Source organism: Artibeus jamaicensis, unplaced genomic scaffold (genome assembly GCF_021234435.1).
Source record: "Artibeus jamaicensis isolate MK-2021 breed Jamaican fruit bat unplaced genomic scaffold, CSHL_Jam_final contig_1998, whole genome shotgun sequence".
Taxonomy (NCBI): Eukaryota; Metazoa; Chordata; class Mammalia; order Chiroptera; family Phyllostomidae; genus Artibeus; species Artibeus jamaicensis.
In genome coordinates this window covers 1,610,507-1,751,779 of record NW_026521407.1, presented here as the reverse complement: position 1 = coordinate 1,751,779, position 141,273 = coordinate 1,610,507, and the positions used below count along the sequence as shown (strand labels likewise).

Genomic DNA, 141,273 nt, shown 5'->3' with positions numbered 1-141,273 from the left:
CCCACCCCATCCCGTGCTCTCTCTCAGGTTTGGGGACCACTTCGAGTGGAACAAGGTGACATCCTGCATCCACAACATCCTGAGTGGCCAGCGTTGGATCGAGCACTACGGGGAGGTCCTCATCCGCAACACGAAGGACAGCTCCTGCCACTGCAAGATCACCTTCTGCAAGGTGGGCACCGCCTCCGCCTCCAGCCCTGCCTGGCCTGGCCCGCAGCTCCCGCTGGGGGAGGGGGAGAGGCCAGCTCCCTGAGCCACTGGTCCCTGCCCCCACCCCAGGCCAAGTACTGGAGCTCCAGCATTCATGAGGTGCAGGGCGCTGTGTTCAGCCGGAGTGGCCGTGTCCTCCACCGACTCTTTGGGAAGTGGAATGAGGGGCTGTTCCGGGGGCCCCTGCCTGGTGGTCAGTGCATCTGGAAACCCAGTAAGTGGGGTGATTGGGGAGGGCTGGGCAGGGCCAGGGCAGTGATGGCCCAGTCCGTCTGCCCCAGCCCCTGCCTTTCCCCCAGACTCAATGCCCCCAGACCACGAGCGAAACTTCGGCTTCACTCAGTTTGCCTTGGAGCTGAACGAGCTGACGGCGGAGCTGAAACGGTCCCTGCCTTCCACGGACACACGGCTCCGGCCGGACCAGAGGTCAGTGCCGGCCAGGCACCGCCCTGGAACCGCAGGCTCCTCCCGCCCCCAAGTGGGTTCCAAGTAGGGTCGGGGCTTTGTCCTTCCTTCCCTCACTTGCCTCAGGGAGATGGGGCCTGTCTGGGGGCTGAGCTGGGCAGGAGACAGGCCTGGGCTTGGGGACCACTGAGAGGAGCATTCCGCTGATGGCAGTCTGGATGCTCAGGTACCTGGAGGAGGGCAACATCCAGGCCGCGGAGGCCCAGAAGAGAAGGATCGAGCAGCTCCAGCGAGACAGGCGCAGAGTGATGGAGGAGAACAACATCGTCCACCAGGCTCGCTTCTTCAGGTCCTCTCTGCCCCCCTGCTGGGTCTCTGCCAAGGACGCGCCCCTCCCCTTCCCTCCGGCCTCTTCCTGCTTTGAGTGGGTCTGGCATTGGGAGGCAAGGTCTCCAACTGGCCCCAGTTCTGATGTTCACTGTCCTCATCCCGTGGCTCTCTTCCCGCAGGCGGCAGACAGATGGCAGTGGGAAGGAGTGGTGGGTGACTAACAACACGTACTGGCAGCTGCGGGCCGAGCCCGGCTACGGGAACCTGGATGGAGCCGTGCTGTGGTAGCCCCGGCCCCAGGGGCAGGAGGCTCTGGCTCCTCCCTCCTGCCTCCACCCGCACCACGGACACTTGGGCAAAGCCAGGCTCCCCGCTCACTGTGCTGGAGACCAGAGGGCCAGCCCTGCTCTAGCCCTGTCCCCTCTGCTGGCCAGAGGGGCTGCATCTCAGCCCATCGCCCACCCCATATTCCGGGTGAGAAGCGGGATTCGTGCTCCCCCAGTCTTGTTGCCCCCATAACCGGCATGTAAGACCCTTCTTGCTCCGTCACACCTTTTCTTCCCTGTTGGGGTACCTGGGGGAGACTCCAGGCTCTCGAGGATCTGCTCCCCATTTCAGTGCCTTCCTAGGACACTGGCTGCTCCCCAGGCTTCCTGTGTGGTGCGGTTGGGGTGAGTGAAGGAGCGTAGGCAGCCTTTGCTCCCGCCCCGTCCCTCCTGGGCCCCTGTCCGGCATCTCCCCGAGCCCTGGCCCAGCGGGGCTCCCCTCTCAGTCTCTGGCGACCTCTCCCATCCTTCTGAATGCCTTTCTCCCAAACTGTGCGACCCCTGCGGCTTCCAGCTCCTTCAGCCCAGGCCCCAGTGGTTTCCTCCAGGGCCCCTCAGAGCAAATGAGGCCTCTCTGAGAGGCAAGGCGGGGCACCTGGCCTCTGACCGCCCCCCCCCCCCCGGGAGTGAGTGAGCGCCCTGCAAGTGCCAGTCTGTGAGGAGGAGTGAGTGTGTGCGTGTGCCTGTGCCCTGCTTGCAGGCGAGCAGGGCCCCTCCTGTAGCCCGGACCTGGGTGTCCGCCACTGCTGCTGCTCACGTTCACAGTCTGCCTCCGACAAGGTGAACTGCTGATGCCCCAGGCTCCAATAAAGACTGTCCGGACCCTTGGCCTGTGGCCGTTCGTTGAACACAGTGCGTTCAAGCTCAGCCAAGGCCTACTGCTCTCCACTCGCCGTGTCTCTCCCTCAAACCTCACATCCTGCCCACATCCCTCAAGTGTCCTTCAGCTCTGGCCCTTCCGGGCCTCGGCTGGGCCCCATGAACCCTTACCTAGGTTATTGCTGTAGCCTCGGAGCCCCCAGTTACGTCCAGGGCAATGCTGGCTTTCAGGGTGAGATTTTAAGAGAAAAACGGTACCTTGTACCTGCTTTGGACACACCCATTGCTTGTAAGTACCTAGAGAAAAATGCAAACTCTTCCACCCGTCAGAACACTGCGTGGTCCCTCTCACTCTTCGGCATAGAGTGCTGACCGCACACCCAGTGTCCGCAGTCAGGTCTGGGCCCCCACCTGCCACGTCCCCCGCCCCCCCCCCGCCCCAGATTAGTGAGCGGTCAAGGAAGGGTGGGAGGGAGGAGGAAACTTGAAGGGGCCCGAGAAGAGGGCCAGCTGCACGCAGTTTCTCCCCCTCCCCCACCACCAAGGCTGAGCCCGGCTGTGGAGTCAAAACTGCCTTCAGACCCTTCCTTCCCTGCCTGGCTGCTCACGCAGCTTAGAGGGGCTGTATGCAGCCGCCCAGGCTCCTCAGTTCACGCCGGCTCCTAGCGCCTGACCCCGCCCCAGCACAAGAGCAGGTCCAGGCCCCGCTCCGCTTTGACGGATGTCTCAAGACCAAGTCGCGCCTTCGCTGGGCTCTGGCAAGAACAGGGGAGACCCTGAGCTGCCGTCGCCCTTCGGTCCCGGTCCTTGTCTCCTACCGCCTCCCCAGGCCTGGGGGAGGGGTGGTGGGCCACATTGCCACGGTTTCTGGAGAGTGTTAGAGTTAAAATGAACAATTGCTTTGACACCACATACCAGAAATAACCTCAACCCACTCCAAAAAAGCCAGAGCCTACACACATTCAGGATACTTATTTTTTAAGGATTTTATTTATTTTTAGAGAGGGGCAGGGAAGGAGAAAGGGACAGAAACATCAATGTGTGGTTGCCTCTCACATGCCCCCCACCAGGGACCTGGCCCGCACCCCAGTCATGTGCCCTGACTGGGAATCAAACCAGCAACCCTTTGGTTCACAGGCAGGCACTCTATCCACTGAGCCACACCAGCCAGGGCTCACTCAGGATATTTAAAAAGCAACAAGACGCACGGGCCTCCTCCCCCATGCTTTCACTCAGAGCAACACAGAGCCTGACGGACTGGCCTGTCTGTGTTCAGCTTCCATACATTTGAAGAACTGGAGTTTCAAATACTCCCAATTTCAAAGTTATTGTTCAAATGGAGACAGACCAGCAACGCCTCTGCTCACAGGAACCTAGCGCTCTGCGGCTGGTGCCATCGAGACCAGCCTCTCCCAACCCAGGCACCGACTCAACGGCGGGAAATGGTCAGGGTGGTTTCGCTCTTGCTGGGGCCCCGCGGGTGAGAGGCTTTCCGGCTGGAGGGCTGCCGTCTTCTGACAAGCCCTCCCCACCAGGTCAGGGTGAGTCATCGCTGACGGGGCGCTCCAGCCACGCCAAGCTCTGTGGACACGGTGTGAAGGGCCCAACGCAGCTGTGGGTGGGTGGTGACCACGTCCCAGCCACTGGGAGACTGGCTGTGGCTGGTGGCGGGTGGGGGTGGGGAGGGGTGTGTGCTCAAGTCTAGTCTGAGACGGGAATGGTGGGCCCCACTCCCGAGCCTGTCTCGGTCTAGTCCAATGGCACACGGGAGGACTGCTCACCAGTGGGGTGGGGGCAGCCCAGCGCAGACCTGGGCCCCCCAGCTTTGGTTGCAGGACATGGCAGGCTGGGGCCACGGGGAGGAATGTGGGCTTAAAGGCCCCACATCTTGGGAAAAGCAGGAGATGGAACACACTAGTTTGTAAAGCCAGGGACCGGCTTCCCTGGATGAGCAAAGATCGCAGTTTGAAGAGCCAGGGAACCCCCTGGGCCTGACATGGTGGCAGTGGGGGCAGGAGGCAGGCAGGAGGGGGCAGTTCTCACCTCACCCACTTTGGGCCTTCCAACCCCAAACTGCTCCACCCAGACAGAGAGAGAAATTGTGTGTGTGTGTGTGTGTGTGTGTGTGTGTGTGTGTGTTTTAAAATTCAGCTGTTGAATAGCTGATGAGGATGCCTAGTTGCAAAGGGTAAAAGGGCCAGAAATACTTATAACCCCAACTCCCGAGTCTTCTGAATGGCGAATGGTTTTGGTGTGTGTACTTGTAACGAACCTGAGAGCGGAAAGAGCTTGGGCGGAACCAGTCCAGGAGCCTGATGTCAGAGATAAACGCAATTGGACACTAAAAGTGGTGAGAGCAGATTTCACTCAGTGACTACTGACAGTGAGGGAAAGCTGGTGTTTAAAGGCAAATTGAGGGAGGGAGAGAAGAAAGGGTGGGGTCTCCAGCAGACTCAGAGAGGTGGGAAATGGTCAGTGCAAATGCAAGTCGGCTGGGCAGGCAGGGAGGTTTGGGGGGCGTCCTGCTGGCTGGCATCGTGGAAGTCAGGACTCCGCCCTCCCGAGGAGACTGTGAGACAGGTCCTGGCCTTCCTGGTAGTTACATCCACAGGAAAGGCTTCGGGTCCTGGAGAAAGACGCTCCACTCCCAAGCTGTAGAGGTCACATGTGTGCTTCAAAGCGACAGAGGAAGAAGTCACAAGTGCAGGCCCTTTTTAGTGAATGTCTTAGAAAGGGAGTCAGGGGCCGCCTGTCAGGTGTTGGCTGAGACAGAGGGTAAATTCTCCTGGCCACACCGGCCTTTCTTGGGCAGGCCTGTGAGGGGGGCCTGGGGTCACCCTAGGGACTCAGCTGCACGCGGCCAGAGGCCATGCTGGTGCAGGGGGTTGATGGAGTCGTTATGTGCAGAGTCTGCAGTGCTCACAGGGCACTTCTCATGAGCATATGTCGTCACGAAATGCCCAGGGTACTGGCAGATGTTTCCAGACCCTGATGTGTACAGAGGGGTGGTTCATACGGAAAAGTCCAAATGGTTGGTGCTATGCTCCTTAATGCCGGGGCCCTGGGAATGCTGGACATGGTTCCTAATATGAGAAGTCTCTCAAAATGACGGGTGGGCTGGGCTGTAGGACATTGGAAGGATTGTGGCTGGAGCAGGAAGGAGAGAGAGTGGGGATGAGAGTCAGCTTCAGAGTTTGTGTATCCGGAGCCAACCTGGTAAGATTCTTCAAGCATCCTCGAGAGGGCGCCAGGACCTCTTGAAAGGTCCAAATCAGGCTTTTCCTGAGCCCACCTGGCAGGAGGATGCAGCCACTGTGGGCTCAGAGCATTAGGCCCCCAAGAATCCAGCAGCGGCTGGGTCCCAGCTCGGCGGTGACAAATGACAGTGGCAGACACTACTTATCAGCCCACACACCTGCAGACTGCCTGTGCACTCAGCCTCCGCCCACCTTTGCTCTTCCGAGAGCACCCGCTGGGTTGGGAGATCCCTTCTCTGGGAGACCCAGGTGTCCCCCACCACTCCCAAAGCTGCCCAGGTGGTTAGGGGAAGGTGACCAGGCCCCACTGGTGGTGTCTCCTCGCAGCCAGGGAACACATCCCCCAAGACAGCAGGTCCAGGATCCGCACCCCCTGCCTCTGCACAGAGCGCTCCCTAGAGACCTTTCCCCTAAGTTTTCGCTACGCCCCCACTTCTGTACCCCCACCCAGAGCCAAGGACTGGGGAAGGAACCCTGAATGTGATTCTGTGCCCTAGCTCTGAACTTCCAAAGAGAAAGGCAGGGGGAGTGGAGAATAGGAAGAGGATCCCCCTTGGATCCAGACAAGAGATGGCCTGGCCAGGGCCCTCTGCTTCAAAGGGCCCGGCTCTCGTGTTCCTCTGGCAGTGCCCCTCCCCACGGGGCCGGAAGTCAGTGGGGTTGAGGGAATGTGGGGCCCGGCCCTGTCCAAGATGTCCAAGACGTCGAAGACGATACTGTGAGAAACGGGGACCCTGGGATTATGGACCAGTTGGCTTCCGGGCGGCAGTGCGGGGATCTCCCAGGCAGCCTGGCTGGGGCTGATGGTGCCTGCCGGTGCGCGCCCCGCCCCACCCCCCACCCCCACCCCGGGCGCCTGGCAGGCAGGGCTCAGCCACTGGCCCAGGGCCAAGTCTCCCTGCACCGCTGAAGGCCTCAGAGGGTTTTGAGAATTCTAAACTTGAACCCGGCCTTTGAGGTCATAATGAAGTTACATTTTGTTACGATTGGGAGGTCGAACATACTTAATCTGTTAGTCTGGTTTACAGTCTAAGTATTTAACATAGGATATGTGGGCCTGTAATTGTACTCATCCTGGGCCCCCCACGTGGCAGGGGTGGGCCTGAGAAGATTTCTTGTATTGTGCTTCTAAAACACATGTGTGTGTGCATGTGTGTGTGTTTGTGGGGACACCCATTGTGCTGTCTTGGAAAGAATGAGAATGGTGGGTGGGGAAACCGTGTCACCATTTCCAGGGGTCTAGGACTCCTGGAAAGAGAGACAGAGGAGGTGGGAGGAGTGGAGGGCAGGTTACCCCGCTTGCCCTCCCCTACCACTCAGCCAGATACTCCAGGCCCAGGGCGGCCTCTTCTCTCCCAGCTAATCCATCAGAGCCCAGCACAGCCCCTCAACACCTGTGAGACAGGGGACAGGGACCAGCACTGGCCTGACAGCCGGGAGATTTGTGTTCCCTTTCAGGTGGGCATGAGGATAATGGCACAACTACCTTGGTCTCCTTCCTTGTCAGAGGAGATGGTGGACTTGTGACTGGCCAAACAGTGGACCACCAGACAAGCATGGCTCCAGATGACTTGGGCTGGAGTCACCATGGCTCTGCTGGCCGGGAGCTGGGGCCTCCCTGCGTAGCCCAAACCCTCCCTGGGCAGGAAGTGGGGGAGGGGCGGGTGTACAGGAACAGCCCGTGTCCTGAGTTCCCCAATGCTTTTGCCAAGAAAAGAAGGATATAACAAAACATGGGGGGCTCAGGCACTGGTCAAGGGGGAGGGGCAGCACCCCTCATCTTTCTGGTGCCCCTCACCATCAGTCTCCCAGACAGGACAAAGCATCCCCATGCAGGTTAGCTGACGGATCTTCCTCCCCAATAAGGAGTGTGGGGCTGTGGGAAGTTCCCACCTGACCCACTTCAGACACACAGAGAAACCTGCTAAAGGGACCAAAAGTTCTGGAAGGGCAGGAATCCAGGCTGGCAAAGGGAAAGGCAGAGGGAGCAGAAAGAGGCACCGGCCCCAGGCGTCATCCTCGGTGCGCCCTGGCACCAACACCGGGTGGCCCCGGGCAGAGCCTTGCTGCCCGGCTTGGGTGCAGGGGACCAGGTGGCCACGAGGCGGAGCCCGAGGGCCAGTCAGTGGAGCGCGGGCCTCCGGCCAGTAGGGCGGTAGGGACTCGGCTCCCTCGCTGTTTCTGATCGCCTCTGCCCAGAGTGGCGCGGACCGCGTCATCTGCTGATGGGGAAACAAGGTTGGGAGGGAGGGCTGGGGGACCCAGGTGCCGGGGCGGCGGTCCAGGGGGGCTGCCGGAGTCCTTGCGCCCTCCCTCCGCGCACAGGAACGCGGGTCCCTCCTCCAACACAGGCACCCAGGCACTCCCCAACCCGGGATGTGCCCCCAAACCCGGGCAGTCGTGCCCCTGCAGAGCGGAAGGCCCAGGGCGCCCCAACCCTGGACGGCCTCTCGAAGAGCTTCGACCCCGCCCCCTCCATCAGTGGGCGGGGCTGTGCCCTGGGATGCGCTTCTGGAAAAGGATGTCTGAACCCAAGGGAGGATGGGAAAGGGGCAGCGGGGCCCCCAGTGCCGAGAGGTGAGGAGGCAGGGGTGTCTGAAAGGCGGAATAATTTAGAACCCCACATCAGGGAGAGGAAGTGGTGACCGAGTTCCCTTTCCAGGCTGTCAGTCTCTCCTTGTAGTTCTTTAAAACGACAACATAGCACTAGTTGCTTTTTTTTAACACCCTTTTTCACCCCTGTTAAAAACAGTGCATTGTTCATTGTTGGAAAATGAGAAAATAATGGACAAACGTGATTTTACAAGTATGCATAATATCCCACTGGACCCTGGGAGGTTGACAACTATAACCTTTGAAATACACCATAACAGCAAGAAAAACCTTTGAAGCGGTGTCTACATCTGTCGGGGGTTTTTTTTAGCTGAATGACTAAACACGAAATTATTAGCTCTAATGCAGCGGGTTTCAAGCCTGGCTGCACAGGCCGTCGTCGCCCTGAGCAGTTTTACAAAGGACGTGGCCCTGCGGCACCGTCATTGCCGACGGCCTTTCACCTCCTGACCTCCCACCCAGACGCTCACTGGGACAGCTGCCTTCGGGCGTCCTGGACGCCCATTCTTGTTTCTTTGATAGTAACCAAACAGTAATTGTTTTCCTCCTCCAGTGGGTTTTTGTCTTTTATATTCTGAGAAAATTGCCCCTTTAATCCACCTTTCCAAGTGTACCAGTACGGAGTGTCATTCACTCACTCTTCCCGTTAATCCTGTACCTAATGTCCCCCTCGTAGTGTTCAAAATTTCTTTCTTTCTGAACGCTGACGTTAAAAAGGCTGATGACATGAAGTGCTGGAAAGGATCCAGGACAATAATAGGTCTCTCGCACATCGCTGGTGGCAGCGTAAATTGTTACGGCCTCTTGGGAAACTGTCAATACCTGCGAACGCTAAAATTCATGTGCCCTGGGACCAACAGTCCCACTCTCGGCCGCACTCCCAACAGAAATGCACGTGGTCCCCAAACACATAAACAGGAGTATTTGCAACATTCATTATTCATTATTGCCAAGGAGTACTGGATACATCCCAAATGTCCGTCACAAGGGGAATGGGTAGGTAAATTGTGGTATGTTTTACAACAAAAACCAGGACAATAGAGCAATGAACAAAGAAAACACTGCTACTTGGACAACGGGAATGAAATTGCAGACATAAGATCGAGCAAAAGAAGATTGACTTCCAGCCAAGATGGAGGCATAGGTAGACACACAGCACCTCTTCCCACAACCAAAAGGACAACGACAATTTAAAAACAAAAAACAACCAGAACTGACCGAAAATTGAACTGTATGGGAGTCCGACAACCAAGGAGTTAAAGAAGGAACACTCACCCAGACCGGTAGGAGGGACAGAGATGGGCAACCGGGCAGAGAGGACTCACAGCAAGGGGTCTCCTGGTGGACCCAGCAAGGTGGCAGTTGGTGGAGCAGGCAGTTCCACATTCGTGTGCAGATAAACTGGGAGGAACAACTAGGGAGCAAGACAGACCGCACAACCCAGGGTCCCAGCGAGGGAGAAATAAAGCCTTTAAACACTGGTTGAAAACACCTGTGGGAGCTGAGGAGCAGGGAGAGACTCCCGGCCTCACAGGAGAGTTCCTTGGAGAGACCCACAGGGTCCTAGAATGTACACAAGCCCAGCCACCCGGGAATCAGCACCAGAAGGGCCCAGTTTGCTTGTGGGAAGCAGGGGAAGTGACTGAAATCTGGCAGAGAGGGGAGCAAGAGCCATTGTTCCCTCTCAGACCCCTCCTCCACATACCTCGTCAAAACACAGCCACGCCCCGGCTGGCGTAGCTCAGTGGATTGAGCGCGGGCCTGCGAATCAGAGTATCGCGGTTCGATTCCCAGTCAGGGCACATGCCTGGGTTGCAGGCCAGTTCCCAGCAGGGGACTCACGAGAGGCAACCACACATTGATGTTTCTCTCCCACTCTTTCTCCTTCCCTTCCCCTCTCTCTAAAAATAAATAAATAAAATATTTAAAAAAAAAACACAGCCACATGGGTTGCCCCGCCCTGGTGAACACCTGAGGCTCCACCCCTCACTACATAACAGGTGCATCAAGACAAAAAGAATGGCCCAAATGAAAGAACAGATCAAAGCTCCAGAAAAAATACAACTAAGCAACAAAGAGATTAGCCAACCTATCAGATGCACAGTTCAAAACACTGGTAATCAGGATGCTCACAGAATTGGTTGAATTTGGTCACAAATTAGATGGAAAAATGAAGGCTATGCTAAGTGAAATAAAGGAAAATGCACAGGGAACCAATAGTGATGGAAGGAAATTGGGACTCCAATCAATGGTGTGGACCAGAAGGAAAAAAAAAAAAACAGAATAAAGAAACAAGAATGCAAAAAATTAAAGAGAGGCTTAGGAACCTCCAGGACATCTTTAAATGTTCCAACATCTGAATTATAGGGGTACCAGAAGGAGAAGAGGAAGATCAACAAGTGGAAAAGTTATTTGAACAAATAATAAAGGAGAACTTCCCCAATATGGCACAGGAAATAGACTTCCAGGAAATCCAGGAAGCTCAGAGAGTCCCAAAGAAGTTGAACCCAAGGAGGAACACACCAAGGTACATCATAATTATATTAGCCAAGACTAAAATGAAAGAGAGAGTTTTAAAAGCAGTGAGAGAAAAGGACACAGTTACCTACAGAGGAGTTCCCATCAGACTGTCGGCGGATTTCTCAAAAGAGACCTTACAGGCGAGAGGGGGCTGGAAAGAAGTATTCCAGGTCATGAAAGGCAAGGATGTACATCCAAGATTGATCTATCCAGCAAATTTTCATTTAGAATGGAGGGGCAGATAAAGTGCTTCTCAGAAAAGGTCAAGTTAAAGGAGTTCATCATCACCAAGCCCTTATTATATGAAATGTTAAAGGGATTTATCTAAGAAAAAGAAGATAAAAATATGAACAGTAAAATGACAACAAACTCACAGATAGCTATTAACAACTGAATCTTAAAACAAAACACAAAAGCAAACTAAGCAAACAACTAGAACAGGAACAAAATCACAGAAATGGATATCACATTAGGGTTATTGACAGGGGAGTGGGAGGAGGAGGTAGGGAGAAAATGTACAGAGAATAAGAAGCATAAATGGTAGGTAGTAAATAGACAGGGGGAGGGCAAGAATAGTACGGGGAATGTAGAAGCCATATGTAGGGCCCATGGACATGAACTAGAGTGGGGGAATGTGGGTGGGAGGGGGTGTGCAGGATGGAAGGGAGTGAAGGGGGGAATGGGACAGTTGCAATAGCATAATCAATAAAATATATTAAAAAAAACCCCACTGAGCCAAAGAGGCTATGTCACGTAATGAATGACATCAATTATAGAAAGTCCTGTGTTGCTAGAAAACCAATCCGTGGTGACCTTCCCAGACAGGGCTATCGGCTGAGAAAGGTTCCAATCACACCTTTTGGTGCTGGCAATGTTCTCGACTCACCGATGTTCTAAATTCAGAGACTAGATATGTGCACTACAAAGTAGAAAAGAAAAAAACTGTTGTAGTATTTTCCCCAAATGTGCATTTCCTCTCTTGTGAGCGCTTCATTTCTTTCTTCTTGTTCCCTATTTTATTAATAGTGACCATTTGGTTACTTTTAAAAGTGTGTTATTTCTAGGGTGAACACAATTAAATAACACGGTTGCCGTGGCTGGCTTTTCCTAGGGTTTCCTTAATTATTACTTGGTGATTGTTCTGATCCTTCTCCACAATTAAAATTTTAAACATGAGTAGTAATGTGTAATTGTGGTAAAATACATATAACATAAAACTTACCACCTTGAACTTTAACTGTACCACCGCCCATCTCCAGAAGTTCTTTCATCTTCCCAAACTAAAATTCTGTAACCATTAAATAATAAGTCCCTATTCCCTGGCAAGTACCATTCTGCTTTCTGGTCTCTGTAATCTGTGGACTCTAAGTCCCTCATGTAAATGGAACCATATATACTTGACAGGATTTTGAAGTCAGTTATTTCCTAAAATATTCTGTGAATGTTACATGGAGGAGAAAGTATGTTTTTAGAGGCTAGAAATCATATTGTCAACGCTGAAAGGAAATAAAAATATTTTCTTATATATTTCTACAAAGCAGCAGAACTCCTGAGGAGATTCTGATCTGTCCAGGGTGCTGATGACTCACAGACCGTCCTGCCCATCAGGGTTGCAAAGATTCGATGCTAACTGTGAAATGAGCCCCAGGGGCTCCACGGTTTCCAGGCTCAAGAAGAATTGTGGGTGCAGACTCTCCCCTCCACCGGAGAAAGTTAAATCAGAGACATCCTGTCTTGAACCCAATAGGCTAGAATCCCAAGGAGCTTTGAAAAGAGCCACAAAGCTCAAATAGAAGCACCACTACATTGTACTTCAGAGAAGAGTATGTGAACATTGGAATGAAAATGTTTAGACAAGGAATTACAGTGCTAAACTCACAACTCAGGATATTGGTAAACTCTGGGGGAGACCGAGGGAGCTGGACAAGGAAAGAGGACACGATAGATGCAAAATTGTTTGCATTGTTTTGGGCCTTAATTTGTGTTTGATTCATACATTTTTAACATGACACTCTAAATCCTATTTTTGCCTCCTATATTTTTATATGCACCGAATATGCAATATAAAAGATGGTGAAGGCCCTGGCTGTTGCGGCTCAGCTGGTTGGGCATTGTCCCCACAAAGTGAGAGGTCACTGGTTTGGTTCCAGGTCAGGGCACATGCCCAGGTTGCAGGTTGGGTCCCTGGTTGGGGCCAAAGGCAGCCAGTCGATGTTTCTCTCTCACACATTGATGTTTCTCTCCCTCTCATTCTACCTTCCTTCCTCTCTCTCTCTCTCTCTCTCAAAAAGAAAAAAATAGTTAACAAAGATTAATAATATTCCTTAAAGGAATCTTGAAGAGAATTAAGGCTAAGATGCCTTTGCACGGTGCTGGAAGGGCTGGGCCACCCAAAGAAGTGAAGGCTTTTGGTCTACCATCCCCCACACTTTTGTTACTATTGAAGACATGTACATCATTCATCTTACCGCACCTTTACATTGGAAATTACACTACATAAAAATATGGTATATTACAGACTGGTTCAGAAATCCTGCTTGTCGCTCTCCCATTATGTGAAACTGATCCCGATCGCCCCTTTGATGACTTAGTCTCGTTTTCATTGGTGGGGCTAATCACTTCCGTCTGAGCTGCTGGGGAAGGAGTGATTTTGGTGTCGTGCACCATCCTGTCCTTGGGAAGTTCCTCCCAAGATGCTCACTTGCTATTCATGATCTTCATAAAGTAAGTACCTAATGTAGTAAAATTTTCATTTTTATTATGAAAATATAAAAGACACTGTAGAGAGGACATACAGTGAAGTCCTATAAGCCCATCTTGGAGAATGAGCGATTACCAAACTTTCTGTGAGTGCACGTTCTCACTGGTCTGGGTAAACTTCCAGGGCACAACCACCAATGCCATTGGCTGCCTCATCCAGACGGTTCTGCATGTGCGAACTACATACGAATCCTAAACATGTGTCTTAGAACAGCAAGCACTCTATACACATCTTCCTGTGACCTTTGGCTCTTCTATTTCTCCTTGAACCTAGTCGTATATCTTGGATATCTTCACATATATGTAAAGATATCCAAATATATACAGGGTCCAACACGAAAAATACCCCTTTCTTATTGCAGAATCATAAGCGTGCAATTCTGTTAACATAACGATGTCACACTCAAGCACGCCATGCGACATTTTAGGTGACATGCTCAGAATGCTGCCCGCCTTGTTCGAGACACTCACGTACCCCACACGCCACACTCAAGCAAGCCTTTCTTCTTCTGGACCCTGTTTATTTACACATACGTACATATTTACGACACATGTGTGTCATTCATCTTAACAGATTCACAGTCTGTTCCATTGCACAGATTTAGAGGAACGGTGGCCTGCCCTGCACAGAAGCCCCAGCAACTGCCACTGTCATCCTCTCCCCGGAGCGTGACCGTGGCCTGCCTGACACTGGGACAGCCTGGGGTGTGTTCTCCAGCCGGTCACTTTTTTTTCTCGTTCCTTATCAACAATTACCTAGACCTAACTGTAAGGATACTGATTGCTTTGCCCTCTATTTTTATTTACCCCACGTCTCTCTCCTTTTCCAGTTCGTAATCTTTTCTTCCTGAGCCCATCTTCAAACTGTTCTTTCAGGGAGAGTCTAAGGGTGTCGCATTCTTTTGGGGTTTATACACCCAGAAACCTCTTTGCTTCTCCTCCACACTGGAACGTTGGTTTGGATGCATTTAGGATTTTAAGTTTAAAATCCGGGGCGGGGCTCTGCCGCTGGCCACACCTCGGCTCAGGGGGCCGCCGGCCCTGGCCCCACCACCGTGTACCCGGACACAACACAGTAGCATTATGATATCATTGTGTCTGCTGGCCTTTCCCAATTAAGGACACTCAGGTTGTGGGGAGTCCCACCTCAGACACACAGAGAAACCTAAATGGAGCCAGAAAGTTCTGGAAGGACAGGAAGTCCACAGCTGCCAAAGATTGAGGGGGCATAAGTGGGCACTGGCCCCAGGTGTCACCTTCAGCATGCACCCTGGCACCAACACGGGGTGACCCAGGATGAGAGATGGCCGGTGCTTGTGAGGAAAGCCAGCTTCGCAGGACCCTAGAGGGCAGAGCTTTGCAGCCCCGCCTGGTGGCTCCGGTGCAGCTGGCCCTGTGGCTGCGGGGCGGAGCCCGAAGACCAGAGATTTCGGAGCACGGGCCTCGGTAGGGCAGGAGGGACCAGGTGCGCAGTGTCCTCAGTTGCTTTGGCCTGGAGTGGCAGAGAGGCTCCCCGCTTCCCCTCCCCGGGGCTGCCAGGCTTGAGGCGCACAGGAAGGTGCGGGGTCTGCTGCCATCCTGGGACTCTGTCACCCGCTGGCTGGGTGAGGAAACCCAGATGGCGTGCAGGGGGGAGGGCTTGGGGTTCTGGAGTTGGGGAGAGCCGGAGACCCCCAGACTCCATTCCTCCGTTCTGGGGAGGGGCTCCGCTGTCTTACAGACTTTGTTCCTAATCCTTACGGCAGCCTACAGCAGAAAGCTACTGCCTCGTTTTACAGAAGAGAGAAGTAGGAACCAAGACACCAGACTCCCAGGCTAGTGCTCATCCTGCGCCCAGAACTACATTTCTCTGTATTGTTATGGACCCTGCCTTCTCACCAGAATACAAGTCCTGGGTGACAGGGCCCTGCCACCCCGAAGGCCACAGACAATGCTGTCCGAGCTGTGATTCTAGGTGACAGAACCCTGATCCTGAGCCAGGCCTGGGCACGGGCACTTGCAACATGGTGGGTAAATGACTCGATGGAGGCTTCCGGAAGGGTTTCTGGCCTGCAGGGCAGGTGAGGGCACAGCCATCGCTGGGTCTGGAGGGCCTCGAAGGGCACTGCCCGGGGCACTGGCACGGAGGGTGGGGCCCCAGGAGGCGGTGAGGCGCAGGCCCCTGCTGCACGTCAGACACCCAGACTTGCCTGCCGGAAGGGCGCCACCTGCCCTGACACCGGGAGCTCCGAGGAGCATCCCCAGGCTGACCCGCTGGACATCCATTTTGTCCTCGGTCCCTCAACGCCATGCTTGAGGACAGTTCTGAGTCTGATGGCCTGGGAGTCCTCTACTGGTGGCCCAGCGGTGCAGCCGTCCCCAGGAACCTGGGACATGGTCTCATGCACACCTACCGAGTCATCTTAAGTTCCCTGTGACCCTTCTTTGCCCACAATGCCAAGGCCTGTGTTTTCTCTCAGCTTGCTGGTTGGCAGCTGGAATTCCCTCCGCTCTGGAGGTCGGCATGGAAGTGTCTCTGTGGCCCAGGAGGTTGGAGGAGGCCTCTGGGCTCTCCGGCGGCTATGGGAGGGCGTGAGAAGTGCAGTGTCTGCCCGGCTTCACGGAGGAGAGTGGTTCAGTCCAATAGAGACTCTGGGGTCAGGGGTAGCCATGTCCGGGCAGGAAAGACCCTTCTGTTTGCTCGGTGTGGATGGCTGGACCTCCGGGCAGGCCAAGGACCTGCAAGACTTTGCTCCAGGTCCCACCAAAGAGGCCAGCCTGTCCCCAGAACTCTGGGGCCCCTGCGCTCCCCGAGTCACAGGCTGTAATGGCGTGGTCTGGATGAGAGCTTTCACCCAGTCTGCCGCAGCCCAGCCTGGGGTCTCCCCTCCAGCACTGTAGCTCCAGGGGTCTGAGGGCCTCTCCTTTGGGTGCTCACAGGGAGTGGGCCAGGCTTTTGCCACTGTGACCATGGAGACCGTGGGAGGCGGGAACAGGCACTCGGCCCTGTGGGCCCTGACTCTATATTTCTTTCCTAACTTCATTTGATCAGTTGTTGCTGTTGTTTTTACAGCGAATGTGTACATTCGTTGTTTGTCTTACAACAATTTATTTGATTTCAAAAAAAGGAAGGAAGGACTGTCAGTGTGATCTGCTGTCCTTCTGTCACACACACACACACACACATGCACACTTCAGGGTGTGCGGGTCTGTCAGTGCAAATGAGGAGCCATGAACCTTCCTTACACAAATGTGAGCGGTGTCGCCTCCGGGAGTTGGGCAAGAGTGGGGGCGGGGCTTCAGTGTTCGCTTTCCTGGCTCCGGAGTCGCGTATGGATGTTTACAAGGAGCCGGGACATCTTTCAGAATTAAAATGCACTTGAAGCAATCATTTGTGTCTTTCACTCCATGATTCCACTCTTAGTTTTTATCCTAAAAGAACGAGCATCCATTGGCACAGCCTCATGTGTGGGGCCGTGGGCGGAAGTGTGACTTAGAGACGGAGAGACTCACGGCGCACCCTCCGTCAGTGAAGAACTGGCTGGAGAAGTTGTTATCCGCGCTCCCAGTGACATGTAACACAGACTGCGCAGGTCGGGCTTTCCTAAACTATTTGATAATATGGGAAAATGGTCTTGCTAACGTTAATTTTAAAAACAGGATACAAATTTAAATATTGTAGTGAATATATACAATCTATATCTGGGGGATAGACTACATGTCTCTGAGTGAAAGATTAGGAGCAATTTACAATTTTCTTAATTTTGTTGTGAACTTTTTATCTGCAAGAAGAAACGAAGAATGATTTAGTGGCATAAACACAGAGACCACTTGCGCCTGGAAAGGGCGTACAGACCACAAAACGCTGCTGCAGTGGCCTGTGCCTCCAGCCCCCAGCTCGGCACCTTCTATTGCCAACGTCCCCTCCCCCAATCCAACCACCTCTTGGCCCTCAGTCCCTTAGTGTGTGGGACCTGAGGTGCCTTTTCTGTCATCAACCTATAGCCTCCCCACAGCCCTTAGAAGCTGTTAGTGGCAGAAGGCCCCCAAACTGGGGCGCCCGGGGCCTGCTTTCTCTGCAGGTTAAGGAGGGCTGCAGGCTGGGGGCCTGGTCCGGGTTGGGCAGCGCCCGCCCGGGTGCCTGTGTCCAGGCAGGGACCCGCACGCGTGTGAGCTGAGGGAGGGTGCGGGGACAGCAGCGCCCTTGGCCTGCCCTGAAGCCCACTCCCCACTCTCAGGGCTCTCCCGCCGAGGGCCCGGCGCTGCTCCGGGAAGAGCCCACTCGGGTTGGCCCCACACTCGGGCGTCTCTGGCCCTCAGGCTCCGCCCTGCGGCCGCCACCAGGCCAGTTGCACCTGACTCTGCCCCTGAGTTTCCTGCGAAGCGGGCTGTCCCCACAGGCCGGGCCACCTCCTACCCGGGGCCGCCCGTGCAGGTGCCGGAGCGCGCACGGAGGATGGCGCCTGGGGTCGCGGCCCATCGCTGGACCCTCTGCCTTCTTCCTGTTAGCCAGCCTGGGGGTTCTGCCTCCCCAGAACTTTCCGAGGTGCGTGGCTCAGGGAGGCGCCTTAACTGGGGAGGAGGATCAGTGAGCAGAAAGGAAGCTGCGTCCAGTCCCAGGGGCCGAGGCTTGTGGGCAGGACACCGGTGGCCGCGCTGCGCGCTGCACCTGCCCCAGCTGAACCGCGAGGCGACCCCAGGAACCATTCTTTACTCCCACCCGCAGCTGGCAGGACCCCCGGCCTTCCGCTTGCCACGCTCCGGTTCCGCCTCCTGCAGGGGCTGGTCTGCCACTCCCTGCCCCGGCTGGGCAGCACTGCTCTCCCCGCTTACAGAGGAGGGGACTGGGACACAGGCGGGTGACAATAGTAGGTGACAGTGCCAGGCATAGAACCAGGTCTCCTACAAAGTCCAGGGCTCTTTACTCGATCCCTGACTTCTCTGTGTGGGGTGTGGTGAAGTGGGAGGGGCTCAGAGGTACGTTCTGCCCTATCTGGGCCCCCACAGAGCCCGCTGCGGGAACGGTGGCCCTGGGCCACACTCCCTTCCCCAAATATCCATGCAGCCCTCAGGGTAGCAGGTTCGAGGTCAGTGCTGCAGGTTGGGGGGATATCTGGGTCTCTGAGGATGAAGAGGCGGTGTATATTGGGGTGCACACAGCCTGAGTTGAAGATGCTGGGCAGCACCTTCAGCCACCATCACACAGTTTATGGCCTGGGTCTGACTAATCTGCATCGGTGCAGACACCCAAGTGGAAGTAAATAGAGGCATTAAGTCCCATAGGCTCTCCGTTATGGAGTGGGCTCTTTGGGGGAAATTGGGTGCCCTCTTGTGGACACTTGAGGAATTTTACTATATATTTTTTATCCTCCAAGAAGTTCCAAGACCAAGAAATGCCACCACCACCCCGCCCCACCCCACCCCACCCCCTACTCCACTAACATCATTTTAAGGGTCTTTTTATTAGGGACAAAAAGGTTAATGGGATCCCAAGATTGGGTTTCAACACATGAAATTCTAATAAAGTCTAAACATAGGACTTGTGTGCCTTACAAATATCAACTTACTTTTCCCTCACAGCCACCCTGTGAGGTAAGTACTATAAGCATCCCTGTTGTAGAGGTGATAAAAATCATGGCACAGAGAGGGTAAGTGACTTGCCTAAGGCCACACAGCCACTCTGGATTCCAGATCCTCTCACTGGTGTGGGAAGCTTTGTACAGCAACTGAGGCACAGCCAGAGGATGTGTGTGTGCAACAGAGACGGTGCCTCCCTCAGAGCCCCCCCCTGCACCTCTGGGGATGAGCTGTCCTGCCACAGGAACAGAGGATCAGCAGATTTCCAAGCACCTCCCTTCTTCGACCTTATTGGTTCTGTCACTTCTCCGAGGTGGGAAGTGAGGGAGGAAGCGGGGCTACTCAAAGCTGTGTGCGTGTCAGGGACAGAGTTCTCCAAGGCAATGTGGCCCCATCACCGACTGAATCAGACCCCAGTGCGGACAGTGGGCGAACAGGTGGCCTCCACCTGCCTTCTCACTCTCCACCCTCTTGGTGCAGAGGGGCCTGGTGCGCAATGATAAGACTTGCCTGTCTTCTGAAACCTGAAACCTGGGTGTGTGTGGGGTCAGAAGAGTCCAATTCCACCGTTTTACAAATGAGGAAATGAGCTTCTTTGTAAGCCCCCCCACTCACTCATCACATGTTGGTCGACCGTCTGCTCTGGGTGTTGGGAAACGGCGATACAGAGGTGGGTAGAGAGCAGCTGTCTGCCCTTAAGGAACTCTGTCTAGTGGGGGGAGGAGAGATGAGTAAATGATCACTGCCACTCAGTGTGCTGGGTGTACGTGGAAGCGACTGCTGCACAAAGGGGGGCTGGGCTCTGCTTCCGTGCGGCACAAAGGCTCTGGAGGGGGCGCCACTTGCTATTGGTCTTGGATGATAGGTTGGGATTCGTGGGGAGGGGCAGGGAGGGGAGGAAGAGCATTCCAGGTTGAACCCACGCAGAGAGGCAGCAGTGGGAAACACCAGGGCACGTGCAGGGAGCTGTGAGCATGTTTCTGGCTGACACAGGCTGCCTGGGAAGAGAACAGGAGACTGGAGCGTTGGGGTCAGAGTGTAAAGATCTCATTTGCTAGGGTAGCCGAGTTCGAACTTGACACCATAGTGCAGACAAGGGGATGGTGCCAGCCTCTCCAAAGAGCATAGATGAGCAGGCATCTTGCCATCCATGCTCAGAGGGAGTGAAGGTTGGGGAGAGAGGCACTGGAGATGGTTTGCTTAGTTTATTAATGTTTTCATTAAACTGTCATGGAGTTCTCCATTAGTGGGGACTCAAGGCCACCAGAACTCCATCTCTGCCCGTGGATTATCTCCACTTGTCCGCCTGGCTCTGTTCTGCAAAGGCACTGTCTTCGCATGGAGGGAAGCTGGCCACCCACAGCCCCATGTCTGTAGTATCCCAGCTGGCAATCCTAGGGTGAAGAGGACCTACTTCCCAGGAGCATAATTAATCCCAAGGAAGCCTCTGATTGGTTCTGCTTGTTTAGTGACACCTGTTGGTCTGATCACTGTTCCTGGGGGATGGGAAACTGATTAACCTGGGTCACATGTCCACCTCTATAGAGGAGGCATAAGTGGAGGGAGCACCCTGATTGACAGCGCCTCAGGACCACATGGAGTGAAGGAGGGAGTTTTCCAAAGTTATTGGGAGATGTACGGGAAACGAGCCAAACGACAACAAAAATGGAAGCTGTCCCTTCTGTGGGGCAGATGAACCACTAGATGCTGGGAGTCAGAGATAAGATCCCATCTCTACCATCAAACAGCTCCCAGTCCACATGAGGGTTTAGATGATCAGAAGCTGTCACAGTGATGATGGGGTATGGGGACTCTCCAAATACCTTGGGAACCCAAGAGAAGGGCACCCGACCCCGACCAAGGCAGAAAGAGACCAGGAATCACATTCCCCCAAAATGCTGCCCCTCAACTGAGTTACGGAAGATGAAAGAGCATTAGCCAAGGGAAAAAAGGCAGAAGGAAGTTCACGCAGAGGGAGTGATGTAAAGAGGCATAAGAGATTCGGGGGTGGCAGGTTTCTGGACTGGGCAAAAGGACGAGGCATTGGGCAGTTCTTCCAGAGAAGGGACCCAGAAGAGTTCCTGCGAGGCGACAGGGACTGGAGGGTTGAGACTGACACATGAGGAATCCGGGAGCCTGTGGGAAAACCAGATGGACGCACCAGTAGGTGACCACATCGGTTTGGGTCTAAAGGGTAAAAAAAAGGTCGTAAGCTGGGGAGAGAAACTTGAGATCGTCCTAATGTAGCCGCGCATTGAGAAAATGATTTGCACTCTCAGGTGCCAGGACCTCTGCATATGTAATTCTCTCATTAAAAACCTTCCATGGGAAAGAACAGACTGTGTACAAAGGAATGAAAATCAGACTGTCATCGGATATGTCATCGGCAACCGCTGATGCAAGCAGCAGGTGAAGTGAAGCCTGCAGAGGGTGGCGGGACTGGCGAGGCTGCTGGTCGTCCCACCTGTGCCCCTATTCTTCCTCAGGAGGAGAATCTTGGGATTTTAGCCAAGCGCACCGCCAGCCTGAATCAAGATTGCATCTCCAGCCTCCCCTGAAGCTGAGTGTGGCCGCATGACTAAGTTCTGCCTTTGTACCTTCTGTCACCCCAGCCTGCTGCCTGGAGAGGGGCTGTGAAGCCATCTCCTCCCACCATGAGCACGAGGACCACGCCTTATGTGGGGCAGAGCAGGAAACTGGCAGGAGCCTAGCCCCCTGAAGTCTCGTCTGTGACAGCGACATAAAGTTCAACTTATTTGAGCCACTGCTATTTTGGGTCTTTTATTTACAGCTAAACATAATCCTAACTAATATTGAGGGGAAATTATACCCAGCTAAAATATCAATCAAGTGCAAGAATTAAATAGTCATCCTTATACAAGCAACAATTCAAAGAGAAGTCAGGACATAGATGTTTAAATCTACTGTGTAAAGCCCTAAAAGTGAATAATAGAAGTGGTACCTAAGTCTGTGACTGGCAGGGACCAGGAAACAGGGAAGCAGTGGAAGCCAGCTCGTCATCTTTCCTTGCGGGAGCTGGGAGATACTGTTTAAACCTGAGGAATTAGCTGCAATGATATTAGCGTATTTTCTGGCCTGGGGAAGTGGTATGGGAAAGGCTAAAGAGAATGGTTTGAAATGATTGCTTCTGGGGAACGGGCCTCCCAGTTGATGGAGGGAATTGTGATTTCCAGTTTCGCTCTCTCACACAGTTTAATGTACAGTTTTACTTGCACGCATGTAGGGGGACTTCTGAAGGGGGAGCACCTAACTCAGTGGTGCGACCCTCCTTGTGGTGGGAGTGGGCCCGGTGAGGGGGGTCTGAGCACGGACTAAGGTTTCACTTTATAACTTTTTATATTGTTTGCTGTCATAAAAATGAGCATATTTTTGTTAAAAAAACTTTTGCCCTGGCTGGTGTGGCTCAGTGGATCAAGTGCCCGCCTGTGAACCAAAAGGTCATTGGTTCGATTCCCAGTCAGGGCACATGCCTGGGTTGTGAACCAGGTCCCCAGTAGGGGGCGCGTGAGAGGCAACCACACACTGATGTTTCTCTTTTTCTTTCTTCTTTCCCCTCTCTCTAAAAATAAATAAAATCTTTTAAAAAAACTTTAAATGTGTTTAAGTTTTTTTTAAATCCACACCCCCAAAACAACTTTTTCATTGCTCTTTTAGAGAGAGAGAGAAACACCTATGGGAGGGAGAAGCATGCATTTGGAACCGGGTGGTCGTAGCCTCAACCTAGGCACGTGCCCTGACTGGGAGTCGAACCCACAAGATTTCGGTTATGGGATGATGCAGCAACCAACTGAGCCATACCAGTCATGGCAAAATGCATTTTTTAGAAGAAAGTCGGAAAGGAAGAAGAACAGACCGTGGTCCCAGACTGGACAATACCGCGGACAGAGGACGGGGCCTGTGAGGGCGCGCTCAGCCACCAGGTGTCTCAGCACGACTGCCCCTGGTTTTGGCCGCTGCCCGGGTTTATCTCGTCCCTTGTCCTCCGCAGCTGGACTTGGGAGGAGTTAAAGGAGAATTCCCCTCCCGGGAGGTGTCCTGCACAACTGTCCCACTTCCTGCTGGCACAGTTAAAGTTGGAAGTATCTCAGGGCCCAGCGATCGGAGGCCCCTGTTTGCCAGGCTTGGAGTGGCTCTGGTGACGCGACGCCCCAAACTCCCAGCTGGTGGCCATTTCAGTTCCTAGGGATGCCACAGTGTAAGCCACCGCCGCTGGAAAGCTCGCCCAGTCATGAAACTTGATTCTGAGCCTGGCTCTTGTGGTTTGTCTCTTAGCAACAGGCTTGGGGGCTCTGACTGCCCTTCTAGGCCTCAGGTTAAGATTCTTCCTTAGCGTGTGGACCTCTGCTGTTCACCGCCCAGCATCCTTTCTGCAACTGGAACCTTGAAGTGCCTGTGGGAAGCCATCTTTCCTCTCCCATTCTCAGCTAAGAGACTTCATCTGGGACTGTTTTCTTCCCCCAAATCTACGGGTATGCAAATCAGTATGTTCCTGTCTCCCTAACCAAAACCGAAGATGGGCTCATCATCTGTGGCAGCCCACTCAAACTGGATCACAGAACTTTTATGGAAATGCTAAGACATAGATTTGCTCTATCTTGATGATACTGAACAAAGAAGCTTGTAGCTCCAGAATCGAAAGGACCAGCACAAGGGCAGCTTAGCAATAAATGAAACTTTTGGACAACGGTCCCTCCACTGCCGCCACACGCTATAGAACATCTGTGGCCTAATGCCCACACATGCCAGCGAGACCGAGTGAGGCGTCCAGATCCATCCTCCTCAGTCCCTAATGCCGCCGCGGACCTGCCCTCCCCCACCCACTGGACTGGCGGCAAGGAAAGGCCACATACGGGGTCAGGACTTTCCTCCCCCCAGAGAGTAGCGTCCGTCACCTGCCCTCCGGGTCAGTGGCCATCATGTGGAAAACCGGGACTTCCACTCCGACCTGTCACTAAGAGTGCCAGCCTTGCCTGAGCAGTGTCAGAGAGAGCCAGCTGAAACAGCTTAAATCTGTACCAACCATACAGATTCCGGTAGAAAGTCACTTGTTGTATCAAAGACCAAGAAGTTCTCAAGCGGAATGAAACAGAAAATTAATAGATGTGACTATAGATGACAGGCATGTTAACACTATCTGACAAAGATTTTAAATAATTGTGATAGAGTGGTTTCAACAGCCTGGCCAGATGGCTCAATTGGTTAGAGTCTTGTCCCGATACGCCAAGGTTGTGGGTACGATCCCCGGTCAGGGCACTTGGAAGTATCTACCAATGAATGCACAAATAAGTGGAACAACAAATCCATGTTTCTCTCTCTCTCTTTCTCTCTCCCCATTTTTCTTTCTCTAAAATCAATTTAAAAAAAGAAAAGAAAAGAAATGCTGCCCTGACTAGTGTAGCTCAGTTAGTTGGGCGTCGTACCACTAAACCAAAGGTCACCGGTTTGATTCCCAGTCAGGGCATGTAACTGGGTTTCCGGTTTGGAGACAATGATCTCTTTCACACCGATGTTTCTCTCCCTCTCTTTCTCCCTTCCTTCTCCTCTCTCCAAAAGTAAATTAATAAAATATTTTTAAATAAATAAATAAACTATTTTTTTAAAAGTATATCTTTAATATACTTGAAACAAATTTTAAAAAATAGGAAGCCTCATCAAAGAAATAGAAAATTTCAGCAAAGAGATAGAAGATATAAAGAATCAAATGGAAATTTTAGACCTGGAAAATAAAATAACAGAAAATTAAAAAACTCAGTGTCTGAGTCCTCGCTGGTGTAGCTCAGTGGGTTGAGCGCAGGCCTGTAAACCAATGGATCGCAGTTCAGTTCCCAGTCAGGGCACATGCCTGGGTTGCAGGCCAGTTCCCAGCAGGGGATGCACGAGAGGCAGCCATACATTTATATTTCTCTCCCTCTCTCTTTCCCTACCCCCTCCAAAGATAAATAAATAAAATCTTTTAAAAAATAATAATAAAAAAAACCCTCGGTGTCTGCAGTAGCAAAATGGAAGGGATAGAGGAAAATTCAGTGAACCGGAAGGTGAAAAAATAGGAATTATCCAGCTGAACAACAGAGGAAAAAATCGACTGAAAACAGAAATGAACAGAGTCTCAGGAACTTGTTGGACTGCAATGAAAGACACACTTCTGTCACTGGGGTCCCGGATGGAGAGAAGAAATAGGAGGTGGTCGGAAAAGTACTTGAAGAAATAATGGTTGAAACTGTCGCAAGTTTGGCAAAAGATATTAGGTTTCTACATATTCAAGAAGCTGAGTGAACTCCAAATGGGAAATCCACACCAAGACACATCACAGTCAAACTTCTGAAAGACAGACAAAGAATAAAGTCTTGAAAGCGTTTCTCTTGAGAGGGAAATGACACCTTTCCTACAGGGAAAATGCAAATGGGAATGGATTTCCCATCAGGCACCATGCAAACCAGAAGGAAGTGCCATATTTTCCAAGTGCTTAAAGAAAGTAACCGTCAGCCCAGAATTCTACATTCAGCAAGAAAATATCCTTTGGGAATGAGGGGGAAAATCAAGACATTCTTAGATAAAGAAAAACCAGGAATTTGATACTAATTAGTAATGCATTACTAATAGGGCTACCCTTTAAAAAAATGACCCAAGGAAGTTTCTAAACACAAAGGACATCACAAAAGAAGGAATCTTAGAGTATCGGGAAGGAAGGGAGAACATGCTAAACAAATGTATGAAGAAATTCAATAAGCTTTGCTTCTCCCCTTGAGTTTTTCTAAATTATATATGATGGTTGAAGGAAAAATTATAGCATTTCCTGAAGCAGATCTAAATGTATATAGAGAAAATATTTAAGACAGTTGTACTAAAAATGGGAAGCGGAAGGGACATAAAGGGAGGTGAGATTTCTATATTTTATTTCAATGGGCAAAATGACAACTAGTAGACTATGACAAGATATCCATACTATATAATATAATAGTTAAAGTGACTACTAAAACAAGCTATTCAAAGGTATATTAAAAATACTATAAATAAATCTAAATAAAATTCTAAAATATGTTCACGTAAGACAGATCAAAGAAATTAAAAACAAACAGAACCCTAAAATAAAAAATGAAATGGCAGGCTTAATTCCTAACATGTGAATAATTACATTAAAAGTAAATGGTATAAATCCACTGATTAAAACACAAAGATTGGCAGCATGTATGAAAAAATCTGACCCAACTATATGCGGTCTATACGAGACTCATTCCAGATATAACACCACAGACAGATCAAAAGCAAAAGGATGGAAAAGACACGTCACTCAAACATCAAAAGAAAGCAGAAGTGGCTATGTTAATATCCTGTAAAGTAGACTTCAAAGCAAATCACCAAAACAGAGATGATGAAAAGGTTTATCTACCAAGTTGACATAAAAATCCTAAATGCATATGCACCAAAGGACAGAGCTACAAAATATATGAATTAAAAATTGATAAAACTGAAAGAAGAAAGAGACGAATCCACAATTAAATTGGAGACTTCAACAATCCTCTCTCAACAACTGATAGAGCAACTGGAAAGAAAATCAGCAAGTATACAGAAGAACTTAATACTGCCATTAATCATCATGATCTAATTGACATTTATAACTCTTCACCGACATCCGCAAATTACATATTCTTTTCAAATGCCCACAAAACATATAGCAAGATAGACCATATCCTGGGCCCTAAAACACACCCAACAATTTTAAGAAAATTAAAATCATACAGATTGTGTTCTCCAACCATAATGGAATCAAACTAAAAATTAATAACAGAAAGACAACAGGAAAATCTCCAAACCCTTGGAAACTAAACAACATATGTCTAAATAATCCAAGTGCCAAAGAGGAAATTGTAAAAACACATTGAACTAAATGAAAATAAAAAAACAACAGCTCCGGCCAGTGTGGCTCAGCTGGTTGGGCGTTGTCCTGCAAACCAAAAGGTTGTCACTTTGATTTCCGGTCAGAGCACGTGCCTGAGTTGCAGGTTTGGGCACATAGAGAAGGCAGCCAATTGAGGTTTCTCCCCCTCCCTTCCACTCTCTCTCAAATTAAAAAAAAAAGACAACATATCAAAGTTTCTGAGATGAAGCAGTTCTGAGAGAAAAATTTAGAGAAAAAAAGAAATGGTCTAAAGGGTCTACAAAGGAGGAAAAATTGGGACAACTGTAGTAGCATAAATAATAAAATAGAATTAAATTACGGGAAATAAATAAATACTCTAAAGACACCAATTAAAAAAACACATTAGTGGGGGGTGAAAAACTATTATCCATCTATATGCTATCTACAAGAGACCCATTTTATTTTTTTAAAGATTTCATTTATTTATTTTTTAGAGAGGGGAAGGGAGAAAGAGGAGAGAAACATCAATGTATGGTTGCCTCGCATGCACCCCCCGGGGGCCTGGCCTGCAACCCAGGCATGTGCCCTAGACTAGGAATCAAACCAGCAACCCTTTGGTTCGCAGGCCGGCACTCAGTCCACTGAGCCACACCGGCCAAGGCATGTCTGCTATTTCTTAAAATTAGCCAGCCTAAAATAATTCTTATGCCAAATAGATGTATTTTAGGGTGACAAATTCTGTTCCCCTACAACTCCTCAGCTACAAACCTGTAGAGCACATTACTTTACTGAATACTGTAGACAATGGTAACACAATGGTAAGTGCTTATAACTACGACATTGTGATGGCTACGGTGTTATGATTATGACATTACGACGAGACACCACTAGATGATAGGAACTTTTCAGCTTCATTATAATCTCATGGGACCACCATCATATAAGTGGTCTGCTGTTGACTGAAACATCATTATGCAACACAAAACTACAAAAGGAAGAAAATATCTAGAAAGATACCAATGTGCACCTTGGAATCTGATATATGGTAATGGTGCTGTTGCAGATAAGTGGGGAACTAACGGGCTAGTCAAATGGCATTATGATAATAACTATCCATTTGATCTCTTACACACGCATTTCCCTTGATGACTTATGGGGAGGGGGTACCTAGATTAGAACAGGTTAAGCTGCTGTATGAAAAAGACCTCTGGATTTAGGGTGAGAAGGTGGTCTACGAGCAGAGGCTATACAGTATACAGGTGCTCTATCTTTGAAGATACGACACCAGTTTTGCCTAAATTTCATTTTTAAAAGTATTTTATTTATTTATTTTTAGAGAGAGGGGAAAGAGAGGGAGAGAAACATCAGTGTATAGTCGCCTCTTGCACACCCCTACTAGGGACCTGGCCTGCAATCCAGGCATGTGCCCTAGACTGGGAATTGAACCAGCAACCCTTTGGTTGGCAGGCCAGCAGTCAATCCACTGAGCCACACCAGCCAGAGCTGAATTTCATTTGTAATCTCGGTCACTATAAATTTGTGAAAAAGTTCTAGCTGCTACAATCAGACTCTGTGTTCTCGAGATTCCATACATATACATAAAAGGCAGGGGTATATGTCCATATTAAAAGATGTTTCAGACAAATAACAACCAAATGTAAGGAGTGGACTTTTGGGGCCTTGAAAACCAAATCAATCATGAAAGATATTTGGGGTACAGTTTGGTTGATATGAGTAAGAACTTGGGGCTTCCAGTCAAGACAGTGACATAGGCAGACGTGGCTCACCTCTTCACACAATCACATCAAAATTACAACTAAAATATAGAGCAACCATCACTCAAGAACGTTAGAAATTGAGCTGAATGGAGTCAGACAACTATGGAGTTGAAGAAACTACATCCATCCAGATAGGTAAGAGGGGTGTAGATGCTGAAAGGGGCCCCCAAACCATGTAGATAAAAATTCTAGAGGCTTATCTTGGGAGCAAGAAGTCCCAAACCCACACCAGTCCCCCCAGACCAGGGTCCCAGTGCCAATAAGATGAGTCCCCACAACTCCTGGCTGTGAAAACCAGCAGGGACTGTCGGTGGAGGCTGCTGGAGCCCTAAGCAGTTTCTCTCAAGGAATCCACACACGGACTCACCTTCTGAGACGCACTCCCTCTGAGCTCCAGCACCAGGGTGGCAAATCGAAGTGCGCCAGTGGTACGCAGGGAGACTGAAGTGTCTGGCAATGGGGTGAGCAGAGGCCATTGTCCCTTTGCTGAGCCCTCCCCTCACAGAGCCAGTAGGCTGGTGTCATATCTGAGACTCCATCAACCTGACTAACATGTTGGAGATCCATAGAGGCTCTACGCCACCCAATTTACGGGTCCACCCAAGCTGGTCTTGGCTCCTAAATCCTATCCAACAAGCAACAGCTGGCTTCAGTGGGCACTAGCAGCAACCAGAGTAGAGTCACATTGCCTTCACCTGGGACTCTCCAAGCCCAGCACAAGCAGCAGCATCGCAGATTGCTTCACAGCTCAGGCAGGGTGCACCGGGCAAAACGCAGGTGGGGGCTGCACTACCCGAGGAAACCCCAGGGCCAGTGCACCCAGTGGACCGCTACAGACCACATCGGAGCACCACTATCCTGTCCCTGCACAACTGATCCTCCATGGAGGTTGGAGGTTGGTGGTCAGTGGTCACAGCCGGTGCTTGCAGCTGACTGGCCTGGATAAATGTCTCCCATCAGTCTGCCAGCAGAAACTAAGGCTCAATTACAAGGGGAGGGTGTACTCAGCCCACACAAAGGACACACCTCAAGTATCCATCTTAGATGATAGGGGAGGCTGTGCCACTGGACCCTACAGGACACCCACGACATTAGGCCACACTACCAAGAAAAAGAGTCAAAGCAACTCTACCTGATACATAGACACAAACACAGGGAGGCTGCCAAAATGAGGAGACAAACATGGCCCAAATGAAAGAACAGATAAAAACTCCAGAAAAAGAGCTAAACGAAATGGAGATAAGCAATCTATCAGATGCAGAGTTCAAAACAGTGTTTATAAGGATGCTCAAGGAACTTAGTGAGGACCTCAGCAGCATAAAAAAGACCCAGTCAGAAATGAAGGACACACTAATTGAAATAGAGAACAATTTACAGGGAAACAATAGTAGAAGGGCTGAAGTTGAGAATCATGTCAGTGATATGGAACATAACGAAGCTAAAAACAACCATGCCAAACACTAAGAAAAAAAATTTTTTGCCCTGGCTGGTGTAGCTCAGTGGATTGAGCGCGGGCCTGCAAACCAGACAATCACGGTTCGATTCCCAGTCAGAGCACATACCGGGGTTGCAGGCCGGTTCCCTGCAGGCCAGTTCCCAGCAGGGGATGCATGAAAGGCAACCGTACATTGATGTTTCTCTCCCTCTCTCCTTCCCTTCCCCTCTAAAGATAAATAAATACAATCTTTAAAAAAAATTTTTTTTAAAGAGGATAGTATAGACAGCCTCCGAGACAATTTTAAAAGGTCCAACGTTTGCCTCATAGGAGTGCCAGGAGAAGAAAAAGAGCAAGAAATTGGAAATTTATCTGAAAAAAAAAATAGTGAAAGAAAATTTCTCTAATTTGGTGAAGAAAATAAACATGCAAGTCCAGGAAGCTCAGAGCATCCCAATTATGATGGATGCAAAGAGGCCCACTCCAAGACACATCGTTATTAAAAGGCCAAATTTTAAAGATAAAGAGGGACTCTTAAAAGCAAGAGGAAAGAAGTTAGTTACTGGAAAGTTGCCAGGTGGGAGGAGGGAGGGGGAGAGTGGTGAAGAGGTGAGGGGGTTAAGAAGTACGAATATGTAGTTACCAACTAGCCATGCAGATGTAAAGTACAGTATATGAAATGGAGTAGCCAAAGAACTTAAATGCATGACCCATGAACACGAACAATGGTGGGGGGATTGCCTGAGGGAGTGGGGGGTGCTGGGTAGAGGAGGCAAAGGGGGAAAAATCAGGAAAATTGTAATAGCATGATCAATAAAATATAATTTAAAAATAAAAGTTCCTTCAAATTAAAAAATAAGAACTTACTATGGGAAGATATTAGAATTACTGTTGATTTTGTTAGGTGTGATAATGACACTGTGGTTATATAAGAAAAGTGTCCTTATTTTAAGAAATAGAGACTGAAATATTTGGAGGTAAATGTCATAATGTTCATATTTTACTTTAAAGATTTTATTTATTTTATTTTTAGACGGGGGGAAGGGAGGGAGAAAGAGAAGGAGAGAAACATCCATGTATGGTTGCCTCTCACGTGCCCCCCACTGGGGACCCGGCCCATAACCCAGGCATGTACTCTAGATTGGGAATCAAACTGGCAACCCTTTGGTTCACAGGCCAGTGCTCAGTTCACTGAGCCACACCAGCCAGGGCTTTTTTCTTTTTTTTCCGACATATTTTAAAGTAAATTATGAGCCTGGGACCTAGGTCATGGGCCTGGTCCCCAGTTGTGGGTGCACAAGAGGCAACCACACACTGATGTTTCTCCCCCTCTCTTTCTCCCTCCCTTCCTCTCTTTAAAAATAAATAAACAAAAATCTTTAAAAGATTTCCAAAAAATGAAGAAATATGATATAATGTTCATAACTATTAAATGTGAGGTATTTTTCTATGAAAATTTTTACAATATAATATTTGAAAAGAATAAAGTTGTTACTGAGTATAGCATCCAGGAAAGCTCTCTAGCCTTGGTGATGTTCAAGGGCCACCTTGGAGAGTGTCTTCTGGTTCCCGTCCACCTGCTATCAGCCCACAGGCTTGACTCCTGTCTAGGTAAATCTCACTCAGTCTTCTCCCTTTTAAAAGGCAACTTGCTGTTCCTCCAAGGTCACAGCATCCATCCAAATTTATGTCCATTTCTTTTTACCAGGCCTGCAGCCGTAGGGTTTCTCTGGCTAGCGTTGAACGTGAAGAACAAGCAGACCCTCTGAATATGACTCTCTACTTCAAACTCTGGTTGTAGTCCTGACCACCCAACTGGAAGCTTTGATGGCTCTCTCTCTCTCTCTCTCTCACCTTTAACTCCATAGTTAAGAACTGACTAAGCTTTTCGAGCTTTTCTTACTCATACAGAACCAGCGCTTAATACTTCAGCAAGACATAGGAATATCAAGGTCAACCTTCTGATGGGTCAGAAAATAATTTCCACAGCGGTAAAAGGAAGACGTGGTCTCTGTCCCCCTGACCCTAACCCACCCCCACACCTTTTCACTTTGTTCCTAGTCATCTGATAGATGACAGGTCATCTGGGATGAGCTGGGTACAAGCCCTCCCACTACAAGAACAAAATGCACAATGTCGTCTTCATCCTCTTACTCACACTGATGTGATCTGTTTATTACGACTAGGAAGAATGTCTTAATCAAGACTGTCTTAGTCCCGGACTTCCACTCCAGACTGAAGGGAAAAAGTTATCACGAGGTGAGGCTCAGAGGACCACGAGAGGAAGTTCAGCGGGACCTTAAGAGGAACTGGAACCAGGAAGTTCTTTCTCACTGTCACTCCTGCTCTTACTGTCACTCACTGCCTCGCTTTCATTTTATCACACTGATTCTTCGCACATCTTCGGTTCCTCCCTCCACAAACTGCATTCTCTCCATTTTCATATACATCAGGGCAGTCAAGTACTGGAACTTGATGTCTCACAGTTTATACAACTCAAACTCAAGCGATGCCCCCAACTAACTAATGCCTCCCAACCTCAGTCCCCTCGTGTATCAACCCTCTTCCAACCAGCAATGATGAGGTATGAGTGGGACGGGGTTCCATCCTATAAACATGGTCTCCAGGGGCTTAATCCCTGGAAAGAAGAGGGTGTGAATAGAGTTTTTAATAAAGGGGAATTATGGTCCAAAGACAAAATATCTACTGTTTTGCCCCCAAAAGTGCTGTAGTTCAACTATTCATTTAACTGACTTATAGCTAATAATCCCCTAGAGGAAGCTGCCTCACTTGACCATCTTGCCATGTCAAGATCCAAAAGAAAATTCCAGGGAACTATTCAGCACCCTCAAAGAAATAAAGAAATCTCGTAGGAGAGAACTGAGATACAAAAATAGTAGGACAGAAAACCATGAGAAAAAAATAGTAGGACAGGATGAAAGAGAGATGGATGAGATAAGACAAAATTGAAAAGGAAACTAAAATTCAATGACAGAATTTTTAACTCCCAGTGAAAGCTCTGAAGAGCACAATTGAATTGAGGGAAAACCAAATCAGGGTAGTGAAAACCCATTATGATTTGGTGTGTTTGGAGATGATTCAGCCATGTATCTACGCCACAGTATCTCTTTCATCACATAAAGATACTTGTCACCTAAGGACAGGAGCATAGCAGTTGTGTTGCCTCAGATATTTCCCGAAGCAATTCCTCTGCCCTTTTTTTCTACTTGGAGGGACCTCCAGTAATCCAGACATAAGTAACTCAGACAGACTGGGTTCTGCCAAGCCTGAGAAGAGCTTAAACTGGGGTGTTATGTAGTTTCACATCTTGACCCCGACAGTTACTTTTATGCCTGGCTATTTATAACTCTTGCCATTATGAACTCTTTTAAAATAACATATTAAGACATAACTGTAACCACAGACAGTCACAAAGGCATCCATGTAAATCAGAAGTGCAGGTAATTTAACACTCTGGATCACTGTCTCCTTAGAAATGAGCCTCCATCCATCATCCCCCAATTAATATCCCATTTCTAAGATAAAATTGAAAATCCCTCCAGTACAGAATATGTTTGAAAAGGTTCAAATAAAGTAATGGGAAGGAAAACTGAGGGTAGCAGTCAAGTCAAAGTTACAGATGTCCCTGAAAAATAAACACAAACTGGATGAGAGGTAATCAAAGATGAAATGAAATGAAACTTTCCTAAAATGGGGAAAAGGCCAGCTTATGAAAGTTAAAAAGATGTTTAAGGTTTCATTCCAAATTGATGAAGAGTATTTAGTTTAAAATTTGTATATTAATTACCAAAATAAAAATATAGGAATTTTCCCAATGTATGGAGCCATAGAAGCAAAGAGAACAGTAGAGGGGGGAAAAGTAACAAGCAATAAATTTCAATAAATTTTTGGAATATAGAGAGCAGAGGGAGAAGCCTCTGATTAAGCAAGATGGAACGACAACCATATCTACAGCCTGAAATAACCACAAATGGGATTAACAAGAAGTAAACTGACTTACCACCAAATATCTGCATATTATTCCAAATACATTAATAAAAAAATCTCTTATAATAGGGTGAGGAGGTGCGGTGTAGGGGGGGGGTTTAATTTGCTGGTGGGGGGTTTTTTGTTTCTTCTTAGTATCAAGGTTATTTATTTGTAGGGGTGCGGCTCTGGCACTGCATTTTCCATTCTGACCCGCCTTTCTTCTCACCCTGAAGAGAAGTTGACTAACCTATCCCCGCCCCTGTATACAGCTCGGATCTCTCATATAGCTTTTTAGTGCCTTCTCCTCCTCCTTTTTCTTGTTCATAGTGCGCCTTGTTCTTATATATGAACAACTTTTCCATACATTCATTTGTTCTTAAATATGAATCAACTTCCAAGAGTCACCAAATATTGGACCAAAGCCTCTGATATGAAAGACTGAAAAATAAACAGTCAGCCCTAGCCAGGTGGCTTGGTTGGCTGGAGCGTTGTCCTGATATGCCAAGGTTGTGTGTTCAATCCCCGGTCAGGGCACATGCAAGAATCAACCAATGAATGCATGGATTCATGGAGCAACAAATCTCTCTCTCTCTCTCTCTCTCCCCCTCTTCCCTCTCTCTTTCTAAAATCAATTTTAAAAAGTCAAAAAAGCAGGAAAAAGTGACTTTGAAAAAACAGAGGTACTACAAGAAGAAAAAAGAACTTCCCTTTCCAATTAATATATTTAGAAATATAAGAAGGTAATTTATCCATGGGACAAATATAGGGTGCTATAAGAACATTTGGAGAATAAGAAAGAGTTCTTAGAATTAAAAACAAGATAGGAGAAATTTAGCCCTGGCTGGTGTGGCTCAGTGGATTGAGCACAGGCCTGCGAACCAAAGGATCGCAATTTGATTCCCAGACAGGGCACATGCCTGAAACTTTCTGTTTTATCTTCTCTTTTTCTCTCAACTTCTTTAAATCATACAATAGATATCTTAAGTAGATACAGTAATTTTATTTCCTTACTTTAATCATTTTTCTTTTTATTATGATTTTAAAGTTTCTAGTCTTATTTCTGATTGTTATTGACTTTTAAATTTCTCCTATCTTTTTAAAAAAGATTTTATTTATTTATCTTTAGAGGGGAAGGGAAGGAGAGAGGGAGAGAAATATCAATGTATGGTTGCCTCTTGTGCGTCCTGCTGGGAACTGGCCTGCAACCCAGGCATGTGCCCTGACTGGGAATCGAACTGAAATCCTTTGGTTTGCAGGCCCATGCTCAATCCACTGATCTACGCCAGCCAGGGAAAAATAGAAAGTTTCTAAGAGTGAAGGACAGAGTCTCCAAATTGATACATCTCACTGAGTGCCCCAGAATAATAAGTGAAAAACAACAACAACAACAAACCCAGCCCCAAAGGCTTCAGACCAAGGTATATAATCTAAAATGTTCAAAACATTGGGGATAAAGAGAGTATCCAAAAGATCATGAATCAAAATGGTATCAGAGTTCTTAAGGGCAACACTGAAAACTAAGAGACAATGGAGAGATGCTTTAAAAATTCCAAGAGAAAATTACTTCCAACCTAGACTTTTATACCCAGTCAAGCCATCACTCAGATGTACGTGTAAAACCAAGACATTTCAGACATATTAAGAACCCAGAAGTTTTACCACCTGTATACTAGAAAACAGCTTTTGGAAAAAATGGGGGAAAGATCCTACAACAAAACAAGAGAATAAACAAAGAAAGAAAAAGACATGTGATCCAGGAAACAGGAGACCCAACACAAGAGAGACACGAAGACAGTGCCCAGGCTGATGGCGAAGGAAAGATCCCAGCACAATGGCTAGGCAGCACATGCCATTCCTCCCATCTAGAGAGGAAATTACTTCCCTTACTCCTGTATATGAGCTGATCTTAACCAATACATTGCAGTGGGAGTGATGCTGTTCCAGTTCTGGGCCTAGCCCTTAGAAGCATGGAAGCTTCTGTCTCACTTGTTTGGAGTCCTGAGCCAAGAAGGTCAAGTACACTGCTGGAGAGAAAAATCTAGCTACAACTTGGTGTTCCGTATCTGTTGAATAAGAGGCAACATCTATGGTAGAAAGTTTCCCCAAGTTAGTCTTATAGGACTTTAATGGGTTAAAACATGATCTTACAAATAAAGGCCACCAAGTGTACAAGAAGGCAAACCCACTACGAGTGTGAATCAGAAGAAACAATATATTTAGTAGACATGCCTATTACCACCCTTCACAAAGACAGCAATTGATAGAATTGTCTAATACAAAACACAGAATGGCCCTGTATAGAATGTTTTGCAGGACAAAAAATACAACTGTAAAGAATAACATACAGCCATGGCTTATGGCTCAGTGGACTGATTGCTGGCCTGCAAACCAAAGGGTTGCTGGTTCGATTCTCAGTCAGGGCACATGCCTGGATTGCACACCAGGTCCCCAGTAGGGGGCACATTAGACACAACCACACATTGATGTTTCTCTCCCTCTCTTCCACCTTTCCCTTCTGTCTACACATTAATAAATAAAATCTTTTAAAAATATAACAGAATACAATTAGGATAGTATAAATTAGAAAAAAATGAACTTATAGAAATGCAAAGCATAACTTTAAAATAAAACTTAATCAGGATAAGTAAAATAGTTACAAAAGTGTTTTATAAACTGAAAAAAATCTCAATGGCTGGGTTAATCAGCATATTAGATACAATTAAAAATGAAATTAAACTAAAATATATATCCCAAGAATTTATCCAGAGCACAATATAGAGAAACCAGGGAAAAGAAATACAATAGAACGTTTTGAGACATGAAAAATAATAGAAGGAGAATGTCTGACATCCATTGATTGGCGTCCCAAAGGGTAAAATTGGAGAAAATGGAAAAAAAATATTTAAAGAGATAATGAGTAAAATAATTGCAGAACTAATGAAAACCATGAATACACAAATCCAGTAATCACAATATATCCCAAATATGATCAAAAAATAAATTCATACATTGTCATCATAGTGAATCTGTGGTGCATCAAATATAAATAGAAAATCTGGAAAGCAGAAAGACAGATGACCTACAAAAAAACTCTAATTAGAGTTACAGCAGATTTCACTGGCAATAATGAAAGCCAGAAGACAGTGGAACAACTTCCATAAAATGTTACTGTGCACTTAAAATTGTGTACTCAGCAAAACTAACATTCAGTAATAAGGGGAGCATAATTATTTTTAAAAGAAACAAGCAGGTGAGGGACTTACAAAGAGACTTTCTCTAAAAGAACTCATAAAAGATTTAGTTCAAGAAGTAGCGAAATGATCCCAGAAAAAGAGGTAGCAATACAAAAATGAAAAGTGAACAAAAGAGGGACTTCTGGCCAAAATGGAGGCATAGATAGACACACTGTGCCTCTTTGCACAACCAAAAGAAGGACAACAAAATGTAAAAACAATAAGCAACCAGACTAACAGAAAACTGAACTGTATGGAAATCCAACAACCAAGGAGTTAAAGAAGAAATATTTATCCAGACTGGTAGGAGGGGCATAAATGGGCAGCCAGGGCAGACAGGACTTACTGTGGTAAGGCAGCAGCTGGAGGACTGGGACAGGCAAGACAGCAGCTGGTGGACCAGGCGGTCCCACATTGGTGTGCAGATAAACTGAGAGAAACAACTGGGGAGCAAGATAGACCACACAACCTAGGGCTCCAGCACGGGGAAAATAAAGCCTCAAACCTCTGACTGAAAACACCTGTGGGGGTTGTGGTGCCAGAAGAAACTCCCAGTCTCACAGGAGAGTTCCTTGGAGAGACCCACAGGGTTCTAGAATGTACACAAACCCACCCACCTGGGAATCAGCACCAGAGGGGCCCAATTTGATTGTGGGTAGTGGGGGAAGTGACTGAAAGCCAGCAGAGAGTTGAGAAAGCACCACTGTTCCCTCTTGGACTCCTTCCCCACATACTGTGTCACAACACAGCCACACGGGTTGCCCTGCCCTGGTGAACACCTAAGGCTCCGCCCCTCACTACATAACAGGTGCATCAAGACAAAAAGAATGGCCCAAATGAAAGAACAGATCAAAGCTCCAGAAAAAATACAACTGAGCAACAAAGAGATTAGCCAACCTATCAGATGCACAGTTCAAAACACTGGTGATCAGGATGCTCACAGAATTGGTTGATTTTAGTCACAAATTACATGAAAAAACTGAAGGCTATGCTAAGTGAAATAAAAGAAAATGTACAGGAAACCAATAGTGATGGAAAGGTAACTGGGACTCAAATCAATGGAGTGGACCAGAAGGGAGAGAGATCCAACCAGAACAGAATGAAGAAACAAGAATTCAAAAAAATGAGGAGAGGCTTAGGAACCTCCATGGAGGACAACTTTAAACATTCCCACATCCCAGTCATAGGGGTACAAAAGGAGAAGAGGAACAGCAAAAAATTGAAACTTATTTGAACAAATAATGAAGGAGAACTTCTTCATTCTGGCACAGGAAATAGACTTCCAGGAAGTCCAGGAAGCTCAGAGAGTCCCAAAAAAGATGGACCCAAGGAGGAACACACCAAGGCACATCATAATTACTTTAGCCAAGATTAAAATAAAGGAGAGAATCTTAGAAGCAGCAAGAGAAAAGGAGACAGTTACCTACAAAGGAGTTCCCATCAGACTGTCAGCTGATTTCTCAAAAGAGACCTTGCAGGTAAGAAGGGGCTGGAAAGAAGTATTCCAAGTCATGAAATCCAAAGACCTACATCCAAGATTGCTCTATCCAGCAAACTTTCATTTAGAATGGAAGGGCAGATAAAGTGCTTCTCAGACAAGGTCAAGTTAAAGGAGTACATCATCACCAAGCCCTTATTATATGAAATGTTAAAGTGATTTATCTAAGAAAAAGAAGATAAAAAATATGTACAGTAAAATGACAGCAAACTCACAATTATTAACAACCACACCTAAAACAAAAACAAAAGCAAACTAAACAACTAGAACAGGAATAGAACCACAGAAATGGAGATCACATGGAGGGTTATCAACAGGGGTGTGGGAGGGGGAGAGAGGAGGAAAAATACAGAGAATAAACAGCATAGATGGTAGGTAGAAAATAGATAGGGGGAGGGCAAGAATAACATGGGAAATGTAGAAGCTAAGGAACTTATATGTATGACACATGGACATGAACTAAAGGAGGGGAATGTGGGTGAGGGTGTGTGTGCAGGGGGTGTGAAGAGGAGGAATGTGACAACTGTAATAGCATAATCAATAAAGTATATTTTAAAAAACTGAACAAAAGAATAATAACATAAAAACAAGCCCCAACAAATACTGTCTCAGTAAAGTAATACAGGAGTGTAATCTGTGGGGATTAACATAAAAGAACTGAAATGTTCAAAATTGTAAATTGAGCCCTGGCTGGTGTGGCTCAATGGATTGAGAATCAAGAAGTCGCTGGTTCAATTCCCAGTCAGAGCACATGCCTGGGTTGTGGGCCGGGTCCCCAGTGGTGGGGGCACATGAAGAGGCAACCACACATTGATGTTTCTCTCCCTCTGTTCCCCTCTCTAAAAATAAAATAGATAAATAAAATTAAAAATAAAAAAATGGTAAATTGAGAGGAAAAACAACAGTATGTCAGGAGGGGGAAGATCAGGAATAAAGTGATCTACAATTGTTCTACTGGCCAGAAGGAAACATAAAATATCACTCAAGTTTGTTACATTAAATGTGCATATTAATATATGGAGTAACCACTTAAATAATAAAAACAAATTACAGAAATGCCAAACCAATAGAAGGGAAAATGTAGAATAAATTGAGGGTAGGAATCATCCCCCAAAAGGCAAGAGACTTGTCCTTGAAGTCCTGCCCAGCAGAATAAGAGGAGAAAAAATAGAAGCATGATGGGTAGAAAGGAGGAAATACAACTGCCATTATTTGAAATAACCTGACTAGCCATAGAGAAAACATGAATTTATAGCAAAGCATTGAAACATAATAAGACAGTTTATTTAGCAAGGTGGCTGGAGATTAAGCTCAACATGAAAAAACCAACTGCAATTCTATACACCAGTAATGAAGAATTAAGAAACATATTTTTAAAAGATACCTTTTACAGCCCTGGCTGGTGTAGCTCAGTGGATTGAGGGTGGGCCTGGGAACCAGAGGATTGTGGTTCAATTCCCAGTCAGGGCACATGCCTGGGTTGCAGGCCAGTTCCCAGCAGGGGACGCACGAGAGGCAACCATACATTTCTCTCTCCCTTTCTCCTTCCCTTCCCCTCAAAAGATAAATAAATAAAAATTAAAAAGATACCTTTTACAGAGGAAAAATACCTAGTAATAAACCTAATAAAAGATGTACAAGACCTATAAACTATAAAACATTACTGAAGGATCATAAGGGTGACAAATAAATGAAGATATATTCCCTGTTCAGACACAGAGGGATAATATATACAGACACACACACTTCTTATAAAATTTAAAACAACTAAAAGTAAATAATGTGGTAACGAGATATATGAAGTGTTAACACAATTTGAAAAGTAGGAAAAAGATGAACACAAAGTTCAAGATACTTGTCATCTACAAAGAAAAGGTGGGAGGTGAGATGGAATCATATATAACTAGCTCTGATTATTATTAGTGTTTAAGTTTTATTATTAGTGTTGAGTTGTGTGGTGGGTTAATGTAATCATTATATTTGTCAATAAATAGAAAACATTTTAAGTAAAGAGTCATACAATGTGTTTTTAAGTCCATTAGTTTGCCGCCTGACAGGCATAACTACAACGAAAATGAAAGTAGGATGTTATCAATTAAATAGGAGAAAACTTATCATATGAACTCAAATAAAAATAAAGTACAGAGGAGGACTTCCGCCAAAATGGAGGCGTAGGTGGAAACACTTTGCTTCCTCGCACAACCAAATCTAAAAACAACAAAGTTTTAACAACAATAAACATAATCAAATCACAGAAAATCAAACAATACAGAGTCCGAAAACGACAAACTACTCAGCTAAACCAGTGAGAGGGGCGAAGCCAGCAGTGGAGCGGGTCAGGCAAAAATGATCCCTCCCGACCCTTGCGGCGGTGCGCAAGCAGCCGAGGGCGTGAATCCCAGGTGCGGGTAACTATGGGAAGGCGCAGCTGTGGGTCTGAGGTCATGCATTTGCTCGCAGATAAACCAGTGAAGAGACGTGCATTGAGACCGACTGCGCAGGTCCCAGCGGAGGCGAGCGGTGACGCGGACCTGGAGAGCGGAGAGGACCACCATTGTTCCCTCTCTGACCCCGCCCCAACATATAGCATCACAAACCAGCGGCCTGGGTGGCCCCGCCCTGGTAAACATCTAAGGCTCTGCTCCTCATATGTAACAGGCACAAACAGATCAAAACACGGCTCAAGAACAACTCAGAGCCCCAGAGCCAATAAATCTAAGCGATGAAGAAATAGCCAAACATTCAGATGCACAGTTCAAAATACTGGTGATCAGGATGCTCACAGAACTGGTTGATTTTAGTCATAAATTAGAGGAACATACGAAGGCTAAACTAACTGAAATGAAGGGAAATGCACAGAAAACCAATAGTAATGGAAAGGAAACTGGGACTCAAATCAAGGGAGCAGACCAGAAGGAAGGAAAAAATTACCAAACAGAAAAATATGAAGAAACAAGAATTCAAAAAAATGAGGAGAGGCTTAGGAACCTCCAGGACATCTTTAAACTCTCCAACATCCAAATTATAGGGGTACCAGAAGGGGAAGAGGAACAGCCACGAGTGGAAACCTTATTTGAACAAATAATAAAAGAGAACTTCCCCATTCTGGCAAAGGAAATAGGTTTCCAGGAAATCCAGGAAGCTCAGAGAGTCCCAAAGAAGTTGGACCCAAGAAGGAACACACCAAGGCACATCATCATTACATTAGCCAAGATTAAAATGAAGGAGAGAATCCTAGAAGCAGCAAGAGATAAGGAGACAGTCACCTACAAAGGAGTTCCCATCAGACTGTCAGATGATTTCTCAAAAGAGACCTTACAGGCAAGAAGGGGCTGGAAAGAAGGATTCCAAGTCATGAAAACCAAAGACCTACAACCAAGATTGCTCTATCCAGCAAAGTTTTAATTTAGAATGGAAGGACAGATAAAGTGCTTCTCAGATAAGACCAAATTCAAGGAGTTCATCATCACCAAGCCCTTATTATATGAAATGTTAAAGGGACTTACCTAAGAAAAAGAAGATAAAAAAGATGAACAGTGAAAGGACAGCAAACTCACAGTTATTAACAACCACACCTAAAACAAAAGCAAATTAAGAGGACAGCTAGATCAGGAGTGAACCATAGAAATGAAGATCATGTGGAGGTTTAGCAACAGGGGAGTGGGAGAAAGAGAAGGGGGGAGAAGGTACAGAAAATAAGTAGCATAGACAGTAGATAGAAAGTAGATAGGGGGGAGGGTAAGAATAGTAAGGGAAATACAGAATCTAAAGAACTTGAGACACATGGACATAAACTAAAGGGGGGAATGGTGGGGGAGGGGGTGTGCAGGATGTAGGGGAATGAAGGGGGGAAATAGAACAAATGTAATGGCATAATCAATAAAATAAAAATTAAAAAATAAAATATATTAAAAAAAACAAAGTACAAATGGGAGCATTAATGCCAGACTATATAATATTTAAGGTAAAATGCATTTCAGTAACTAAGGACCCTGTGTGTGTGTGTGTGTATATTATAGTCATTTATAATATATTCATATATTCAGTAATACACGTACCAGTAAAAGTACATTTAATAGAGAAATAAGAATAGTAATGAACCTTCACGACACAGCAGCAAAACACAGACAGCCAGGCTTCTGGGAAAAAACGTTGGAACGCGACTCCATGGCAACTCCCTGCACCTCATTACACACGGAGGTGGCCCAGGCCCACCTGAGATCAGCGGGGGGAGAGCCTCGTGATTACCAACCACGGTCCGAGAAAGGAACTAGGCCCAAGTCGTCCCGTTGTCTCCAGAGAGCGACAGCCCAGGGGTGGGACGGGGGACACGCAGTCTGCACCCACGGGGCGCAGTGTGGCGGAGCTCCCGGTGTCGTTTACAAACCCAAGGGAGGGGACCCAAACTCGTCCCCTTGTCTTTTCCTTCTGCGGACCAGGTGGCGATGAACACGGCCTCGGGGTGGAGACCGGTAAAGGGAGAGACGTGCACTGCGGCAGGAGCCCAGCTTCCCAGGCTGCAGACAGAACTGGGGTAACGCGGCCAAGTCCCCCGCTAGGAGGGGGCACCCGGAACTGCACGGAGGCGAAAGGACCGACTCCCCGTGTCTCCCACGGCTCCTTTCTCAGCCTGAGAGCACTCTTTCAGGCAGAATTTCTTATCGTGAAGAAAAAATTAATCCTGAGTTCAGCCATTCTCCTCACTCCCTCAGGGAGTTTTGTGGGGGACAGGGGGGTTCAGATGGTTTATTAGGCAGGTTTGGGGGGTTGTTATCAATTCTGTCAAATAAAATTCAGTCGTGTTGAGTTGGTTAAGAAAAAGCATTTTCAGTATGTTTCCAATTTTGTAAAAGTCTTTGTCTTTCCATCTACCCCTAATGTTAATCATTATTGCTGGGTGGTTAGATTTGGGAGACTTTATTGCTGCTTTTATACTTTTCTGCATTGCTTAAATTCCTTAAAAAGAACCATGTATCAGACTCGTCTCAGCAGCATATATACATATATATATAGAGAGAGAGACAGACAGACAGAGCTGGAGAATGATAGTAGTGACAATGACCCCAGTTTACACACTTGTCAGGCGGTGCTCTAAACCTTTTACAGCTGTTAGGTTGAACCATATGAAATCGCCAGTTTTTGGCTTACAAAATTTGGCTGTTCTCGACTTACAAAAACAGCAGTGTCCTGTGGTCCAATTGACATTTACTCCTTTAACCCCTGAACAACCCTAATACGAAGATGGGGAACCAAAGTTGCTACAAATGCAAAGAGAGACCAAGGCCATCCTTCCCCTCAGAGCCCCAGCGCCCACCCCCCACCCCGTCCTCTGGCCTTGCCCTCGCACAGGCCAGGACGCACACACAGCCAGTGGAAGGCTTCTCTGTCCCAAGAAGCCTTAGGAGGCGGCTCACACCATTGCCCTGAACACCAAAGGGAGGAAGGACACACATTCTTGCTCTAACGCAGTGCAACCCCTGAAGGAAGTCACTCCGGTCTTCCAGGGGGTACAGGTTCTTCAGAAGTTCTGTTCCGGAGCCTGAAGAACAACTTTGCTGCCCCTGTAGTTCCCAGCGGAGTCCCTCAGTCCCCCGCCCGGGCACCAGAGCAGCATACACTTTGCCAGTTTCATGTTTATTTTCAGAAAGTGATGAAGACAAAGAAATATATCCAGACACCATTCTCTGTACAATAAATAGCCACCCCATTCCAAAAATAAAAAAGGAAACGAGCGCGCGCACGTCACCCACCCTCCCCAGGACCTTGCTTCTGAGACATGCACCGTGCCCCCACCCCAGCCCCTCCCTCGGACCTGGCTGTCTCTGAGCGGCTGGGGCCAGGCCAGCTGCCCAAAGTCACCTGGGTCCTCCCCCTAACCTCTGCTAGCTCACTCTTACAAAATCCGTGTATCTTTATTTTCACATCAGGGATTCACACACATGCAAACAGAAACGCTGCAAGTTCCTCTGCAGAGGAAGAGAACCGGGCCTCCACTTCCCCACCGAACCCCGCACCCACCCCTCGCAACAGAGGGGGCGCCTTTGTGTCCGAGACCTTCTAGTTCTGTTTTCTCTTCTCCAGCTGGGAACCCGCAGCCAGAAGCAGCACCAGGTACATGACTGTAGTTAGGGCACAGGCAAGGGAGGGAACATGCCTTTCAGGTTTCACCATGGGCCAGGAAGCAGCCAGTGAAGCCCGGAATCCTTTTGGGCCCCCTCTTTCTCCGTCAGCTACAAAAAGAGAAGGGCCAGAGGGAGCTGGGTACTGCTCGGTCCTGAGTCTGTCTGTTGTCTGTGTTAGGTGATGTCCTCTAGCCTAACAATGCTGTTTCTGTTCCTTTCCCAGGGTCACCTGCTCAGTTGGGAAAATAGTTATAAAACTGGCTTTCAGTGTCCTTATCGAAGGGAGAAGGGGCCCCAGCAGGGGAGGAGCTGTCGCCACTGGAAGGATAGGGGGACACGCGCCTCCTCTTAGAGTCTCCTTCGCCCAGTCCCGAGTCCCCAGACTCTGGCCGGATGGGGGTGATCTCAGTCCACAGCGAGGCGGAGCCCTGGTCCTCTAGCCCCCGCGCCTCTGAAGCACCAGGACCAGGTTCCATGGGCAGAGTCCGCATGGGGCGGAACCAGCTGGCTGGACCCATCTTGGGAGGGTACTGGGGGGCCACAGGCCAGCCAGCTCCAGGCGCCAGGACCTCCTGGCCTCTGTAGTAGGACATGGTGGGCCCAGGGGCCGAGGGCAGGAATGCAGGCTTCATGCTGACTGCTCGAAGCTCGGCCTCGTAGCTGTGGTCCCGGGGGGCCCCTAGCCAGTAAGGCTGGGGAACCACATCCTTGGCTTGGCCAGGAAGGTCGGGGTAGAAACGGTTGGGAACGGGATACTGGTTGGGTAGGAGTGGAGAGTAGTGGTCTCCCCCAAGCAATTGACAGTTGGGTCCAGGCGGAGAGGGGACACTGGTGTCGACAGATGCATACATGCTAAAAAAATGGGAGGCAAGAAGACAGGGTTCGAGAGCGGTACCGGCCGCCGATGAGCCTGCCTGTTGCACGTTCCGCCTTAGACCCTTCTTCCCTGGCCCACCCGCTCTCTAGCACCCACCCCAGCCTCTCCCAGCCTCAGGGCAGAGAGGGAGATGTGCTGAGCGCACCTGGGGTCCCACCCAGTCTCAGGAGGCGCCAAGAGGAGGCCTCTGCAAAGGTGGGTTGAAACCAATAGCACTTACGATTCAAAGTTCTCCCGGAATCCTTTGGCGAAAGGGTTATTATCTATTTTCAGCTGAGTAATCTAGAGAGGGGGGAAAACAGTGTCCTGAGTCCTGAGTGTGGGGCTAGGAAACCTCCAAAATCTCTCCCAAGGGAGAAGGCTGGGACCCCACTCTCCCCGTCCTTCCCCTCCCAGGCTCAGGCCACGCCCGGCTGCCAGGGCAGCCCTCACCTCGGCATTCTGGTAGGCCGTCACGGCAATGAACTGGGTTTCTTGGAAAGTAAAGATGTGCGTGTTGGGAGCGTTGCAGGCCACCTCTGGCTCTCCATCGGTCACCTCTACGATGTGCAGCCGGGGCTGGTACTTATGGAGGGACTGGAGTACAATCATCTGAGAGAGAGTGGGAAGGTGGTGAGGGTGGGGAGGAGGAGCCCCCCAATCTGAGGTCGCTGTGTCCAATCCCTTGCTCTGCCACCATGTAACTTCTCCCAGGACTTCCAACCCCAGTCCCCAGCTCCCCGGAGGCACCAATTCTACCCTCTCACCCCATTTCCTGTCCCCAGGTGTCCACTGTGACTGAGGTATCAGCACAAACAGGGCTGTTCAGGGCAACCACTGAACAAACAGGGCTGTTCAGGGCAGTCACAGGTGCCCACTCTACGCCCAGCATGGCACCCAAGTGAGAGCAGCTGGGGGTTTGGTGGAGGAAGCCCCCGACTGGCTTGGCCTGTGTCGGCCTGAATGTGGCGCCGTCTGCCTAAGATTCAGCTTCTTCCAATCTCATCTTCCCCTCAAGGTGGATGGGGAGAAAATAGAGTTGGAGAGGAAGAAACGTGACTCCCAGGAAACAGTATCAGCCTGCAGGACACCCCTGCGGCCTCCGGACCAGGCCTGGGTGCGGGGTTAGCCCTTGTGGGGGCGTCCCACCTGAGTCGCATTGTTGGAGGCCCCTTTGTTGTTTGTGAGCTTTAGTTTCCCGAACGACACTTCCTGGCGCATCCAGTGGGCTCCAGTGTTGGGGGAATCTGGGTGGACGTACATGCGGTTTCCTGTGGACAGTTAACCTGTTTGGCACGCGGCCCCCGGGCCAGACCCACAAGTGATGTGGGCCTCCTTTGCCTGTTCTGAAAGGGATGTCAAAAAGGACGCAGGGGAACGACCGGACGAGGCGGGGCAAAGGGAGGTGTGGGCAGAGGACAGAGGAGAAGGCAGGCCAGAGCAAATAAGAAAAGAGATGACAAATAGAACGGAAGCGAGAAGTGGGAGGAGCTGAGGTGGGTGGGATAGGATGGCATCCAGAGTGATGGGGACTTAAATCCTAGGTGGCGTGTGCAGGGGTATGGGGGTTCCCTCTGGATCCACCAGGGGGCGCCCAGTCTTGGAGAAAGAGTGTCCACTCTCCCGAAGGGGCGCATACCTGGCATGCTGCCCTCCGCCTTTCCGCACTGCACCCACTTGCCGCTCTGATACCGCCAGTGGTGCTGGTCCACCAAGACCACATCCACGAACATCCGGTAATGGCTGGTGGGCTCCAGCCCCGCCACGGTAAATGACAGGAATGGAAACATCCGTCTGGGGAGAACAAAGAGACCAAGCAATATCCATCAGCCGCAGTCCCTCGGACAGCCGCGTGCAAAGGCCGTCAGCGGTGTACTGGAGTCGACCTGCGTTCCTCCTGAGAGTCGACTGAAAATGTTCAGAAAGTTTGCCAGCCATTTGTTAAACAGCCATAATTAAAAATTAAGTTATATAGCCCTGGCTGGTGTGGTTTCGTGGACTGAGCACCGGGTTGCAAACTCAACGGTTGCAGGTTCGATTCCCAGTCAGGGCACATGCCTGGGTTGCGGGCCAGGTCCCCATCGAGGGGCGTGCAAGAGGCAACTGATCAATGTATTTCTTGCACATCAATGTTTCTCTCCCTCTTCCTCCCTCCCCTCTCTCTCTAAAAAGAAATAAGTATAATTTTTAAATAAAAAATTAAATTATATAAACTCACAAAGAAATACATAAACCAAGACAATAAGAACTCAAAACCATCACTTCCCAGATCTTTTACCACATTCTCCTATTATCTCCGCTGTTGAGGTTGTTTGCACCCATTCTCCGTGTGTGTGAACATACTAGATGTGTGCAATACTCCACGGCTGTTCCCAGCTCCGAGTTGGGTAATACCACGTGGGTAGCTTAAACTCAGGCACCGTAGGAGTACTTATATCATGGAAATCAGCAAACACTATGAATCTGAGCTTCGGAAAATGTTTTCCTTCCATCCCTGGCTGGTTTGGCTCCGTGGACTGAGCACCGGCCTGAGAACTGAAAGGTCGCTGTTTCGGTTCCCAGTCAGGGCACAGGCCTGGGTTGGGGGCCAGGTCCCCAGTGGGGGGGGGCTTGCAAGAGGCAACTGGTCGATAGATGTTTCTCTCCCTCTCTTTCTCCCTCCTTTCTGCTCTCTCTAAAAATAAATAAATAAAATCTTTAAAAAATATTTTTAAAAAGAAAATGTTTTTCTTTCAGAGAGTCAGTTGCTAGACATTAGTTGCACACCATGATCTGTAAAGTTAGTTTGCTTCCTAGGGGGGACCAAAGCCCCACGCCAGTTTCTCACAGGCGATTCCTACCAGGTTCCCACGCCACAGCCCCCCCCCCCCCCGAGCCCTGATCTGGCCTCAGTCTGACACCCGTTCTGTCCACAGTGACTCTCGCAGCGCTAACACACTCCTGGCCTCGTGGCACTCAGCCACAGGCTCTCCCTGCCCCATCCTGCTGCGCCCGGTGTCTGTAGGATGGCCGGGGCCTCCAGAGACGTAGCTGAAGTCCTGGTGGACCTTTCCATCCACCTGGAAGAGGACTCTGCAGAGCACAGTGCTCACGCTTGGAGGTTCCCAGGGGAGGCAGAGGACGCTGGTGCTGGGATGCTGCACCACCGCGTGCACCAGAGTAATAAGTTCAGAGAAAGAAGCAGTGCCACACCACAACCATGTCCACCACCGCCACTGTCACCCCCATCCTTACAGCCATCGCATCATCACGATCGTTGCCATTCTCATCATTACCACCCAATCACCACCATCACTGCAGCACCAGCTTCACCAAAACCACAACCATCACTTCCATATCACCATCACAACAGTCTCTGGTCCACCACCACCACCATCACCATTGCCAACTCCATCACTATCGTCACTACAACCGGCACCTCAACCACCACCACTGCCATCAACTCCACTACCAACGTCACTACTGTTGTCCCCTCCACCATCACCGCCTTTACTACAACCACCACCTCCGCCAGCACCAGGGCCGTCATCACCTCCAACGGCTCACCCTTTCTCTTCTAGCACAGGCAGGAAGAACCGAGTTTTCAGAATTCAGAGTTACCCGCATCAGAATTATTTTCCATTCCCACACACTTCTCTCCTCCTACCAGAAGTTCCTGAGGACGGGAAGAGAGGCACTGGTCCGAGAATCAGGAAACCTGGGGAAAAGAGAGCCCAGGGCCCCAGGAACACTGCTGGGTGCTGCCTAGTCCTCAGAGGGTCCCACAGAAACACCCTCGATAACCCTGGGAGATCGATCTCCTGGGAGGCCATTATCACATTCCTGTCTTCCTCAGACTCTCCTGAGCTGAGATGAAGAGACTTATCCGTCTTATGACCTTGGCCAAGTTCATTGTCAGACCAAACCTCAGTTTCTTCTTCATCTGTTCTCTGACGGTTGTTAAGATGTTCAAAAGACGTGAAACTCAGCTCACCCTCTCTCCCATCCCACCCGGACCCCTCCTTCTTCCAGGCTGAGCTATCAAAGTCCTCTGGCCAGGCTGAAGGACCCTGAGCAGGAGTCCAGAGTTCCAGTTCCAGGCCCTAGGTCCCAGGGACTTGGCAGGCCAGTCAACTTGAGAAATCAAAGGTTAGGAATGAGCAATCAAGGGTGGGAGAGTATTTTTAACCCCTTCCTCCGGACTCATTCCACAACAGCGGTCGGGCCACCCGCATGTTTCCTACATGGTCACTGGTTCCTATCCAAGCTTGTGGGACTGAAGGGGGAGAAGAAAACATATTCACTGCATCTCTACTTATGCAGCAGCCAGTTCGCTGAGATATAAAATGCTGTTTCTGCCCTGGCTGGCGTAGCTCAGTGGATTGAGCGCGGGCCTGCGAACCAGAGTATCGCAGTTCGATTCCCAGTCAGGGCACATGCCTGGGTTGCAGGCCAGTTCCCGGCAGGGGACGCATGAGAGGCAACCACACATTGATGTTTCTCTCCCACTCTTTCTCCTTCCCTTCCCCTCTCTCGAAAAATAAATAAAGAAAATATTTAAAAAAAAATAAAATAAAATAAAACGCTGTTTCTGTCCTGGCTGGTGTGGCTCCAGGGGACTGAGTGCCAGGCTGCAAACCAAGGGGTCACTGGCTTGATTCCCACTCAGGGCATGTGTCTGGGTTGTAGGCCGGGTCCCCAGTGGGGAGCGTATGAGAGGCAACCACACATTGATGTTTCTCTCCCTCTCTTTCTCCCTCCCTTCCCCTCTCTAAAAAGAAATAAATAAAACCTTTAAAAACAAAAACCCTCAAAAAATGTTATTCCCAATTTTATACTTGAAGGAAAGGAGACTTGAAGAGGCCCAGTGGCAGCTCCCTGGTGGGAGAGCACAGCACAGGCCGCGGTCCCCACACCGTGGTCTCACTCCCCACTTGCAGTGGGAAATGCACACAGGAAGAGGACGGGCAAAGGGGAGAGGAGAAGGGAGGTCTCGATTTCACCCAAAAAGTCTAGAATCGCCACCAGCTGGAATCCCAAAATAGCCTCAGATTTACATGACACTTCGCTGGGAAGGGACAGGGAGCCAAGATGGGTCTGTGGTGCCAAACTGAGACCCCCGGAAAGACCAGTGACCATTGTGCCTTCAGAGGACAGGCTCCAAGACCCCGAACTCCTCTGATGCCCCTAAAGACCACCCTGCCTTGAAATACTTGCAGGGTCATCGGAACCCTTCCCCATCCCGGACACGTTCAACATACTCCAATTCACCACCATGAAGTGCGAATTTAAAAGGGGATGGTTTTTGTCAGGCATGTTGGCAAAGTGTTTCAAAATTGGTAATATCTCTGATGGGCCTGTGGGGAAACGCGTCCTCTCGTACACTGCTGGCAGGCGTGTGAATTGGTGGCACGTTTTGGGAGGGTTCTCAGCCATGCCTGTACCCATCAAAATGCAAAAAGTGTACTGTGTGATCAAGGGGTCTGCCCCCCGCCAACTCAGACCCACTTCACAGAAAGCAGACAGCCATTAGCAAATGGCCGAACAGAGAGCATAGCTGTTTTCGCCTGCCCTGAGAGAAATGAAGCCAGTCGGCCCAGATGGAAGCAGCCTTAAAGGTACAAATACTTCTGAAAGGTTTTTAACGTTCTTGGAATAGGGAACGTAGAGAAGGGAAAACCACAATGGCTGTGAGGCCAGCAATGGAGGGCTGTGTTGGACTGAGATTGTTGTATCAACCCCTAACTTCCCACAGACGTACACAGATGCAAATTGAGCTACTTAACAACAGACCTACCCAAAGTGATCTTAATTATAATAATCAACCAATCACACCCAAAAATGTGGGGATTGCCAGCAATTAATGTACACCCACACACACACACACACAGACACCAGCGTCTCTCTTCCTCTACGGAGAATGTCTAGCGTCAACTCTTACATGCTCGGCAACACATTCATAGCACAAACAGAGGGCCGCACAGAAACACAAAACAAGTCTGGGTGAGCACCACCAGGCACCCCAAGTCTCCACAAACACATGAACTTGACCATCAAAGTCTCCAGTTTGCCAGTCCCTCAGTTCATCCTCAATTCCCTGCTCCCAGCCCTGCCTGAGCTGCCTGGGCCTGACTCTGAACCTGGAAGCATCGCCTGCCCCCCACCCTATTCCTGCCCCTGGAGGAGGGCAAGCCTTGTGTCACTGGCCCGCACTCGGGGGTGGGAGGGAGAGGAAGGATCTGGGAGCAAGTGAGTCAGCTCAACGCAAAAGGCGGTGGGCCTGTGGGTGAGCCTGGGCTGGAAGGATTTTTCGAAAAGGAAGAAGGCCGTGGGTGATGTGGCGGTGACTGGCAGGTCACTGGAACCCACGGAGGGACAGACCGTCCTGCCAAAGCAGGGGACGGAAAGGTTGCTACTCTCTGAGCCCAATTCTCGCCCTTCAGAAGCCAGCAGCAGAAGAAAATGGCCTCCCACTTCCTAGAGAAGGGGTGATGCTGGGCTGGTGGCGCTGGATTGGGGTGGTGGGTCCCCTGTCCCTTCCACCCCACCATGGGCACCTGAGGCCTCATCCACCGGGAGGCGTTAAAGAAAGTGGGGAGGGGCCGCTGTCCTCTTCCAACAGGGAGCCCGCGGCGTCCGAGGCAGTCCTTGTAGATGGACCAAAGCCGGAGGATTATAGAAAACACACACACACACGCACACGCTTATGGAAAATTAGGGAAAGTGAACGCTCTTCAGGCACTCCTTTTTCAGGATTGTTAATGGCACTATGGTTATTTTTTAAAAAGTCGTTTTTAGAGGTGCATAAAGAAATATTTCAGGATGCCATGGCACGGCGTCTAAGGTTTACCCACTGACTCTCGACATCAGCACTGACACCATTACTGACCGGAGGGGCAGGAGCGGAGTGCGTGAGGGGGAGGAAGAGACGAGACTGGACGGGCTGACAACTGCCAAAGCTGGGTCTGCGGGGGGGGGGGGGGGGCATTGCGTTTCCCTCCTCACTGTTATACACTCCATTGGCCCCGTCAGGGACACCCACCCCTGTGCAGTTGAAAATCTACCTACGGCCTTTGACTCCCCCAAAACTTAAGGACAAATAGCCTACTGCTTGCTGACCAGTAATTGAAGCTGAACAGATAACACCAATTATCTATGAACACATACATACTGTATCCTTATAATAGAGTAAACTGGGAAAAGAAAATGTTACCAGCCCTGGATGGTATGGATCAATGGATTGAGCACAGGCTGCAAACCAAAAGGTCGCCGGTTCGATTCCCAGTCAGGGCACATGCCTGGGTTGTGGGCCAGGTCCCCAGTGGGGGCCATGTGAGAGGCAACCACACACTGATGTTTCTCTCCCTTTCTTTCCCTCCCTCTAAAAATAAATAAATAAAACCTTTTGAAAAATAAATGTATCATAGTTTGAAAAAAAGAAAATGTTACTAAGATAATCATAAGGATGAGTTAATGCATTTATGGTATTTATTTAAAAAATAGGCTCACAAGTGGACACGCTCAATTCAAACCTGTATTGTTCGAGGGTCCATTGTACTGGAATTTTTTATAATAAAAAAAAGTGTGGCCGGAGGGAGGTGGGGTGGGGACTGGGTGGAAGTGGGCAAAGGGGAAAATGTGGGCACTACTGTAATAGGGTATAAAATAAAAAATGAAAAGTGTATGGATCTAAATAGGAGACAACAAAATTTGTCGAGAGAGAATTATTCAGCAGGAACCTGAAGGAAAGAAGGAGGCCGCAGGGGCAGAGGTGGGGGCCCACACTCAGACAGACAGCCCCCCTGAGACACCTCCCTGAACAGCCCGGGCAGACTGGCCTGGCGCCCGTCGGGCCCCTGCAGTTGTGGCTGGTGCTCCGTCCACCCCGCCTCTGGAGACTGGAGGGGCCAGGGCCTGGCAGCGGCTGTGGGAAGACCTAGGCCAGGCCCCAGGGTGCAAAGGCTTCCCGACCACACAACAGGGCGGAGGCCCAAGTTCGGGTCTCTGTGTGACCGAATGTAAGCCACCTACTACCCCTGCGCCTCAGTGCCCTCAGCTGTATAACGGGGGACCGCTTGACCTACCTAGCGCACAGAGAAATAATGGAAGTGAAAGCATTCTGAACGCATCAAGGCCTTGGGACGCTGTGGGTACTGTTTTTACTCCGGCCACGGGAGAAACCCGGGCAGAAACCATCTGGGCTCCGGTGCCAGTTCTGCCAGTGCCAGGTGTGCTGTGTCAACTTAGAAGAGTCTCTTACCATCTCTGGGCCTGTTTCCTTGTCTGCGCGGGGAGGGGACTGGACGAGATCTTTTGGGTCCCCTCCAATTCAGACACAACGGGACTAGAGGCCTGGGCTTTGCCAGGGTGTGCCCAGAATGGTCGGGAGAGAAGAGAGGAATTACCAGAAGGCTTAGGAGACGAAGGTTGTGCCGTCGAAGAACATGCCAACTTTCCTGGGCCCGTCCCGGGGAAAGAGGGACAGCTCGGTGACTTGAGCCAATTGTGGCTGGCGGACAGGTCCCTCAGCCCCAGGCCACCCACAGAAATCATCAGGAGGGAGAAATGTTCCAGCAACACTCAGACTGAACGGCACTCCCAGGCCCAGGGTAGCCTCTCCACCCTTATGCCCCAAGCCCCATACTTGGTTTACACTCTTGAACACTTCCCAGGCCCGCTGGTGACACAGCCCCTCCACAGACAGGCCCTTGCTGGTCCTCTGCCCACACAGGCCTCCTGAGCAAGGTGGGTGCTCACTCTCACAGCCAGACACAGGCAGGGGCCGTCGGCATCTTGCTTACTAAACAAATACCACACAAGTCGTGAGTTTCTCTTTCTTTCCCCACTCAGGAGGCTTGCTCTCTCCGGAAGCAGCACCCTCAACCCAAAACCCTACCACTCGTGCACTGAGCCCAGGGGGACCTAAGCCATGGGTTCTGCAGGCTGGACCAGTGAGTATGTGGACAGGCTCTCAGGGGACAGACCTCAAAGGGTACAGACCATGGGATGGCCTGCCAGCTGGGACCACAGGTTAGCCTCACCCGCTTGGGCCCAGGGGCACTTGGGCCCAGGGGCATTTGGGCGGTCCTGCTGAAGCCTGTTCCTGGAAGGGATCTATGCCCCCTGCATACTCTACCAACCCCCAAACCACACACACACACACACACACACACACACACACACACACACCAGACATATGATCTCAAAGTACTACCGGAAAGGAAACTTGGCGACTGTGTCTCCATGTCACCAAATCCTGGCCTTACCACCCCTCCCAAAGCTGACATGCGAACAGCAGCAGTAAAGCAGCTGGGAGAGGTGGGCACCAGGGGCCCTGGCAGTTGAGGGCTGGGGTAGTGCCGGCTCCCCTGCAAGTCTCCACGCTCTCCCTCCATCTCCCCACACGCCAGGGCGTCGACCCACAGCACTAGCTCCCCCTCTGCTCACTTGGACCTCGACTCAGGCCGAGAGCAGGGCGCACACCGATTCTTGGTGAACCCTAAACACCATTTCCCTGAACCGAGGTCACATCGCACCCACTCTCATCCGCCTCCCTTTAGTTCTGCTGGCTGGTGTGACCTCCTGGGACTAAACAACCCTCAGAACTTTTCATTACCAGCCGCTCTCCATGCCTCAGGAGCCTAAACTAAAACAGCGGGGGGCATGGAGGAACTAGCAACGTCTAGACAGAAAAAGAGAGAGATAAGGAAAAAAAAAACAAAAACCACGCATCCGAGTTCCGGGAGGGCGGGCGGGACGGCGGCGAGCCGGTAGGCGCCGTGGCGCGCGCTTCACTTACCGTCCCTGCTTGGTGATGATCATCTCCGTCTGGTGCTGGTTGAACTTGGACCACAACAGGTGGTTGTTGAGCGCGACTCTCAGCTTCCCCGACACCTCCAGCCCGGCCGGCAGCGCATAGTCCTCGCGCTGCCCCGGGTAGAGCCCTGCGCGCGGGTCCGGGGCCGCATAGCCATCCCCGGGCTGGTGGTAGCCCTCGGCACCCGGCGTCGGCGGGAAGGGCTCTCCCGGCCCGGGGAAGCCGGCGGCCTGGGGCCGGGGCGGGTAGGTGTACGCTCCGAGGAAGCGACCCGGCGGGGCGGGCACCAGGGCGCCCCCGGCGTAGGGCGCCCCCAGGCTGGCGCCCGCGCGGCGCTCGGCCGCGTCCTGCGCGCCTGGCTCTGGGTAGAAGTAGCGGTTCTGCGGGTCGGCGCCCGGCGCCTGGCCCTCGTCGCTCGCCGGCATCGGCTCGGTGCCCGTCAGCATGTCTCCGCAGCCCGGCTCCACGATGCCCATACGGGGCGGGCGGGCACCTTCCCGCGGCCGTCGAGGGCCAGCCCCCTCCGCGCGGGGGCGGCCCAGAGGGGCTAGGGCTCGGGGGCGGGGGCCCCGGGGGCGGGGGCCCCACCGGAACCCGGGCTCGGACGCCTGGGTCCTGCGCCCGCGTTTGGCGGGCGCGCAGCAGCTCCTGGTCTCCCTCTCTAGCGGGCCACTGTCACTAGCGTCGCGGCGCCTTTGCTGTGGCTTTATGAAGCTCTCTGGATCACCCGTACACCCGCCACCTCGGCCCCGCCCCGCCTCACCCCGCCCCCTCGTGGTAAAACCTAGGCGGGCGGCGAGGACTGGAAGGCCCCCACCGTGCAGACGAGCGAGTCCCCGGCACTCCTCGTTCGCGCTTGAAGATTTTGCCTTCTGGGAGAGTCAGCCCCCTACCTGAAACGCCAGTCTGTCCCTTCTCTGGACACTCACGGAAAGTCCAACCGCTTTTGAAGCCTCAACTCAAAGGCTCCCTCCTACGGGAAGCCTTCGGTGATGGCTCTGATGGGAGTCAACTGGCCTTCTCGCAGCGCTCAGAGCCACTTCGACCGTGAACTTCATGGGTGCCCAGTGTGTCCAGGCTCTGCGCTCAGCAGGTTGGCGGGCAGTGCTGGCGCTCCTTCTCCCAACCAGAGGCCCAGCGGACTGTGTCAGATGCAGGCCTGGAAACTTGTGCCTTGTGGGCTACATCTGACCACAGCCTCAGGCTTGCAGGGCCCTGGGCCGGGCTGGACTCACAAAAGCTCCCTCGCCTGGGCTATGGCTTGAAGGGCACCCTAAGTAGCGCTGGGCCGCCAGAGCCCAGTCTCAGCATTGGCTGTGCCTGTCACTCAGGTGTGTGTGACCTGGGCAAAACACCTTCCTTGCCTGAAAGTCAGCCTCCAGTGCTTCCTTCCTAGGCTGGGGGGAGCTGAGCTGCTTTTCAGGGGGGTTGTGGGCCTTCCATGAGATGGGGTACCTGTGCAACAACCTCCAAGGTATGGTTACACGGAGGGGGGGGACACTGCTTGGGACAGATTCAGAGGCAGGGCGACCGGAAGGAAACCTGCCGCAGTGGTGGAGGGCTGCTCGGGCGACAGGACCAGGGCTTTTCTGTCTATTTCTCCTTGTCTGTTGACTAACGTAGTTCTATTCCTGTTACGATGAAAACTACCCTCCCCCCAACAACTGAAAACAGCATCATTGGGAGTTTTCCTGTCCTTACAGAGGTAACACACACTTACATAGAAAACTTAGGCAGTAACAGTCAAGTCAGGACTGTGTAATCTCCCCAGATTTAGGATTAGCGTTTGGGGAGGAACTAACCCTTGGAGACGGTACTCTGTACACGCAGCCTCTCCGCCTCTGTCTCGTGTGTTTGCACTCACCTGCACGCACACACGTGCACACGCAAATACGCACTTTTATATAAACACAGTGTGCTGCTTTGACATGTGTTTTTCTTTTTCACTCAACTAGGTGTCATGGAATTTCTTGCATGTCAATATATAGATAAAGATTTAGTTTTTTTAAATAGTGTTTTTGCAAAATTCTTTCATCTGATAAAGCCGAACCTTTCCTCTCCCCGCCTCCCCAGCCCCCATCAGTCCTCCCCTGGGGGCTAGCTGGAGCTCTGTCTCTGTCTCAAACCAACAGGGCTTCACCCTCAGGCGTCCGTGGGGACTCTCTGCTCCCAACTAGAGCTGAACTGAGAGGCAGGTTAGCGAGAGAAGGCAAAGCTGGGGACCCCAGGGGGCGGGCATGACCCAGGGAACATGGGGGGAGGAAGAACCAGTACACCCCCTGAGGATGGAGGCCAGACAGCATACGACAGCAGCAGAATCAGGGACAGGCCTCCTCCCACCCCTTTACCCATCATTTCCCCGCACCTTCAGGAAGGTGGGAGTTTCTGCTGCTGTTCCAAGGGGGGTAGCATCGCCGGAAAGAGAGGGTGACCTCGGGATCCTTGGCTACCTTTCAGATTGCAGCAAGACCTCCCTGAAAGACGGTCCCCAGGAGACAGGAATGCTGACACCTCTTCAGGGGGGATCTTCTGCTAAGTGCTTGGCTGTGGAAACCAGGTGGAGTCCTGTCCCTGGCTTGCTCCTCTCTCCCATACTAATCCTAAGGTCCCGTGACCCGTCGCCCTGCCTCCAAACAGGATGACCCTGAGCTCCCAGCCAGCTTTCTAGGGTGGGGCGGATCAGGAGTCTCAGAATCAGGTGGACTTGGGGACACATCCCCCCAGAGGAAGATGGTGGCTGGGGGTGGTCTCTCTATAACCTGATGGACTCTCACAGGGTCTTCCAACCTGGCTCACCAACCCGATTCCTCACCCCCCTCCCTCTGATTTCTTCCACCCAAAAAAGAAAGTGCTCGTGAAAAGCGGGGGCTGAGAAGCCCTGGTGTCACCACTGCCAGTCCCGCCCTCTGCCAGCTTGGGTGAGAAGAAGAACCCTGGCGGTGACACCTCCTCCTCCTCCTGCCACCTCACCTCTTCCCTGGCCCCAGGGCTGGAGTGGCGGGAATGAGGAGCAGGAGATGAGCCCCCCTGGGATCCCCTTACTTCCCTGTCGCTGCTCCTCCCAGCCCCTCTCTCATCCCCTCAACCCACTGAGCATCCAGAGGGCGGGCCCAGGTGGGGGGGGGGCAAAGATGTACAGGACGGGAAGTCCCAGTGCCCAACCAACAGCAAACGTTATGGGACAGGTGGACAGTCAATAAAAGGCACTGAGCGATTTACCAAACTCACACACCGCATTGTGGCAGAACCAGGCAGGAGCCCCGTCTCCTGACCCACAGGTCTGCCCACCAGGATGGGCGCCTTCCCATCTTGAGAAAGAATGATAACACTGAATGGAAAGCCGCGGGATCACATGAGGAAAGGCTTGGAACCCAGCAGCCTGGACACTGGTTTTCCATCCTGCTGTCCTCGCTGTGCAGCCGAGGCTCCTTTCCAAGACGGTTTCCAGCATGAGGCAGGCTCCCCCAATGCCGCGAGGCGCCGTCACACCTGTGGGCTGCAGACAAGGCCGGGAAGCCACTATGGTGTGGATTTCTGAGACCCCCCCTCCTGAGACTGTGATTCTCAGGCCCGTTGCCAGGTCCCCAGAACCTGTGCCTTTTGGAAGGACTCCAGGTGTCGCTGGACCCCAGGGAGTCCACCGGTCCCACTCTCAGGCCCCCTCCCACTTTGCTCTTCCACCTCCAAGTCACATCCCTTTGTAAGAAAGTCACTGTGCCCCAGCCGTGCTGGCTCTGCACCCCTCAGTGTGGGAAGGTTTGCTGCCCCAGGAAGGCTGCTACCAGCATCAAGAAGACCTTTTTATGGACGCTCCGGGACCAGACGTTAGATTCCTCACCCCAGAATCTAAGAAGAGAGCCACCTGGGTTCTCTCCTTAAAATGTTTGGAGTGATGAGCTCCCGCAGGGACCCAGAAGGCTCTCGGGGCTGATACTGCAAGGTGTGGGGATGGCGGAGCAGCGAGCACATGGGGAGGTGGGGGTGGGGGGGTGGCGACTGTCGGGGCAGACTCAGTACAGGGGCACCAGCACCCAGGGTTTCTGCCCTCCCTGCATGCCGGGTACAGCCTGGGAGGCCATAAGCACGTGGATGAATGAGAGAGGCGGGGGGGGGGGGGGGGGGGCAGCGTGTTGGGGATGAGGCAGGAAAAGAGAGAGAAAGCACAGTGAGAGGCCTGGGCTGCGTTTCTGAAAGAGAAATTCAGAGGTGGAGAGGGACAGGGACCACAAAATCAGAAACCCAGAACGTGACTCAGCGAGAAAGTCTCAAGCCCAGCAAGAGGGGAGAGGAGAAGAGAAGGAGCCGAGCCTGTGAGAGGGAGGGCTACAGGTGAGAGGCGCTCGTGGGTCCTGCGGGTCCCAGAGGCTGGGGCCGAGGGAAATGGGGGGATGGACGTGGAACCCCAATTCCAACCCTCCCTGGCTGTGTGGCCTGTTCAAGTACCTCAACCGCAGTGGCCTCCTTGTCAGTAAATGGAGCTCACACACCTCTGCCAGGCGGACTGGGCCTGCCGTGAGGTGAGAGGCCGAGAAGGCCCAGGGGCTCTGCCACCGGCGGAGGAGCTGTGCCGGCCAAGCTGCCTCCTCTTTCCCATCCTCTCAGCTGCCTGCACCGTCCCATTGCTCCCTGGGGCACCCACTGGTCCCCACAAAGTGTCCTTCGTGCCCTGACCTGTGTGGCTCAGCTGGTTGGGCATCACGTTGAAAAGTGAAAGGTCACCAGTTTGCTTCAGGGCACATGCCTGGTCCCCAGTTGGGGTGTGTGCAAGAGGCAACCCATCAGCGTTTCTCTCTCTCTTTCTCCTTCCCTTCCACTCTCCCTAAAAATAAATCAATTTTAAAAATACTGTCTTTCAAATCCATCTTCCAGCCACCACTAAGGGCCTTGGGCCAAAAAGGAACCTCTTTGTAAGACCTCCCCTCCAGAGGCCCACACACCTCGCTCACAGACTCAGGTACTGAGGGCTGGGATGAGCCAGACCCTGGGGCCTCTGGGACCACAGAGACAAGTTGGGCTTAGCCCGTGCCCCCCACGAGCTCCTGGCAAGGAGACCACCAAAGCCGGAGCTCTGAAGCCCCATAGTGCCCATGCTCCTTGGCCAATTCCCCCCTCAGGTGTGGATCTGCAGCTCGGGCTGTGCATGGGCCCCACCCCAGTGTGTGTGCACACCCAGCGTGGAGTTATGCCGGACGAATCCCTGTGATCCACACCTTCTCCTCTTGCCCCACATCCAGCCTCCCCAAGATCCTCGGGCATCTGCCCGGCTCACCCCCGCCCGCCCTGAACTCCCTCCCGCTCTGGGTCCAGACTGCGAGTCCTTCAGAGAGCCTGGCCGGAACCATCGGATTAACAGCCAGGGAGGGCAGAAGGGGGGGTGACAGGCACCTGTAGAATCCCCTCCCCCCATAACAGCTGCAGGAGTTCCGAGTCCCCAACACCCAGCACCAGGTGGCCAGTGTGAGCTCCTCTCAAGGTCAAGGGCTCTGGGTTCTCCCCCCAGGCTGGCTCGCCCTTCCCCACCCCACACACACCTCAAGGCTGGGCAGGCCTTACCCTTTGGCACCAGCCCCTGCCAGGGTCCTTGTTTGCTGCTTTCAACCTTTAGCCCTCAGTGGGCACCCCATCTCCCCGTGTCCGGTCATCTCTCCCCCCTCGTCTCTAACGGCTCTCACCCAGGCCCCAGCTCTTCACACGGGACCCACACCCCCCACACACCCACACCCACGCAGCATCCCCCCCCCCTGCTCCCAGGCTGGGGCTCCTGCACCCTCCTGAAGACTAAGATGTCCAGCCCTTGGGCACCTCTGCAATCTGGGACAAGCCAGGTAACAGACAGGCAAGCAGGAGCTTCAGGGAGGCCCTGGGGAGAGGCTGTGTCCCCCCACCCCCCTTCCTGGGGAATCTCAGTAGACAGGCCCTTAATCTCAGGCAGGAAGCAGGGTCCGGTTACCAGGAGTGGGGGTAGGGGGAATACCCAGGGCTTTGGGCACCGGGAGACGTAGGGGGAGCTGAGTGGGACACCGGCCCAGGGGTTAACCCCCTCACGGCCAGGCTCCTCTCTGCTCCCCGCCTTCTATTCTGGGAGGCAGAACTCCACCCCGGCACCGTCAGGCTCTGCCAGGCCAGGCATTCCACACAAGGCCACTCCACGTGGCAATGGCCGCAGGACAGCGAAATGACCCCTGCTCGGCACCCTCCCTCTCCGAGGCCTTCTTCTGGCTTCCTGCGAGCCACGTACAGCCCTGTGTGCCCCATGACTCTCGGGAGACTCCTGGGACTTCCGAGTCTTGTCTCTGCGCTGTGTCTGTCTGTCTGACTCTGCCTCTCAGGCTCCCGGGGCATCTGCCCGCGTCACGGTGTGTCTTCCCCGAGTCCGCCTCTGTCTTTGGGATCTGCAAAACTTCTGCCTGCTTGTCCTCGGCGCAGGTTCTCTACTGTCCTTCCACGTCTGTCCGTCCACTTTCCCTGGGGCTCTGAGTCTGCTTATGTCCCTACACCTCCACGGCTGTGTCAGTGTCTTCAGGTCCACCCAGATCTCAGAGTGCCTGCAGCATGTCTGTCTGTCTGTCTGTCTGACGCTGGGCCTCCATCTGTGAGTCTGCCCTGGGCCTGTCTGCCTCTGGTTGGAGGCCCTTTGGCTTGTCCATCTGGTTAAGTGTGTAGGCAAGATGGGCTCAGACTTGTGGACCGGACCAGGGATGGATGAAAGGAGGGGGAGGGGACACTGGTGGCAGGTAGGGGGTGGACGAGGCAAGGAAGAGACAAACCCCATTCCTAAATGGTGACTGAAGCAGGCCGGACAGCCCTGAGATGCCAAGATGAAGCTCTGTCCGGCCGGTGGGCAGGGGAGAGGGGGACAGGGCAAAGAGCACACGGGTCAGGCGTAGGGCAGGTTGCAGAGAAACAGGTGTCAAATGGGGAGGGCCCAGCAGCAAATGGAAAGACAGATCGGGAGCTCTGGGCTCTGGGCCCGACTGCACCACCGGCCCCTGACCATCTCAGGCCCGGTGCGTTCCCTCTCTGTGCCTTAGTCTTCTGCTCTGTCAAATGGGACAGTCGGCAGATACCATCCTCTGTAATTCTGTGAGAGAGCAGGTGGGGAGGTGGGGCAGAAGACGTCCCAAAACCCGGGGCAGAGAACAGCTGCCCCGTTCTGTCCCTCCAGGAGTATCCCAAAGTTCCTTCCAGCCCCAACTTCTGAGTCTGCGTCCTGGATGGGGGCAGGACAGAGGAAGAATGGGAGTCAGGTAGCAGGAAGGACTTCCTGCCACACAGCAGGAGGGTGAGGAGGCCCCAGATTCTCCTCCCAGCGGTCCTGGGGCCCTCTCTGTTGGGGCTGCGAGTGGAGGGGCAGGGTGGGGGTGAGGGCTCAGCAGCTGGTAATTAGCCGCAGCTCCCAGGCCCCGGGGGAGGGGCTGGCTGGACTGAGAAACCAACGCAAAGTGACAGGGGCAGTTTTGACACGTGGTGGAGCTGACGGGCCCAGGGGGCTGGGGCTTTGGTGTGAGGGGTGGGGGGCGGGGGTGAAAATCTCATCAGAAGAATAAAAAATAGGTCAGAGGGAAGAAGCCGCAGCAGCCGGCACTGGTCCGGGTGAGAATGCCGAGTGGCTCCCCCAGGGCTGCCGGCCGGAGTGCGGTGGGGGAGCCAAGGAGAATTCGCAGGGGACGCGTGAGCCAGGAGTGGGGACCAGGAGGCTGCGGGCCCGGCAGCCGGCCCTCTGTCCCCCACAGCCCTGTCTCACGGGGACACTTCGGAATTCCACCTGCGGTCCACCTTCGGGCCTTCCTGCGGCACCGTCTTCCTGCTCAAAGGCAGGCAAATGCGGCTCTTCCTCTGCCCGCCCCATCCCAGCAGCCACAATATATACCCAAACTCTCTTCCGAAACGGTGGGGCTATTGTCCCCTCTGGAAGCCCTTCATGCTTTCTAGCCTCAAGTCCCCCTGCTGCGAAGGTGGCTTGCTGCCTCATCCTACATTTCGTGCCTGTCCGAACAAATCCGCCTGCCGCCGATTCCCTTCCGACATCTCACCGACTCTGCACCCTGTTGGGGTCCACTTCGGCCCCCCAGCTAGTGCTCAGAGCTCCCGTTTCCCTCGTCCCCTCTTTGCTTCCTTCTCAACTCCTGCCATGAAACACAACAGTGGCCTGGGACAGGCACGGCAGACAGAGAGCAAGAGGTAGGAGAGCCAGAAGCCTGGGGCGGTCGATGGCCTCCGACATCAGATGGAGGCCAGGCGACTGGCCTGCACGGACATGGTGGTGCTCTCTCTGGTCAAGCCGTTTGGAGCCACCGCTCACCTCATCCACGGAAGGCTGGGGAGTTCTCCCAGCGTCCTCCTGTGGCCTCTCATCCTGCAGCTCAATCTCTCTTTTTTTCTTTTTCTGAGACCCCATAGTGAGATTAGCACCTGTACTGTGGGAGCAGAAGGGAGGCCTGGGATCTGCACATCGTGCCCTGGTCCCTCAAAAATCCCAGGCACAGGCTGAAAGCAGGCCGGCAACCCGGTGTCCGGGGCAGAGGGACAAGCCGGACGTCAGCAGCACCATCTCCAGCTAAGCGTGGCCCTGGGTTCCAGCCACTGAAATGGAAGGCACCCAAGGCTCTGTTGGCATGAACATGGATTGGCTCGGTCTGACCTTGAGTTTAACCCCACTTACCACCCCAGACACAGATGTGCTCTGACACGCAACTCTGAGATTTCCCCGGGAGCCTGTTGTCCGCTGCCCACCCCCCCGCCCCGTGTTACCCAGGAAGTGTCACAGGCGCCCTGCCCACCGCCTTCCACCAGGGCCACGGGCAGCTGGCACTCGGTGGAGGCCCCTGAGGCCGCCCCTGGACCCGCTCTCCAGCCACAGGGACACTGGTGCGGCTGCCCATCACTGCCCCCCTCCGCGTGCCCACCCCGTTTCTCTCCAGTCACTGGCAGCAGAACCTGACATGTTGCCTGGGTGGCTATGGTCAGGCGAGTCCTTAGCATGCGGGCCAGTGGCTGGGAATCGAGATACCAGACACATGCACATCCACTGTCCTGGGGTCACCGGCCAAGCCTCGGGGCCCAGGCACGGGCTCTATACCAGGGTCCCCGGGCAAGGCCGGCTCGTGCTTTGTCTCATCCTTGACTCCCAGAGAGTTTGGAAATGGAAAAATCTGAGTTCTTCCTGATGATCAGCCCCCGCCCCAGGCAATTCATACCTTTGGCTTCCTTAGACTTCGCAATGCTTTAAAGTCAGTGGGGCAGGGGTCATGTCCCTGTTTTACAGACAAAGAAACTGAGGCACAGGGAAGGTAAGTACCTGGTCACTGTCACACAGCCGGTGACCCAGTGCGCAGCCCCATGCTTGCCTGTCCCTTCCTAGGACCCCACTGGCAAAGAGTAGACTCTTGTTTTTCCCATTTGACAGATGAGAAAATGATGCTCAGGTATTTTTATCCCCTGTCCTCTCTGCACAAGGTGTCCTACCCAACCCTGTTCCAGCTCGGTGTCCTGCTGCTTCCTCTGGAGAAAGTGAGACCCGGAGGCCTCCCCGGGTCACCTGGTGAGCGTTCCCTGAAACTTTGGGAAATAGGCCCTTTCCTGCCTGATGACCCTGCAGAACTGAACCTCATTACCCAGCAAATGCCACCCACTTATGGGGCATGAGGGGTGGGCAGCGGGTCTGAAGGGCTGAAAAGGGCAGGGACTGACTCAGCACACGCGTGGAGGCAGGAAAGGAAGACGGTCCAGACGAGAAACGCAGGAGTCGGGCAGCGGTCTTCCTCGCCTCTCTGAGCTCCCTGCCCCTGGCACCGGGGACCACTGCCGCACACCCAGGCTGTTAGGTGTTTCTGAGTGGGGAGGGGACAGGAGTAAAGGAGGGTCCTGGGCAGCTCTTAAGAGTTGGAAGGAGGACACCAGGCACACGGCCCCTGCCACGCTCCCTCTGCCCACTCGGGGACTCCTCACACCTTCAGCTCCTGTACTCCCCTCTCCTGCTTCTCACCTTGGGACCTGTGAGCCACTGGCCAAGAAGGGGGGCAGCAGAGCCAGCTAGAGCTGAGAGGGCAGCTGCCCCACCCCTCTCTATGCAACCTCTACGCCAGCGCTGGGGACCCCTGAGCACCCCTGTCACGGCTGCAGCAGAAGCTCTGGGGACTGCATGTGGGGCTTAAGAACCCCTGATCTGGGCCGGGAGTGAGGAGGGTCTTTGTCTGACAGCTTACATGGGGGAAATTGAGGTTCCCATCCTCTGGCCCCAGACCCCTCTCAAGATCTAAAATGCCTAGACCCAACCGTCTTGAACAAACCCCGGGGGAAGATTTCCAAAAAGATCATCTAAGGCAGGCTCCTTTCCCTGCCCCGGCTGTCTAACCTTCGTCCTTTGTGGAGGGGTGGAAGGGGGCAGAGATGAATCGCAGTTTCTTATAAACCTGGTGGCTTCTTGTTCCCCGACGACAATACAGCGCAGGAACTCTGAGGTTCTGGCTCTGAGTCAGGCCCCGGAGCCTGGGCGTCCCCGGGTGCCACCCCCCTCCGCCCCGCCCCGGACTGGAAAATCAGGCTCACGCCCCTGCCCGAGTCAGTGCTTCCCCTGCTCCCCTCAAGGTCTCTCGCTTTCCCCTAAAGGGAGGTATTTCCTCGAAGCTGGGAAAAGTAAAGGGGGCAGAGACCTCGCCAGCTACCGGGACGGACGAGAGGAGGAGGAGGGGTGTGGGCACGTGCACGAAGTGGGGGTGGGGCTACCTTCCCTTCCTGTCCCACCCCCTGCCCGCTTTCAGCCCAGCTCCCCAGTCCTCTTCTAGCTTCTCAGATGTGTGCGCTAGAGCGGGAGCATGGTGTGTGTGTGTGTGAGACATTGGTATTGGGTGGGCCCCCCAACTCCCCCAACCCCCCTTAGCCCCTAAGGGTGAGCATGGGGTGGAGGAGAGGAAGTGCCATGCCTCTGGTGTGCCTGTGAGTGACATATATTTTGTCCAGCACATGCTCTCCCTGTGTCCCTTGTCTGCACGCTCTTTGTATCCCTCCCAGAATCGCAAGTCCGGCTGGTACCCTGCTCCCCACCTTGCATCCTGGGACATTAAAACAGACCCCTCTTCTCCTTAACTGAGAAGTGGCATCCCTTTGGGTGTCCCAAAAGATCAAAGGACCCAGGAATTAATGAAGAGGCAGACAATTCCCATCTCAGAAAACTGACTCCTCAGACTCTCAAACTAGGCTCAAAGAGATAGGAACCCCAGCCATCAGAACCTGACTTCCAGACCCTGGGTGAGGGCGGGTGGGTTTGGGAAGGGTCTGGCCTGAGAGGAAATTGAATGTTCATGCCCCGGAGGGGGTGGTGAGAAGGACCCAAGTCAGCAATCTGAAGACCTCACATGTGCCCATCCCCATCCCGGGGGGCAAGATGGGGGGAGCAGGGAGCTGAAACAGAAAGAGAGATGGAGAGACAGAGAATGAAAGCAGGAGAGAGAGAAACTGAGACCATGGACAGTCAGAAAGAGAGTGGAGGGCAGAAGTGGGGGCGGCTGGGCACTGGGAGAGAGAGCCACGCTGAGCGGCGGGCGCGTGCAGCACGGTCCCAGGGCGGCCGCCTCCTCCCTTTCTCCACCAGGGTTGCAGACACAGGAAAGGTCAGCACAGAAATAATCCAAGTCTTTTATCTGCAGAAAGGAAAACCGAGGTTTAGAGCTGGAGTCAGCAAAAGGGAAAACCAAGCTGGGGCAGAGCCCCGATTGGGGGGGGGCTCATTTTCTAGGCCCTGAGGGAAAGGGAGGGCCAGGCAGCTGGGATGCTCAGGCACTTCCAAATTCTTTATGGTGTGAGTGGGGTTGGGGGGTGGCAGGGAGAAGGGGACTGGGGACAAGGCTGGATGTGTATTTGCAAGCTGCACATCTTCTGAGATGTTAAAAATCAGTGGGAATGGCAAAATTTTCTAAAGGATGCTCTTACCCCACTTTACATGACACCGAGGTGAGGGGCTGAGACCCTCTGCCCTACCAGTGCTGCACAGGAGGGAGGGGGCAGGAGAAGGGGCCCAGAGCAGTCTAAGGTCAAGAAGAAAGAAGACAGCCTGTCTGACGAACTCCACCTCCGCCCCAAACTCAAGACCGGCGGAGTTCTCTCTTCCGAACTCTGGGAAGGACGGACAGGCAGGCCCTGTCCAACTCCAGAAGTGTCAAACTCTGAAGGACACTGGCCTGGGGTTGCGGGGCATTTGCACTCACACCCTGGCTTCTCCCATCTGCACCACCCCTGCCAGAAGGACTACCATCTGAACTTGCCCCGAGAGGGGAGGGGCCTGTCTCCAGGACACAGGGCGCTCTGGGAGGAAGAGGGGGAATTCCAGTGGAGGACTCCACTCTCAGGGCCAGGTACCTGCTGGGCTGATTGATCCCCAGGCTCTGCACATGTGACCCACTGTGCCCTGCCCCACCCTCAGCAGCGGCTCAGCTCTAGGCTCCCTCAACTCTAGCCTTCCTCATCCTCAGCCCCTCTCCACTCCAAGCTACTGGTGAGGAAGCCCCAAACTAATGTTACCCCTACCCCCCAACCCCCTGGGCCTACAGATGTCCCAGAATGCAATGCCTGCAGCTCTGTCATTTGGGAGGTCAGCCAGCAGCAAAAGCTTCCAAAAGAAGCCACTTTTCCATCTCTGCCTCTGAGTCCTCTGAAAATTTGGGGGGCTAATAGGAGGGCCTTCCAACTCCCTTAGTCATCCTAGGAAGCCAAGCTGAGTAGCAGTGACTGATATTCACCCAACCACAAGCCAATTTTGTGGTTTCAGTTGTTTTCAGAAGGAGCAGCAAAGCAGGGCAGGAGGCCCTGAGCAGAGGAGTGGGACCCCAGCCTCTGCCAGGGTCACTCTGTTCTGCCCGGGCATGGCTCAGCGAAAGCTCCGGAGCACCCAGAACCACCCCACCCCGCAGATCACACTGGAAGGGTGTGTAACAACTGGGAACACTTCTCTCCCCATCCCCTCCATTTCCTTCCTTCCTCCCCCTCCTTTTCTTCCTGTCTTCCTTCTTCCCTACCCCCTACTGCCTTTTCCTCTTACATGCGTGTGGCAGGAATAACTCAGGAGCCACAGCAGGGAGAACAGAGACTGCCGGAAGGTCCCTGAGTATACACGGCCTGCCGGGCCGCAAGCCCAAACCTACAGGTGCCCAGGCCCACCCTCCAAGCCCACTGCCCCCGACCCCCAAACCACATTCGTTTTCCTCCCCCATGATCTGGGAAAAGATCAGCATTAGCAATAAGGGCCACTTCTCACAGGATAGATTTGAGAAGAATCTCAGAAATATAGAGAGCCAAAATGTCAGAGCCGAGAAGAAAATTAAAACTGCCTAGCCCAGTCCTTCACTGCTTTTCACGCTGAGGAGCGGAAGCTCTGAGAGTGATGCAATGTCCGTAGAGCTCTGTCAGAAGGAGGGCGTCTGGCGCTTGGGACAGGCTCTCACCACCTGCCCTCGCTGCCCCCGCCACTCCCCAAGGAGCCAATTCTCTCTCTCCTTCTTGGTTTTCAATGTTGACCAGGGTCTTTGTCCAGATGACCAGAAAAGAAGAAGGAAGTACCCAGGGCCAGGCCAGGCACAAGAAGGCAGATGCATTAGCACCTGGGCACAGAGAGGTTCAGCATCTTTCTGGGAACCAGAGGCATCTTCCTGACCTCTTCCTCCTGGAAGCCTGCCTGAATTAGCTACGGTCCTGTGCCCCCTCCATACCTGGTGGCTGTAGCCACAGGCAGGGAGAGAAAGGAGGGAGCAAGGGTGAGAGACTACCTGAGTACCAGCCACAGTTCACAGCTCTGAGTGACAGGGAAGGAGGGAGAGAAGTGAAAGGGGCAGGAAGTGGGGTCAAGACACAACTGGCAAGTTCAAGAGGCCAGGGAAGAGGAGAGCACCCCCATGGGGAAAGAAGCTGCCCAAATGAGTCATTGCTGCCCAGGTGCAGCCCTCCTGGGGGCTGAACCATCTGCATTTAAGGGTTATCATGTGATATCTACAAAGATAACTGGGCAGTGGGCTGGAGCTGACTGTGAGCGTCTTCCGATGGTCAGTGCTCTCTGGCAGTGGCAACTTACCGTATTTACCGTGCATAATGCACACCCACGGTTTTGGCCCAAGCTTTCATGGAAAACAATGTCATTTTAATTTTTTAAACTCAACTTTTTAACTTATCTGTAAAACCAATGATGGTATTTCATGGTATTATTTTGCACAAAAAATTGTTATTGGATTTTAGTTATATTTTTTTTAAAGATTTTATTTATTTATCTTTAGAGGTGAAGGGAAGGAGAGAGGGAGAGAAACATCAATGTATGGTTGCCTTTCATGCATCCCCTGCTAGGAACTGGCCTGTAGGGAACCAGCCTGCAACCCAGGCATGTGCCCTGACTGGGAATCGAACCGCAATTGCCTGGTTTGCAGGCCCGCGTTCAATCCACTGAGCTACACCAGCCAGGGTTAGAGTTATACTTTTAATTCATCAGTGTAAATAAAAGAATTAAAATGTTTATATAGATATGGAAATTAGTACTACCCATGTATAATACGCATTTGTATTTTTCCCTCTAACATTTGGAAAAAAAAAAGTGCCCATTATACACAGCAAAATACGGTGAGCAGGAGAGCCCTTTGTTAAGCACTTGCCAGCACCCCACTGGGGGGGGTGGGATCAGCTTCAAAGCCAGGAGCATCCACCTGCGTGTGCATGTGGGACCCCACGCATGTGCTGGTGTGCACCGTTCCAGGGTCTGTGTAGGGTCGTGTACGAGTGCACAGCACTGTGTGCTGATGTCCCCGTGGCACCTGGGTCATACCTGTGTGGCACTGCCCTCCTGGTTGTAAGAGTTTGTGTGTGCATGTATGCCATGCGTGCGTGTATGCCATGCATGCTGGGAAGACTGTGTTACTGCAGGTGGGTGTCACTGGGAGCCTGGTACGTGAGGAAGGGTGTGTGTGTGGCTGGGACTGTCCTCACGCCTCATGCACCTGGAGCTAAGTGTGGTCAGGTAAGTCTGGAGGACAGTGGGCGGAGACCCTCATGTGCTCATGGGCTGTGCCTGAGACCAGAGACACCCAAATCCCTGAGCTCTGAGTTCTCAATGAGGTGGCGGCTGAGACCCCCTGTACCAAGTCCCACTCAGTCCCTCCTCTGTCCTCGGGCTCAACCACCTGCCAGTCTAGCAGGGAGTGGGCTGCTAAAGCAGGCAGGAGCCCTCTGACTCCCCAGGTAAGGCCCTTGTGTGTGCTGGGCACACCAGAGAGGAAGGCCAGCACCAGGGGGCACTGTCCTCTTCCCTGCCCCTCACCCATGCTGCTGGGGGAACTATCTCCTTCACATCATCTGCTGACCCTGCCCTCCCTTCCCATCCATAGTTTGCTTTTGCTGACTTCACAGGTGAGGCAGGAGAGTTCAGCTCCTGCAACAGCCACAGGGCCAAGGGTCTCAGGAAGGGGGAGGGACATGATCACCATTCAATCAGCTCACCTACTCACCTGTGGGCTGGAAGCCTGGGCTGGGGGTCCCTCTGCAGCAGAGGGCTCTGGCCGAAGAATATGGGCTCCCTGCACCCCCTGCCCCTCTCTGGCTGCCCAACCCTGCCGCTTCCTGCCAAGAAGTCCTGTAGGCCTCTTGCGCCAGGTGCATGGGGAGATAGCTGCGGGCTCCCCGGCCTACAGGCCCAGAAGAGGAAAAGCTCGAAGACAGGACTCGGGAGAGGGACTGAGGTGAGAGACAGGCTTTCTCCCCTGTGGTCTTCTAACTCCAATCCCTCACCCACGGTCTGGCCTGAACCCTCCCTCATTCCTCCTCCCTGGAGCTTTCAGATGCCCCCCCTACCCCCCCGCAGTGGGCCACTGCTCATTGCTCACTGCTGTTGGCCTGCACTGCCCCAGCACCAGCCTGAAGTCCTCAGCCTTAGAGGGAGGGAGGGGGGATCTATAGTGGGAAACATCCAGGAAACCAGATGGCTTGGTTGGGCTCAGAAATGTGCCCCGCTGTCTTCACTGGGAGTTCTTCCTAAAGTCTAACCTAATGTTCCCCCTGCTGTGGCCACGCCCAGCACCTCACTGGATGGAAGTTGGACCTTCTTCCCATCTCAGCCAACCTCGTCCTTCAGCTGAAGCTGGACTCCAGCAGCCAAAGAGCCACGTTCCAAAAATGAAAACAAAAGTCTCCACTCATCCTCAGTGTTCTTTATCTGTACGCCTGCCCTACCCTGCCCCCAGCCACCACAAAAACCCACAGGGCATTGGAGCCTTCGTCCCCAAATGAGTCAGGGCCCCTCAGAGGGGTTCAGCTGGGGCACAGGAATTTCCCTTCATGCCAACCAAGGGCCCTACTTCATATTGACCTCTGTCCAACCTCCTCGGCCCAAAGGGGCAAGAGCGGTTTCCCCACTGGGAGGGGTGGAGCCTCCTGTGAGCCCGCCCACCCAGGCCTGGAAGCCCCTTCTGCCCTGGCCTCTTGTATCACCAAATACCTTCCAAAGGTTGATGCTAAAGTACAGAGTTAGGGGCCAGAAATGCTCAGGCCCGCTGAGGGGTGCCCCACAGTGTGCCCCACATTTTTTATTACAAGAAGTCATGGAAAGGGAAGCTTCTCTCTGGGTCCCAGGCCCCTGAGGCCCCTGAGCAGCGGGGTGCCCAGAGGCCAGCTGCAAATCTTCTCACTCCTTCTTCCTCCTCTTGGGCCCAAGAGAACAAGATTTTCCTGATGCGGAGGAAGCCTCGTGGCAGGGAAGATGGCTGGCCAGGCCGAGCCGAGGTGGCAGGTGCTCCCGCACCGCGCCCTGCGCTGCATACATTCTCTCTCCAAAATAGCATCTCCGGGGTGGGGGCAGTTCTCAGCCCACCTCTCGCTCCTTCCCGCTGTGTGTTCACAGCCCTCTGGCTGTCTCCTGTGACCTGGTTTCCCTGCCAGGTCCTTCTGCTCTGCCTCCACCCTCAACACCTTGCTCTCCCAGGGACCGGGACCCCCTCTGGCGGAGAGCGAGCTGCCTTCTCTCTGGCCCTTCATCTGCCATCTCCCGCCTGCAAGCCGTGACTGTGGCATCATTCCCGACCCTCTTTGGGACAGGAGTCAATGCAATGCACATAAATTGAACACCAAATGTGAAGGTTTTTATTTTGGGGGTGGGAGGGGGGCGTCTGTGTGGCAGTCACTGGGGCGGGGGATACAAATGTCAAAATGGAACAATCCCAGTCCTTTTCTCCAAGGACCTCACAAGGGAGAGGCCTGGCGCCTTGGAACTCCTTGGAGAGAGGTTGCACCAGGAGACTCTAACAGAGCTGGGAGTCCCCTGTCCCTTCCACCCCATGGCCCTAGGGCCAAGGTCCCACACCAGACCCTGGTCCACTTCATGCCACTTCTAGAATCTACTCACAAGCCCCCTGCTATGGTTTAGACTGTTTCTTACGCAGAATGTTCCTCTGAGTGATGCCTAGGTTGGCAGGGGGCAGTTAGGGCCCTTCCTTGGAAATGCCCGATTTGACATTGGAAACAGGACACAGAGGTGGGCCATCTGCACTGGCAGGGGGCCCCCAAGATGTGTTCTCAGGGGAGGAAGGGGTGTGTGGAGCAGGCTCTGAAGGAGAGGGCTAAGGGCTGGGGCATCTGGGGCTGACGGGTGTGGAGGCTGGGACGGGGTGTCTGCCCAACCTGAGGAGGGAGGAGCAAGAGTGGGTGTGTTTCCCCCACCAGGGGCCAGCTGTGGGGCTGCAAAAGGCATGACCTTCTGCCCCCAGCACCATGGGAGTGTTGGAGGCAAGGAAAGACAGCCTCAAAGGCCTTCCCACGGGGAACCACCTCCCCCCCTTGTTATTTCTGGCTCCATTTACTTGGTCAAGAAGGGTGTCAGTGGTAATGCAAATCAGGAGGTGTTGGAGGTGCTGGCCGACACCCATCCTGTCCCCCTCCCGGCCCCTCCCCTATGCCCACACTCACACAGTCGACTGGAACATCTTCGAGGTACGCCTGGTGCCCTTGCTCTTGGCTGAACTGGCATGGGGGGTGTGGGGTGAAGCCTCCGGTTCTCAGGGTTTCTGCTCCTGCCCCAAGGACAGGGGCTGCCCCCAAGAGGATGAAGAGGCCTCCAGCTGATGCCTAGGTCCTCCCCTACCCCGGTCCCCTCCTGTCCTCTGCCCTGCCAGGCCTCCCTGGGTCATTAATATCTAGACAGTCAGTCAATGTGCCCAAACGGGGCCTTCCCTCCCAGCCTGCCCCTGGGGGTCCACAGGCTGGCGCCTTCTCAACAGCTCCCTCATGGCCTCTGCAGGTATCCGTTAGCTCTCGGGAGGCACATGGGCAACCAGGGGGCAGAGCTCTGAGTGCCAGGAATTTCTCTGGAGTCAATCCAGAGAAATCAGGGCAGGGCAGCGAAAGGAGCAGGGTGCTAGTGGGCCTGGCCCCTCTCCCTCAGTATCTGACCTCGGCCCTCAGGCACCTTGTCCTACCCCTTCCCAGTTAGGACCCCCTGCCCTTGACCTTTCATTCTGGAGCCAGGCCCCAATTCTCCCTGAGGTAGCCAAAGCTGCTCTGTTCTTGCCCTCGCTGAGGGAGAAATGGGACCAGGGGAGCTGGCTGCTCCGCTCCCCCCCCCTGCAAAGATGCCACTGAGTGAAACCCCCACCCCTCTGTTCCTCATTAGTCCTGATCAGAGGGGTGAGGTGTTTCTCATTAGCACGCTGACTCACCCACACGGCCCTCCCTTTTGTTGGCGACCAGCTTCTACACACACACACACACACACACACACACACACACACACACCACATACACCACACACAACACCAGCCTCTGGAAGGAGCTGTTGCTCCCATCAGCTGATGGCCTGACACAGCATGGGGACCAGGAAGGGGGCGGGGTTCTCGGTGGGAGCTCTGGAGGAGGAAACCCTGGGTGGAGAGGGGGAGGGCTGCAGGGTCCCTGAAGATGAGGCAGGGAGGCCTGAGGGGCAGCTGGAGGTTGGAGGAGAGGATGGTGGTTGAGGGTGGACAGGCTGAAGCTGAAGAGAGCGCTGGGTGTTGGCCTTTCACTGGGCACTTGGAGACAAAAGGACGGCTTGGTCTGGGTGAAGTCCCCCTCACCCTGCCCCACTGCACCCTCCATGGCGGGCTCTGGGTCTGTGCTGGTGGGAGTGAGTGGGTTCCCCCCACACACACCAGGTGTACTTCCTGCCTCAACAGCGGGTCTTCCCTCCACTTTGCTCCTGTGAAAGTTGTCCCACCCTCCTTACCTTTCTAGGAGCCTAGAAGTCTAGATCCCTTTGCCCGCACACTCTCAGACCCTGGTGCCCCATTAGTCCTACAGACAAATGAGGAGCCTGTGTCCTTCTGTCTGATCACAGTCCCGCTTGGGGAGAGAGGGGTGTGTTGGCAGGACTCCCAGCCCCTCTTCTGGCACCCCCCACCCCATATCCTCTCCTTTGGTGGAGGAAGAACATTCATTGAATGGCTATGGTTCTGGAGGATCTGGGCTGGGGGCATACTTCTCTCTCCTTCCCTGCCAGCCCCCAGCTGCTTCCTCCCCTGCACACGAGCCCTATCCCAGGTCCCCAGAAACCAAAGAGACAAGCTGCCAGAATCTGCACCGTATGTCCCCAGGCTCCCTCCCCCGATGACGCGGGAGAGTCCAGGTTGCAGGAACCTTGGGTTCCTTCCCACCAGCCTGTTCCCTCAGACATGCTCAAGGACCAGAAGTGGTTCGCTGGGCCACGCCCTGCTTCCAGCACATTCCTGTCATCCTTTGCCCCTTCCTCAATGGCTAGGATTTCTCTTTGCTTGCTGTCCCCCTGCCACCTCCCATTCAGTGACGCTCTTCTAACAAACGCTCCAGAGACCCACACAGGATGCAGACCCAGAGCCTGGGTGCTGCCTTTCCTGTACAGGAGTTGACTGAGGTGGGGGAGTACCAAGGGGCAGCTGTAGGATCATCTTTCCCATGGCTTGTGACGCCATCTTTCAGAGGGACGGCTGTTCCCACCTTTCCCGGCACTCAGCACCTGGCTGCAGATGGAGTCAAGGCCGGATGACCTTTTAGCGGAGCAAGGGACACTGGGAATTCTCTCCATGAGGATCTGGACCTTGACCCTGAATGAGGAAGAATGTTCGCCTTGGGTCTGGAGCTGAGCCTCAGGGTTTCAATTAGCAACTGCCCCCACCTTGTGATTTTAATGGCAAACGGGTCGTGTGGAAGTTAGACAGCCAGAGCTGGTGCATAAGTACCTCAGGCCTTTTCTGCAGCCACAGGGCAGCCCTGGCTGGGGCAGGAGTCAAGGGTTCATGACCTGGCTCTGACCTCCCAGGCTGTGAGACTTCTGAGGCAGCTGCTGAGCTGGAGCCCAGCCCTTCCCCTGCTCTCAGAGTCATGAGGACATGGAACACGGATGTTCTTCCTCTTTGAGGCCCCAGCCTGGTCCCTGGAATGCAGAAATCATCTGATGAAGTAGCCGCTACTGATAAATGGACTCCCAGGAAGGGCTTCAGAACCTCCACCTGCCAGACTGGCGGGGAGGGAAAATTCAAGAGTCCCTGACACCTGCTCAGGGCTGGGGTGGTGGCAGCTCTGTGTCTGTCCTAATAAACTCATCAGAGGTCATCTATGGCTACTTGCACACTGGCACTTCCAGAATCGCCTGGGAATGTGGGTGCCCTACGCGCCCCGCTTGCCCACTGACCACGACGGTGTATCCTTGAAAGAGTGTGCAAGACCTCTGGCTACCATGGGGTCTTGCCCCACCCCTACCATGGAGGGCACAGACTGAGCACAGATGGAACAGGTAAGTTTTATTTGGACTTTCAACTTGTTCAGGGGGCTCAGGGGCCCCCATCTCCCCTCCGCCTTCCCCCTTCCCCACCTCCCCTCCTTGGGGGAACATTCGAAGTGTGCCCCGTGTCTTTGGAGTCTTGGCCCCTTCCCCACCTGATACTCCCCTTCACTCCTCTGCACCGAGGAGGCGGCGTGTGAGGAGGTGGGGGGCCCGGAAGAGTTGGATCGGAATGGTACATGCACTGACGATAGCGCCCACTGCCGCCAGCCCGGCTGAGGCCCAGGAGAGCTGGCAGTGGGGGGAGGAGTGGATTCATCGTGGGTGGCAGGCTCTTGCTGTAGGAAGCTCCCCACCTCAGCCCCGGGACCCCCTGGCCTCCTGCTTACCCATCCTTCTGAGGGTACGACTCTGAGGTAGATTTCACAGGGAATGTGGGTCGCTGGGGTGCGGGAAAGGGGGTAGCTCTTTTGAATTTGATCTCCACAGCACCCTAGGCCCATCCTCATGTGCTGGCCTGGGATGCAGGGCTGATGACACCCGCCCAGCTAGCAGAGGCTGAGTCACCCGCGGCCGCAGTGCACCTGTTGGTGTCAGGAGCTCTGGGGGCCAGAGGGGAGGGGAGCAACTGCCATGACAATCTGTGCCTCAGTGCCGGGGGCGTCAGGCGGGGGGCAGGGGCATGGGCTGAGAAGGTTGGCACAGACAGTCCCCTGGCCTGAGGGTCATGGTGCAGGGACCCCTGGCCCACAGGGCAGCCTCTTTGGGCTGTACCCTCCCAGCCCTCCAGGGCGCTCCCTCTCCTCTCCCACCCTCCCTGTTCCCCAGGGTGGGCAGAGTGGGAGAGCAGGGCTGGCCTGCAGAGTGGCAAGAATCGAGGTGCCTCCTTCCCCCAGTGGCAGCCATGCTGCAAGCCTCGAGCCGGCCGTGGGATGGAGGCCCTGGCATCAGTGTGCAGGGCAGGCTCTGGAACCCCACAGGGAGATGCTCCTGGGGCAGAGCCCAGCCTGAGAAAGACGGATGTCAGGGGAGGGGCTGGGGGAGCTCCTGGAGTCCTCTGATACCCTCCCTCTACCCCAGGCCAAAGCACTAGATACCTCCTTGGAGCCAACTGTGTTTGAGAACAGAAAGGCAGAGGGAGAGGCTGGGTGAGGCACACCCTCCCTGTCCCAGCCCCGAGCCCCACCTCCCATTGGAAGCCAGGGAGCTGGGGAGAGCCTCAACTGGCCTCCTGGGAAGAGCCAGGGCTGCGCGGCGCCTGGACCAGGGAAGACAGCACACACGTTGACTTGTTGACTCAGTAGCTAGTGGAGGTATCTGGGGGTCGCAAGGGGCAGGGGCCCCCCACGAGATTCATGCAGCATTCAAAGTGAGTGAGTGCTTGGGGGTGATGGGAGAGGGCAGAGAAACAGCCAGTGGGTGGGAGAGACACCCTAGATCTTGCTGTTCTCCAGGTGGGAGTCAATGTGTTTGATGAGGGCGTCATCCGGGTACCCCACAGGGAAACCGAGCTGGCAGAGGGGGCAGCTGCGGATGTCAGAGCCCACTGTCTCCATCAGCAGCTGTGGGGAGAGACAGAAGTCACTGATGGTCCCCACCCCTCCCCTGTGGTCCCCACGTCCCAGCCTGCTTTTCCCTGGGACCCAGGGCAGGGAGGGCTGCAGCATGCAGAAAGGTTCTGGGCGCCCTTTATCGAGCACCACGCCCCTCCTCCCTGTCCCTGCCCACATCCCACCAGTTCCGCATCCACTCCCCGACCCAGGGCAGAGGGTCCACAGGCGGGGAGTATAGAGAAGGCTGAGTGCTCAGCCTGCACGCTCAGCCTGCCAGGACATCTGCGGTACTGAGGAAGGCCAAGACCCAGACGTGCCCCCGGAGTGACCAAGCGCTGCCAGATTACTCAAAGCAATGGCTAACCCCAAACAAGGTACCGCCCCCAAATAATTTTCTTTCTGGCTTTGGAACATATTTTGGTCCTTCCAGGTGACGAGGGTTGGATCTGACATTCAGGAAACTCATTATGTTGGTGAAATGATGGAACCCTGAGACACGGTTGCCTTCCAAGACAGACGGAAAGAACAGGGGCCCCGAGGCCCGACGGTGGGGGAAGTGGACGAGCAGGCCTGCGCCTGTGTCGCCCACAACCCCCAGGATCAGCCATCACCAACGTAACAGCAGACGCTCACTACCCAGTGTCCCACTCAGGTTCTGTGCAGAGGGCTGCAGGCTTACGGCCTCCCCCTCAAAAACCCTCTAGTGGAAGCACAGAATGTCATCATCGCCCTCATTATGCAGATGAGGAAACTCAGGATCTGGGAGGAAAAGTGACTTGTCCAAACCCTGGTGGCTACTAAGCCGTGGAGTCTGGAAATCAAAGCCAGAACCTTGGCTCGGAAGACCAGGCTGTAACTGGAGCCCTGAACAAGGTTTGGTGGGCACAGGGACCTCTGCTACCTAACCCTAGGGAGGCGAGGAGGCGGGGTCCAAGGGAGGGAGCTCCTCCCATCGGGTGTGAGGCAAGGGTGGGGCTGTCAGGTCCCTGTCACCCATGCCGGTGCCCCACTCACGTTGATGGAAGGCCAGGACTGTGCGTGCTCGGCGTGGGCATAGGCCGTGGCTGAGGGCGACTCGGGGATGGGGAAGCCGGCACAGAACGAGGCGCAGCGGATGGTGCCCGCCTCGGGACTGGACGGGCTGGGGGGCACGGACCACTCCTCCTCCTCTGACGGCTGCTTCTCGAAGCGCAGACGGATGCCCTCGAAGGCGCGCCTCGGACTGAGCGGCCTACCAGGGCCGTAGAGCTCCGCGGCGCCATAGGCCCGTGGCTTGGGCAGCGTGGCCGCCTCGGCCTGAAGCCAGGATGGAGAGGCGCTGGCGTAGCCCGCGCCCTCAGCCAGCTCTGAGTAGCTGCGCCGGCCCTGGAAGCCGGCCTTCGCGTGGTGGCTGGGAGGCTTGGCGTAGGCACGCTCCGCCAGCGACCTCTCCCCCGGCGGTGGGAGGGGCGGCGGAGGCCGGGGCTGCGGGGCCGGGCAGGCTGGGGGCCCCGGGGAGCGGCGCTGAGGGCTGGGGCACTGGCACGGAGGCAGCGGCACTGGCGATCGGCGCTGCGGGACAGGCGACGGGCAGGAGGGCGAGGCGGGCGAGCGGCGCTGCTGGGGTGAGGGGCACGGGGGCGCAGGGGAACGGCGCTGGGGGACCGGGGACTGGCACGGGGGGCAGGGGGGCGCTGCTCGGGCAGGCGGGGATGGTGAGGGACACTGGGGGGCCGGAGAGTGGCGCTGTGACAAAGGCGAGTGCCTGTGGCCTGGAAGAGAAGCAGGACCAGGTCATGGGACAGTGGCGAGGAGAGATGTCTGAACTGAGAGCGTGGGGCTTGTCTGCAACCAAAGCTCACCCACTCTCCTCCCAACAGGAGTGAAAAAGGATCAGGCACGGGGAAAGGAAACAGGGGTGCCCCAGGACACGGGACGGTAACCATAGCTGCCCAACTTCGGGTCCAGCCCTGGCGTCCCCTGCCCGGCCCCATCTCACCGCCACTCCTGGCCTGCTCTTGCAGCAGAGTCCTCAGGATTCTCCCCTGCAGGGAACTCAGCTCCCTGAGCCGGCCCAGTTCCTCTGTCAGCTCCGTGTAAGCCAGCGCCAAATTCACCCTGCAGGACAACCCAGTCCCCCCAGGTTAGGGTTTGATCCTGCCCATCCCCCCAGCCTGCCCGGATCCTGGGGTCAGAGGGCAGGGAGTAGGGAAGAGACGGGAAGTGGGTTTACCGGCACAGCTATGGAGCAAGAGCTGCCTCTGCCCCAGCCCCCAGCCCCCTCCTGTCCTCCGGGGCCCTTCTACCCCAACTGAGGAAATCCTCTTGGGCTCTAAGGTCTACCTTCAACGCCATTTCTCCAGGGGGAACTCCCTCTCCTCCCGGTGAATGGTACCGAGGGCTAGGGCAGTGGTTCTCAGACTACAGGCTGATAAACTTGAAGCCAAGTCTGCTCAGTCCCAGGTCCAATGCCCTCGCTTCCATCTCAAAGCTGCCTCTGAGCTCCTTCAGCCTTGTACTTCTCAGGAGCTACGGGGCCCTTCACACAGAGATCCCCACACACCCCAGGGGGCACCACTCACAGTGAACACTCATCCAAAGTTGCCTCATTCTGGAACTTCACTGGGACTCCCTCGAAGGTGGAGACCGTATCCCCACCATCCTAGCATTTTGTCCAGAGCTGTTACCCGCTGGGTGTTCAGTGAGTGAATAGTGAATTCAGCCTCCCCATCCATTTTTCTTTCTTTTTCTCTTTCTTCCCCTACTTCCTGCTCAGATCTCCTGTGCCCCCACCCTCACAAAGCTGGAACAGACTCTGAACTTGGCAAAGATTTTTGCGTACTTCCTTTTCTCCTTTCTCTTTATGTCTCTCTGACCCAGAACCTCTTGAAGGTTCTCTCTCTCAGGGAAGCCCCTCCCCTATCCCCCACCCTGTCCTGTTTACGCCCAGAGAGACCTTCCTGACCTCACCTGAGGCTCTGCCTTGGCCTGGGGTCACTGCCAAGTGCGAGGGGCTCTGGCACTTTGTGAAAATTGGAGCTGGGGGGGGGAGCAGTGGGCAGAGGCTCAGCCTCTCCAGGCAGGTGTCCTTACGGGGGGGGGGGGGGGGGGGGCTTCCACCCCAGGAGCTGCAGGGGTATAAGCAGGAACGAACTGGGGAGTTCTCCAGACCCTGAGGGCCCTGTACCTGTCCTATGGTAATGGACTTGTGAGAAAGGATGTATATGGATGGGAGGGAGTGAAAGTAGGCATGAGGCCACCAGTATGAGGAGGCTTGGTGTGAGAGTGAGTGAGTGTGTGTGTTGTGTGTGTGTGTGTGTGTGTGTGTGTGTGTGTGTGTGTGTGTCTGACCCCAGAGGAGCAGAGGGGAAGTCCTGAGGTTAGGGCTTCAGAGGGCAGGAAAAGCCTAGGTGCAGAGGGCAGATGGCTGGGCGCCCTCGCTCCCCCTCGCCACTCACTGGCTGGCTCTTACTAATCCTGGGGCAGAGCCGGGTGGTAGGGGAGACAATGGCCCCTCCCACAACAAAACTATTTTTAACCCACTGGGGCCAAAGTAAAATTACTGCAAACAGGCTGGGCTTCTGGGAGACAAGCCTAGTTCTCAGGGAAGGAGAGTGCCCACTACCCGGCTGATGACGGGCACAGGAGGGCAGGAGCGGAGAGGGGAAGGTCTCTTCAGGAAGCCTTGCAGAGGGGCTGCAGCCCTGAGTGCCGTTGCATCTCAGGCCTGTGTCTGCGAAATGTGTCCTGTGTCCACCCACATTCATCTGATGGGCCTGAGGGGGAAAACGCCACCTCCCCCCTCAGACTGGAGGGCCAGTCTCTCTGTCCCATGTTAAACCGGGGACTCCCCAGTGGACGGCCACCCCCTTCAGCTCTGGGCCAATTTAATGGCAGGATCTGTGTCTCTCCCATCAGACTGGGGGCTTTCGAAGAACCAGGCCAGCCCCTCAGTGGTGGGGACGGAGGGTTCTGGGCGGGCCGATGATAGGGAGTGCCCTCCTCTGACCAGGCAGCCACACTCTCGTCCGCAGCCCCTGCTGTGTCTCAGGCGACAGACGACAGACGCAGGTTTCTGCCTTCACACCCCACCTCGCCTGCCACACTTAGTTCCCAAGCCCGTATCCCTCCCCTACTTGCCCCCTCCCCTCTCAGGAGCCCAGTCCCCACAGCCCTGCTCCTGGCTTCCTCCTCACAACAAAGCAGGCAGAGCAGCAGGAAACGGAAGGGAGGCGTCCCTGGCCCGAATGCCCAGCTCCTCTCACTGCTCTGACCTGTGCCTGGGCCAGGTGGGGACTGTCCTGCTGGAGCCCCAGGCAGCTCACAGAGACCTCTGCGACCTGGCCAGGTGGTGGGACCCAACCTGCCGATGCCCCATGATCCTTTGGGATCTCCCCCTTAATTGGGTGTCTCTCCTTATCTCACTCAAGGTACACAGGCCCAGGCTGCGAAATACGCGAAGGACCTGAATGACTCACGTTAGAACACACTGCCAATTCAGTGGAAAAAAAATCTCAACTTCACAGCACAACCCAGAGCCTTACCCATGCACCTGAATGCACATTCCATTTCCTGGCTTCCTGGCCCACACCTGGGTGCTATTTTCCACTATCGAGACTGCTCAGGAAGGATGGGTCAGGTGAATGGCAGCAGCTGGCTGCATTTGAGTGCTTCTTTATTGCTTAAACTATGGGGGAAAGTTCTGAGTCTCTCAGAACCTGGGAGGGACCCAGGGAGAAAAGAATCACAAATCATCAGTATAAGCACTCATCACGGGCCAGGCATTGTGCTAAGAACTTCACTTAATATTCACAACAACCTTACAATGTTGCCACTATTATCTCCGTTTTACAGGTGAGAAAACAGAGGTTTCCAGAGTGTAAGTCCTCGGCCAAAGTCATAAAGTGTAGTTGTAAGGAGTTCCTGGAACGGGAGCTCCAGAGTTCAGGCGGCCTACCCTCTGAAAGGGCCCACAAAGTGGGGAAGGAGGGATGAGCAGGCAGCAGAAGGGAAACACGAGGAGGAGGAGGAAGAGACTGGGAGCCACCAGAGTGGCCCGGGGGCTCTGATCGCCACCAGCCCTGCCCTGGGAAGGCACTAGACACGTGTGGAAGTGGAAGGTCAGCGTCGGGAAGAGGCTGGCCAAGGGCACAAAGCAGCAGTGACACAGAGCAAGGATGCGAACATGCTCTTGGCACCTCGGCCCTCTGAGCTGGCACCCTCGGAGGAGCCGGAGTGCAAATAGCAGAGCTGGCAGAAGGAGGGCACCCTCTGCTGCGGCTCTTCCCACTTCACTGACTTATCCTTTCATTCATTCTGTCCACAAGTAATTCAGGGATCTCAAAACTTATCTGGAAATAAAAACCTTCACTGTTCTTGATAAAGCTACTGAGGTGGGAAAGTTACAGACCTAAGAAGTGTCTTCCTCTCTAACAGGCCTCTTTCTGCCCCAAACCTGCTGGGAGACACATAGGCTCCTGAGTGCAGAGTCCTCCCCAGGGAAGTTCTCTGTGCCCCCGTGCTGTGCGCTGGAGCAGCAGTGAGCCTGTGGCAGCTGGAATTCAGGCCAGCGTTGGGTCATGGATTAGAACTAGGTATGGGCTGAGGTCAGGGTTAAGGCTGGGGTTAGGGTCAGTTAGGGCTGGGTTGATAGCTCATTTTCAGTCAGGATTGTGGACAGAGGGTGTCCGGATGAGGGATGGAGTTAGAGTCAGGAATGGGTTCTGTATTAGGGTTAGGTTCGGGGTTAGGACAGAGCTGGCCATGTGGTCAAGATCAGCAACTGACTCAGAATCAGGAGGAAAACAGGAACCCGGCATTCCCAGGCCCTCCATCCTTGCCCCTGGCGGCCCTCAGCTGCCCCCACCCCCTGCCACCTCGCCCCTGTGGGCGAATTTAGGGAGCAAACTTTCCACCACCCACAGGCACACCCTACATTAGTCTTCCCACCCGACCCTCAGGGAGGGGACCGCAGGCACCAGGCCGTGGAGCGGACTTGAGGTTGCGGGCCAGGGGTAGGAGGAAGTTGCTTTGCAACAACCCAGCGCTCCACCACTTCCTTTCAGGCGCCTTGAGCCCCTTCACGCTCCTCGACCAGCTATGACTTGCGGTCCGCAGAGACGGGCTCTTCATGGCAGCCCTGCCGCGCTTCCAGCCAGATGTTCCCTGGGTCTAGACCGCCTGCCCGGTGCAACCGCGCCGGGCAGCGCACAGCTCGCGGAGAGGCTGGGCACCAGAGTCCCAGGGGAAGTGAGGGGGCCGCACACCCCAATTTGCCCAGGACTGCCCAGGTCCACACTAGGTGCCCCAGCATAATTATTAATAGTGCTCCTTTTCACTTTCAAAGTGATCGGGTCTGATCAACAAATCATCTGGTCGCCGCTGTATTAGGGCCTCCAACCTGAAGAAAAATCTGAACCAGACAAAAACGCCCCATGTGCTCAGGACCTGCTTGGTATTTGCATTTAACTTCTCTGGTTACTTCACTTCTGTGTGCCTTGTGCTCAGCTGTAAAAGAGGGCCCTGCCTTCGTCGCATTTTCTTTTTGTTTTTGTTTTGTGAGAACTGAATGGGATTTTGTACGTGAACTGCCTCGAATACTTTCTGGGAGGAAGAAGGACGGGTGGGGGGGTGGGGGGGGGGGGGTGGGGAAAGCCTCCAGGAGACAGGCAGGGGAGTGGAAACCATCCTGATCCTTTTTTTGGAGACCAGCTCAGTGACTTTGCTTGAAAACTGAGGGGAGGATGTGGAGTTTCCCATGGAGGCAGAGATGTGGTAAGAGGTGCTCTCTGCCTTCCTGGCAGGGAAATGGCCAGAGACCGGTTCAAAGCCAACCAATCCCTCAGACCACAATGAGGTGGGAGTGGTGGGCCTCAACTTCAGCGCCCCTCCCCACCCACGGGGAGCTCCCAAGGCTGCAAGTGTTCAGGGGTTAATTCCTGTGAGTGCTGCTGGGTGCCCTGGCTGAAGGAGACTTGAAAGAAAGGAAGTAGGGAGGGTGAGAAGCGTGAAGGGGGAGGCCTTGGGCCGGCTGCTTCTGGGGCATGAGGCTCAGCTCGGGGTACATGGGGGTCTCCGACTTCCGTCCTGACCCACCCCACACTGCCCCTGACCTCTGTGCAGAGTTTCCATCCTCTCTCTCGGAGTTCACACTTCTCCCCCACCACTAACCGCAGCCCACGCAGAGGCTTGTGGGCGGAGAGAGGGGTGTGGGGGGTGGGCGGAAAAGGGCCCAGGCTGCAACACTGAGCCCCCCACGTAGGGAAAAAAGAAAGACCTATAGTTGTCCCCCTCATTACTTATACTGAGCCCCATGTCTTCTCACAGTGGACCCCCACAGGTGAGCTTCCCCGTTCACTGAGTCCTCATTTCCCGCACTGAGTCCTGCCCATTCAAGAGCCCTCAGACCCCTGACGGAGCCCCCTCTCCACAATTCCCCCTCCACCCTCAGCACTGGCCGCACCCTCTGAAAGGCGTCTGCAATGTGGGTTCTGCACCTCCCACCTCTGCTGGGACCCTCCTGGGGTCCTTACCTCCCATTCATCTTCTGGAACAGAGTGGTCTTCACTCCCACCTCCTCCCTCATCACTGCCTTCGGCCCCTGAGTGACCCTCTGCAGCTCTTCCTCTGGGGCAATATGTTCCCCTGGCCATGGACCACCGCAGGGCTAACCAAAGGGCAGGGAAATCTTGCCCGGAGGCCAGACCTGGAGAGTGGCAGTCTGCTCTGGTCTGGTCTGGGTGCCCATTTTCAGAGGAACACTGATGACCAGAGCTTGTAGGCCTTGGGCTGGGATGGCAAGAACCAGGAAACCTTGGCATTGGGGCTGCCTCCCAGGTCTCAGCACGGGTAGAACCCGTGCTGGAGAATTAACTGAGTTGGAACCAAGGGGGGGAGAGGCTGTTTTAACACCCTGGACTCCCGAAATACAGCTGACCACCCTGGCAATGCCCCGGCTGAGAACAAGTGGGAACCTTTCGTGGGACACAGGAGATTCCCACACGGGAGTAGGCTAAACACAGAAATTTCTGTGGCCCTCTCTTTAGCTTTGGCACACCCACCTGGATAGGCCAGCCCCTGCATTCCTCTTCTGGGTAAACCCACAGGCAAAATTCCCACTAGCTGGAGAGTCAGGCAGGAGTAGAAAGAAGGGGCGGGGCCGGTGGGGGAAAGCGAACTGACGGCAGGTGACTGAGGCCTCCTCAGGTTGGAGGCCAGGGGAGCGAGCGTGGGGACGTGGACTGTTACCAAAAGGAGCTGAGTTTATAAGAAAATAAAACTACCGGGGGAGTGAGGATTTCCTCTGAGAATTAACTCTTGCCAAGCTGGGGCTGTCCGGAGATACTCAACCCGAGAGGGTGAGACTGGGCAGGCAGGGCCTGGCTGGCTCTAGGGGCAGAGGTCCAGGAGGCCATAGGCAGTGTCTGAACTGCGGGAAGAAGCCGGGAGAAAGGGAGTAAGACCATCTCATCCCTACGGCCGAGGGGACTGGGGGAGGCAGATGCCTTGGGAGGGGAAGGGAAAGCAGCTATTCTGGCCAGAGCAGCAGAATGGAGGGTCTTCTTCTGGGAGGGATTCTCTTTCACCCACTCACAGCCTCCGCCCCGTGGGATCCCCCACCTCTCCTCTGCCCTCACCCCCTCGGCACCTTCTTCTCACATCTCTCAGCAATGACTGACCCCTGAGCCCATGAGGAAAACCTGGGGCTGCAGAAGTGGAGTCAGTAGAGCAACGTCACTCCGGACCCCAGGTTCCCTGCACGCAAAGTCTGCCTGCTCAGATTCCAGCCCAGCCACAACCCCTGCCTCACTCAGAAGGCAGCCACCTGGGGGAGTCTCGCTGCCGGTCTTTGAGGAGGGGTTGGACTTAGTGACATGGAAAGTGTGACTTTTGGGGCAAGATTCTAGAGTGTGCGTCCGTGAGCGCATGTGCGTTCCGGGTCTGGGCACACAGATGAGGATGGGCCCTGAGCCCTAGCCGCAAGCGAGGGTGGACCCTCTCCACCAAGGCCCCCAGTGCCCAGAAGCAGCCTAGCTAAGGGGTCCCGCCCACCAGTCCCACAAACTGTGTTCTCACCCCCCAGCTATCAGAGCTCCACCCGGGCCCTCCACCCTGGGTGCGGAGGGAGGGGAGGAGTATCCTCAACTGGCCAGAAGCTGAGAGGAAGGAGAGGAGGGTGGTGAGCCCCTGCTCCTCCCTGGGCCTCGGTCCTCCCCTCCAGTGGAAGTAGGGAGTCTGTGCCACACACCCCATCTCCGGGGAGAGAGCTGAGGCGGAAGGGGGTTTGTGCTCTACTTCTCAGAAAGTGGGAGAGGATGAGCTGTTGCGGAGGTGAAAGGCACCAGGCTCACTGCCGCCAGGCCGACGCTCACCCTCTCCCTTGCTGCCCGGTACTGCCCCGAAAGCTCCCATCACCAGGCTCCTCACTGACAGAGCTCCCTCCCTACTTCCTGCTTCCCCTCCTTCCTGGCAGGACTCCCAAGGGACACCCCAGCAGAGTACGTTCTAATTCCCCTCAAGGAAGTCTCTCCAACCCTAAGCCTCCGTTTTCTTTCTCCTGAGATAGATGAGGCACCACAAATCCTGAAAGAGGCCACCTCCTCCCTCCCTGTTAGGGAGGGGAGGGTGAACCCAACTCCTGGGCCTTGTTACTGGGACCGAAAATGCGGCCCCAGAGAGGCCCCAGAACTCGCCAGGGGACATAGAACACAGCAGCAAAGTCTCTGAGGAAGTCTCTCTCAACCCCTGACACCTGAGAAGACACAGGCTTGGGTACCAGAGGAAAGCAAAGGGAACCCCCAGAACCTGTGCACCCCCAGAACCTTGCCTCCCTCCTGTGGAGGATGCGGAGGCGCACAAGCAACCCCAACCCCACAGCTCTGATGGCCTGGAAAAGAGGTGCCCCAAACAACAGCAAGGGGAAGAGTCAACCAGTGGGGGACCTGGGGAACACCACCCCTGGGATATAAAGGTTAAGAGGGGGAGGATTAGCCCTGGCTGGTGTAGCTCAGTGGATTGAGCACCAGCTGCAAGCCAAAGGGTTGCAGTTCAATTCCCAGTCAGGGCACATGCCTGGATTGCAGGCCAGGTCCCCAGCAGGGGGTGCGTGACAGGCAACCACACATTTGATGTTTCTCCTTCCCTTCCCCTCTCTCTAAAAATAAATAAATAAATAAATTCTTTTTTTAAAAAAAGAGGGAGAGGATTACAGATGTGACTTACTGGTCATCTCCAACTCTTTTGACCCATGCCATCTCCCGCTCCGACTGGTTGGCGGCCAGGTCCTGAGGGAGAAGGTGAAGAGGTCAGATTTCAACCTCACTTGGCTTGGACTCCCATTCTCGACCATTCCCAAGGCCCGGCTGCACCCAGTGAAGCAGTCTTAGACCTCTAGATGCTATTTCCAGCTGCCCCCAGACCCCCACAGAGTTGTGGGGGTGCCAGAGCAAGGGCCAGGGTCCATACTCTGCTGTCATTTACCTGGGCCCGGGTCTCCTGCAACTGCTTCAGTTCCCCCTGTAGCCGCTCACACTCGGCTTGGAGTTGCTCTTCTCGAAGCTGAGCCCCCCGGGCTTCTCCCTGGGCAGCCTCCAGAGCCTCTTCCAGACGCCTCCGCTCCAGCTCACTCACACTCAGCGGCGTGGGGCCTGGCCAGCCTGCTGGCCAGGGAGAGGGCAATGTCAGGCTGAGTGCAACTGCTGGGCACTTCCACTGACTCCAGGATCAGCACAAAATGAAAGAGGTGAGGACTGCAGCATGGGGGACTCAAGCAAGATGGCTGGAGGACAGATACCCCAGGATGAGAGATACCTCGACTGAGGGCAGCGAGGAAGGAGGAGGTCAGCTGCTTTTTCTAATCTTCCTGGAGGCCAGGGAATTGTAAGATGGCCTCTTGAAGGGCTTCCCTGGCCAGACTCAAGTCTCTGAGCATCCTCAGGAGCCTCCCCTAATCACGACCTAAGACAGGCAGGGGACCCTGTAGTTGGGGTGCCCTCTTCTGGCACCTATGAGAATTGCATGGGGGGTAGCCAGGGTTGCAGGAGTTGAGTGGCTGTCAGCAGCAGAAATTGGGGTACTAGTGGATGAAGCGAGTGAACAGGTGGTAGCGAAACTCAAAGCATTATAATGGGGTGTTGACTATCTGTGTCCAAAGGTATGGAAATGGGAGTTCGCCTTGGGAAGTCTGGGGTGGGGAAATCAGGGCTCGCTGAGGTCTCACCGTGACTTGAGCCAGATCCTCCTCTCAGAGCCAAGTAGTGCAGGTCCAGATCAGCACAGGGTGGGGCCGAGGCGGGCGGGGGGCTCAGGCTGGAGAAGGCGGTGTCCTGGAGGCCTTGTTGCTGCCGCAGCTGCTGCTCCAAACCACAGATCTGCCGCAGGTGGGTCTCCACCAGGGCCCGCTGTGCAGGGCAACAAAGGAGTGAGGGTCTGCACAGGCCCAGGGTGCCCCTGTAACCCACCAAATCTAGGGCTTTGCTTCATCTGAATAGCCATCACCCCCAAACTGAGCAAACAATAGTCCCAGGTCACGCATCCTAACTGCACCCTCCAAGTGGCCATGAGTTCGAGGTCTCCCCTCCCAGCAACTGCAATGCAGATGTTTCTGGCTACTGCCCCGGCAAGGGCAGAGTTAATACCTCTTCCATGTCACTAACACACGAGGACACTTACAAGAACCCTTAGCGCCCTGTCTACACACTGCCTCAGGAGCATCTCCACACGTGACAACCACTCTGCCTTCACCTACCTCATCTCTACATAGGGATAACCAACCGTACCAACCGCTTTGGGCTGTTAGGAGGATGAAAATGAGTAACTGTATCTAAAGAGATAAGAATGGTGCCTGGCACACAGTGAGCACCATGTAAGTGTTTTTGATGATTAAAGCAGAGCATTTTCACACGAATGCCCACAACAGCTCAGCGAAGTTATTTGCCCCAGTTTTCAGAAGAGGAATGGAGGCTAAGTGACTCGACCCAGGCGACAGCGAGGAGTCAGCAGAGATCATGTCTCTTGATTCTGACACCCACTTGCTCCCGTGCATGGCCACACCCTGACCCAGAATCACAGTGCCAAGACCTATCCCAGCAGCCACAGACACTGCTGGTCACCTTTGCCCTCACCCACAAAGCCTGCCGGGAGCAGTGCTGTAGGCTTAGGGTGGACCCAGCAGGAGACCCAAACATACACAGAGACACATGTTCTACAGGGTTGCTCACAAAGTCACCTCCAGAAACTGCATATTCAGGATGTACAGTCACTCACAACCTATTTGACACACAGCCCCACTCACAAGACACACACGAGCACAGCAGGGTGTACTCCACAGCACACACACAGGGCCACACACAACCCGGGTCACACTCTCCAGCACCCAGCTCCCTGGGCCTCACCATCTCCCCCAGCTCTGTCTCCAGGTCGCTCTTCTCCACGCAGAGTTTCTCGTAAGCCTGGATCATCTCCCCGAGCTGTTCTTCCTGTTCTTTATTCTTCTGCAACTGGATGGGGCCCGGAGGGGTGGGATGCATGCCAGTCAAGCCCATCAAAGACTTAGGGGCTGAGCAGCTCCCTGTGCCTTGCACCCCCACTCCCAACGCCTGGTAAAGGGGTGAGAGGAGCTGCAGCCAACTCCAGGGAGGACCGTGGCCATCTCTGATCCAGGGGATAGAAGGCCAGAGGCTGGTGGGTAGGGGAGGTGTCTGAAATTGACTGGAGAAAGCTTGGGGAAGGCTGAGAGGCCTCTGAGGGGCTCACCTCATGCTGGAACTGGTTGAGCCGTTGCTGTAGGCTGACCTTCTCCACCTCCAACAGGGAGCCATCCTTGATTTCATACAAAGAGAAACCATGCTCCTCTCCAAAGTCATTGATCAGTGGGTACTGTGGATGATGGGGCAGGCCCTCAGGAGAGCTGGTGCCTGGCTCCCGGCCCAGACTCCAGTCTCACTGTGCCCCTACTCTACAACCTGTCTCGGAGTCCCCCTTCTAGTGGGACCCTTATGTTCAAATTCCCATGGGCCTGCAGGCATCTCCCATTAACCTGATCTTTTTCAGATCCCAGGTCCCGGAACTCCAAGCGGATCCCTCCTGATCTCCTCCTAGTTGGTGCTGAGCTCTCCAGAGTTTCCATCCAGAACAACCATATCCCTCACAGGGGGCCTTCAGGTTTCAAGAGTCTGTACCCTGACCCCTCTTGTGGTCCCTGGAATCTCGGCTGAATTCCCAGTTCCTGCCACTCAGCAGCCTCCCTGCCCCCACCCCCACAGCCAGACCCCATCATTTCCAGGTTCTGACCTTGATCTCATAGACTTTCAGGCGATGGCGGAGGGTGGCATTCTCCCTCTCCAGGCCCCCCAGCCGCTCCTTGATGTCTCCATAGGCTGTGATGAGGGCAAAGTGCGAGGCGGAGCACATGTCTCCCCCCAGTGAGGGGTCTCCAGGAGCGTCCAGCCACACCTCACTGGGGCCCAAAGCTTCCTGGGTCAGGATGCTGATATCATCCTCAAACATGGACTCCATGGCAAGGGCCTGGGCTGCGGCACACCCTGGACCTCCTGGGAGAGCACATGATGGCCTGAAGCTTGTCCCCTGATACCCCTAGTCCTGGCCTGGGGAGCCCTGCGACCACCTGAAATACAGCCTGGTCCTGTTCCACAGTCGCCCACAGCCCCTCCCAGACTACCGAGCTCCATCTTCTCCTCTCTGCATCCTTTAGGGGAAGGGGCTAGGCCCAGGTAAAGACTCGTAGGTGGAAGAGTGACAGGTTGGGACAAGTAAGCCAGGCTAGCTAGCAGCAGGGAAGGGCTCCTTTGGGAATCCAGCGGACAGGAGAGCTGCCTTCCCAGCACATGGCCCAGTTGGGGGCCTGCCCTGACTCACTCCTCCACCTCAGGCCTTACTTCCCCAAATACCTTTCATCCAAGCGCCTCATCCTAGGTCTCTGGCACCCCTGGCTCCCCACTAAGGAAGGCTCAGTGCTTCTGGGAGGGTCAGCCCTGCCACTGTCAGCACATCCTCTGCTGGGCCTCCGCCCAGTTCCCCAGCTTCCTCCTGCCGGATCCCAGGGTTCAGGAAAAGGAAATGCCTCCCCCACGGACACCGGGGCTGTGGCAACCCTCCAGGCCCTCCTCACCCCTGACCTCAGACATGCAGGAAAAGTCCACTCAGAGTGTCAGAGGGTGCACAGAGGGGAAGGGGTCTCCGGGAGAGGGCCAGGGCCCAGGTGAAGAGGGCTGCCAAAGAATTCCCAAGGTCCCCCTGTGGGCCTGCACATAGAGATATGGGGAGCTCTGGGAGGGGGCAGGAATGACTCAGGGCTCCTGAAAGAGTAGGCTAGGCGTGGGGGTGCGTGTGTACTTCTCCCGGCCCTGTTTATGAATGTGTCTGGTTGGCATGTGTGGGGGAATGTGTGTGTCTGTGAATGAGTGTAGGTGTGTCACAGTCAATGAGTGCCTTGGCGGGGCTGAGGGTGGGGGTCGGAATGGAGTTGGGAAGTGGCCGTGTGTGTTTTGTGTGTGCGTGGGTGCACGCGTGCGTGAGCGTGTGTGAAGGGTGGGCACGTTCAGGCCGCGGGTCACGTGAGGCACTATGGGAATGTCCGAGGTGTGTGCGCGCGCGCCGGCCCGTGTGTGCGTAGGACAGGGGGCTCCTGAGGTGTGAGTTGAGAGAGTGGGGTCCTCGACCTCCCAAAGCCCAGCAGCAGAGCCTGGGTTGGAACCAGCGCAGGCCCAGCTCCGCTCCTGGCCCCTCCACCCATTAAGTGACAGGGAAACGCGTGTGACCGGGTGGGTCTGAGTAAGGAGTGTGTGCGCTTGTTTGTCGGGCTGGCCCCACCTTTAACCCCTTCCCCCAGGCCCATCCCTTGCCCCCAGCTCCGCGGGCCAGCGGTCACCACATTTCTTCCACCCTCAGGCCCCCTGCCCACCACTTCGGGCCCAACCCCACCAGCAGGGGCTCAGTCCCCTGGGCCGCCTGGACAACTGTTCCTTTTCTCTGCATTCTCCCCTCTGCTCAGCGGCTCCGAGTGAGAGCCACGGAAGGCGGATGGGGAGGGGGTGCCTTCTCCGGCCCGGACCCCTTCTGTGGCCCCTTTAAGAGCCGCCCTTTAAACCCCTTCAGCTCCACCGACAGAATTGTCGCCCCTCCCCTCTCAGAGGCTGCGACCACACAGCCCCCTCCCCCGCTGCTGGCCTGGCCCCGGTCCCCCATCCCCGAGAGGGGGAAGGGGCTCCGGAGGCAGTGCGGCCTGAGGAGCAGCGGATCAGGGCGAAAGGGGAGGATGCGGGTAGCGGACGCCGGACCCTTCCACTCCCCGCCACCCTGGGCCAACTGCCGGCCAACCTCCCGCCGCCTTCTCCCGGCCCCGCTAACCACGACCCCTTGGGGGGGCTGGCCTCGGGCGCTGCTCCCCTCCCCCCCGCCCAGCCCCGCTGGGGACTCACAGCTGCCGCCGGTTCCTGCTCGTAATCGCAGCTTATCCCCTCCGCCTGCTCCCTCCCCAGACGGGCACCGGTGCCCCCACCCCCCTGGCACCGAGCTCTGCACTCGCCCTGTCGCCGCCGCCGGGTCTCTCCCCACCCCCCACCCCTCCCCCCAGCCCCCCTCCCTCCCTCCCGCCCCGCTCCTCCTCCTCCGCCGCCACCGCCTCCTCCTCCTCTCCGGCTGCTCCGGGTTTCTCCAGCTGGGAAGGCGCCCGGGACCCCGCCGCTACCACCACCACGTGGAGAGGGGCGGCCAGCCCCCGCGGTGCGGCTGGGCCTGGCAGTGCGCCCAGCGCCCACTGGCTCCTTGCCGCGCCGGACCCATGCTGGGCGCCCCCTCCCTGACGCCTCCCTAACGCAGTGTGGCGTGGCTTGGAGTGGAGTGTGTTGGGGGCCTCTGCGGACTGTGCCAGGGGTCAGGTGCTGGTTTGATCTTTGCTTTGGGGCTGTACATTTTGGGGAAGAGTGAGGTTATTTATTTGGGGTTGGGTTCCCCCCCCTCCCGTCTTTGCTCTTTTGTGAAGGCAAATATTAGATGTACTCTTTGTTGCTCTTGGGCATTTGCTCTGATAATAGATACACACCATAGAGACCAGTCGGAAAGATGAGAATTAAACCAGCAGCTACTCTGGAAGAGAAAGTGAACTAAGGAGGTCAAAGGTTCAGTTAAGAAGGGGACAGCTTTCATCCCGCACACACAATCCCCTTCCCCCAACACACAAAAACATCCACGGGCCAGCAAAATGAAGAAACAGATTTCACCCTTTCCACATGGATTATTTGTGCACCTGCCAAACTGCTGAGCAGCAGATGCAAGTTTGGGGGGTGGGCGTTGTTTGCCACTTGCTCACTGTGTGACCTTAGGCAAGTTACTTAACTTCTCTGAATAAAGTCGGGGATAATCCCCAACCCATGCAACAACTGGGGAAGAATGGGGATCAGGGCTAAAACTGCTGACCCTCAAGGTGTTGATGGGCCGTTTTCATCAGCCTGGCTGCAGGCAAGGAATGGTGGGGGAAACTGGAGGACGCTGGCTAAGTCCCAACAAGCCAACCCTGGAAGCAGGGTACAGGCTGAGGAGGCTCAGCATATAGCTGTGAAGCTTCCTACCTGGAAGAATTCAGGCTGCTGGGGACCTGAGTCTATCTTTCTGGCTCCTGGCAGGTGAAAGGATGAATCTGGAAGGGGGAAAGGAAGAAAGAAAAGGTTTTCTTGCTGTGAGCTTTGAGAAGCAGCAGCTGCTGCTGCCATCTTGCCCCGCCGTAGGGAGAAGATTGGACCGAGGGGTGAGATTCTCTCCCAGGAGAGCCAGCAGGGGCCTTGGACTCTTTCTCTTCAAAGAAAGGGATTCCCACTGTCTTCCTTCCTCCTCCTCCTCTGGGTTCCTTTTCCAGTCCAGAACAGGAAGGCAGGTCATTCACCTGCCCTCTGAGGCACTGGCTTTCTCTGAGTCATGTGGGACAACCCATCTGCCCTCTGGATATGAAGTTGAAGGCTACCTAGCTAGGACACGTCACCCCACCAATCCTGAAGACTAGGCAGATATCACCTGCCTTAATGATGCACGGGTTCTTTCCAGAAGCAGAAGACAAGGCCAAAGATTGGAAGTAGACTAGGTGTGGTGCTCCCTCTGGGGCCTTGATGACTGTGGACTTGGCTACCAACTAGACCTGTGAAACTGACTGGCAAACCTCCCTCACTGGAAAGGGTAATGGGTCCAGGTGTCATCTGAGCACACACTCTAGAAGATGAGCTGTCAGCCCCTGCTGCAGCTGGGCTGCTCAGGGCACAGGTCTGAGTCACAGCCAAATGGTTTATCCTGGGTTCTAGGTGGTTGGTAACAAAAGCTCGACAGAGATTAGGCCTGTCTTAGGCAGGTGCCCCTGAAATACCCCTTCACCACCCCCAGTCTGGACCTGGTCTCATCCCATTCCCTGTTTTCTGGTTCCATTGCTCACACACAGCAGTTCTGAAAGCAGGGACTGTATCCCATCCACTTTTCCTGTGCCCGGGTGCCTTGATGCCACTTGCTCACATGCATTAATTCAGCAAAGATTTCTTGAATATCTATTAATGTGCTAGATCTGAGAATGCTGTGATGAGCCTGTCTCTGAAGAACAAACATGTCTCTCTTGCCCTGATGAAGCTAATATTCTATAGAGGAGTCAGGCCAAAAACAAACAAAAAGATTAAAAAATGAAACAATTACAAATTGTGATAAAGAGTAAAAAGAAACGGGAACAAAATAGAGAATGGGGGTGGGATATGCTTTAATCAGAGCAGATTTCTCTAATGAGGTGACATTTTAGCTAAATCTTTTAAAAGGTATGGTTATTGATTTGAGAGAGGGGAGAAGAAAGAAACATCAGTGTGAGAGAGAAACATCAACTGGTTGCCTCCCATATGTGCCCTGACCAGGGATTTAACCCCCAACCTAGGCATGTGCCCTGACCAGGAATGGAACCCCCAACCTTTTGGTGTACAGGTCAACATTCCAACTGAGCCACACCAGCCAGGGCTAAGCTAAATCTTAAAGGGTAGGGAGTGTTCTTGGTTGAGTTAATAAATGAATGAAGTAGCATGATTTTGGATTAGTTATTTCCCCTCTCTTGACCTGTGTCCTCATATGAGCGAGCTGGAGACTGGTCTGAACCCATGATGCTACCATGATGCATCTAAGAACCCATGATGCTATCAGGGCTCATCATGGTACAGGCAGAAAATGGGAAAAACCAGGGGTATGGTCGAAGTGAAGTGAAGTGGGAGCTAAGGTGGGAGGAGAAAAGGGAAGGTGGCAGACAGCTGGTCAGGCAAGAGTTGCAAACATATCTCGATAGCACTGACAGGCACGGTGAGAGAGGGCCCGCTCCCAGTAGGTATTAGTAGCAGAGACAATGCAAAAGCTGGGCTGAGTGGCTCCTGAGTGATTCCCCCTTGGGGACCATCAGGAGAGACTGTCTCCTACTCCAGGACTTTTGCTCTGGAGAAAGACTTTGTCTTTCCAGTCCTGTTCTTGCCTGAAAAGCGTAGGAGGGGATGGTGTTTGTTAGCAGCGGACAAAAAAATTGAATCAACATAAAACTCAGATGACTCAAACAGAACCAGGCAGGCAGGAAAATTGATTAGAATGTGTGATAACACAGGGTCCAGGGGCCACCTTATTCCCCCAGTTCCAGACCTTAGAAAATGGGGGTTCACTGCAGAACCATTCTGGGACTCCAACTGCAGCCGCTGGTCTTCCCTCAAAGTAGAGGTTTGGGCAGTGGTAGAACACCTTTATTTCTTTACCAAATCCCCAAATACTTTTGGAAGTAGCGCATCCTCTAATCAAACTAGCCAGGTTTGGGTGGAAACTGTTTTAATAACTCTATGCTTCATGTTCTTCACAACTGTGTTCATTTCTGCTACCACCAAACAGAACTTTGAAAAAATTACATTACAATTATTATAGTACTACAATTTTGAATAGTTACAAGGCATTGTCCGTTACAATGTGACCTCCATAGGATGCAGATTTTATTTGCTTTATTCTCTAGTGCTTTAAACAGTGTCGGGTACGTACTCAGTATTTCTTGATCAATTCATTTAATTATGCATGTGCAAGGCCCTGTGCTAAAAACTTCATATGCATTTTCTTTCACTGAGATTCCTACTTTGCAGATGAAAAAATTGAAGATCAGAAAAGGTGAATTTGCCCAAGGTCATACTCAAAAGACTATACAATATTTTGAAGGGCAGAGCTCAGAAAACAGCAAGCATTGCTTATTGCTATGGAGAGCTTATAGAGCTATTTCTTTTAAAAAAAAAAACCTCACCCAGGGATATATTTATTGATCTTATTAAGAGAGGGAGAAACATCGATGGGTTGCCTCCATACCAGGGATCAAACCCACAACGTAGGTATGTACCCTGACTGGGAATGGAACCCACCACCTTTTGGTGTACAGAAGGATGCTCCAACTGAGCCACTCAGGCAGGGCCAGAGCCATTTCTTAATTCTCTCTCCATCAGGATGGTGACAGGCTGCCCCTCTGCATCAAGAGCTCAGGCAGGTGCCAGAGCGGAGATGTACTTCCCTCTCAGAAAATAAGGTACATTTCACATTGAAGAAAGCTCAGCTCAAGAATTTAGGGCCTAGGAGCACCTGGGAGAGGGAGCAGCTTAGGCTTCGAAGGCCTCATGCCCAGGATCAGCTGAGAGCACTGGGGTAATGCAGATGGGGAGCTTACTGAGCAGCCCAGTGGCCCCCAGTCCTGGTTCCCAAAAGCTTCTAGCTCAGAGAGAAAACGGAGCAGAAGTGCAGGGAGATGACTGTGACTGGTGTAGCTCAGGGGGTTGCCTGTCACGCTGAAAGGTCACCGGTTTGATTCCAGGTCAGGGCACATGCCTGGGTTGTGGGTCAGGTCCCCAGTTGGGGTTGTGGAAGAGGCAACTGATCGATGCTTCTCTCCCTCTCTTTCTCCCTCCCTTCCCTTCTCTAAAAATGAATAAAACCTTTAAACAAAAAGTTCAGGAAGATGGTTCAAACCCTAATTGAGAGGAAAACTGACTTCATCCCTGCATGAAGAGTTTGACAGTTGCCAAAAGGTTAACAATGGACTTTCATGATGAATTAAGACAAAATCGCTTGACTATTTAATTTCAGAAACACTTCATCCAGGGCTCTGTTTCACCACAAACTAAACTTGTTGGGAGCAGAGACCCATCTGCTCCTCCTACCACACAGCTACCTGACAGTCCAGTGGGACAAGCATGGTTTGCGGAGTCAGCACTGCTTGCCTGGCCCACATGACTTTGGGCAAGATGCTGATCCTCTGTGCTTGTCTCTATCTCTATAAAATAAGACTAAAATGATGCCTTTCTTACAGTGTTCATGAGGATCATTTTTATTACTCTACCTAAAATGCTTACTACAAGCCTGGCATCTGCATAAAATGGACACAACATAATGACTGACTACTAATCCTGCTCTCATCCCTCCAGTTAACCCAAGGTTAGGAGGCTGGCCTGGCCCTGGCCGGGCACCTCAGTTAGTTACAGCATTGTCCAAATACACCCCCGGTCAGGGCACATACAAGAATCAACCAACAAATGCGTGAACACAGGAACAACCACATCCATGCTTCTACCTTCCTCTGTCTCAAAACAAAACAAAAACCACCAAGGCTGGCCTGAAGACATCCAGCAAGTGAGAAGCAGAAGAGCTTGTCTTCTGAGGCCCTGCTATCCCCAGGTTTCTGGACACTCTGCCCTTCAAAGGCTAAGTAATGCCATTCCAGAAACTCCTTGAACTGTACTGACATGTCACTAGTTCAACAAATATTTATTGAAGGTCTCCTACACATCAGGTGCTGATTCAGTCTGGGGATACAGTGGTAAGGCAGTCCAAGGTCACCACGCTGAAGAGCTTACATTATAGTTGAGAAAACTGGCAAAAAATAAGCAAATGACAAATTTTAAATATATGTTTAGATTGTCCTGTGGAGGAGATAGATGTGTACTATGAATCTGTACAACATGGACCTTGAGTTTATATTGCTAAGAAGCTGACAGCATCTGTCTGGGGCAAACGTGAGAAAAGCTTGGATTTTGCTCTCTGTTGGACGTGACGTTGAACTTGAGCTCCATGTGACCTTGATCTGATGAGTCAATCTTTCTGCACCTCCTTCCTCAACAAAGTAAGATCGTTGTCCAGAGTAAGAGGTAACAGAACATACAAAATCCTCCCGTTTGCTCTTTCCCACGCCAGGCTGGAAGCTTTGCTTCGGCCAGGTGGGACTGTAACCTTGTTCTGCATTCTTTATGGGCATTTGCTGGAGGTATATGGGAATGGGGAGTTACCTGGAGAACTGTTGAAAAGGAAAAACTGGGGGAGGGGGGGAAGCAATCCTCCCGACAGTTGAGAATGAACCGATGCCACCTGTTTCTCTAAGCACACCCTTGCTAGAGAAACGTCCTTGGTCGGTTACTACTACTCAGGATTGAATGCAGTCTGCTAAGAATCGGGTTACCCTCTATAACCTAGTAATCCAAAATCGGGCATAGACATAAAATATTAGAACTTGTTTATATTTACTTTTCATATAATTGCTTTTTAATTCTATTTTTATGTCTCATGATTACACAATATACGGGTATAGTAGTACAGGTACATAATTCATAAACACTTGGGGGTAGGTATGATCATTATCTCCTAATGACGGGGGTGTGCGTCCTGAAAAGGTAAAAGGCCACGTGGAGGCGAAGGTAGGAGAATGAAGGTTAGCCCTCATTGTATCTGCCCAACATAAACTAAGAAAGAATGTTTTTCCACAAAGTAGCCTGCAGGCGCCATTATGCTAACAAGCAGGAGGATGAAAGGAAGGACCCAGTTCCTTAAATCCCAAGTTAGTGGTGTTCTTTTTCCCACAAGTTTCTGGGAGCAAAAGTGGAAGTAGAAATTAAATACATGCCGCAAACTAAGTGAAAAGCCAACCTTTGGACGAGCCTTTAAATAACCCACATTAACCTGAAAAATTCGCGTAAGACAGAGTACAACCTTTAGCAGCTTTGCAATCACTCCGAACAGGAAACCTCCTTCAGGCAGTGCTTGTGCACGGAAGGGAATGCCCACTCCCCACTACATTATGGACAGTCCATGCCTGTCCTTCTCCCCAACTCACACACACATCACCACCACACGCTCTAGCTCCTTTCAAACCATTCATTTCACCTCCAAGAAGGTGACACCATCTGGAACCAAAAATGAAGCAGCAAAATGTTCAAAATAAAAATAAAGCGGACTTTATTTAGAAGATAAAGGTGGTGGTATCAGTTTTGGTTAATAAAGTTGGGCTCAAGTGTTTTAACAGGTCTTCAATGCCATCACAGACTGGCATGCCAAGGGCATTCTAAATGCCAATTACAGATTGAGTTGTTTCGAAAACCAAGATGCTATCAAAAGCTGATGGAGTTTGGATTTCTCTTAAAGTCAGACTAACACACTTCTTAAATGAGTGACTAGATTGCTTGGTTTTGAAAGTGAAAACACTACACTGAGCAATTCCCCTCCCTTCCTCCACAAGTCCCTAAAGCAATGTAACAGTTGCCTTTAGACAGCCAACTTGTCAACAGGGGAGCTGAGGGGAACTCGGAAAAATGAAAAGCAAAATTAACAAATGTAATTCTAATTGATATAGGCAGCTGCCACTTGGGGCAAACCAAAGCCTAGTCCGATGCCCATTTTCTTCACGTTTGCATCGATATCTTCCCAAGCAGACGGTAACTACATTCTTGAAGGAATGTGCCAAGACTAGGGTGGGGAAGGCCCAGACAGAATGGACAGAATGCACTTTGTATCCAGTTGCCTTAGGTGGTACAATTGGTTAAGGATAAATACCCAGACTATGGAAAACCCACTAGCCAAAGGTAACTTAGTAAAGATTAAATGCATAACCAGTGCAGAGTAACTGCGAGGCACCAAGACCACAATCCAACCAGCCAATTTTCCTCCTCTCCATCACTGAATGGATCTGGGAGAAAGCATTAACAACAGCACTTATCAACTGCTTCCCTGGAACGAAACAGGACAAAACACACGGAAGGTTTTGTTTCCATTATGGTTCTTGGTGTACTTTATTCTCCTGCTGTCTAGCTAAGCAGCCCACACAGGACAAATGGGTAGCACTGAGGAATGATCATTTTTTCTCCCCAATATTCCTGCCCCGTCCCTAAGCCCTGACCAAACCCTATCTATCAGGAATGGTTAGTGTGTCGTCATCCTTTCCCTCGAGGAACAACTAAAATTTAAACAAGGCATTAGCGGGCCAGGTCTCTTCTAAGTAGGGCTTAAGAGCTGGTGCACTCTATTCACAAGAGTGCCTCTTCTTCAAACACCTGGTTTTTTTTTTTTTTTTGTACACTGGTTCATAGATCGGCACTTGACTTTGAACCTGGCACCGAAAGGCACAATATCTGATACCCTGTACAAGAGCTATTAGAGATGCTGCCATATGGATGGGCAAAACTGAGCCAAGCCCATGTGTGAATGCAAGGCTTGGATAGGGAGGAAAAAAATGGCAGAGAATATACACAAGCCCCTATTTTTTTTGCTAGAATGAAAATGAAAGTGGGAATTTAAGGTCTTGTTTTTTAATACTCCAAATACTAGGAAGTGTTTAAAAAAATCATCCTTGGTGTTCTTGAAAGCAGCATATTCAAAATGCCAGCAAAAATTCCTAATAACTGCAAAACCAAAGAGGATCAAAGCTCACCAACATCCCTTATTGCTGAGAGTCTAAAACCCAAATTCAGGGTGCCCTGTTCCCCGTGTAAAAGGGAAAATAATTAAGTCTGATTTATGGTTATCACAGCACATCACACTTTTAAAAAAATATTAAAGCGTGTGACCAGGGGAATGTTTGACACCATTTTATTAATTTTCAACTTTAATGGAAAAATATAACCTTTTTCAAGTGCCACTTTCATCACAAGAGTTCTAGTCTCTCTATATATATTCTTTTTTTGTTGTTGGTTAGTTGGTTTTGAAGTGCAGCAAGAGACCAATACCGCATTGCAGTCAATCAAATAAGAGAACAGAAGGCCAAGCAGTTTCCAAATGGTTATTTTATCAGATTGTTCGAACATTAAATTTATCCTTGTTTGCAATCCAAAAGTTACCTGCAGTTTGCTGTATGTGTGCGTTTACTTTAGTGTGGACTTATTTTCTAAACTCTTTGGCACAGTTTTCTGGGGGCGTTCAGGCTGCCTTGATACATGTCAGAGAGAGCTTTCCTTTTGTGCTGCCAATCTGAGCATTTAACTTTTGGTTTGTTTGGGTTGTGGCTTTCTTTTGTTTTTTCAAGTCTGCATTCTTTACTTGTAACAATTGTTTTTATTTTTTCTATATCTTCTAACTCCAGAGTTTTCTTTTTCTCCCCCCTCCCCCCCAATTCTACATTCACAGTTGAACCATATTATTAGGAAAGGCGCCTTGATGAAAAGATCAGGATGGGAGCTCTGAACATTCGTCAGTGTTTTCCCTAGAATTAAAAAAAAAAAAAAAAAGCACAAACCTAAAGAGCGTCTTTCCCTTTTTTTTTTCTTTTCTTTTTTTTTACATCTCTTGTGCTGCATCAGTAGACAGAACTTCGGTTAGTTTTATGAAATGCAATGTCTAACCCCTTTTTTTTGGGAAAAAGAAACTGCAATGACTTGAAGTTGAGAATGTGGATACCGCCTCACTCACACACACTCATTCTCAGACTGTAAAGAATCCCTCACCCTCCTTTTAGCTGGCACGTATACAGTACCGTGTGGCAAGGTACACCAAAGGTGGGCTCAAGACCCAGGCTCCATCTTTCTTATCAGTAGCAAAGGCCAAGCTGCCTTTTACAACAAAGCACCACAGCTGAACCCAGTCCCTCTTCCTCTCCCGAACTCGTCATTCCACTCAACACTGGCCAAGACAGAAAAGCTAGTTCTAGCCTCTGCTGGGAAGAGATAACTTTCTTTCTTTTAAGCAAGTAAATCCATCGTTTTTTTCTCTTCCAAGATGGCCGACGTTATGGTTCTCTACGAAGTCAGTGCTTACTTAGCTCACTAACAGCGTTGCTGTTGGCGGCTGCGGCTGCGGCTGCTGCTGTGGCAGGATTTTCAATGTGGTGTGTTTTCAAGCCTCACTCACTCATCCTCTCATTCCCAAACATTCAGCATCCGTGCACACTCCTCACTTCCGGGTTTTTCAAAAGATTGGAGATTTCCAGTGGGGGTCTCAGGTTATCATCCCAATGGTAACAGATCTAGAAACAGATGGAAAAAAGGTCAATCTCTGAGATCACATACACCCAGTACAGCCAAACACCTCTCTGACTCCTACAATTAAGTACTCAGAGGCCTGAATGGAATGTGTGAACTTTTCAAAAACTGATTATTTTTCTCTTCCTATGTGCCTTCTACCTGTTCTCATTAGCACCTACATCAGAGGGTGGGAGGGAAAGCAGAAACTCAAAATAGCCATTTTTACTGAGATTTGTGAAATAAAGGAGTATGTGAGAGGGAAATAAATTAAAACTACATTGCAGGCAGGGGTCAGACAACTCTGACTTGGGCTATCTTCTGTAGGAGCAAGCAATGTCTAAAGGCACTGTAGTCAAGAAAAGAAAAGTTGGTTGAGCATTGCCCTGAAAAGCAAAAAAGGTTGATTCCTGGTCAGGGTACACGTCTGGGTTGTGGGCCGGCCCCATTCAGGGCGTGTGTGAGAGGCAACCGAATGGCGTTTCTCTCCCTTTCTTTCTCTGTCCCTCCCCTCTAAGAATAAATACAATGAAAGAGAAGAAGAGAGGGAGGAAGAAAGAAAAGGCCATGGGGAGAGGAATAGAGTAGAAAAGAGAATGATGGGAAAATGCCATTACCAATTTTACTGGGGCCCCCAAAATGTGGGGACTTCAGTGAATTCTAATTATGTAAGTTCTGTTCTTCATCACCACAAGGAATCAAGTAGTTGGCTCAAGGAAAGACTGAGGTTGTTTGACCCTCCCACTAACAAAGCTTAGGAACAAAGGCCTGGCTCACAGGCACTTAAATGGGCAAGAGCACGAAACAAAATACCAAATGAAAGGCAGTCTTGGCAGAACAATCTAAGTAAAACGCTCCTCCTCCCCAAGAATGCAGCAAAGAAGGTAGTAAAGACAAGCTCTTACCAAGCTTGATTCTTCAGTTTCCTCAGTTCTTTTGTTGCCCACGTAGCAAGCGTTTTTGCTTTGTTAGTCTTCGATCTCCGTCCTTCAGTTAACAGTTCATGGATCATTGGCCTAGCTTCTACTAATTTCAGTACGTCCTTCCCAAATGCTGTACATAAGTCCCTGTGCAGAATAAACACACCTGAAAATGAGCTCCTGGCCTGATACCAGTATTATTATGCACTGAGCCTCTCAAACCAGTGCCAAGCTGGCTATGGGTTTCTTCCTCCATCACCTATTTTTTAATACCAAAAGAAAAATTTTAACTTCTTTTCTAAGACTTATCATGCTTGAAGTTAAAAATTGTTGATCTATATACAAGTGTGCCTGCACTTAAATTTCTTTGTGCTACAATCTCCGTGTACTCTTTAGTTGTAGAAATTTCTTAGTGCACTGAAACCCATTACAAATCCTTTCAACTGCATCATCCTGAGGAAGTCTTTCCTGGGGCCTCTGCCTATCCTGTCTGCTGCACAGCTGGTGCCTTCTGCTCTCTCTCCTGTTAGATCCTGATCCCTGGAGAGCTTTATTGGTTTATTCACTCAATATGGTAGAGCACCTTTTCCAGCTGGGGGTGGGGTGAAAATTAAATCTATGAATGTTTTAAAGATACTATATTGTACAGTAAAAAAAACCTTATATATAATGAAGTCTGCCCTGGTTGATGTGGCTCAGTGGATTGAGTGCTGGCCTGTGAACCCAAAGGTCTCCAGTTTGAGTCCCAGTCAGGACATGATGCAGACACCGGCCCAGTGTCCATGGTGTTATGGATGAGACATGAGACAAATTCACACGGACTACCCAGTCCTGTGGAGGAAAAGGGACGGCATGGCCACTCTCTCAAGGGAAGAGCACACTGACCCTTACCTAGACAGGCTTTTATTGGGTTTAATTTGCGCAGGAATACAGGTACAGCTCATTAATCATTGTCAGGCAGTAAGGATCAAATAGTAGAAAACATACAAAAAACTATTAGGGCTTCTTCTGAGTCAGGGACTATCGGCTAAAAGGCTATAAAACTTTGGGAAACAAATTCATTTCCTGCCTGGGCCTTTACCATTTAACTAAGAGCATTCTTAGCAAAGCAGGCTTCACAGGATTTTACACATCTTTTCTCAGGCCTGATCACCCGGGGAACCTGCCCTTTCCAGCACAGGGCTGCACTGCCCTCTGGCATTGTTTCAGGATTAAATCAAGCAGAGGAGGCAGATAGCCAAGGAATTTTAGGAGACTTCTAGTAGACACAGGGGAGTCAGGCTTTGTGAAAACCGAGGGGTAAGGGTCCATCACCCCCTTTTCCCACAGACCCCCAAGTCCTTCCCTGGGGCTTCCATGTGATCATGCCTGTCTTAGGTCGTTCCCCCCTTGGGGAATCTTACCCGTCATTGGCTAACTGATCAAGTACTGGGGGCCAGTTATGAAAAAAGGAGCAGAAGCAGCGCTGGGGGGTGAGCTTTGTCTCCTTAGTAGCTTATGGTCCAATGGTCACTCACTCAGTCTTAGCCATGGGAGGGTTACAGCTCCTAAAACCAGGCAGGTGGTTCCCAACAAGGGCGCATGTCTGGGGGTTGAGGGCCAGGTCCCCAGTTAGGGGCATGTGAGAGGCAAGTGATCAATGTTTCTCTCCCTCTCTTTCTCCCTTCCTTACCTTCTCTCTAAAAATAAATAAAATCTTAAAAAAAAAAGAGAACTCTAACATCTACCCTCAACATATGAAAAAATGAGGCCTGAAGAGGTAGAATGATTTACCCAAGTCATTCCACAGCTAATTCACGATAAAGTCAAACTAGAACCCAAGTCTTTGAGCTCCTGAAGACCAATGTTTTTTCGTATGATGTCTGAGAAACCCTCAATAGAAGCTACGAAGGAAATTTGCTACCCAACATTAGAATGTGGCAGAGACATAGATATTATGCTGCTTCTGCACCTGAGAATTCACTGCATAAAGAATTTAGTGGGGAGCAAAACACAGGGCCTATGTGGGAGTGTGAGGGAGGCCACAAATTCCATTTTAAGGCATCTTTGAGTTTGCTGAGTATATGAGCAAAGCTCACCTTCCTGACTTAAAAAATTTATGGACAAGGGCCTGGCTAGTGTAGCTCAGTGAACTGAGCACGAGGCTGTGAAGCAAAGGGTCACTGATTTGATTCCCAGTCAGGGCACATGCCTGGGTTGCAGGCCAGTTCCCGGCAGGGGCCACACGAGAGGCAACCATACATTGATATTTCTCTCCCTCTCTTCCCCTCTAAAGATAAATAAATAAAAAAAATTTTTTAAATTATGGGGCCCTGGCTGGTGTAGCTCAGTGGATTGAGTCCAGGCCTGAGAACCAGAGGATCACGGTTCGATTCCCAGTCAGGGTACATGCCTGTATTGCAGGCTGGCTCCCTGCAGGTCAGTTCCCAGAAGGGGATGCACGAAAGGCAACCACACATTGACGTTTCTCTCTCTCTCCCTCCTTCCCCTCTAAAGATAAATAAATAAATAAAATCTTTTAAAAAAAATTTATGGGCGCCCTGGCTGGTGTAGCTCAGTGGATTGAGTGTGGGCCTGTGAACCAGACGATCGCGGTTCAATTCCCAGTCAGGGCACATGCCTGGGTTGCAGGCCAGTTCCCAGCAGGGGACACAGAGAGGCAACCATACGTTGATGTTTCTCTCCCTCTCTCCTTCCCTTCCCCTCTAAGATAAAAAAAATCTTAAAAAAAAAAAAAAAATACGGGCAAGAAGTTATTGTTGAAGTTACTGGTGGCAGACCTGTCCCAAAACTTTGCAGGGACTCATGAAGGTTACGAATCTTGTGACAGATGAATGTGTGGAGATGGCAACTAGTGGGCGACAGAACAAAGTGGAACAGCAGATAATACGAGGAAATAGTACGTCGTGTTAAAAGCCTTGGAGTGAGTACAAAGAATGGCTGTGTTCTCCAGGGAAATCAACTGCTTCCACATGTCCTCTCTCCACAGCACCTATTTTACTCCAATATTCACATTGAACTTTTTGTGAAATAAACTTTTGTATTGGTAAAAAATCAATTTTTAAAAGAAGCTTACTTGGGAGAAATTTTATGGGGTCTGGCATGAGGTTAGAGCTAACGTCTTAAATGAATTGTCATTTGTGAGAACTCAAAACAGGACACCATGGGTTCAATTTAAACAAATCTCCTCTGTCAAAGTAGATAATTACCATCCAATCTACTCTCAAATGGTTGTTTTTTTTTTGCATACCCTCTAACTTTGCAGCAGAAATTCTACTCAGGGGTAACTTACCCTATCAGTCCAGCAGCACAAGCTACTACTCCGTCTGTATGATCCTCATCTCCAGCAATGTGGTCAATGAAAGACAGAATAAACTCTACTCTGGGTTGTACCAGCATCACGTCCGCTATAAAAGAAAGAGAAGGTCTGATGAACTTGTCCCACATCTGGCAGGACTACATTCCATTTCAAAATTTCCAAATACTCTAATCCCATTGGGCAGGTACCAGGCTGCAAAATAGTTGCATGTAATTATACCAAATTATTCTTCCTCAGATTAAGACGTCATTCCTCAAGTCAACATAAGAGGCACATATTCCTCTTCTTTTAAACTAATACAAGGCAGAAGGAACAAAGAGAACCATTCCTCAAGGCCTCTGATATCAGGCAGGCAAAGGACAAGCATCTCCCCAATCAATACAAAAACACCAGGTGACAGAAGAAACCCGACCCCCCAATTCAGGTGTGTAAGGAGGCGGTGTATGTGGATCAACAACTGCCATCCACGGCTGGTGCAGATGCAGCCACCACCCCTGTACCCCACGCCTGTATCCCACCCCTTGCAATGCTCGAGAAAAGGAAGGGGAAGCAGAAATAATAAATGTATACCCTTCCCCAAAGTTACACTTTCTTCATTAGAGCACTGTTTCTTTCTCCTCTCCCTTTAAGCAACAGGTAGGTGCTAGTTTACAAGCTACAGGATGAAAACGCAGCCCATTTGGCTAAGTGCACACTGAACTAAGTTACGTTTGGTTGTATACTCAACGGTGTACGTTCTCCTGGTCTCCCTTTAATCCCTGGACAATTCCGGTATAGGCTTCCAAGCAGCCTTCCCTTAGCTCATTCAGATAATCCACCATGTCATAGTCTGACTGTAAGAGACAAAGAAAACAATCTCCATCATACTGATCATTACTATTCTGTCTGTCAAAGTTTCTCTCCTCTAATCAGGGCTGGACTAGAAGATAGATTTAAACTCACCTTGTCCACCTGGGCTTGGGAGGCCTGCTGAAGAGTATTCAATACAACCTCTAGGTATTTTTTAAACTCTCCACCAATAGCAAGGGCAATATCACCAAACACTGACAGAATCTGTGGCTTCACTGACCTGTGGACATTCTCATTCTGACAAGGATAAAAACAGGAAAAGAAAATTATTGAAAGACACAATTTGTTCTGTAAAGAGTCAAACTTTTCTCATTCTTCTTCCTTTTTATTTTAAATAATAAACAACTAGTAATATGCTGGGTCTAGACCTTAAAGACATACACACAAATTAACAGTGGTTACCCTTTGGAGAGAAGGATTATTATTTATTTTTCCCTGGCATTTTACTGGTTTTCTTTCCTAAGTGCCATGCACTGAGCATGTGCTCCTTTAATTTTATAATCTTACTTTAGAATCGTCTTGTGAAAATGAACAATTAATTCCCTTCTTCATAAGCCCACAGCCAATGTGGAAAATTAAAGCTCCCTGTCAGGTTTCCAACCAATGAGTTCTTCAAACACTGGTAAGTCAGATGTGTGCGTGCGTGTAGACGCTCACCCCCAAGTTCTCCAGCAGGAGCTGCATCACCTCATCACAGAAAGGTAAGATGTTGGACTGCAGGGCACGACATAAGTCTCCCACTAAGCCCACAGCTGCCAAACACACCTGAAAAGAAGCAAGGAATTGACCCATCAAACAGAAAAGGCTGTCTACACAGAGGAGTAAGGCATTATTTTTACCTAGCTGCTGACCCTTTATCATGTGAACCTGGAGTCCAAGAAAAAAACATCAGTCCTAAGATTTGTTCATTTCAACAAACAATGTGGCAGGAAGAGAACTAAGACTATCGGATACATCATTATGAAAAGACAATATTCACCAGGGACGATGGTAACGATAGTAGCTGAGGTATGTGGTTTAAAAGAAAAAAGCTTTGCTATTACAATGCTACTCTGTTTGGATGCATCTAATACCCTGTTTTTCATTGGCTACTTTTACTTTAGACACTTGGAGCAACAGACAAAATAGCTCAACACTTGGGCCAACATCCAGGGAAGAACTACCTACACTACAGGAAGCTGAGTCTGTACCACAGTGACCATCAGGTAGGAAAATATAAATGTATTAAAATGGATCCTTGAGCAATGTGGGGGATCAGGGTGCCAACACCTATGCAGTCAAAAATCCATGTAACTTTTTATGTCTGCACATAACCTTTTCACAACGCTGAAGCACAGCACGAGGGCGACAGGTGGCCATGAAATTATCGCAGTGTGTACTGTGGTCAACTCCACAGCTACAGTTTTACTGCATCTTCATATTCGTGCACCTTTCTCTGGACCGTGACTGGCCCCATGTACAATCTGTGTCTGTGTAAGTTTTGCTAAATCTTAACTTTATATAATAAAGTAACTTTAAGATAAACTAGTATCTATGTATACTTTATGCATTCATGACAAAACAATTTTTCTCTTAATTTTCCAGTATTTCTAGGCCATAAGGTCCATGTATATGAATTTTTTCAAACTTGCTAATCTCCAAAACATTTTCCAATGTATTTGTTTATTGGGGGGAAAAATCATGTGCAAGTGGCCCACATAGTTCAGTGGTCAACTGTATTTTTGCAGAGCCTACCTGGTACTCAGCATAGTTTTTCAATCCAATGCCCAGGAAGGGTTTAAAGGCCTCCATGTACTTTAGGAATTCACCACCCAACACTGTTAAGGAAACAAACTATTACCACCACAGGATATCACAGAAGTGAGCAAAAATAACCATCCTAACTCTCCCAAAATATGTTCACATCACTCAAGTTTGGTGGAATGTGGGTTAATTATGGATTCTATCATGAAGACATTAAGGTTTGCTCTAGTCAAACCAAATTCGTAACTTCCAGAAGAGCCTATTATAAGCCCTGGAGATAATGCCATGTCTCCACAGAGTAGGATTTCTCTCTGGCTCACCCACGAAGTGGTGTGACTCTCAAGAATGTCAAGGTGTAGCTGAGCTGCAACACTGCCTCTCGTCTACCTCTTCATCCGATGGTAACATGTCCTCTTTGGAAGCCAGCTTAAAACTGGGTCCCTAGGCAAGTCCATCAAGGACTTAAGCCAGCCAGAGAAAGCTGACTGGGCTTCATATCCGAATCAGCCATGCCAGAAGCCAAAACTAACTGCTGTGCTCTGTCAGGATGGTCACACGACATGAGACCAGTTGGACGCACACTCTTGAAGCTAGAAATATGTCTGGTCTGCAAGGGAGTGGTGTTCTCAGTAATGGCCTTGGTAATACACCTTGCAGGCCACCCCCGAAGAAGCATTCCAGTTTTCTGAAGTGCTTCTCCCACTCTCTAAGTCAGATGTCGCTTCCCCAAAGCAATTCTGCGTAGTCAGACATTTAACAACTCCAAATTCCAAGAACTCACACAGCGTTTCATTCCCTTCCACACCAGCCACTATGATGTGTCAACCCAAAGAAATACAAGACAAACCTGGAGGTACCAAGAAAGAAACAGAAACCTAGACTCCCTCCATCCTTGAAAAAAGAGACCTGATAAACATGAAGAAGGCGATAACAGCGCCCCCAAAGGTTGCCGATCTGAATTGTGAACTGGCTCCCCATTTAATTCACAAAGAGTGAATGGCGAGGCAGTCATGCATAAACTACCATCACTACTGCTGGGTCAACTATGACCCAACTCAGTGCCCCATAAATGAGAAAACAGAACTATGCTTTTTGTTGAAAGTTCTTCATGGCCACTGTAACCCTTGCATCTGAATTCCCAGCCCAGTTTCGGCTCACTCACCTTCCACCAGTGTGCTAACTGCCATCAGGGCATCCTCTTGAACTCCCCCAGACCCAGCCGTGCTTTGGAACATCCTTAACAGGGAGGCCATGACTACATCAGAGATCTGCAAAGCATCTTGGTGTTGTACTTTCCGTAGAACATTCTGTGAAATGATCGAGAGTTCAGGATCTATTGATTCCAAACACTCCAATCAAAATACTGTTACCTTTTTAAAATTAGTTAAATCCCTTGAAATTTGGGTGCCTTTTTTTTTTTTTGAAAAGGACAAGTGTGCTCAAATGTTTTATGCTCAAATGTTTTGGCAGTGCAAAATCATTTGCAACATACATTCTAATATCCCTTCTATTCCGCAATTCAGAACAAACACGAGATGATTTTCCATAGGCATAAAATCATCTCTTCTACACTTCGTCTCACGAAAACCCATCAGCAGCCTCCATATTCCAGTCTTATTTCAGCTTTAAAGGACATGCCACATTAGAGCTCATACTCAAAAAACAAGCAAACAAAAAAACCCAATCCTTCCTATATCCTACTCATTTACAGATGATGGTCAAGAAACAATCTTGATAAAATGAAGTCAACCTGGCTTTTTCTAACCGAATATTACTCAAACTTCCTTCCTTACCCTTTAATTTGTCTCAACTAACATTACTGGATCATTCCTGTTTTGTCTGATGAATGAGGAAACACCTCTTTAACAATCGTAGTTCAAAAAATTAAAGTTTGGGCCTGGCTGGTGTGGCTCAGTGGGTTGAGTGCCATCAGCCTGCAAACCAAAGACTCACTGGTTCGATCCCCAGTCAGGGCACATGCCTGGATGGTGGGCCAGCTCCCCAGTTCAGGGTACACAAGAGGCAACCACACATTTATGTTTCTCTCCCCCGCAGAAATAAATAAATAAAACCTTAAGAAAATTAAGTTTGGAATAAGAAAAAGAGGGGATTTCACAGGCAAGATTACCTAGCTAACGTCACCCAATGCTAAAATCTAGTACCTACCTAAGCATCAGACAAGTCACAGGGTTTTCCTGTTCTTTGAGGGAGGCGGGGGGACGACAACACACATTCCCCAGCCACCGCATGACTCCAGTCATGAGTGAGGAGTGACGTAATTTTAAGTAAACTACAAATTATAACTATAAGTTCAGCCTCTCAGAAAATCTACTGTGAACACGAGATGCCATGAATGATAAAATTGTAACAAAATTCCCAAAAACTACTGTTTCAAAAGATGATGGTAGAAACTCAAGGCTTTTATTTTTAGTTGGGTGAACTATGGCTAGAAATCAAATCTGACTGGGTACAGCTGGACAGCCCAATGAAAACCAAGAATGAGAGTTGCCCCCACATGGAACGGTTATAAAGAAGCAGTCTCAGCCGGCTAAGATCTTGCTTCCAGATGTATCCCGTGTAACTCCAATAAATTCATAAAAATTTAAATACCCACAAAAACAACACACAGAAATGAGCACCATCACCAACTTAGTGCACCTTCCCTACACTGTGCAAAAGGCAAATTTCATCTTTATGGACAAGGGTAAATGAAAAACTATTCTAATCAATCACAGACTGAGGCCTTTTGATCAGAGTTTTTGATTAGCACCATTCCAGAGCTGTGTGTGTACATACGCTCGCCCCGCCCCCCCCGGGATCCGGTTCTCCTCCCTCCAGGAGCTATGACGTGACACAGCACCATCGTACCTGGAGAGTTGCACAGAGTAAAGACTGAAGGTCATTGAACTGGATCCTATCCGACGTGCTCTGGATATGGGACTATAAGAAAAACAAAACGAACAAACAAAAAACCATCATATTCTGAATAAATACCTTTTAAAGGGGCTCTAAAGTCCTTCAATATTTCCATTTTTGCTGGGTTTGCCAGGACCTTTAAGTAACTTTTACTGATGCTAATTTAGGAAAGTAAACAACATGTAACATGTGTAGATATGAGTCAACTGTGACAAGCAATGCAAACTTTAAGCTATGACCATTTCTTTTTGCATAAGCCTTGTACCTTTCTGAGAAAACATTCACTTAAACATCAAATGGGGAGAATAGCCTTAAAAATAAAGCTGTGTGTTACACATTCTGCACCCTTCCCGCCGACAACCAGGAATGCCATGTCTCACCTCCATCTGTAGCACTTGCTGAAGTCGTTCCATGATGACTAGAGTAGTTTTCTGAACTGCAGGGTAACAGTCCTTGGCACTGTTTTTCACAATTTCCATCAGAGATTCATATGCAGAACTCCTCAGGTTGTTCTGGTGTCCATCAGGTCTGTAAAGAAACAGCAAAAATCTTAAACTCCCAACTGAGAAAGAAAAGTTATTATAATGTAGACACTGTCACAACAGAAGTTAAGAACCCCTGAAACATATGATGGCAGACCTGATTTGAGTTTGGCAACACGATACAACCAGAATTAAATTTTCAACCTTTCGGCCAATGGCTATGTTTATTACGGTTTCCAGACTTGGTTAAACTTTAGAATGAACATTTTGGAAATGGGCTAAAGTTATAGGGAAAAATTATAGAATAAAATAATGGAAGAACTATGTAGAGAACTGAAGAGGGGCCTGAGTAGTTAATTTTCTTCATTCACCTGTGAGAGGTGCCTTTATCTTGTACAGAGAAGTAGAAACAAACTAGGTAAACCTGGAAGAATTTACACAGTCCTCTTCCTTGATATTTTAAGTATGGCTTCTATTAAGTATAGCCCACACAAAACCAAAATAATTCAAGGCTGACCCCAACTCATAAGCCTGTAAAAATACATCTCAAAGCTCATTTACAAAACAACTGCATTTAATGCCAAGTTCTTCATCCAATATCAAAAATGGCAATTAATGATCTCATGTGGCAACTAAATTCATAAGAAGCACTAACTATCTCTCTTATACCATAATCAAACATTGGTAACTGCAGGAACTGAAAAGCAAAGGGACCACTCTAGATCGACTACTACTCTCTAAGTACAGAAAGGAGACTATTTTATGAGTTTAATACAAATAATCTACTATTGCAACGTTTCTATGATTAGCCGCCACCCCCCCAACACAGAAGTGGGAGTTGAATGCAGAGACACCATGTATGAAGTTACCTGTCTGTGGTCTCCAGGAGCTTCTGAACTATGAGTTCAAAAGAAGACGACAAGCAATAGGTAGCTGGTTCTTCCTGATCATCAGCTACATCTGCAGCCTCATAAGCAGCTTCAGCCAGACTAGAGAAAGCCTTAAAACCAGAGAGAGTTAATACTAGTCCTGAAAAGAACCCCACCTCAGGATGACCTCATTTTTCCTTAAGATACCTTGGGCAGTGTGCCTCTCCAACTGATCTGATAATAAATCACTGCTAGCGAATCCTCAACTTTTCCTGTCAAGGTCATCTCAAAACAATGTTTTATAAGTATCCTTAAATATTTGTATTTTGTTTATCCTGACCAAAATTCTTTAAGCAGCAGAGTACTTTCACCTCCCACAAATGCCTGCCGCTTTATTTCTAATCACACAAGGCTTTTAGCCCCACCTCCTTCCTTATTTGAACTTCCTCCCCCTAAACGTCCCTAATGAACCACATTCAGCCCATACTGACTCAGCACTTAACACCGCCTACCTTCCGTTCCTCTTGCCCCCATCTCAGCAATTATACTTTTTTATAGCCAGAAACTCTCTACTTTAATCAAAATTTCTTGTCCCCAAGCAACTGAAGAAAGAAAACGGAGTCCAGATAGTTTTCCCACTGGGTTAGCATGACTGTTCTAAATGGTTCAGGAACCAGTCACCATGAGTCAACAGCTCCTACTGGCTCAGGGAGTGGACATCTCTCCCACATTTTAATTGAAGAGATTAGAAAGGAGATGTTATTCAGAAAAAGGCTTCTGGTGAGGCAGACCCATTTCTCTCCCACACCTCATACTTCCTTTCCAGTGGCCCAGCCAAGACCCTTATCCCATCAGGAAGAACATCCCTTACCCAGCAGACGTTTGAAGCCACTCTGGGCTCAGCGCTGAGGCCCTCGATCAGACACTGCAGCAGGGGACTCAGGTAGACATCATTGATGGCCGCCTCAGGGAGCAGCTCGCAAATTCTGCCCACAGTCCACGCAGTTGTGTCTCGAACAACTACACTGGGGTCTTTCATTAATTCTATGAGGGTGGGCATGGCCTGAAAATACAACAGTTATTAGCAAGGTAAAACAAAGAATAAAACTCATGTTGGCTAATACCTCTGAGGAAATTCTGATGATTAGGTTTTAACTCAAAGCATCAAGATGGTTTTATCATTTTAAAAGACATGCTCATCAAATACCCAGCAATATAATAAAAACAAAGTGAAAAGCAAAAAAAAATCCTTCTCTCGTCACCAAATTCCAGTAGTCTTTTTTTTTTTTTAGAGGTTTGATATAAATTTTTAGCAAGCAGTCCTTACTAAATTACTTAGGCAGAGACCCCAAAATGCAGATGTGACAGCATTTGGCTCTATTCAAAAAGGCTGAGTCCCAACTGTGCAAATTCAACTGCAGGTCCTTTTGCCCAGTATGACCTCCACCCTGTGGCGCACGCATCCCCCCGCCACACACACACACAGAAAAAGGCTGCAAGGATGAACACTAACAGACCTTTATCTCTGGGCAATGGGGTTGTAACAAGGGGACTTTTTCTTTTTGGGCTTTCTCTGCATTTTTCAAGTCATGTGTTTTGTAAAAAATAAATAAATAGAAATATTTTATCCCTCACTGACAGCAAATGGCTACCTAGAAATAACATTTGTGGATGACTACTTACAACTTTCTATAAAATAAAGGCACACTTTCAAGCAAAAACTTTGAACAAACAAAAACATCTCACTTTCCACTCCAAAACCCCCTCGGCTTCACCTGTATAACTAGTGGTTTCAGTTGATTGGGCTCCGGTCCTTCCAAGATACAGCCGAAAGCCATGACTGCTGCATCGCGGTACCGCCAGTCAGGGTTCTTGATGTGTTCTTTAATGAAGGGAAGAACGTGCGGGACAATGTCGTCCTCACAGCAGGTGGCCAGAAGCATGAGGCACACCCCAGCCGCTTTGCAGGGGTTCCAGTCGTCATCGTCATCATTTTCATCCTAGAGAAAGAATGCAGCACGAGTTAAATTTTTGTGAAAAACAAACAAACAAACAAACAAACACAACACTTTAACTCACAAGGTACTCTGAGTATTCCCAAATATCATTACAACTTAAGCTTTGGGGACCTAAATAAAGCACAAAACCTTCATTTTTTATTCTCTTCCACTAAGGATTATCACAACAGACTTTGTTAAATAGGATCTAGATGGGGAGGAAGAGCCCACTCAGTACTGCACAATAAAATGAACAAACTTCAACTACTTGTAATGAAAAGGATGATCTTGGACTTACAGAGTAAAAGGCAGAACAAAATTGTATATGCTGTATGAGACTAGGTATATACATTCAAAAACCAATGGGAACTAATTAATCTATATGCTATATGATTCTAGTTATGTACATTAAAAAAATCAATTAAAATTAACCCATGGAACTACTGACCAGGGAGAAGACATAAGGAGGGCTACTGGTGTACTTGTAGTTGTTGTATTTCAATGAGAAGTTAAACAACATCAACAAAAGATTCCATTCGGAGATCCCATGAAATTACAGTTTCAAGTTTTCTCTTCCTTGTTGTGGCCATTCACACATATAGTAGTTTAAAGCATGATGCCTGTGCAGTTTCAGATAATTACATACCTAAAGAATGGTTTTGTTCCCAAACCAGAAAAGCAGAACCAAAAATATACAAAGCAGAGATACTATGGTCAAAAGATAAAAAAATAGCAACTATAAAATGGAAAGATGAGATGAAATTTTGAGGGAACACCCAGTCCATTTCAAACCAAATACATCTCCACTTATCTTCTGAAATGGAAAGAGTCATGTACTTTCCTAAAAACACACTACATTCTTGTGTACAAAGACACTTTGCAGTGCTCCAAGTTACAGCGCTGCTGCCTCGAAGCACTGCCGGCTCTTCAGTAACATTTCACATGCACCAGAAGAGACGTGGTAACAGAAAGACTACTTCCAAACACCTCACCGAGAAAACTGTAACACATGAAGTTGAAGGGAACAATTATATATAACCAAGATATTTTTTATATAAAAGAATTTCTGTATTTACTCACTACATCCACATCTTTGTTAAGTCTTATTACTTTTATATTGTCCTGAACCTTACTAATGTCAATAATCATGAAGGATCAGAGCTTTCTTTCATGGGCTGGATTCCATCATTAGGATATTCATTAAGAGTAAATCTTAATCCAACCTCATAAGTATTTTTAAAGTACACATATATACAATGAACTCATGAAAATATCCCAGAGATTTACCAAGTATTTGAGTGGCCTTTTTACTTACGCCTTTTCCTCCAACCTTTCTCTACTGCAACTTAAAAAAAAATTCTCATTTGTGGACATGTTCATTACTTTTTACAGAGAAACATCAGCCATGGCTGGTGTAGCTCAGTGGACTGAGCACAGGCTGTGAATCAAAGGGTTGCCAGTTTGATTTCCAGTCAGGGCACATGCCTGGGTTGCAGGCCAGGTCCCCAGTCGGGGCCACGTGTGTGGTTACACATGGATGTTTCTTTCCCTCTCTTTCTCCCTCCCTTCCCCTCTCCCTAAAAATAAATAAAATCCTTAAAAGAAAAGAAATAAAAAACATTATTGGTCACCTCCTATATGCACCTTGACCCAGGATCAAACCAGCAACCCCTGGGTGGACAGGACAACACTCCAACGACTGAGCCACGTGAGCCAGGGCTTTAGTGCAACTTATAGCTCAAGTCTCTCCTCCTAGTTTGAACAACGTAGCATTCAGGGAGTCAGAGCAGAATGCGGCTCATTCTCGATCAAGACTAAAGTTCTTCTTTTAACAATTCAGAGCCTAGGCAGGCTGTCCAACCTTTTGGAGTCTGTGGGCCGCACTGCAAGGGTTGTCTTAGACCCCACATCAAATACACAAGCATTAATAAAAATTGATGAGCAGAAAAAATGGTTTTAAGTCAATTTACAGTTTTGTGTTGGGCCACACTCATACCACCCTTGGCCATGTGCAGCCCGTGTGCTGGACACCCTGGGCCCAGAGGACCCTACGGATCCAGCTCAGCTGTCCCTGAGTTGTTGTAACAGAGCATCAGCAACTAGGTAAAGAGTTTCTGAATTCCTCCATGGAAACTGTCCCATAACAAACCATCCCTTAACAAATTTTCAGAGCTTACCAGGCCAGGTTTGGAAGGGAACTCACCTGTTTAGTTAGTGTCTGTGTGAGGATTGGAACCAGGTACTGTAGTGCTCCCTTGGCATAAAACTTGCTGGTGTGCTCAGGGGGCCGTCCTTGTTCTGCTGCCTGAGGATAAACATAATGCAAATTCTGGACGGCAGCAAATAAGCTATGATATTAAGGCGTACAGTGAGAGCTGCTCAGTGGTCTGTACAGAAATACATGGAGCGTATGGTAACATTCGCTGTCATCTTTGAAGGCATTGGTTTTTTGGTCTATTTCAATGAGATTCTTTTAGACCTTAATGGACCAAGGCAACCCTAAGAATTACATTTTTTTCACAAGCTCGATTCACATCAACAAGCTGTCATCTATGAGACCCTAAGAATGACAAAAATAAGACTGTATTTCAAAGATCAAAAGTGCAAGACTAACTCCCTTTTCCACATGTAATTCCTTCACTGAAGTTAGTAAACTATCCATTGCACATGGCCATACCCACACCAGGACTTTCCAAAGGCAATTCAGTGCCAAACGTCACTTTGCTGAACCGCGAATGCCTGCTGCCCCCTTGTGTTCACAGTACTAATATGAATACTCACAACAAATTCATACCTGGCTGACTGGGAGAAACATGAGATGCCACATTACCGATCCATCTCCCTCATGAGGGGCTTTGGCTAGCAGAAAGGTAAAAATTTCTCCAAATGGAGATGCTCTCTAAGCCCAGTCAGAGTAAAGCTCTCCCACAGAGCAGGTGTGTCCCAAAGCCCAGGCAGAGGAACAGTACTCGCCTCAAACCGACTCTCCCAGGCTCACCTCTGAAGCCTCAATGGCCAAATCCATTTCCTCATCACAGACATTGGACCAGAATTCTATCCCTTGCAGGGCCACTTCATCAATGTCACTTTTCATTGCTTCAATTGTGATCTTAAAGAAAAAACATGACACCCCAGGCCCCAAATAAGTGCTGGTTCAAGTGAGACCCCTCTTACAACCAGATGTTCAAGTTTCAAAAATGTAGATTTATAAAATCTAGGTCTGAAATGAAAGCTAGAAAGAGGAAACATAATTAACCTTTTAAAAATGTATTCATTGATCTTAGAAAGAGGAAGGGGGAAAGAGGGAGAAAACCACTGATTTGTTGTTCTACTTATTTATGCATTCACTGGTTGATTCTTGTATGTGCCCTAACCACAGATCGAACCCACAACCTTGGCATACTGGGCCATGCTCTAACCAACTGAGCTACTGGCCAGAGTAGAGAACAAATTTTAAAATCCACTCTTTTTACCAGCACAGAGATAGCCCAAGTTTTTCTGACACACTACTAAAAAACTTAAACATTTCCTTGATTTCATAATATTAAGTAAAAAATTACAGAGTTGACAAAAAGCAACTAAGAACAATGGGCTTTGCAATTAGTTCACGCTCAAACACATAAACTAGGAAGTACTTACTGCAAAAAGAGCAGGACCCATATACGTCTCCATGTACTGATAATACAAGGACATTATTTTCACCAGATTCTGTAAGGCGGCCACTCGTACCTTTCACAAAGAACAGGTAAAATGTTTTACCATTCAGTTTAACATAACAAGGCAATTTGACAAAAGTAACTACTTCACTCAGATACGCCAATAACCTAAAGGGTCAAGCATGGTACATTTGGGTTATTACTCATAGTAAGTAATAACCCCATGGTTATTACTTCCCCATGGAAGCCACAGCAGGGCGAAACTCACTAATGCCACTCAAACTAGATGTTACTCCCACCTTCTTCAAAGTCAAGATTTAAGTTATAGCAATAGCCAAGCTATTTCAATGGCTGCACTGGAAAACAGTCACTTGAATAAACTATGGCAATTAGGTAGCAAGGTGGATCAAAAACCATTTTCCCCTTAAGCCCTTTTCAAGAAATCGATTTCTATTATGTTACCTTTCCACATCCTGTTCTTCCCTCTTCAGTTTGTTGGAGAAAAATTCTTATTGGTCAAACCTTATTTCTGAAGTCCCAACATTTCAACCTACTATATCTAGAGTTGGGATTTCCCAGGAAAGATGGTGACAAATTTTTCAATGACCTCATACTTACCCTCGTATCTGGACACTGTGTGGCTTCACAGACCACTTGCATGATAAAGTGCCTTTCGGACTGCAGAAATAAAAGAGAATTAGAAGATAGACCATATACATGAAGATTGCTAGACCATCCCTCAAGAAAAAGCTTACTCCCTCAGGGACCCACACAATCTTGTACCAATCAAGCAGCTTTACCTTGACACAGGAATGGCACTATGAAGGCTATAAAGAGTGTCCCTCAGTGTCTTCTCAAAGGAGGTCCCTAATCTTTTATCCCCAAAATGACCTTCACTAACAAGATTCCAGGAAGAAAATAGACAGGAAAATGTAGGTCACACACAAGTTTTAAATAAAGACGGTTAGTTAAAACAACAAAATAAAAACGACCTCTGTTAGGAAAATCTGTTTCTTTGTATTTAAAAATTAAGAGAATTAAAAACACCTGCTTTACTTCAGCAAGAAAACTGGTGTTCTGGGAGGTGGCAAATCCACATCAAATTTAGCAAGATATGAGAAAACAGAATGAACTTTATTTGCTACCATCCCAAGTCTTCTGAAATCTAAATGGAAAGCCCACATATTCTAAGTAATTAAGATTTCAGTTTACCTTGGCATTCTTTAGACCTCCCACTCGGTCCACTCTAAGGCCAAGACACGACGAAAAGCCCAGGTAAAGGGTCAACATACATACAAAAATACTTTCAGATCACATGATCCAGAACCCCACTTTTGGGTGTATATCCAAAAGATGTGAAAGCAGGGTCTCATGCCATGAACACCCATGTTCACAGAAGCATTATTCTCAAAAGAGTGGAAGAAAGCAACCCAGATGTCTCCCAGCAGATAAACAGATAAAATGTGGTATACACATACAAGCCTTAAAAAAAATCATACATGCTACAACATGCATGAACCCAAGCCATTTTACTAAATGAAATAAGTAAGCCAACTGTAAAAGGATAAATCAAATGCTGTATGATCCACTTATATAAACTATCTACAGTAATCAGGAACAGAAAGTCAAGGAATCGTAGAAACAGAAACTAGAAAGGTTGTCAGAGGAGTGAGGAAGGGGAAAGCAGGGAGTTATTTAATGGACACAGTTTCAGTTTTGCGAGATGAAAAGTTCTGGAGCTTGGTTGCAAAACAATGTGAATGTACTTTATACTACCAAACTGTTCCCTTAAAAATAAGATAGTCCATTTTGTGATTGTGTATTTTAACACAATTAAAAATAAATACATAATGAGGAAATACTTTTAGGCAAAATAAACCTTACGTATTAATTTTCAAAAGCGCCTTCCTCAGGAGATAAAAAAACACTGCCCGATTTCTATAATTTTCTTTTAATCCCAAAGCAGATTTTGGACTGCAAGAGGAAAACCCTAAGCTTAGAGACTCTAGATCACATTATTCCCAAAAACCTGAGGAAAAATGGCTAACTCTGTGCCACAGCCACACCTCACACAAATCTTAACTAGGTTAGAAATGCTTCTAAATAAGACAGTCCTTTCTAAGTCTTAAAACAGGAAGGAAAAAAAAAATAAAACGTTCATTTCACTCTCACTTCTCGAACTTCACCCCCCGAACCTACGTTTCTGCCAAAAGGCCTTACCTCTTTGTCGAAGTTGGCTTTGGTGAACTCCAGTGAGTTCAGGAGTGCGTTAGTGGCCGCCAGCTTCACATTATTACTAGGCTCTTCTTTCCTCATCCCCTGGATTATGGCCGTCAGAATCTCATTGGATTTATCTTGTAGCTGCTCTGGGTCCTGAAATGATCGGAGAAGTGCAGTGACTATCATAATGAACTCATGACTCACCAGAAGTCCTTGTAAGTGTGAAATCCACTTGAGCAAGGGTCATGACTTTCTGACCTTTCTCCACACACTCCTACTTAGGGACAAAATACCCCAGGGTCTGGTAGTCCAAGCTGACCTGAAACAAGTTAAACCCATCAACTTCATCTGTCCCTTACCCCACCCCCCGCCCTCCTGTGCAAATGGAAATGGCAGTAAAATTTATTTTCCAGTCCACCTGGACTAACTGAAGTACAGCTACAAGAACATCTGGGGGTCAAGGACCTGAGGAGTCTAAGCCCGTGTTAAGTGCCATGGCATTCTTTGTTTCAAGTCCATATAAAAACAGACACCAACACTGGTAACCTGAGCAGCAACAACAGCCCTAAGAGGGCTGCATGTAACATACTGTGTGCGGTTCCAGTGGCTAAACCAATTACAGCAAGAGCTGGTACACTGTTTCTGTAAAACAGTCAATGAAAATGTAACACAGCATCCATGGTACACAGAGGATCACGAAGAAGGGATCACATTAGGGATTCTCCAAGACAGAGAATACCCTTAAAAGTCTAAAATCTATGCTTCTCCAAACATATGGATTTCCATTTTGAGTTTTTGACACCCAAGTCTCTTAATTTTAGGGCATGATTAACAATGTGAGGATAAGGTAATTTGTAAGTCTAAATTAACAAAACAAGCAGTTCTACTTTCGAGACACTTTGCAGTAGCTTGGTTTACTCCATGATATTATAAAGATAATTCTAATATCATGCACATCAGAACCAGCTGAAATCACAATTATGTATATTAGATAACATGAAGGAGCACTTACTATGTCTTGGCAAATGTAACCAATAGCTTCCAATGTCGACTCTTTCATGTGCTCTGTGCTGTTGGGGTTTGTGACATTGGCCACCAACTGAGGAATGAGTTCTGGCCACTGGTTCACTGGGATCTCTGCACAAGCAATACCCGCCACACACTGAGAGGCAGAGCTAGGCCGGTAAGTTTCTGTGCCCAAAGTCTGCAAAACCTGCATGTACACACACACAAATATTTGAACATCTCTTACATTTGTCTGAGTTTTCTGTAACACGGAAAAGTAGAAAAAAACATACAGTATAGGTCGATTGTCAAAATAATAATAATAAGAAGAAGCAGCAGCAACCAGCCTCAGTACTGGACACGCCAGTCTCAGTACTGATGTCAGCACAACCAACACTGTCCCAGACCCCAGGGGAAACAAGAAACCAACCCCAACCATCCTCTACTTTCAAATGGATTTCTCCAAAGCCACACACCTCACTTCAATGTTCAACACAAGGTAGAAAAGTAGCAGTAAGAGAGCATTAAAAGGCAAAGGAGCCCTGGCTGGTATGGCTCAGTGGATTCAGCACTATCCGGAAGGTCGCCTTTTCCATTCCCAGTCAGGATTCGTGCCAGGGTAGTGGGCTAGGTCCCCCAACTGGTGGCACGTGAGAGGCAACCTATCAATGTCTCTCTCACACACTGATGCTCTGTTTCTCTCCCTTTCTTTCTCCCTCCCTTCTTCTCTCTCTAAAAAGAAATAAAATCTTTAAAAAGGCAAAGGAGATGACAAAATTCACCTTCTAGGTTCCTTGGTGGTATAATAGAAGGACACTGACAGCTTTGTTTTGTGGACAGAAAGTGTGGGATTTTAGGATGAGGCTAATGAACTCTGGGGTACTTAGGAGGGTCTAATTCCCAGAAGATCACAACCTAATCTGAGTCAAGGAACAGATCTTCTCACTAATGAAATGTGGAACACACCTTCTGCCTCTGGTCATTGACAATTTAGCAGCCTGGGTGACTTTCACAGAAAGACCTTGGTCAAGTAACATCACTAGACACAGGTATAAAATTTCTGACCATTTAGCTTCCAATCCTAAAGGGTCTGCTGCTTCCCCCCAAATCAAAGAACTGTTCTTTCTACCTTTAACAAATACCGAGTACAGGTCAGATATACCAATTAAAATGAGATCCGTTTATCATTAAACACTCTTGTTTGAAATGGTAATCATACCAGCATTTATGGAAAGGGTAAAGGCACAGGCCCAGATGAAGGATGGAGCCACAATGGACCCATGGTTAATCATTACCATGATCAGCTAATTCAGTCAATGAACTAAGAATTACCAGTGCACTCAAAAGGCAAACAGTTAACTGTCCCTGGCATGAACACAGGACAAAGGATAGATGCCAAATACTCAGGCCAGCTCTGCTGACTAGGTCAGGTCACTCAGTATCCCGCTTTGTAGCTAATAATAATGAACTCCCCATCTTTCCCCTTTATACAGTACATCACCATCCCTGGTCACTCTTACTCCCAACAGCTCTACCCAGTAGCATAAGTTCTGATTGATTCTTAATAGTTTTTGCTCTAGGGCTACCAAAGCTACAATGGGCTTGAACAAAACTGTATGTCAAAAGCCTACGGGAGGAGGCGGGGTCAAGGTGAATTGTCCAAAATGGCAGAGGCTAAAGAAGCATTAACCTAAGTCTAAGAGTCCCATTCCAGAGTGCCTTCATATACACTATACTATCTCCTGGAACATACATATATTTAGAGAGTACTAAGTCCAATTACCTTTATCTTTGCTCCTCTTTAATTTGCTATTAGTTGAGGTGACTTATTTGTTTTTACTTTTTAAAAGATTTTATTTCATTCATTCATTCATTTTAGAGGAGGAGGGAGGGAGAAAGAGCGGGAGAAAAAAAAAATCCCATCAGTGTGTGGTTGCCTCCCATGTGGCCCCCACTGGGGACCTGGCCTGCAACCCAGGCATGTGCCCTGACTGGGAATCAAACTGGCGACCCTTTGGTTCACAGCTCATGATCAACCCACTGAGATATACCAGCCAAGGCTACCTGAGGTGATTTAGAGACTACAAATACCCAACTTTGGAGGACTGAAAGTTTTGTTTGTTTTCGTTTTTTAAAGTAGGGGTGCCCTGGCTGGTGTGGCTCGGTGGATTGAGTGCCAGCCTGTGAACCAGAAGGTCACCAGTTGGATTTCTAGTCAGGGCACGTGCCTGGGTTGCAGGCGAAGTCTCCAGTTGGGGGATGTGTAAGAGGTGACCAATCTATGTTTCTCTCCCTTTCTCTGAAAACAAATAAATAAAATCTTTAAAAACACCAACAAACTAGGGGTGATCATAATGGCAATACTTAACAATCCGAAGAAAAATAAGAAACCAACCCTCGACTGTGTCCAAGACCCAGATATCAAAAAAGAAATAACCACCGATACTAAGGAGATATTAATTACCTATAAAAGGGAAAATAGACAAGATAATTGCTATTTTTCTTTATTCATAAGGGGACAACAGATTCTTATTCAAATTTTAGAAAAACTTTGGTGTCTAAGAAAAATGTAAATGTAAGTCAGTCACAGTACAAATCATGTCTTATCTCATTTTTGGCATAATATAGGCATCATGCTTTAATATAAACTTCATTTACAACAAATTGATGAAAGGAGTTAAAATCTTACTACATAAGCAGATCCAATGTGGACAGAAGTAACTCTATTCCAAAGAAGAGTCAAAATAAGTTGCCTTTCATAACCTAGTTCCGTCCTAAAGAAAGAAGCACTAAAGAAATAAGCACGTAACTAGAAAGAGAATTTATTGCCTAAAGGGGCACTAATTTACCTAATGCTGACACCTAGAACCAGAAAACAGCAAACATGTGCACATCACAACCACACCTGACAATATCACAACCACACCTGCATGAGTGCACACAAGAATCCCCCCCCATTGCTTCCCCCTCAAATACCAAGGACCAGTGATGCTTGACTTGCTCTTGCTCTCTGTGCCTTACACATACAGGACAGGAAGTTAAACAGTTTCATTAAAAAAAAAAGGCACAGCACATCTGTCCATATATTCTGAATCTTGTGCCGCACCTAGAAATACGAATTACTAATTCAACAAAAAGTCATAAGGATGCCATAATACAACAAAGTACACTCGTTTTCTGCAAAACTCATCAGCCCACTCTAAATGCCTTGCTTAAATGCCAGATGTCTCTAAAGCAAGTTTTACATAATTTCCTAAGTATTTAATAAAAACACCATTAATGTCAATCTTACATCACAAGTTCTTTGGGTTTGAAAGGCTCAAGAAATGATTTAATTCCCCTTCTGACTCCACACAGTAGCATGCTTAAACCACCAAACAATGAGAATTATTTACAGCAGAATTTCCACAAGAGCTGGGTGCTGGCTGCCTGGAAGGATCACTTGGGAATAGAATTGTAAAAATATCCCCAAGTCTCACACTGCGAATCAAAATTTCTGGAGGGAGCTCGGGAACATATTATTAAAAACTTCCTTAAGTTTAATTCTGAAAACTCAAGTTTGGGAACCATCAATTTATACATTACTCCAATTTTCCAGTTTCCATAGACTGTACAAATTGTGGCGTCTAATTGAGGTTTCCCAAACTGCTGCAGTCTACTTCAGTTATGTAAAAAAATTTCAACCCATTAATGGGATCGAAACTTAAACCAAATACAATTTTTCTATCTTCAAATGAAGTACAGGTACTAGAAACCTATTATACCATCATCCATCAGCTCTACCCCATGCAAATGATAAAAGAACTGACAAAGATTTTTCTTGTTTCCTAGGCTGTATGACCAAAAAGAGATGAAAGTCACTTACATAATTCTTGACTTCCCGTCGGGCATTAGCATCAATAGCAAGCCACCGCTGCTGATATTGTGCCTTGATATCTGGATCTTTAGATGTCAAAGAGTTCTTGATTTGTAGACCTGCTGCAACTCTGGCAACCTGACTGTTTCCTGGATTTGCTAGCACTCTGGACAGTTCCACAAGGAAAGTAGGCTGTTAAAAGAAGATGCATTGGTGAATGAAAATATCTCTTGGGAATTTTGTCAATTGAGAATAGCTTATGGAGCACCAAAAACACTGGAGAGAACCCAAAACTTTTTAGGACATATAATGTTTCAGAAAACTCCACAATATCTATGTCAAGACTCCTATAAAAACGCCAGTACATTAAAAAAGTCATCCAGTTTCTCATGCAGCTTCAGCATTTAACATGTCTTGTGCCCAAATCTTCACATTAGATCCCACAGAACTAAAGCAATCTAGTAAAGAAATCTTTTAATGTACCTAAAACAGTGCCTGGTACTCAGTATTTGTAAAGTAAATATGTAACGACAGGGTAGAAAGTAAAATATTTTTCTAAATGAAAAAAACCTTAGTCCAAAAGGAATGATACTCCAAGTGGCTTTTGAGCTCGTGGAAGCAGGGTATTTTGTATGAGAGGGAAATACTTATAAACCCTAAAACACAGACTTATGAAGCTGGTCCTATTTTGGTTGTGAGTGTTCAGCCAGTGGGACAATGAAAAAAGCAGATTTATAAGAAAAAAAAAAGATACTTAAAATTAGGGAAAAAGTGAAAAGATAAAAATGTCAAGGCAAAATCACTTTATACTTAATAACCAACAGTTAACACAATAAAGGCTCCTATACATTCTGGACTTGAGATGTCCACCAAACATAGTGGATTCTAGAACAGCACACTCAAGTCTTTTGTAATGCAGAACCCCCAAACTACTCCCTTTAAAATTTTCATATGTACTCCTCAACCCTGAAGAAGCTGTCCATAATCTTTTATGTTCCTGGAAACTTAACAGGAAAAAACAAAAGCAGATTGCTTATCACTAACAAGTTCTGCAATCACAGCAGAAAATAACTCTTAAAAAGTCTTATTAACTATGCACTACTAAATAACGTTAGAAACAAAATAAAGACTGCTTGCAAATTAACAAAAGCAGAAACAGGGATATACTCCAAATGGGACTATCATCAGTCTATACCAGTGGGAAAAATCTTTCCTATATAAAGTTAATGATGAAAAGGTAGTAAAACCTAGCACATTTAAGGGCAAACTAAAAAAAGGAAATCACTCAAAGGCAGTTTTTATAAAATAGGCCTTGTCACTATTTTTTTTATTATTTGCCTAATTAATCTAAAGAACACATGTGGTTCAGGTTATTTAAACTTATTACCTTTAAAAGATGTCAAGTATGATTCACCTTTCCCTCTGCTTCCTATGGCCCCAACAGGAAAGGGACACCAAAGAGAAATACTGCGGGCACAGGCTGTTTCAATCAATCCACCCCACATTTTTATGCATAAATCCAGACTCTAGTGGGCTTATCTTCATTTTTCCTGTACCCCTTAAATTTTTAATTATGATAAACGAGTAACTTTCTTCTGTGATCTCATCTGGAAACAGGCCCGATGTCAAGAATGAACCTCAGTCTGTTGTCTGGGCACAGATTCTCTACTCATAGAACTAAACCCGGGAGAGGAATCATCACACTGGAAAGGGAAAATACTGCCCAGAATGGGTCAACAGGCATTTGGGGACCAGGCCTCTCTGTGTACACAGACCAAGGGAGATGATAAAGGGTAGAGCTCTGAAAAGTAGGTGAAGAGAATCGCAGGAGCCACAGGACAGTAAGAAGAAGCCGGCCCGGGTCCGAAAAGGCCGGGCAGCTGGGCCGGGAGCTTCCACATGGCCCTTAGGCCCGGCTCCCCAACCCCCACCCTTGCTGAACACGCAGCGCGGCGCAACCTAACTTGCCTTCCCTTCCCTCCCTTTCTCCCTCCCGCTGCACCGCCGCCCTCAGGCCGCGAGGCGATTGGGCAGCAGTCACCCCGGCGCGCAGCGCTATTGGCCAGCTGCCGGGGCCCGGGGCGGGACACACCCACCGGCTTCCCGATGGCGGGGTTAGGTTGGACTGGGTTGGGGGGGAGGGGGACGGGATGGGGCGGGGTGGGTTCCCGAGGCCTGGGCCTCCGGGAGGGCGGGAAGGCCCGCAAGCAGAGGATGGGGAGACGGAGGAATGGGGGCCGGCGGGATGGCACGCACCAGGTTTTCCACGGCCGCACGCTCCAGGAACTTCTGCGCCGCTTCCAGTTCCAGTCGATCTGGGGGGGGGGGGAGGAAAGTGGGAAAGGGGACAGGGTCAGAGGGACCAGGGCGTCCCTTCCCCCTCCCAATCACCTCAGCCCGACCCCCGGCCCCCGCGTCCTACCCGGAGATACGGTCTTCTCGAGGATGGTGATCAGCTCCATGGCGGAGGTGGCGGCGGCGACTCCTCCTAAGACGACGGTCCGGCCTCTGGGGCGGCGGCTCTAACTGGGGATGGGGGTTGGGGGTCGGGTGGGAAGGGAGGGTGGGGTGGGGGGCGGGGGTCACCACCAGCCCATTCACCGGTTCCCTCTTGTTAGTCGCTCTGGCTCCCCTTCCTTCCTCCTTTCCTTCCTTCCTCCCAATTTGCTGCTGGCGGCGGCGGCAGCTGCTCCTCTGGCGGCGGGGGAGGGACCCCGGGGGCAGCTCACAGCACGGCTGGTGCTCGGGTGGCGGAGGGAGAAAGAAGGAAGGGAGGCTGCAAGTGAACGACGGATAGCAGGGAGGGAGAGAGAGGGAGGGGGGGAGAAGGCGGAGGGATATTCGGGCCGGACCTCTCAGCGGCGGCACCGCGCTCCGCGTGGATTGGCTGCCGCCGTGGCCACGCGGAATCCCCAATTGGCCAGGCATTCAGCGTTGAAGGGTCGTCCTTCGTCCATTCGCCCACTGGTTTCAAGACCCGGGTTGGTTGGGCGGGCAGCGGAATGGGGTGCGTAGATTGGCCAAGGGGGAGTGAGATTGGGTGGGCTGCTGATTGGATTGGCCTGGTAAAGGTCTTGGGCTCAGACCGGCTGAACGCTTGGAAGAGAGTGGACCGAAGGCAGGGCTCTGGGCCCGCGTGATTGGCTGGGATACTGGACGTTGATATGATAGGGCGCCCGGGAGAATTGGGGAGAGGAGTTCGGGGTCGAGGCCGCGGAAAGGCGGGAGGCGCCGCGCTGCTTTCGGATTCGGGCGCGGGGCACGACGGGACGCCCCGGGTAGAGGCGGAGCTGTATTCTGGCTGCGGTCGGGGAAGTACTGTAGCTCCGAGGGGCGTGTTGAAGAGGGTTTCGCGGGCTTGAGCGGGGGAGGGGGGACTGTTGAAGTCCTGCGCTGCGCCCACAGGAAGCTGCTTTCACGGCTGGGCGTTCTTGGTACTAGCCTCACAGCTGGGAAGGACCTTGAAGACCATGCGATTCAACTTTTCAACTCACAGATATGGAAACCGAAGGCCAGGGAGGGTATGCAACTTGTGCAAGGTTACACAGCCGGTTAGTGGCCTGCTCGAGACTGGACTCGAGCGCTCCTGTCTGCCCCTGGCCTTAACAAACAGCTTACCCCCTGCAAAGAGGTGAATGCTAATTACTTCCCTTAGACCTAATTATAGGATGTGAGACCTGTGCTGGTTTAAGGTCTAACTCACATGGGGTGGGCATTTGGATTTCTCTTAGACCTCCACCTATAGCTACCTGCTACCTACTTAAAGGAATAAAAACATTTCTTCTGCTAAGATGCTTCTATAAAGGCACAACGGTGAGCCAGAAAGAAAGCGCGTACGGGCGTAAAGGATCGTGATTCTTCGCCTTTTTTAGTTTTAAGCCCTGGAAGGAACTAATTAAAGCCTTTTCTTAGTAAGATGCACATAAAGAAAATGTGCACACAGTTTCTTGACTTCTCCTGACATTGGTACTTGGACTGTATGTGAAGAATTTTCTGAATTGCTACATTTTCACCATATTGCTCCAGGGTTAATTGGATTTAGGTAGCTTGTAGAGCTCTTTCTTGACCATGAAGCTTGAACTTGCGGAATAATTGCCCTACTCTAGCCATACTGGGAAAACCCAGGAGGAACCCTGTCCTCACTGAGAAGTGCCACTCAAGAATTAGGAAGGATGGGCCATCTACCTTTAATACTTAATAAGAAATGGACTTTGCTAAAGATATTGTTGCAGTTATAAAGCAGAAGTATGGGTCACCCTCCTCACCCCATCCTGTAGCTGGTTGATTTCCTATGGCTTAGCAGTCTAACCCCAGCCTTTCGCTTTGTCCGTTAACTGAGGAAGAACTGCCCTGTGTGTGTAATTTTATTAGGAATCAATGAAGGTTAAGTGAGATGACATCCGTGAAGATCTTTGAATTGGCCTTATGTGGATTACCCATACTCCACGTTACCCAGAATTTGTCTCACTCCAAAGCCAACTTTCTCCTGACCCCTAGCAGTTTGCTGAGCCACCTCTTCTGCTCAATGTCAGTCATGATAATACGAGTGAAGGCAAATGGATTTCTAAAGCAGCCAGAATAAAATGCTAGGAAGAGATGTTTTGCAGCAGGTGTTCCAGTCAAATATAAGATCTTTAACAAAACCCTAGTGAAATGATTTTTAGTTCAGCTGATGTTACCAGTGGTGCTGTCTAGTTCTATCAAAATCACTCAACACCCTCATGCATTCAGAGATGCCAGTGACAACGTGTATTTGTACACATACTCTAGAAACTGACTGCATGAGGTCATTATATCCCACCTCTGCCACTTAGCTTGTTGGACTTTGCTTGTGTAATATGGGGCTAACTTACCAACCTCAAAACAGGATTTGGGGAATTCTTAAGTGAGTTAATAATGTAAAGTGCTAGGTATGCCGCTTGGCACAGTAGTGTATACACATTGGCTATTACCTATTTAGCATGTATTTTGTACTAAGAAAGAGGTTCTTGGTCCTTGGCTGATTAGGGAAGGTAGATAATTACTCTCACAAATATGAAATTGTCAGAAGTGACAGATGCCAAGGAACTATACAGTTGGCTCACGGAAAACTGAGCTGAGAAAAGGAAGAGTCAGGTGGAGAAGGAAGGAACAGCATGTGCAAAAACTGGTAGGAGGGAGCCTGGGGGTCTAAGGAACTGCAAGAAGGCTGGAGCCTTCAACACACAGAGAACAAGGGGTTGAGATAAAGCTGGAGTGTTGAATAGGGCAAAGCCCATGTGAAACAGCATGCCGCACAAGTGATTTTTGCCTGTAGCCTAAGAGCAAAGAGCTGCTATTGAAAGGTTTTAAGAAGGATGATTAGACTGCCGTGAGGAAAGAGGAGATACAGGGAGACCAGTTAGGAAGCCATTGTAGTAATCCAGATAAGAGATGATAATTGTAGAAAGCAGAAGGGTAGGCAGAATGGTGGAAATAGAGACACCAAGTTCATTAAATTTGATGACTGATAAGAAGAAGAAGGAAGTGGTACCTGTTAGGATTTCTGGCTTGTACTCTGGAATGGATGGCAAAGCCACTTGCAGTGTTTCCCAAGTGGGAGGACTTGGAGGCTACATTGTTTAGGGGGAAGAGGAGAGGTAGGTGGGAGGCTTCAAGTCGTACTGGAGCTCTCTATGGAGTCTGTGGGTTTTGATATGTTATTCTCTACCCAAATGTCAGGAATATTCGTGTCCAATTAAATTATGAAATTAAAAAAGAGAAACTGAGTTTCAGCCTTACTCTGCCACTTCCTGCTGTATGATTCTGAGCAAGTTACTCAACCTGTTAGATCTGTGAAGTAGAAGGTCTGAGCATACATACCCAGGATCCTCTGTAAGGCGCTCAGGGCAAATGTCTTGTGCAGGGAGGTGCTCGCCAGGTTCTGTAAAGCAAGTAAGTTCATGGGTGGGTGAGATCAGCTCTGAGTTGTCCTCTGCCCATCCCCCATCCAGGGGAGAGGCAGTCAGGCTGAGACCTGATGCCCGTTCCTCCGGAGCAAAGCTGACTGACCTGGTGCAGGGTTAAGCCTTGGCCTGGTGAACGATGAGGAAGAAGGGGAGGTGAGTATGGCATCTGGAGGACGGAGTGACCCTTGCTGAGTGACAGGCAATCTTCCTATACATTTTCCTGAGTTCCCGCACTGCACTTCTTACAAATAACTTATGAGAGAGAGTAGTCCCAGAAAAGGAGCCAAGATGTTGCTCTTTATCTTAACTGCTGGAAGCAGAGAGACTTATAAAAGAATTATCTGCTTTTCCTGCCCCATCCCTTTGCTCAGTAGGCTCTAGCCATCTTTCTCTTGAATACACCGTGATCCGTGTGTCCCAGGACCTTGGCATTTGCTGTTTCTTCCCATTTTGCCTCTCTCAGGTTCAGATGTCACCTCATACAGCTCTCCCTGACTGACACATCCCACAGTTACTCTGTGACAGATCCCTATTTGATTGTCTTCAGAATACTGCCCAACACCTGACACCATCTTTTTTGCTGTCTCCCTGCCCCCACTAGAATGCAGTTTCCAGAAGAGCAAGGGTCTCGTCTGTCTTGTTTGGTGTTTAAAACTGCACGTCACACTTAGTAGGTGCGCACATACTTGTTAAATCGATGAAACATATAACTAAACATGCAACACATCCTTGTGGCCCACGAGACGTGACTGTCTAGCCTTGTTAAAGGCACTTTATCACTTCGCCTTTTTTTTCTAGTGTCCACATCAGCCACCGAGTGTACCTTTGGTCCTGCCAGGCCAACCCGATCACTGTGTCCTGAAGAAGTGCTCCTCATTGTCCAAGTCATGCCCCCTGCCTAGAATTCCCTCCTTATGCTCTGTCTTCAAGATTGCACTCTTGCTAATTTGTTCATTCACTTAAACTAATTTATTGTTTCCCCCACCCCCCAGGACATTTTGAATATGACATGAGGAATATTCAATAAACAGGTATTTCTTGATCAGAAAAAATTAGTGTTTTAAAATTCAGGAAAAGAGAGGAGAAAGTTTGAAGAAGGATTTGTAAGCTCAAGGGCAAGAACCCTGCAGTACCTGCCACAACCAAACCTCTATAAACAATGTCCTGACTGTAGAGATGATGATTCTTTTTGTTGTGTCCTTCTCCCCCGCTCCCAACAAAGCAGAAGGGGATGCTGTACTGGGGACAAAGCTAGAAAAAAGGGCAAGAAAAGTCAGAATGTAGAGATAAGAGCTTCCTGAATCCTGCGTTAGGTCCTCGGAGAGATGAGAGGGGAGTGGAGCAAGTTGTTTAACGAGTCCTAGTCCGGCCCCTCCCGTTTTTACTAAAGAGTCTGGAGACAGACCAGACACCCTGAGCCGCTTCATCCTTGCGTTTATTCAGTCCTCCTTTATTCTTTTCCTGGTTATCAAAGCAATACAAAGTCATCACTGGTGGAATTTTGAAAAGCATCAAGAGTTAAGCTGAAATCAGCTGTAATCTGAAATCATAAACCACCATTAAAATAATTGGTATATGTTTTCCCAACAAAGTTCAAATATAAAAGAAAACCAAGGTATTAATGTGTAGCACTCACTGTTTTCACCCCTCCTCAAAATGTTCTTTTAAGAATTTTAGCCTGGCTGGTGTAGCTCAGTGGATTGAGTGCAGACCTGCAAACCAGAGGATCGAGGTTCGATTCCCAGTCAGGGCACATGCCTGGGTTGCAGGCCAATTCCCAGCAGGGGATGCATGAGAGGCAACCATACATTGATATTTCTCTCCCTCTCCCCTTCCCCTCTAAAGATGAATAAAAATCTTTAAAAAAATTTTTTTAATTGGTTAAATTCTTTATCGGGTTGCATAAGAAATAGGATGAAGGAAAGAAACATTTGAACTGGCTGCAAAAGGCTTTTCACCCAAGTAGTACTATGCAGAAGTAAGTAAAGCCTTTAAACTTGGATTGAAGCTTTTTAAAAAAAGCACCAACAGCCCTGGCTGGCATAGCTCAGTGGATTGCACGCAGGCCTGCAAATCAGAGGGCTACTGGTTCAATTCCTGGTCTAGGCCACATGCCTGGGTTGCAGGCCAGGTCCCCATTGGAGGTGGCACATGAGAACCAACCACACATTGATGTTTCTGTCCTGCTCTTTCTCCTTCCCTTTTCCTCTCTCTAAAAATAAATAAAATCTTTTTTAAAAAGCAAATACCAACAGAACTCATGTGTGGCTCCATTAGGTGTTGTCCTGCAAAGCTAAAGGTCACCAGTTCAATTCCCAGTCAGGACACATGCCTGGGTTGCGGGTTTGGTCCCAGGTCAGGGCAACTGATGTTTCTTACATCAATTTTATTCCTCTCTCCCTTCCCTTCTCTCTAAAAGCAAATACGATTTTTTTTTAAGTGCCAACAGAATAAGCAAAAAGTTGAAAAGTATTGAAACATGCTGACAGGGTCACCAAACCCAAGGCTCACTGAGGCCTGGCTTTCTGGCCACGTGTAACAGGAAATCCTGTATTCCGAGCCAGGCCTTTTCCCATCCACCTGTGCTGTTCCTCATTTGATCGAGTATATACTCAGTTTCCACTGTCTGTTTTGTTGTTGGCGGGAAAACACAGCTCTTCCTGTGTGTTTCCTTTATTCCCACACTACTGCTACACTCAGCACTTCCGATTCCAGGTATGTGGGGTTTTCCCCATTAAACAATTTGACATCAGCCGTGTGTCTTACGGTTTAACTCCGTTCTGACACTACCTGGAGATAGCCTCAGACCCTACAGGTTATGGGCTCAGTCCCATGAGATTGTGCCCCCTTCTGATGCTGATCACAAGTAGGGGGCCCCAGGTTATCCACAACTTCTGTCTGACGTGGCTGCAAATGAGAGGTTCCGCTAGAACAGCTCACAGAACTCAGGAAAGGTGTTACTTTTACTTTCCAGGTTATTAAAGGGTGTGATAAAGGATACAGATGAATAGCCAAGTGAAGAGTAACAAAGGCTCAGGTCTGGGATGGTCTCTAGTGCAGGAGCTTCTGTCCTGCACTAGGGCAGGACAGGAAGTTGGCCTGTACCGTCCCCTCAAGTCATGGCTATGTTCATCCACCGGAAGCTCCCCGAACCGACTACTCTTGGCAAGATTTTTATGGAAGCTTCCTCTCGTAGGCACAGTCAATTATTAGCTCCATTTCTAGACCCTCTCCTGTCTCTAGAGAAGTTGGGGTCAGCAGGCTGAAAGTTTCGATTTCTAATTATGGCTGGGTCTTGCTAGTGACCCGCCAACATCCTGTAGTGTGCGAAGTCACCCCATTAGAACAGAAGATGTTCCCATTGCTCTTACTACATGGAGTGTACAAGGGTTTTAGGAGCCCTGTGCCAAGAGTGGGGGGGGGGCAGAATCAAATGAATTTTTTTATTATTTCACATTTGTATATTTTGTAAGCATACATATCTTTTTTTAAATTTATTTTAATTGTTGCTCATGTACAGTTCTCTGTCTTTTACTCCCATCCCAGCCCCCCCCCCCAGTGCCCCCGCCTCCCTCAGCGTATGTACCTTTTATTCCATAGACTGTAACTCTGGGTTTCCAGCCTTGGTGTTTTGGAGGCCTGTGCTGTGCGTTGCAGGATTTTTTTGCAGCATCTCTGGCCTCTGCCCACTAGATTCCAGTCATACACCCCTGTTCTTGTGATCAAAAATGTCTCCAGACCTAATTTACTGTCCTCAGGTGGCAGAAATTGCTCCTCCATCCCCTGCAGTTGAGAACCACTGCAATAGCTCCTCGAGGTCAGAGGTCAGAGGCCATGTCTTACCAATGCCTGTACCCCCACAATGCACAGCACACTGTCCCAACAGTATCATTGCCTCATTCAAATAAGAGCTAATATTTGCAAAGCTCTCACTCTTTGTGCTGTTCTAAGCTCTTTACATATGTTGTTTAATCCTCACAACAGCTCTGTGTGATAGGTGCCATTATCATGCCTTTTCACAGCCAAGAAGCTAAGGTTAGATTAGTTGCTCAAGGTCACCTAGTTGGGAAGTGAGACCTGGCATTTGAACACTAACCAGGAAGTCCAGTTGTAGATTCTGGGCTCTCAACCATTTTGCTATCTACTGCTTTTAAATACAAAGAAAAAAAAAATCAACTTGTAAGAAAAGCCAGACATTCTCCACTGGTCTACAGAATTTACATAGGCAAACACATCTTAAAAATAAAATTCCACCCTGGCTGGTGTGTCTCAGTGGATTGAGTCCCGGCCTGCGAACAAGGGGGTTGCTGGTTCAATACCCAGTCAGGGCACATGCCTGGGGTGCACCAGGGTCCCCAGCGGGGGGTGCAAGACAGGGCCACACATAGACGTTTCTCTCCCTCCTCCTCTCTAAAAAATAAATTTAAAAAAACTTAAAAAATGTCCTATTCTGCCTTTTTGACAGAACAGGATATAGCAAAGCATTTGTTGGGTTGCAAAAAACTCCTAAATTGTTTGAATGGACGCATCACATTCTGTCACGAAGCTAAACAATAAACTAACATAACCAGTCCCTTACTGGGCATTTTGGTTGTTACTAATAATGTATTTGAAACATAATCAGATTTTAAAAACAACTTTGTCTACTTGTTAGAGAGTTAGGGAGGGAGAAAGAGAGGGAGGGAAACATCAATGTGTGAGAGATATGTGCTTGCCTCTCGCATGCCCCCAACTGGGGAAACTGGCCCGAAACCCAGGCATGTGCTCTGACTGGGAATCAAACCTGTGACCTTGCTGTTTCCATGCTGGTACTCAGTCCACTGAGCCACACCAGCCAGGGCTCAAATTTTTTGAAGTATAGCTTACATGCAATAAAGTGCATCCATTTTAAGGATAGATTTATCAGTTTTGACAAATGTATAAACCCATGCTATCACCAACACAATCAAGATGTAGAACATTTTCGTCACCTCTCTTCCTTTTTGTAGTAAAGCTGGCTAGGGTCCTAGCACCAGCTCGGGAGAATCAAGTATGTTCATTGCTCAAATCTGCAGTGTACAACTTGATTGGTATCAAGTGTGATAGTGGTATCACATTAGTAGTTCAAAATTAGCCACATGAGAAACTGATAAAGTGCCGCAAACCAGGTTTTATTTTCTTTTTCTTTTTTGAGAACCAGCCTATCAGTCCGACTTACTCTCCTTTGTGGTCGGTCCTCTACCCCAAAATCAAAGACTGCTTTTTGACATTCTATTTTTGTTTTTAAAGAGTTCTATATAAGTAAAATCATGCAGCACAAACGCTTTTGGCTAGCCTCTTTTACTCGCATATTTTTGAAATTCATCAACATCGTTACACTTGTCAAAACTCCATTTCTTTTCACTGTGCCGTGTTCGTTACATGGCCATGTAAGGTGGCCAGGGCCTGTGTTATGGTTCCCACAGGAAGGAACAGGTGAGGCAGGGGAAGCAGGCTTAGGTGGGCTAGTTTAATGATTTCAGTGGACCTTGGGCCAAAGGGACAGACCATCTCTATTCTGGTACCTGGCCCTGGAGTGATTAGGGCAGAGGAATAGTAGCCTACAGGTGAGAGCCTGATAAAGTCGGTGGTTGGGGGAGGGGTTTTGGATTGGTTGGTTTGTATGTAAAAGGTTCACTGGCAGGAGAAGTTTATTCTCTCTAAGAATTGGCTAGCTCTGGAAGGGGCAGTCTCTCCTGGGCCAGCAAGGCTCCAAGATGTCAAAGTATCAGAAAATGTTTAAAAACATGATTAATATAGCTTCTTGAAAGGTTAATCTAGAAAATCCCTGAACTCTGGGATACTAAGCATAGCTGAGGCAAGGTACTATCCTGCAGTGAAAAACGGACTTAGGTAAAAGACTACATTCCGAGGGGTGAGACTCCCTGGCCCCTTTCTCACACTTGACCCTAAGGTTTTCCCAGCCAAGCCACTCCCCACCAATCAGTAGACTGTCGGGTCCTCCTGTGGGAGCACAGCCCAGCCCAAGAGGAAATTCCTGTGTATACCATGTGAGTTTCCTAGGGCTGCTGTAACAAATTACCAAAACTTAGTGGCCTCAAACAGAAGAAATTTAGACTCTCAGTTCCGGAGGTCAGAGCCTGAAGTCAAGGTGTCCACTGGGCCGTGTTCCCCCCAGAGGCTCTAGGGAGCATTCGTTCCTCATCTCTGGCTTCTGGCGGCTCTGTGTGTTGCTCGGGTGGCAGCTGCACCCTCTGGTCTGCCTCAGCAGTGTGTACCTTCTCCTCCTCCTGCTGTCTCTCCTTCTCTATTTCTTATCGACACTGGTTGTTGGGTTTGGGGCCCACGCAGATAATCCAGGATGCTCTTATCTCAAAATCCTTCACTTATGTTTGCAAGGATCCTTTTTCCTAATGAGGTCACATATTCACAGGTTATGGGTATGAGGGTGTAAAGGTATCTTGTTCTCCAGATACCGAGACCCGAGAGTTCCCAGGGAAAGTCAGCTCGCTACAGCAATGCCCGCCGACTGAGGAGCCCCGTCTCATGCACACAGAGCTTCCAGACAGTTTTAGTGCCTCCGTCTTTTAACTGAATTTATTGGGATGACATTGGTTAATAAAACTATATGGGTATCAGGTATACAATTCTACAACACATCATGTGTGTATTGTATTTTGTGTTCACCAGCTCAAGTCAAGTCTCCTTCCATCACCATTTATCGCCCACCTACTGTCTCCTGCCTCCTCCCACCCGCTTTCCCTCTGGCAGTCACCGAGCTGTTGCCCGTATCCATTGAGTCTTTCCTTTTTTCTTTGCTTAATCCCTTTGACCTTCTCTCCCAGCCCCAAACCCCCTCCCCTCTGACAGCTGTCAGTCTATTCCCCGTATCCATGAGTCTGCCTCCACTTTGTTAGTTTATTTTGTTCATTAGATTCCACATGTAAGTGAAATTATGTGGTACTTGTCTTTCTCTGACTGGCTTCTTTCACTTAGTATAATACTCTCCAGGTCCATCCGTGCTGTCACAAAGGTAAGATTCCCTTCTTTTTTATGGCCGAGCAGTATTGCCTTGTGTAAAGGTACCACAGCTTTTTATCCACTCATCCAATGATGGGCACTTGGGCTGCTTCCAAATCTTGGCTAGTGCCTCAGTCTTAACCCAAAATGGACCGTCAAGGATCCCTGATAGTTAAAGAAAGCCTCTAACGTGAGACATGGAGGCCAAACAAGTAAACAATAAAAAAAGAAAATTGGGGAATACAGAAACAGCACAGAAAACAGGACAAAACAAACTCTAAACTTAAAAAAAAAAGGATAGCCCTGGCCAGTGTGGTTCAGTGGATTGAGTGCGGCCCTGTGAACCAAAGGGTCACTGGTTCAATTACCAGTCAGGGCACATGCCTGGGTTGCAGGCCAGGATCCCAGCCGGGGGTACACAAGAGGCAACCACACATTGATGTTTCTCTCCGTCTCTTTCTCCATCCCTTCCCTTCTGTCTGGAAATAGATAAATAAATAAATACAATCTTTTAAAAATAAGATAAATGTTCTCAGAGTGATATGGAGATGTTGCATACTTGAAACAACAGTTTATAAAAAGTAGCATCAGGCAACGAAACACTAACTAAAATGTGGTAACCCAAAACTTCAAAGCGTTTGAGAATAAAACTGAGGAAATGTCCTAAAAGACAACCCCTGAGAACTAGGCATGAAAAGATCTTTAAAAGCTAGAGGTAGCCTAGGAGGACTAACACTTAACTAAGAAGAGTTCCAGAGAAAGAGAGAAATGGAGGGAAGGCAGTCACGGGAGGGGTAACTCAGAAATCATCTCAGACCCGACATCTCCAGAATGACAGGCCCACATAATGGACGGAAACAAAAGTTCAGATTATGGAGTGAACAGAGGAAGGTTACTAAGTTCTCCCAGAGAGAAAACGCAGGTCACTGGGGGTGGAACAAGGCTGGGAGTGGCACCACGCTTCCCAGCAGCCACCCTGGGAGGCAGCGGAGCGATGCTTTCTAGGTACTTATGACCTGTAGATAACTTAAGGAATTAGCCAAACTGTGAATTCAGTAAAGTAGGCACGTTTTCGGACGTGTGAAATCTTAAAAATTTTACTTCCTCCCCATGTACCTTTTCTCAGGAAATTACTGGAGGATGTGGTGCATCAAAGTGAGAGTATAAACCGAGGAACAGGAAGACACGTGGTCCCAGAAACGGCTGCTCAAGGCAGGTGAGACATGAAGAAACCCGCCAAGACCAGGATGAAGGGAAACCCTCGTGTGACCGCCGGCCAGGCAGCGGGCTTGGAGGGTGATCAGTCAAGGTCGGGGCAGGAGGGTAGGGGGCACCAGAAGGGATGTCTCCAAGAAATAAAACGAGAGGAACAGAAGGGAAATGTGCACTTTTGGTGGCAATGGAGAGTAAACTCATCATAGGGACGTGGAAATCTAAGCAAATAAAAGCCAATGTGTTTTAATAATCCCAGTAAATCCATTTAAAAAAAAACTGAAAAAGAAAGCTTAATTATAGAAGATGAAATAACTCGGCTGTGAATATTCATGGAGGCCTAACTGCGTACATGGTGTATGGATGGCCACCAACCCCAGCGATCGTGGGCT

General features: G+C 50.1%; 4 protein-coding genes across 9 annotated transcripts in view; 1 reads left to right on the top strand and 3 right to left on the bottom strand.

The window, feature by feature from the left end:
- The window catches only part of OSBPL7 (oxysterol binding protein like 7), a 13,547-nt gene extending 11,428 nt beyond the window's left edge, over positions 1–2,119 (top strand). For 3 of the 4 annotated variants that reach the window (XM_037149981.2, XM_037149979.2, XM_037149980.2), the window contains exons 19-23: positions 28–172; positions 280–424; positions 510–636; positions 842–964; positions 1,125–2,119. In XM_037149981.2, coding sequence (XP_037005876.1) covers positions 28–172; positions 280–424; positions 510–636; positions 842–964; positions 1,125–1,233 — 649 coding nt within the window. In that variant the 3' untranslated portion in view covers positions 1,234–2,119. The remainder of the gene's footprint in view (positions 1–27; positions 173–279; positions 425–509; positions 637–841; positions 965–1,124) is intronic. The other variant, XM_037149983.2, reaches the window with a different exon arrangement.
- Positions 2,120–44,218: 42,099 nt separating this feature from the next.
- Positions 44,219–56,069, bottom strand: TBX21 (T-box transcription factor 21). Its single transcript, XM_037150013.2, has 6 exons — positions 55,366–56,069; positions 47,227–47,381; positions 46,737–46,858; positions 46,041–46,199; positions 45,829–45,890; positions 44,219–45,583 (listed from the first exon to the last, which is right to left on the bottom strand). The coding sequence occupies exons 1-6, from the start codon at positions 55,857–55,859 to the stop codon at positions 44,965–44,967; spliced, it is 1,611 nt and encodes a 536-aa protein (XP_037005908.2). The 5' UTR covers positions 55,860–56,069; the 3' UTR covers positions 44,219–44,964.
- A 20,070-nt stretch (positions 56,070–76,139) lies between these two features.
- TBKBP1 (TBK1 binding protein 1) lies at positions 76,140–93,187 on the bottom strand. 3 transcript variants are annotated; one of them, XM_037149952.2, is made up of 10 exons: positions 93,099–93,187; positions 90,952–91,211; positions 90,415–90,537; positions 90,054–90,158; positions 88,880–89,060; positions 88,141–88,319; positions 87,883–87,944; positions 79,661–79,779; positions 78,697–79,433; positions 76,140–77,691 (listed from the first exon to the last, which is right to left on the bottom strand). In XM_037149952.2, the coding sequence occupies exons 2-10, from the start codon at positions 91,174–91,176 to the stop codon at positions 77,563–77,565; spliced, it is 1,860 nt and encodes a 619-aa protein (XP_037005847.2). In that variant the 5' UTR covers positions 91,177–91,211; positions 93,099–93,187; the 3' UTR covers positions 76,140–77,562. The 3 variants fall into 3 exon arrangements, with proteins under 3 accessions (XP_037005847.2, XP_037005844.2, XP_037005845.2); XM_037149949.2 differs by lacking the exon at positions 93,099–93,187 and adding an exon at positions 91,569–92,428; XM_037149950.2 differs by lacking the exon at positions 93,099–93,187 and adding an exon at positions 91,569–92,427 and having other exon boundaries at positions 88,141–88,316.
- A 6,710-nt stretch (positions 93,188–99,897) lies between these two features.
- Positions 99,898–129,568, bottom strand: KPNB1 (karyopherin subunit beta 1). The gene is made up of 22 exons (XM_037149877.2): positions 129,166–129,568; positions 129,000–129,058; positions 126,753–126,935; positions 122,895–123,095; positions 121,883–122,035; positions 120,281–120,340; positions 119,646–119,735; positions 119,005–119,115; positions 118,210–118,311; positions 115,785–116,009; positions 114,881–115,072; positions 114,010–114,140; positions 113,039–113,186; positions 112,611–112,682; positions 110,905–111,049; positions 109,734–109,816; positions 108,657–108,764; positions 108,093–108,236; positions 107,878–107,983; positions 107,124–107,238; positions 103,817–103,978; positions 99,898–102,916 (listed from the first exon to the last, which is right to left on the bottom strand). Coding segments are annotated over exons 1-22 (2,631 nt in total). The 5' UTR covers positions 129,206–129,568; the 3' UTR covers positions 99,898–102,915.
- Positions 129,569–141,273: the final 11,705 nt, after the last annotated feature.

What these genes read in the sequence shown, in the direction of transcription:
- TBX21 (XM_037150013.2), bottom strand. Translation starts at nt 55,859, where the DNA reads ATGGGCATCGTGGAGCCGGGCTGCGGAGACATGCTGACGGGCACCGAG. An exon ending in CCTCCAACAATGCGACTCAG is followed by an intron (nt 46,200 to 46,736) that starts GTGGGACGCCCC and finishes ACTCTCTCTCAG; the next exon opens with ATGATTGTACTCCAGTCCCT. An exon ending in TTCCGGGAGAACTTTGAATC is followed by an intron (nt 45,584 to 45,828) that starts GTAAGTGCTATT and finishes CCATTTTTTTAG; the next exon opens with CATGTATGCATCTGTCGACA.
- TBKBP1 (XM_037149949.2), bottom strand. An exon ending in AGACAGAGCTGGGGGAGATG is followed by an intron (nt 89,061 to 90,053) that starts GTGAGGCCCAGG and finishes TGCCCTGCACAG; the next exon opens with CGGGCCCTGGTGGAGACCCA. An exon ending in AGTCCTGGCCTTCCATCAAC is followed by an intron (nt 77,692 to 78,696) that starts GTGAGTGGGGCA and finishes CTCTCCCCACAG; the next exon opens with CTGCTGATGGAGACAGTGGG.
- KPNB1 (XM_037149877.2), bottom strand. Translation starts at nt 129,205, where the DNA reads ATGGAGCTGATCACCATCCTCGAGAAGACCGTATCTCCGG. An exon ending in TGAAACCACTAGTTATACAG is followed by an intron (nt 115,073 to 115,784) that starts GTGAAGCCGAGG and finishes TTGTATTTTCAG; the next exon opens with GCCATGCCCACCCTCATAGA. An exon ending in TGTGCTGCTGGACTGATAGG is followed by an intron (nt 103,979 to 107,123) that starts GTAAGTTACCCC and finishes TATTCTGCACAG; the next exon opens with GGACTTATGTACAGCATTTG.